This window comes from Lepus europaeus, chromosome 18 (assembly GCF_033115175.1).
Source record: "Lepus europaeus isolate LE1 chromosome 18, mLepTim1.pri, whole genome shotgun sequence".
Taxonomy (NCBI): domain Eukaryota; kingdom Metazoa; phylum Chordata; class Mammalia; order Lagomorpha; family Leporidae; genus Lepus; species Lepus europaeus.
This window is the reverse complement of record NC_084844.1, coordinates 69180197-69286130: the sequence shown is the minus strand read 5'-3', so window position 1 is coordinate 69286130 and position 105934 is coordinate 69180197. Positions and strand designations below refer to the sequence as shown.

Genomic DNA, 105934 nt, shown 5'->3' with positions numbered 1-105934 from the left:
TGATATATATTGATTATAATTCTATAAAAGTGCTTTTGTAACCTTTTCAAATGTCACATGGTGCTACATTTAAATACTGTACTTACTGTTTGAAATATGCATTTCCTCTATGTTTATCTTTCTATTATTCCTATACTTGGAGGGAGAAGTCGCTGCCTGGTCCCTTCCAAGGATGGAGAGGGAGCAAAATGTCATCATGGCCATAGGGACTGTAGCAGCCATGCTGATGGGGGGAAACAGGGGCCTAATATTAGTGTGAGGAAAGAGGATGGGGCATCTTCTGACAGACGTGGATGTTTGTGTCTACCCCCAAGTGACCCATGGTGTACTCTCCAGGCCACATCTTGGTGTGGAGTGGGAGAGGGACCTACAGGGACTCAGAGACAACATAACAGCAAAAGCACGGCCTGTGGGTGGAGGCCTTCAGACAGTTGGGGAGGGTTTACCCTCAAGTGTGAGGGAAGGTTGGTTGAGAGGGGTACCCCAGGGCTTGCCCCTGACCTTCCCTGAATACTCATCAGGGCCACCCCTCACCACCAAGCCCCTGAGTCTAAGGCAAGAAGGCGTTGCTGGCTGAGCCCACCTGGCTGGGTTTCTCAGAGGATCGGTCAACTGAACTGGTTCATTTCCAAAAATAAATAATTTACTAAAAAGCAGCTTGCCAAACCCATGGTGATGCAGGCTTGGTAGTTGAAATGGAGTGTCCAGCCAGCTGGGCTCGTTAGAAGTCACTCCCTTCCTCCCACCCCACCCATGTGCAGCTGTCAGGCCCAACAGGCCTGTGGCAGCAGATGTCCAAGCAAGGTCAGGTTGTGGAGGGCAGGGTGGGAGTTGGTGATGAAGGCTTCCCTGATATGATCTTACGTAAAATATGACAATGACTTGTGCTGAGGCCCAGGACGTGGGCAGCAGCAGCTGCCCACATGGTATAGAACTTGTAGGTTCACAAAGCAGATATGTTCCTGAAAGCATTCCTCCAGCCTTGGCAAGTGGTGGTGACTGGAGCAGGCACAAGACCTGGTGACAGTGTGATAGGGGACCTGTCATGGCCAGGCGTAGCCACATGGTCATTATGGAGCCAGTAAGAAACACATCAAACCAGAAAGCCAGACCATGGACCTTCCCTGAATACAGAGTGTGGAGTTAGTATGAGAGTTATATTCTGTGCATCTCTCTGTCTTTGGAATCTAAGAGGTCCCTGCACCATCTGAAATACTGTTACAGCCTTCCCTACCCTGCCCTTGCCACATCTGACATCCCACTGCAGAACCCGCCACCCCTGACCCCATGTTACATCCCACCAATGCTTGGGTTGACCACATCCCAGAGTACCTGGGTTTGAGCCCAGGTTCCATTTCCAATTCTGCTTTCGATTACACATACCCTGGGAGGCAGCAGGTATGTGGTCCCTGCACCCACACGGGAAACCTAAATTCAATTCTAGATTCCTGGCTTCAGTCCACCTCACCCCAAGTGTTGTAGCCATTTCAGAAGTGGACCAACACATGGAAGATTCATTCTCTCTCTCTCTAATTTGAAATATTTGGAAATGTAAAGGATATAAATGTCATTGAAAAATGGCCATAGGATTTTGACATGGAAAACACAAAATAATGCTTTTATTTGATTTTGTCCCTATACAGATTCTCTCCTTCATGCAATTATGTTAATTTCTTTTGGATAATTTCTTATAATTTTATTAATATATCTCACATTAACACAGGATATGCAATTTTGCTACATTCCCTTTCCATGGTCTTTTTAAAAGTGTATTAGTTTATTTATTTACTTGAAAGACAGTGTGCCACAGAGAGAATGACAGAGAGAGAGAAAGCATCCTTATTTTTGTCAGTTTACATAATTATGGGACACATTTTATGTATGTGGGACCATTTCATTAAAGGATAAATGTTTTATTTATCAAAGGACTTATTGTTTTAGGATTATTGAATTATTAGAGTTCCTCATATGGCCTGTTTAAAAAAGTTTGGCTTGGCAGTGGATATTTGGTGTAGTAGGTAAGATGCTGCTTGGGACACTCATGTTCATATCTAAATGCCTGCTTGCAAGTCTTGGCTGCACTTTGGGACTACTACCCACATGGGAGCCTGGATCGAGTCCAGGGCTGTGATTTTTGATTACTGAGTCTGTTGCCAACATTTGGGGAATGAAGCAGCATAGGGACAGCTCCCTCTGTCACTGTATCTCCCTGTTTCTCTTTCTATATTTTTCTCTCCATGTGTCTCTCTCTCTTCCAAACCAAATAAATGTAAATACATTATTCAAATTTTCCTGAATTATTCCCCAAGTAAATGGCTTCCATATAATGGTCATGTATCACATCACAATGAGAATACATTTCGGGAAAGGCATCATTAGGAAATTTAGTCACTGCTGCACATCACAAAATATATCTACACAAGCCAAGATCTATGCCATTACTAGTCAATATAATCTTACAGGATAACCGGGGTTCTATGTGATGGGCTGTCATTCATTGAAGCTGTGTTATCAAATACATGACAGGATGTAGTGTTTTCTGAGGAGTGAAATATTAGAAGTTTAAGGTACTACCATTTCCTGCTGTGATGTGGGTATTTATTTGGTATCCAAGAAATCTGGTCAATGATATAATCAGCATGGTTTTCACCTATTATTTGTTCTTGAACGTTCCTTAACACAGTCAAGGAAATACATGACTAACTCACAACAAGTATCATATTAAGTGAGGAAAAGCTAGAAGCATTTCTACTAAGGTACAGAACCAGACAAGGATGCCCACTCTCACCATTGCTATTCAATAGCATTCTAGATGTTTTAGTCAGAGCCATTAAGCGAGAAAAAGAAATCAATGTGATACAAATTGGAACGGAGAAAGTCAAATTATCCCTGTTTGCAGATGACATGATCATATATGTAGGGAAAACACAAGATGCCACTAAGAGACTGCTGAAACTCAGGGCTGGTGCTGTGGCATAGCAAGTAAAGCCACCGCCTGCAGTGCTGGCATCCCATATGGTGCTGGTTCTAGTTCCAGCTGCTCCACTTCTGATCCAGGTCTCTGCTATGGCCTGGGAAAGCAGCAGCAGATGATCCAAGCTCTTGGGCCCCTACACACATGTGGGAGACCTGGAAGAAACTCCTGGCTCCTGGCTTCAGATTGGTACAGCTCCAGCTATTGCAGCCATCTGGGGAGTGAACTATCAGATGGAAGACCTCTCTCTCTCTCTCTCTCTCTCTCTCTCTCTCTCTCACTATCCCTCTCTTTCTCTCTCTCTCTCTCTGCCTCTCCTTCTCTCTGTGTGTATTCTGACTTTAAAGTAAATAAATAAATCTTTAAAAAAAAGACTGCTGAAACTCTTAAGAGAGTTTGGTAAAGTTGCAGGATATGAAATCAACAAACAAATATCAATACCCTTTGTATACACAGAAAAATGCCAGTATCATTCACAATAGCTACAAAATATTTCAATACCTTAGAGTAAATTTAACCAAGGATGTCAAAGTTCTCTACAATGAAAATTACAATATATTAAAACAAGAAGTCAAAGAAGACACAAAAAATTGGAAGAACCTTCCACACTTGTAGATTGGAAGAATTAACATAATCAAAATGCCCATACTATCCATCACAATTTACATATTCAAAGTCATCTTAAAAACAAACAAGCAAAAAAAAAAAAACAAAAAACAAAGTGGTCAAAATCAAAGTACCAATGACATTCTTCTCAGATCTACAGGAAACAATGCTAAAATTTGTATGAAAGTACAAGAGACCCCAGATAGCTAAAGCAATTGTAAACAAGAAAAAAAAAAAAAAGCCAGAGGTATCACAATACCAGACTTTAAGTTATCTTACAAGGCACTTATGTTCAAAACAAGCCTGCTACAGGCACAAAAATAGACATATAACCAAGGGAACAGAATAGAAGCCCCAGAAATTAATCCACACCTCTATAGCCAACTAATCTTTGACAAAGGAACTAAAATTGATCCTTGAAGAAAGGCCAGTCTCTCTCTCTTCTAAAATAGATTTATTTATTTGAAATTCAGCATTACAAACAAGAGAAGGAGAGGCAGAGAGAGAGAGAGAGAGAGGTCTTCCAACTGCTGGTTTACTCCCCAATTGGCTGCAGTGGCCAGAGCTGCGCCGATCTGAAGGTAGGAGCCAGGAGTTTCCTCCAGGTCTCCCACAAGGGTGCAGGGACCCAAAGGCTTGGGCCATCCTCCACTGCTCTCCCAGGCCATAGCAGAGAGCTGGATCAGAAGTGGAACAGCTGGGATATGAACTGGAGCCCATATGGGATGTTGGCACTGCAGGTGTTAGCTTTACCTGCTACACAGGCATTGGCTTTACCCGCTACACCACAGTGCCAGCCCCCAGGCTGGTCTCTTCAACAAAGTGTTGCAAGATGACTGAATCTCCACATGAAGAAGTATGAAACAAGACCTCTATCTTATAGGTTATACAAAAATCAACTCAAATGGATCAGGGATCTAAATCTATGATCTGATACCAGCAAATTACTAGGGAACATTGGGGACATTTTGGCATAGGCAAAGACTTCTTCGAGAAGACCCAGAAGCACAGGCAATAAAAGCAAAAATAAACAAATAGGATTACATCAAGCTAAGAATCTTTTGTACTGCAAAGGAAACACAGCAAAGTGAAGAAGCAACTGATAGAACAGGAGAAAATATTGCAAACTATGCAACTGATAAGAGATTAATATCCAGAACCTACAAAGAGCTCAAGAAACTCATCAAAAGAAAATGAACAATCCTGTTAAGAAATGGGTAAATAACTCAATCAGGCATTTTTTAAAGGATGAAATTCAAATGGCCAACAGACACCTGAAAGATACCCAGGATAACTAGCCATCAAGGAAATGAGAACAAAAACCACAATGAGGTTTTCCCTCATCACAATTAGAATAGCTAATATGCTAAAATCAATAAACCACAAATGTCAGTGATGATGTCAGGGAAAGCTGGGAATGTAAACTGGTACAGCCATTGTGGAAGACAGTATTAAGATACCCAAGAAATCTGAAAACAAATCTACCATATGACCCAGCCATCACCCTTCTGGGAATTTACCCAAAAAATGAAATCAGCATATGAGAGAGTTTACCTGTACCCCTATGTTTACTGCAGCCCAATTTGCAGTAGCTAAGATACAGAATCAACCCAGATGCCCATCAACCAATGTTTAGATAAAGAAAATGTGGTACATATACACTATGGAATGCTACTTAGCCATAAAAAACAATGAAATTTTGTTGTTTGCAACAAAATGGATGCAACTGGAATCAATTATACCTAGTGAAATAAACCAGTCCCAATGAGAAAAATGTTTTCCATGATCTGTGGTAAATAATAGAGTATAAAAATTTATTGTATATGAGTGAAATGGACATTTTGTGGTTTGATTATTGTTTACAGCTCTTGTCTCTACCTTTGAAGAACAGTGTTTTGTTTGTTTCTCCTTCTTACTGCTTGTTACATGTGACTTGTTACTACTTGTGTTAGTGGGGGGTTAAGCTTATGATTATAAAATAAACTGAAATTAAGTCATTGTAAAAATTAAAAGAAGGCCAGCGCTGTGGCTTAACAGGCTAATCCTCTGCCTTGCGGTGCTGGCACACCAGGTTCTAGTCCTGGTTGGGGCACCGGATTCTATCCCGGTTGCCCCTCTTCCAGGCCAGCTCTCTGCTATGGCCCAGGAAGGCAGTGGAGGATGGCCCAAGTTCTTGGGCCCTGCACCCGCACGGGAGACCAGGAGAAGCACCTGGCTCCTGGCTTTGGATCAACGAGATGCGCCGGCTGCAGCAGCCATTGGAGGGTGAACCAACGGCAAAAAGGAAGACCTCTCTCTCTCTCTCACTATCCACTCTGCCTGTCAAAAAAAAAAAAGAATTAAAAAAAAATTTAAAAAAGTGTAAGAAAGGAATGGTAAGGGAGGGTAGAGTAGGAAGTATCACAATGCACCTAAATCTGCATATGTGAAATACATGAAATTTACTCAACTTTTATAAATTTAAAAATTATCTCAAAAACCCAAAGTGCTGAGTTTTTTTTTTAAATGTTAAAACTATCACTCCTTCAAATGCCACTTACCTAATGGCAATGTTGGTTATTTTTCAGCCCTAACTTCCCCTGTCGGGGCTAGTGGCCCTGGCCCGACATGAGATGCAGCAGGCTGAGGCTGTCCCTTATCTAATCCTGTTTCCTGTGCTTATTGTCCTAAAGGCTGAAGACACAAGATTTTTCATCCCACACTCCTGCAGGCAGGATGTGACTTCTGATGAAGGTGTATGATGTTCTTTGCTCTATCAGCAGAGCTTGTACCCTGATCTTTGCTACCTTGTATACTTGTTTCATTCCTGTACTATGCATGATTGTACACAATGAATGTTATCTGTATGGGGCCTGGGGTATATATCCTTGTGTTTCTTGGTGCTCGGGGCTGGAGACTGAAGGGTTTCCCTAGGGAGACTGCCTCCAGTCCCTCATCGCCGGGCCCCCTACTTTGGCTTGGAACGCGACGAGGCAATAAACGTGGTGATGAATTGACTGAGTGTGCGTGTCTCCGTGTGGTTTGTCGGGTGGCCTCCGACAGCTGGTGCCGTGACTCAGATTCATCTCATCCACAGGTAAGCCTCTGTAAGAGGGAAGGCTGCGGCGGTAGCAGGCTGTAGGGATTACAAGGGAGGCACATAAGCATGAGTAGGGCGTGGCAGACTAGGGCTTGCCCGGGGAGCCTCTCCTATTGCCCATGGGGAATATACAGTCACATCTAAATGTGACAAGGATATAAAGGCCTTGTTAAAAAGTGCCGGGATGCCGGTTGCAGGAGAAAGGAGGGAGCAATTGGCACGTGTAGGACTTAAAAGACAAAAAATTTCTCAGGAGCCCCTCTAAGCCATAACTATGGAATATGCGCATTTAAACGTGTCAAAGTGTCCGGACTACCCATTCTATTTTTGTATTATGTACTAACTCTACCCTTGTTATTGATAGGAATGCTTGGGCAGATTATGCGTGGTTGGCTTTAAAAAAAAAAAAGTAAATGAAAATATGCCCCAAATAGTTAACATTGCACAAACCTACAAAAATGTAACAATTACAGTTAGTAAGAGGCTACTATCATTATGGCTAAATGGTTACCCACCGTGTTCCATCTGCTGAAAATTTTGTTGTTTTATCAAAAGGAGATGTTACAAATATTTCATAAAACCCAAATCACTAATTTCAGAGTACTGCAAAATGTTAGCACATTTGTTAATTGGACTGTACACCTCAACATGTCTGTTTAACAAGTAACAATGCCTCAGATCTCCATGCCATGAAATTGTCTAGCCAGTTCTCAGGCTGTCTGCAGCAGCTTGAGTTGTTGTATTGGAATGGTACTGTTTTTTATGTCCCTGACATGGGTGCCCAAGAAGCTATTCTCCCTCAGTTATGTTTCAATTTACCCTTAAAACACATTGAGTATTATTGTGTTTGATTGCTGGATATATACTTGTATGAGAAATTTGTATTATATTCTTATAATGTGTTAATTATGTCTACCTCTCAATGCAGCCCTAGGGCCAAATGTAAGGACAAATTTTTGGAATAAAGAGGCTTGTATCTAGGTTCAGCTCTGGTGGACAAGTAACTTTGTTGCTGAATGACCTTCTCCTGCTCCTTGGGAGCCTGGCCAGTTCCCGGGGAGGAGGATAAAGGAATGTTTCTGATAAACAGGTGGGTATGCTTCGTGTCTTGGCTCTCTGGCCAAGATCCGGGACGGGACGCACTGCTTGCCTAAAATCTTGGCAATAAGCCACCCTTGTCCTTGGAGGCTTTAAGAGGGAGCCAGAACAAGCCTCTACTGCTGCTTCATCCCAGGGGAACACACAGTCAAGCTAAATGTTAAACATGCCTGTAATGATTACTAATAATGTCTGATTCTCAGTATGGATTCTTTTCCGGTGCTTTGTAAAGATTGCCTAGTGATGCCCACAACACTATAAATTCTACTAAACGTAAGTACAATGTAAACATGAATCAATTGGCTACTATGACTGAGGTGTTCTGTGACAGTTCCTTTGATGAAAAATTAACAAAATAAATTCACTTAAAAATGGGACATTCAGGACCGGCCACTCTACATGGTTTGTCATTACAAAAATTATCAAGGAGGGCTATGCCCAATAAATAAGGGTGCTATAAATGTGGGCAGCAGGGACATGTACAAAAATTGTCCAAAAGTCAAAAATCAAAATAGGGCTCCTCCTGGCATTTTCCCCCAGTGCTAAAGGGGAAGGCATTGGGCCAATGAATGTCACTCCAAAACTGATAAAGAAGGTAATTCATTAAAAAAAGAGTTCAAAAAACTGGAAGTGGGGCCAGTCTCAGGCCCTCCCAACAGGAATCAGTGGACCGTCTTGCTATAGTATTATTAAAGCAATGGAGCCATGTTTATTGCAACATTCTGTTAATCTATACTCCTTTACCATCTTTCCTCTAAATAATTTTAGTGTGCACTATAAGGCTTGCAGCGTATTTCTTGCAGATTAAACTAAAAGTAACTAAGTCTGTACACAGCAGACAGCTAAAAAATAATTTACTGTCACAAATTGGTGTAGTCGACAGGATCTGCAAGTATACAAAGCAATGCCTTTCTTTAAAAGAAAAACTAAAGTTGCATGTGTAACCTGTGATGTTCCTGGCTGGAAAGACCCTCAGTTCGCCTCTTTGGCAAAGGAATGGGCTCTCTGCTCAGGATTGAGTGAAAATTGGAATGACAAGTTATGGAGTGCACAGCCTCCACAAGTTATTAAGGTTTTACAATCGGTAAAATAAAGAAATCCTATCACCAATCAATAAAATACACCTAATCCAATACTGGTATGGGACATGGACTCCTAAGGGATGGTTTTTTTTTATGTAGCGAATATGCCTTCACATTGTTAGCCTCTGATAACTTCCGCAATTCCTCCCTGGACTGTGTGGCCCCGATGCTGACATCTGTATTTACAGCAGCGGATAGAGCGCATCGGCAGCATGCTTCACCTAAAGACTGTAATGGCAACATCATCCTAATAGGAGAGGACACTGCCCTGGCCATGGCTGTACCAGTAGTAAGTGTTCCTGGACTGGCCTTTGGAAATCACCGTGGACTGCGAAGGCTTACATGTTTAGTGACCAAAACAATTAATCTTACTGCTACTGGACTGTCCAATATAGCCGAAGAATTGGATCAAGTTCACTCAGGAGTACTTTTAAACCATGCAGCTAACAATTACTTGATGTTAAAAGATCATATAAGTTGTAAATCTGTAACAGGAAAATATTGTTTTAACATTACTAACAATGTGCCATATATAGAGTCTGTTGTTGATAAACTTAAAAATGAAATGCAACATATGTTTATTACTAACCCCCTAACATTTGGAGGGTTTCAATGGATTCATTGGTTACTAATGTTGACTGGACCACTACTGCTTTTCCTACTTGGTATGGGATGTTTTCCATGTGTTCTGCATTTTATGCTGACTTTGCTACAGTCTGTATGAACTGACATTCATCATTATTTGTAATCACAAATAATTAATATTTGGCTGTATGTTTCATCTCTCACCTAATGTTGGGCTGGAATGGTACTCAGAGATGAGTAAGACACTCAGCATCCTGTACCAACCTAAGACAGGGCTCTAGGCCAAGCTGCCAGAGTTACCGATGACGGGTAAGGACAGAGATGACTGAGGGCAACCTAAGACAGAGGCCATTCTCAATTAAATAAAAAAGGGGGAGATGTAGGCAGCCCATAAACAAGTCATAGACAAGTCAAGGTCAGTCTTGGTTTGTGAAACTCCTGAAAAAAAAAAAAAAAAAGGTCACCTATTCCCATGCTCCAGAAGAATGATCAAACAAGAACACTCTGAGTGGCAGTGGATCAGCATATCCATTCAGGAATCTTATTACTAAACCAACGGGTCGACGTTCTCCAGGAAGAACTGAATCTTAGACGGGGATGTGGGGAACCCCCTGCTTGGTTCAATCTGTCGCGCTTTGCGTTACTCCGTTTCCCTGGCATAACTATACTCGTCTTGCTAATTTGTCTCGCTCTTTAGGTGCCACCTTGAACCATACCTGGGATAGTAATTTCACTCATTTGCTGCGTGAACTACGGCAAGAGATTTGGGTTCTTAACACAACTGGAGACAGATATTTGGTCCCCATTTGAAGTCATCATTACAAAACCCCCATCCCCTGCAATACAGCAGGTGTTGCTTGGTTTCTTGGACCAGTAGCCAGAGACGGATAAGTGCTTTGAGGGATGGCATGCAACCTAAGACAGCGGAGGGCTGAAACTGCTCATGCAAGTCGACCCTCTGGCAAAGACGGGTAAGCTGCCACTCCGCTCAGGGGTGCCTAAGACAGGTGCTGGTCCTAAAGTAATAAAAGGGGGAGCTGTGGGGAGCCGGCCCCCACAGCCTCTGTCTTCTGCTTGCCTGCCTGCCTAGACCTGCCTGTAGACTGATGTGAAGTAAAACAACCAAACGTTCTCATTGTTCCAATGTGCGCAAACAGAGAGACTATCAAAAGGACAGTACATACCTTCAAGGACACTGTCTAAAACAGGGGGCTGTGGTATGTGATATGCTGTGGAAGCCTCAGTCTCTCTCTTCCTAACTGCCTCATTGACCGCTTGCTCCTACACTGTTCTTAGGGTGGACTGGTAGTCAATGACGGGTAAGCACTCGCAGGCTTCTCTAGCGACCTAAGACAGAGGACAGGACATGCTTCCTGTATCCTTGATGATGGGTAAGCAGAGTAAGCGCTGCAGGGCACCTAAGACAGGCATGAGTCCACACCATATAGCGTTTAATGTGAGGGACTTGTAGGGGATGGATCCTCCCCTGCGGCCCTCTGGACAGTGTAGACACCGGTTAACATAAACACCAGGCCATTCTTGTACAAACAAGAAGGGGGAGATGTCGGGGCTAGTGCCCTGGCCTGACATGAGATGCAGCAGGCTGAGGCTGTCCCTTATCTGTTTCCTGTGCTTATTGTTCTGAAGGCACAAGACACATTCCTGCAGGCAGGATGTGACTTCTGATGAAGGTGTATGATGTTCTTTGCTCTATCAGCAGAGCTTGTACCCTGATCTTTGCTACCTTGTAAACTTGCTCTATTCCTGTGCTATGCATGATTGCACACAATGAATGTTATCTGTATGGGGCCTGGGGTATATATCCTTGTGTTTCTTGGTGCTCGGGGCTGGAGACTAAAGGGTTTCCCCAGGGAGACTGCCTCCAGTCCCTCATCGCCGGGCTCCCTACTTTGGCCTGGAACACGATGAGGCAATAAACGTGGTGATGAATTGACTGAGTGTGCATGTCTCTGTGTGGTTTGTTGGGTGGCCTCCGACAATTTTAAGTTTACATTACATTAAAAAGGGTTCTTGAATCAAGGGACAAGCTTAACAGGCAAAAAGCAAAAAGATCCTAATTTAGAGGGACTACAGACAATGGCTCTAAACAATATTTAAATATCAAATCTAAACAATATTTGAAGAAATTGGTAAAATAAATATTTTTAATTTCTCCTACTAAAATGCTCAGTCTCATTATTTATCAAATATTAGTGCAAAAATATGGATTTAAATGATCACAAAAAGTGATCAATTTTTGTGTAATAAAGTCCAATTTTTGTCAAGGCTTTTTGACAGTCTCACAGAAAACTTATGTTTGTGAATGGGAAGAATAATATCAAAATGTCCATACTACCAAAAGCAATTTACAGATTCAATGCAATCCCAATCAACATACCAACGATATTCTTCTCAGAGCTAAAAAAAATGATGCTAAAATTCATATAGAAACATGAGAGATGCTTAACATCTAAAGCAATATTATAAAACAAAAAAAGCTAGAGACATCATACCATATTTTAAGACATATTACAGGGGTCAGCACTATGACAAAGCAGGTAAAGTCACCACCTGCAGTGCCACCATCTCATACGGATGCCAGTATGTTTTCCAGCTGCTCCACTTCTTATACCCCTCTCTGTTATAGCCTGAGAAAAAAGTAGAAAATGGCCAAAGTCTTTGGGCCCCTGAACCTGCATAGAGACCTGGAAGAAGCTCCTAACACTTGGATTCAGATCAACACAGCTCTGGCCATTGTGGCCATTTGGGGAGTAAACCAGTGGGTGGAAGACCTCTCTCTCTCTGCCTCTACCTCTCTGTAACTCTGCCTTTCAAATAAATAAATAAACTGTAAAAAACAAAAAGAAGAAGTGTTAGCACTGACATAATAACAGACACATAGTTCAATGGAAAAGAATAGGTAGCACAGAAATAACCCAAATTTCTACTGGCAACTCATATTTAACAAAGGAACTAAAATGAACTGGAGAAAGAAGAATCTCTTTCACAAGTGGTGCAGAGGAACCTGATTATCCATATGTAGAAGCCTGAAAATAGACTCCAACTATGTGACTCCACACTATGTGAAAGTGAACTCACAGTGAACTAAAAATCTAATCAAAAGACCAAAACCTAAGTAAACATAGGGAAACTCTAAATATTGTCAACAGACAATAGTTTTGGGTAAGATTCCAATAGCAATAGTAACAAAAATAAAAACAGACACTTGAGTATATCAAACTAAGATACTTCTTCAAAACAAAGTAAACATCAGAGTGTAGATACAGTGAACAGAATGGCAGGAAAAATTTAAACTCTGAATGTTTACAGATTTCCAGAACTTATATATATATTGGAAAAACTCCAAAAACTACAGTGAAGAAACAGGCAAGGATCTGAATAGACATTTCTCAGAAGACATGTAAATGGTCAAAACATGTGACTATGCCCAATGTCACTGGCCATTATGTAAATATAAATCAGAACACAATATCAGTCTCCAACATCTGTGGGAGAATACAACGCTCAGGTTTTTGTGTGTGCAGCAAGTGGGTTTAGAGGACCCTGTTCACCTCTGGAGAGCAGAGTCTACAGGGAGATAAAGAAACCTTACTGCTTTCCTAACGGGCTTATTAAGTTCTCAACCAGTGCCTGTTAGTCTTGCCACAAACTTTCTAGTCTCACTACTTTCCTTCTTCTTCCTCTTCTCTGTGACTTGTTAAATAGTATACATTCTATATACTATGGATACTTTTGATTTATTTTATTCCTTCGGTCTCTTATGAAGTTCCCCCACAAAATCACAGCCCTCAAAATATTCATTCATTTATGCAGTCTGCAGATTTCATGAGCTACTAAATTCCAAGTAGTATGTTAAAGGCAAGATCTAGGCCTAACAGAAAAGTGGTCTGAATTCTGTGCCTAGAAGAGGATTTGGGACATAGTAGAACTTCAGGGAAGTGCTATGAGAATGACATGCACTCAGTAAATGAGGAATCTAAAGCATACACTGCATTTAAGCAACACAGCAGCTGCTACTGACCACGGGTAGAACAATTGGGAGGAATAATGGGAACAAAAATAAGACATCAGTAAGTTGAATAATAACAGAGAGAAAACAAAATGAGATAGATGCCAACATTACTGACCTATTTTTGAGGAATTAAATTGATAGAGAGGCTGACATTGTGGCTAAGTGGGGTAAGCTGTAATCTGTGAGGCCAGCATATCATGTGAGTTTCACTTTGAGTTTAGGATTCTCCACTTCCAATTTAGCTCAATGCTAAAGCACCTGGGAAACCAGCAGATGGACGAAGGACTTGGGTCCCTGCCACTCACGTGGGAGACTTGGATGAAGCTCTTGACTTCAGCATGCCCCAGGCTCAACTATTAAAACTCTCTGGGGTGTGAGCCAGCAGATGAAAGCTATCTCTGTCTATCCCTCTCTCTCTCTAAATCCACCTTTCAAATAAACAAATATTTAATAAACAAAATAACTGATTTCAAAATACACAAAAACATGAACAATATTATATCATCTTTATGCCAAAATGATAAAAAATAACAAATGCTAGAGAGCATATGGGAAAAGAAAACCTTCATATATGGTGGGTGAAAATACAAATTAGTACAGTTGTTATGGAGAACAGTATGGTCACTCCTTAAAAAAGATAAAAATTTGGGCCAGCACTGTGGTGCAGTGGGTTAAAACCCTGGCCTGAAGGGCCAGCATCCCATTTGGGTGCCAGTTCTAGTTCCAGCTGCTCTCCTTCCAATCCAGCTCTCTGCTATGTCCTGGGATAGCAGAAGAAGATGGCCCAAGTCCTTGGGCCCATCCACCCACGTGGGAGACCCAGAGGAAGCTCCTGTTTCCAGGCTTCAGAATGGCACAGCTCCAGCCTTTGTAGTCATCTGTAGAGTGAACCAGCTAATGGAGGACCTCTCTGTGTCTCTACCTCTGTCTGTAACTCTTTCAAATAAATAACAAAAATTTAAAATAAAGATAAAAATTGACGTACTGTTTGACAGTTATCTTGCTCTTGGCTATATATAAGAAGGAAATTTTATTAGAAGGAAATGAGAAGAGCATATCAAAGATACAGCAATTTTCCCATAACACAGTTCACTGCAGCCATGATTTGAAACCAATCTAGCTGTCCATCAATGAAAAAAAATGGACAGGGGAACATCATTTAGATACAAAAAAGAACAAAATATTATTAAATTAATTGAAATAAGCCAGAAACAGGAACATAAATGTCACATAGTCCTTGTCACATGTGGAAGTGAAAGAAAATAATGGATCTGAACACAGAACTGTGATTATTAGAGGATGAGAAGGGAAGCAGCTAGGGATAGAAGGGGATTGGATAATAGGTAACAAAATACAAAGAGGCAGAAGGAACTTCTGGTGTTCCATAATATAATGAGATGACTACATTCAACCATATTAGGTTCTGTGTAAAGAACTGGAAGAGAGGAGCTGGTAGTCTCAAATCATGGAGAAGAATTAAACTGTAGTTGCTTGGGGGCCAGCATTGTGGCACAGTGGGCTAACACCCTGGCCTGAAGCACCAGCATCCCACGTGGGCACCAGTTCTAGTCCAGGCTGCTCCTCTTCCAATCCAACTCTCTGCTATGGCCTGGGAAAGCAGTAGAAGGTGGCCCAAGTCCTTGGGTCCCTGAACCCAAGTAGGAGATCTGGAAGAAGCTCCTGTTTCCTGGCATCAAATTGGCACAGCTCCAGCCATTGCAGCCATCTGGGGAGTGAACCAGCAGAGGAAGACCTCTCCCTCTCTCTGCTGCTACTTCTCTCTGTAACTCTGTCTTTCAAATAAATAAATCTTTAAACAAATTGATAAAACTGTAGTTGCTTAGCTTGATCAGTTTCTACTGTGTAAATGTGTACAAATACTGCACTACACCCTGTAATAATGTCTGACTAGTACACACTGATCACAAATTATTTAAATAAAATTTTAAAAATCAGGAGCATTTCTTTATATTAACAATGAACTCTTTGAAAAAGAAATTAGAAAAACATTTCCATGCATAGCGGTGTAAAAACCAGGAACCAATGTCTTCAGCATTATCCGTGATGAATCAGATTCACAGCCCTCAGCACTCAGATTTTGCCATAGACCTTACCATGGCAATTGTGGGCATGTAATAGTAAACCAATGGACAGGAACACTTTGTCTCTAAATCTGTTAAATAAATAAACAAGGGATTCATCAAAGAAAAAGAGATACCAATTTGGATGCCAGGTCACAAAAACACATGCACTTGAGCTATCCTCCACTTTGTGATGCTAACAATTCTTTCAGACATGTTACATTTTCAGAGACTTTTCTGTAATCTTGCTAAGCTTCCTGGAAATCTGCCTTACAGCAAAGGGTTTCCCAATTCCATTACACTCATGATTTTTCTTTTGTGTGAATTATTAGTTTATCATCTAGAGATAATTTATGGTACAAAACTTTTCTATGCATGCATGTTTTCTCATTTGTGAGTCTGTTCATGGGAATTAAAGACTGATTTACAGCAGAAATACTTTTTCCAAAGTCATTGCATGGAATTTTGTTCCTTATGAATCCTCTGAAGTCTGTTGATGTCTAATTTCTGGCTAACAGTTTTATCAAATTCACAGCATGCAAAGAATATTACCTTTTGTGAATTCTATATCTATACAAGCCTGAAATAAAGAAAATGTTTTTACACAATCATTATACTCCTAAGAAACCACCTGTGTCAATTCTCTGATGTACCATTGACTTCTGACAATCTTTTCACACTAATAATATTTATAAGCTTTCTCCATTACATGAGTCTGTTAGATAGGATGTGATTTCCAGCAAAAGGTTTTATCACAATACGTACATGAATTTTGGGGAAAAGCTCTTCCACCTTCATTATATTGTTAAGGTCTCTCCCTTGTTCAAGCTCCATGATGGATTATGAGGCATTACTTATGTGAAATGGCTTTCTCACATGTATTTCATTCATTAGATATATATGTTGTGCATTCTGATATAAGGAGAGATTTGGGCAGAGCTTTCCAACACTCATTACACCCATAATGTTTCTCTCCCATGTGAATTCCCTGTTGTCTTATGAGGTATGGCTTCTAATTAAAGGGATTTTACTTTCAAAGGGGTTTTTCCCTATATGAATTTGATGATGTACAGTGAGGGCTGAATTATGGTAAAAGGCTCTGAGTCATTACATTCATAAAATTTCTCCCCATGAGAATTCTTTTATGTTTGATGAGGTCTAATTTGCACCACAAAGGCTTATTCACATTTATTACATTCATGCATTTCTCCCCTTGGTGAATTCTCTAATATTTCATGAGATATAACTTGTACAAAAAGGTCATATAGAAAATTCCCTGTGTGAATTCTCTGATATCTTATGAGTTATGAATTACAGCAAAAAGGCTTTCCACCATCCTGACATCCATAAAACCTACATAAATTGAGCAACACAGATATAGGAAAACTAAACACACCCACAACCAGATGGAAATGATATCAGTAATAAAGACCCTTGCCACAAAGAAAATCTCAGGATTGGATGGCTTCACTGTTGAATTCTGACAGACATTTAAAGAAGAACTAACTTCAATTCTTCTCAAGTTATTCAAAACAATTGAGAGAGAGGTGATTCTCCCAAATTCTTTCTATGAAGCCAGCATCACCTTCATTCCTAAACCTGAAAAAACTACAACAGAGAAAGTAATTATAGACCAATTTCCCTGATGAACATACATGCAAAGATCCGCAACAAAATTCTGGCCAATTTAATCTAACAATGCATCAGAAAGATCATCCACCCAGACCAAGTGGGATTTATCCTCGGTATGCAAGGATGGGACCAAAGGCTTTTCCACAGTCATTTCATTTATAAGCTTTCTCCATGGTGTGAATTCTCTGATGCATTTTGAGTTGTGACTTCTGGCCAAAGGCTTTTCCACAGTCATTGCATTCATAAGGCTTATCCCCTGTGTGAATTCTCTGATGAATTATGAGGGATGACTTGTGGCCAAAGGCTTTTCCACAGTCACTGCATTCATAAGGTTTCTCCCCTGTGTGACTTCTCTGATGATTTATGAGGTGTGACTTCTGGGCAAAGGTTTTCCCACAGTCATTGCACTCATAACGCTTATCCCCTGTGTGAATTCTCTGATGCTTTCTGAAGTTTGAATTCTGGCCAAAGGTTTTTCCGCAGTCACTGCATTCATAAGGTTTCTCCCCTGTGTGAATTCTCTGATGATTTCTGAGGATTGACTTCCGGCCAAAGGCTTTTCCACAGTCATTGCATTCATAAGGCTTATCCCCTGTGTGAATTCTCTGATGAATTATGAGGTATGACTTGTGGCCAAAGGCTTTTCCACAGTCATTGCATTCATAAGGCCTCTCCCCTGTGTGACTTCTCTGATGATTTCTGAGGATTGACTTCCGGCCAAAGGTTTTTCCACAGTCACCGCATTCATAACGCTTATCCTCTCTGTGACTTCTCTGATGAGTTATGAGGTGTGGCTTCTGGCCAAAGGCTTTTCCACAGTCATTGCATTCATAAGGCTTCTCCCCTGTGTGACTTCTCTGATGATTTATGAGGTGTGACTTCCGGCCAAAGGCTTTTCCACAGTCATTGCATTCATAAGGCTTCTCCCCTGTGTGAATTCTCTGATGCTTTTTGAGTTGTGACTTCTGGCCAAAGGCTTTTCCACAGTCATTGCACTCATAAGGCCTCTCCCCTGTGTGACTTCTCTGATGCATTTTGAGTTGTGACTTCTGGCCAAAAGTTTTTCCACAATAATTACATTCATAAGGTTTCTCCCCTGTGTGAATTCTCTGATGATTTATGAGGTGTTTCTTCTGGTCAAAGAACTTCCCACAGTCATTACATTTATAAGATTTCAACCCTGTGTGAATTATCTCATGTCTAATGACACCTGACTTCTGGTGAGTGGTTTCTCTACAATCATTACACACATGAGGGTTTTCCACTATATGAGTGCTGTGATGGAGGGGATGGCAGAATTTATTACTGAATGACTTCCCACAAGTTTTACATGCATAGGATTCCTTCTCTATATTTGGTCTATGATTCATTCTAAAATGTGATTGGTAAATGACAGGTTCCACAGGCCCAATATTCTTATAAACGTTCTCTCTTTTGGGACTTTGTTGATGTATACTGAGGTTAGACTTTTTATGGAAATCTTGTAGTATTTGAGTTGTCTTGCCAATAGTAGCAGTTGGCTTATTACAGGTTTCTACCATAAAAAGCTTCTCAGATCCATAGAATATATTCTTCCTTTTGAAGACTTTCCCTTGTCCAATTTGTTCAAGTGCCTGCTCCATGGTCTGAATTTTGTGCTGTTGATTAAGAGGCTCACAGAACTGGAGAGTGTTCCCAGGTACCATAGTAGCATCAAATTTCTCTCCAGCTTGTAGTTGATCAGGCCCACAATGGGGATACACATTGTGACATACACTGCATTCTTCAGGTTTTATTCCTGAATAGTTTCTCTTTTTGATACTCAGTTTTGGAATATGGCTTATACTTAAATTAAGTGTTTTTCTGAATTCAACTCCCTTGGAAGTTAATGTCTTATTATTTTTCATAACATCCTGATTCAGATTTTTCTCCAGACTTTTCTGGTTGGTCTTAATCAGTTCATCCAGTTTCATGGCAACTGAAGTGAGAAAAAAAATGTCACTGAATCAAATATAATTATTTCTCCTAGCATACTCATGTAAAAGGAATGAAGTTACTTGTATTTAAGAGGGATAAGATGTTAGGAAAAGTTCTGCAATGGTGCCTCCTCACACAGGGCACCAAAATGTTAGGAAAAGAGTTGTAGAATAGAGGAGACAGTGTATCAATTTACAGCCAGACAGAATTTATTCAGATAAAATTAATCCACAGAGGTGGGTGACTAACTGGCTGTTTGTACAAGATGGAGTGGGTGGCAGAAGGCCCCAACTCCCAGGGGCTAGACCTTTTTAAGGAGGGCTAAGGCTGGGCATGGGGGTAGGGGGCAGCAGTGGAGGGGAATTCCAGGAACTGGGTGGGGGGCCTTGGGAACCTGGAAAATAATGCAGGGTGGGGTATGAAGACAATAGGCTGTGAGACCCAATTGAGTTTCAAGGGCAAGGAATACATTCCAAAGTTTATATCCTTTGGGCAATGAAGGAGAATGGCTCAGGCTTGTACGCTCGTTCCATCATAAAATTTTAACAAAATGATTAGAAGATACATATTTATGAATATACAGGTTTTCTCCATAATACATTAATATATTAAATTGTATCCATAGATTTTCCAATGTTCATCCATGATCCTGTTTACTACCACAATTTTTTCAAGTATGATTGAATGGTTTTTGTGGTAAGATGTCTTAAGTCACTGCTTGAGATGCCTGTATCTCAAAACAGTGCCAGTTTAAGCCGAGGCTACTCTGCTTCCAATACAGTTCTGGGATAATAGATACTGGAAAGCAGCAGATAATGGTTTATGTGCTTGGGACCCTGTGATAGAGATGAGTAGGTGAAATTCCAGGCTTCTGGCTTCAGATTAGTCATAACTGTTGCTAGTATTTGGAGAGAGAGTTAATAGAAAATATATTTCTCACTGTTTCTCTCTCACTTTCTACTTTCACAAAAATGAATAAGACTTCACAGAATGGACTAATATTTAATAAATATATTCATCTGTAATCTAGAAACCAATTTTTCCCTGTCCATTTTTTAATGTATTTTTATTTATTTATTTATTTGTCAGAGTTAGACAGAGACAGAGACAAAGATCTTCCTTCCATTGGCTCACCCCTCAAATGGCAAATACGGTTGGAACTATGCCAATCCAAAGCCAGGAGCCAGTTGCTTCCTCCTTATCTCCTTTGTAGGTGCAGGGGCCCAAGCATTTGGGCCATCCTCCACTGCCCTCCTGGGCCACAGCAGACAGCTGGACTGGAAGAGGTGCAACTGGGACTAGAACCCAAGGCCCATATGGGATGCCGGCACTGCAGGGGGAGGATTATCCAAGTGAGCCACAGCGCGAGCCCCTTTTTAAATTTTAGAAAAATTGTGGGTTTTGTACTTCTGTGATATTTCAACCATAAATATGGGGATGTTTTACTAGATCATTTCCTTGTAGGTAAAGAGTGAAATGTGTCTATACTCTAAGAAGGATCACATTCATGGGACAAGATTTGAATATGTGGTTGTCTCATGTTCTGTCTTCCCAGGGAAACAGCATTTGTGAAATTTTTCTAATGAAATTCTCTGTTTTATCTGCACTCTTACAGTTTCCCCATATTTCTAAGGAAACCTGACATCCTCAGCTTCTTTGAACTACAACAGTTACAGAAAGTCCCAATATACCACCTTGGCTATACATTCCCACCAGTTTAAATAATTTGTTTCTGCAATCCAGAGTCTGCTCAATTATTGAAAATTGATTTCTAACTCATTGTGCAGACGTCAGCCCTGGTTACCTCCTCTTGTTTCTTTCTATAAACACTCCTCTGTGATAATTTGAGTTTCTGGAGGTTTTTCATCAGTTGTTGATTTTCACATAAAACTTCATTTCCTTTGCCTTTACCAGAGATACTGATCTCCATAGATACTGTAGAATGTCTGTGTCTGAATCACAAGACCAGCTGTCTTCAGGAGTAAGACTTGGGAAAAAATCATGGAAAGAACACCAGTCAACATCTGCTGCACTGCTTCTACTTTGGCCTCCCTGCCCGTTATGTGCAGACTGACCTGGAAGGCTCTGATGTAGGCATTCTTCCCCCATCCAGGGCTCTGCTCCTTGCTCCAACTTGAAGATCAAGTCAGGTTTGGTCATGCAGTACCCTATTAATGGAAACAATGTAGACTTTGTGAAATAACTATCTTGGGTTAATTAAAGAAGTACAGCTTGGTCCAGAAGCTATGCAACAAATGTTCCAATTTGAAATCCTTCCCAGGTGGTAGATATTCAGATTCTTCATGGACTCAAATTCTATACCTGTCCCTCATTAAACTTTATGAATAGTGCTCACTTATTTGTCAAATAGCGAGAAAATGTTACTATTGGGCATGTGAAGTGTGACACTTACCCAGGGAGAACAGGCTGCTGTAGGTCTCCAGCATCACATCCCTGTACAGGATTTTCTGAGCTTGGTTCATGTTCTGCCATTCCTCCCAGGTAAAGTACACAGCCAGGTCTTCAAATGCTATCATCACCTGGGATAAAACACTCCTGGTCAACATGTCAACTCTGTCACATAACAAACAATGGCAGTTGTATATCTTCTACATGGGTACGGAGGAAGAAGAAGCAAGAATGCCATTTCATTTTAGATTGGTTGAGCATTTGGACAGCCTCACAGAAGCATTCAGCAGGGGATCAAACCTATGGTATAAAGGCTGTGAAAAATGCCCAAGCTGGAGGGAAACAGGAATTTCTGTTCACAAAGGCCAGAGTATGTCAAGGGTATTTGCACAGTAGGCTGAAAGGGGGACAAAAGTCACTCTGGAATGAGCAATGTTCAGAAGAATGTAGAAGTATTCAGGGAAAAAGACAAGAAACCATCAGGGAAGTTATGAAGGGATTGAACAGTGAAGAATTTCCAGGAAAACACTATACACAGTCAATGCAATTATGGCAGAGAAAAAAATATTTTAAAAGAGACAGTAGGACTTTAACTTAGTGTTTATGATGCCAGCTCAGATATTCTCTCTACATCAAATTTCCAAAGTTGGATTTCAGTGCCAGCTCTGGTTTCCAGCTCCCGGCTAATGCAGAACAGGGGAAGCAATGGTGATGCCAACCAAGAAGGAGGCCTAGATTCCATTCCTGACTCTTGGCTTCAGTTGTGCCCCATCCCTGCTTGATATGATTATTTAGGCAGTGAAGAAGTACATGGGATCTCTCTAGCTTTCTCTCACACCATCAACTTCTTTCTCTACCAAGCTCATAAATATTTGAAAATAAGGGAGGAGATTCAAGAAAGAATAGAAAGCAGCTTTGGCTTTTTCTATAATTATTCTACTCATAAACATTTAAAGAACTGAAATAACATTATAACAAATTAAAGTAAAAGCAGTGGAGTTATTTACCCAAGAACAGAACTTGAGAAATTCTGCAGTATAATCTGCATTTGTGACTGAGGGGAATACAGAGAGATTTGTTTGAGAACCTGCAGTAGGCACCAGCATTGTGGTGCAGCAGGTAAGTCTCCACCTGCAATTCAGGCATCCCATGTGAACAAACAATTTGAGTCCTTGGTGCTCCACTTCCAATTGAGTTCCCTGCTAAAGTACCTGAAAGAGCAGTGAAAGATGGCCTGAGTATTTGGGCCACTTCCATGGTTATGGGAGACCCAGATAGAGTTCCAGACTCCTGGCTTTGGCCTGGCCAACCATTGTGTCCATTTGTTGAATGAACCAGTAGATGGAAGATATCTCTTTCTCACTACCCATATCTCCCTATCTCTATTACTCTGCCTTTCAAATAAGTTAATAAATAAATCTTGGGGCTGGCACTGTGGCACAGTAGGTTAATGCCCTGGCTTAAAAAACCAGCATCCCATATGAGCACCGTTTTGAGACCCAGCTGCTCTACTTCTGATCCAGCTCTCTGCTATGACCTGGGAAAGCAGTAGAAGAAGGCCCAAATCCTTGGGCCCTTGAACCCATGTGGGAGACCCAGAAGAAGCTCCTGGCTCCTGGCTTTAGATCAGTGCAGCCCAGCCATTGCAACCAATTGGAGAGTGAACTGTTGAAAGATCTCTCTTCTCCCTCTTTCTCTCTGCCTCTCCTCTCTCTGTGTAACTCTGATTTTCAAATAAATAAATAAATCTTTTTAAAAAATCTTAAAACATAAAAGAACCTGCAGTAGATTATTTTCCCGACATCGTCCTAGCTCAGGATCAAGTTCATCTCCTCAAACTATTAAGGACTGCATTGCTCTAACAATTAAAAATAAATGCAACTGATTTGTGTTTTAGCCCTAGGTAACTCTTTCCCTTGCAGAATGCTAAGTGTTTGCTTCCAGGGTGGCACTAAAACACTGCCCACTACATCATCTGTATAACACTAAAGACTCTATTGGACATCATGACCCCAAAATTTAGAATATTGTCCTTGAAGCTTCAGCTGAAATCATATAACAAATATATATTTTGCTATGGCAACAGAAAGGTGAGCGACAAAACTGCCTTATCTTGGATAACTGCAATGCTTCATAGCCATGACACATTCACCATTCATCTTGTTTTTATATATTCCCTGAGAATAAAATTCATCTTCCTTTATCCATTTCCATTAATAAATTATTATTAATCTAAAAAGAAAACTGACAGCAAGTTGGGGAATAAAAAAACCACTTACAGGGGCCAGTGTGATCGCCCAGTGGGTTAAAGCCCCAGCCCGCAGAGCCAGCATCCCATGTGAGTGCCAGTTTGAGTCCCAGCTTCTCTACCTCAGATACAGCTCCTGCGAATATGACTGGGAAAGTACTGGAGGATGACTCAAGTGCATGGACCCCTGCAACTATGTGGGAAACACAGAAGAATCTCCTGCCTCTTGGGTTTAGATTGTCTCAGCTCTGACCATTGTGGCCTTTTGGGGAATGAACCAGCAGATAAAAGATTCTCTCTGTCTCTCTCTTGCTCTCTTTCTCTATCACTCTCTGTGACTCTGTCTTTCAAATGTATAAAATAAATATGTTTTAAAAAGTACACAATTTGCAGGTGATGTATTAATTTTCTTTGCTTTTTGAAATATCAGGAGGTGCCCTGAATCATACCTGGAAGAAAACATGAATGCAAGGATTTAAAAGAAAATTTCTCATCTTTCCTTCTACATTACACTGTAGAAAAAGGAATGGTAAAATGAATAAAGAATCTTGAATATATAAATAGAGAAAATGTCAACTTCACCATGGAGGAATAAACGTTTAAACATGGAAATATATAGGCAAGTGCCCCGACCTCTATTAAGTGGCAGAGATTAACCAGAAGTTATCATTGCTTTAATGAAAGCATTGCCAAAATTTTATTAAATGACAATATAACAACAAAAAACAATAAAACTTAGTTATTGTTCAAATAAACTATGTTCAGTAAAATTTACACTAATGAAAGTTATTTTGGGGACTGGCACTGTGGCTTAAAAGGTAAAGCAGCTGCCTGTATCCCATATGGGTGCAAGTTCAAATCCCAGCTGTTCTACTTCAGTTCCAGTTCTCTGCTATGGCCTGTGTAAACAGTAAAAGTTGGCCCAAGTCCTTTGGCCTCTGCACCTGCTTGGGAGACCTGGAAGAAGCTCTTGGATCCTGGCTTTGGATTGGTGCAGCTCTGGCCATTGTGGCCAGTTGGAGAGTAAATCAGCAAATGGAAGACATCTCTCTCTCTGCAAACGGGATTGTCACAGAGTATCCAAACTTCCACATTTTTGCAAACTAGGTCTTGTATAAAGTTCTGTAACCTTGAAAGAGTAGTGCAAGGCAGGCTACACAATGCAGGAAAACAGAAATTTTACTAGAAGATGATATACCATGAAACCCCAAAATTGCAATTGCCACATAGTGTAAGTCAGCCTGCACACACCTCACAAGGATTTCTCAGGGAATGCAGGGACATTTCACTAGTAGCACTAATCTTACAGATAGGTAAATAGTGACAGAGGTGCAATAGACATTCACCCACACACATTTCATCCCAAATGGCCTGAACCCCCAGCTCCATCCCATTGCCGTCTTGGATGAGACAGACTTTCTACAGAATTTTTAGAACTGTACTCTGTACACCTGGAGACACATTGGTCTTCTTTCAGTGCACCAATTTCTGACTAAAAAAATCCTTAAAATCTCAACCTTATTCACCTTTTCTCCAGTCTTCTTTCAGTGCAGCATTTTCTGACAAAAAATTCCTTAAAATTTCAACTTTCTAAAATATGTTAATAAAAATTCACCCTTTCTCCAGCTCCAGAACTGAGGCTGTGCCACTGGTGTCTCTTCCTTGACCAGCCAAGATCTACAGGGTGCACCTGAATACCTGACTTAACATCTCAGATCTATGGCTGTCACCTATGCCACCAAGAGACAGACACCTGTCCTGCTCTCCAAGGTTCCTTTCACCCTCACACTAACACCCACAGACACAGAAACCAACCACACAGCTCTTGAGCATATGAGGAAAGCCCCAGGGGTCAGGAATTCTGTGAAGATGGTGGGAGTGGTTGGAGTGGCACATGCTGAGAAGGAGGCCAGAGGAGATTTCCCATGGTCCTGACCTGCTGACATCATGGGCAGATGAGGCTAGATTCCCAGATACCAATGCATGCCTGCATTAGGAAGAAATGAAGATGATCCATATATCAGCTGGAAAATCAGCCTCCTGGGACACAGAGGGGATATATCAGAACTTTCCTGACCACATGAGATACCCACATAATTATCCAATTCCTCAGTAATTCTTGGTTTGACATATTTACATCTGAAAGAAACATAGTATAAGTGGAGAAATTCAAATATGGAAAGAATTCTTGGCAATTGTCATTAAATTTATTGTTATTTTTAAATCTCATAATTAAAATATGGTTCTAAAAACCTCACATATTTTTTATGACTTATTTTACCTATTTGAAAGACAGAGATACAGAGAGAGGTAGAGCAAGAGAGAGAGGTCTTCCACCTGCTAATTCACCCCCCAAATGGCTGCAACAACCAGAGCTGAGCTATCCAAAGCCAGGAATGGAAACTTCTACTTGGTCTCCTGTGCAGCTGCAGGGGCCCATGGACATGAGCCATCTTCCACTGCTTTCCCAGGCCATACCAGAGAGCTGGTTCAGAAGTGGAGCAGCTGGGATTGGAATCAGGGCCGATATGGGATGCCAGCACTGCAGGCCAGGGCTTTTACCTGCTGCACCAAAGCACCAGCCCCCTAAATATATACTTCTTACAGATACTCAGGAAAAGACTCCCAAGAATTTTTTTAACTTAAAATATTCGAAGAAACTAATGTTCCTCAACAACCCATTTTTAATCTTTTAAAATGATGCTTGATCTTACCTACTAAAACATTTTTTCACCCATCAATGCATCATATTTTGCAGTGAGGAAAATTATTTGAATCTATTCAGTGTATTAAAATGGCTGGAAATTGGGGTGAGTGCCTTCTAAAATCTTCATGAATAATTGAAATTGCACTACCTGGTAATTCTTTACCCAAAAGTTCCTGAAATTCATCTATGAATCACTCCATTTAGTTAAGTATTTAACAAAACTTTATTTTTTTGAGATCTGAACTTAATTTGTGGTTTCTCCCACAAATTAGGCCCAGAGACAGATAAAGGGATGCCATGGACTTCCTGCTTTTACTCCTTTTCCTGTATAAGTGAGAATGGACATGAAATTATGATTTGAGTGGTAGTGTCATTGGGCACTGACTTTTGGCCCACAGCTATTGGTCAATTTTTACTAGATATAATGTCTGAATTGTGCTGTTCAAATTCCTGTATCATCTCTGAGCTGGTAATTACCTTTCAGTGACTTTATTCTGCAACTCGAGGGAGGTCAGTCTTCCTTATTTTTTATTTTTAAATATTTACAGGATTTCTTTATTTATCTGAGAGTAAGAGTTATAGATAGGGAGAAGCATTGACAGAGATGCCTTCCACCCACTGGTTCACTCCCAACTGGCCACAATGGCCAGAGCTGGGCTTGACCTGCTATATCACAGCAGCAATCTCAGTAAAGCTTTTTAAAAATCTAAAGAAGGAAAATGTAAAATGCATAAATTATAGTTGTCTGCATGTATACATTTCTGAAAAGTACACAATTTGATCCTATTGAAAATCTAAAATTCATTTTTAAATTATATAATTGAAAAAGATGAAAAAGATAAAAAAGTTGTTCTGTCATGTCTCTACAGCATAAGATATAAATCAACTTTCCCAGGTTCTATGTGCATTTATTAACAAAGTTTCATAGATGTAATCAGTAGAGTGGCTCCAATAAGTCTTAACCAGGGGTGCAACTAAATTTAACAAGAGTACTCAATAGGAATTTTAGAAGAATTTCAAAATATGTATCAGAAGAAAAATAAGTACTTTACTTGGTACTATACTATTGTCTAAATTTCCAGTTGTCAGATGTACTAAAAAAAATCCCAGAAGTGGCAAAGTTAGTCCAACATGATGTGTAATAAAATAAAGTTTTTAAGTTACAACTTGGCTAGAGAAAATGAGAATTTGCAGATCCCAGATTAAAATAACCAAGAAGGCCCAATAAAAGAAAACTCAATGTCTTCCTATACTAACATTTACTACCTCAGATTTATTTAACAGAAAGGTGATTATTCAAGTTATACCCCATTAGGTAGCCCAATTATACCTGCTAAATCCAGTAAAAAAATAGCACCTCATGATAGATTACTAAAATCATATTGCTGTATGCCATCCACCATGTCCACTGTACCTTATAGCTAATGTTAACAGATCTGATGCATCTCAATAGATAAATGCTGTGTCTTAACCAAGTATGGCAAATGTGTTTTGTTCAAAGTTTTTCCAAAAGCCCCCTCAGTCTCAGTTTGCCTTCACCTTGAAAAGACACTTCTGGGGGGGCGGAGCCAAGATGGCGGATAGTGAGGACGTGCGCCTTAGTTTGGGAAAATAAACTTTCATAAAAGTGGAATTACTGTAGCCTCAGGAAAAGACTCAAGAAAAAAACTGCAGAGGAAACGCTTCCGGATCTTGTGGATGAGACACAGAGAACTTGCAGGGAGCCCACCGTGTGGAAAACCAACCAAGACGAGCCGAGCGGCGGGAGAGGAGCCAGAGCCACAGAATCTCGCCAGCGTGGGAACCCAGGAGGGTAAGACAAAGACCTCAGAAGCCCAAGACATTGGGGGGAGGGGGAACAGAGGCCTCTCTCTTCACTCACCAAGCAAAACAAAGAGCACCGTGATTTTACATATGTAAAGCTCAGCCAAACTCAGTATCTTTAGCGAAACTGGAGAACACATTGAGGGCTGCATAAACTCTGTGTATGGTCCCAGGGGTAGATCAAACGAATACTCACAGAGGCCAGATTTCAACTACCCTCAACTCCACTCCCAACTGAGTCAAAAAAAAAAAAAAAAAAAGAGAGAGAGAGAGCGAACCAGCAAGGAGCAAGTGAGTGAGCAATCTGGGAGAGTCGCTCTTTACACAGCCTTAAACCTGAAGAAACAAGCATAGCTCTCTGGCCACACCCATCACAGCCCCTAAGGCTCCAACAAAGCAGACAGCTCACGTAGAGGCATAGTATAACGAGAAAAAAAAAACACCACAGCAAAAAAAAAAAAAAAAAAAAAAAAAAAACACACCACAAATTATCTCCAACATGCCACACAACAAACATAGAAGCCGAGGTAACAAGAGCAAGGAAGGCACTATGACGCCCCCAAGTGAACAAGACACGCCAATGCAAGATTATGAAGATGAAGAGATAGAGGAAATGCAAGAAGCAGATCTCAAAAAATTGATAAGAACATTAAGAACTTCTCAAAAACAAATTCTTGAACTACAGAAATCCTTAATGGACAAGATAGAAAATCTCTCTCGTGAAAATGAAATATTAAGGAGGAATCAAAATGAAATGAAACAACTAGTAGAACAGGAAACTGAGATAGTGACCAAAAACCACAATGAAATGAAGAACTCAATAGATCAAATGGCAAACACATTAGAGAGCCTTAAAAACAGAATGGGTGAAGCAGAAGAGAGAATATTGGAATTAGAAGACAGAGAACAGGAAAGGAAACAGTCAAATCAAAGAAAAGAAGAAGAAATCAGAAATCTAAAAAATACTGTCAGGAATCTACAGGATACTATTAAAAAACCCAACATTCGGGTTCTAGGAGTTCCTGAAGGCATGGAAAGGGAGAAAGGATTAGAAGGCCTTTTTAGTGAGATACTAGCAGAAAATTTCCCAGGTTTGGAGAAGGACAGAGACATCCTAGTACAGGAAGCTCATAGAACCCCTAATAAACATGATCAAAAGAGATCCTCACCACGACACGTTGTAATCAAACTCACCACAGTGAAACACAAAGAAAAGATCCTAAAATGTGCAAGAGAGAAATGCCAGATTACTCTCAGAGGATCTCCAATTAGACTTACAGCTGACTTCTCATCAGAAACCCTACAAGCCAGGAAAGAATGGCGAGATACAGCCCAGGTGCTAAGAGAGAAAAACTGCCAGCCCAGAATATTATATCCTGCAAAGCTCTCATTTGTGAATGAAGGTGAAATTAAGACCTTTCACATCAAACTGAAATTGAAAGAATTTGTCGCCACTCGTCCAGCCCTGCAAAAGATGCTTAAAGATGTGTTACATACAGAAACACAGAAACACGGTCACCAATATGAAAGGTAAAGGAAGGAAACCTCACAACAAAAGATCACAGGAATCTCAAACCAGATATTAGAAAATATCTTTGGCAAATGGCAGGGCAAAGTTACTCCTTCTCAAAAGTCACATTGAATGTTAATGGCTTGAACTGTCCAGTTAAAAGACACCGATTGGCTGAGTGGGTTAAGGAACAAAACCCATCTTTTTGCTGCTTACAAGAAACTCATCTTTCCAACAATGATCCATACAGACTGAAAGTGAAAGGCTGGAAAAAGATATACCATGCCAACAGAAATGAAAAAAGAGCGGGCGTAGCCATCTTAATATTGGACAACATAAACTTTACCACAAAAACTGTCAGGAGAGACAAAGAGGGGCACTATATAACGATTAAGGGATCCATTCAACAGGAAGATATAATGATTCTCAATGTATATGCACCTAATTACAGGGCACCAGCTTATTTAAAAGACTTGTTAAGGGACTTAAAGGGAGACTTAGACCCCAATACAATAGTACTGGGGGACTTCAATACTCCACTCTCAGAGATAGACAGATCAACAGGACAGAAGATCAACAAGGAGACAGCAGATTTAAACGACACTATAGCCCAAATGGATCTAACAGATATCTACAGAACATTTCATCCTACATCTAAGGACTTTACATTCTTCTCAGCAGTACATGGAACCTTCTCTAGGATTGACCACATACTAGGCCATAAAGCAAGTCTCAGCAAATTCAAGAGAATTAGAATCATACCATGCAACTTCTCAGACCACAAAGGAATGAAATTGGAAATTAGCAACTCGGGAATCCCCAGAACACGTGCAAACACATGGAGATTGAACAACATGCTCCTGAACGAACAATGGGTCATAGAAGAAATTAAAAGAGAAATCAAAAATTTTCTGGAAGTAAATGAGGATAACAGCATAATATACCAAAACCTATGGGATACAACAAAAACAGTGTTAAGAGGAAGGTTTATATCAATAGGTGCCTACATCAAGAAATTGGAGAGGCACCAAATAGATGAGCTTTCAAGTCATCTCAAGGATCTAGAAAATCTGCAGCAAACCAAACCCAAACCCAAACCCAGTAGAAGAAGGGAAATAATTAAAATGAAAGAAGAAATCAACAGGATTGAATCCAAAAAAAATTACAAAAAATCAGCCAAACGAGGAGCTGGTTTTTTGAAAAAATAAACAAAATTGACACCCCATTGGCCCAACTAACTAAAAAAAGAAGAGAAAAGACCCAAATCAATAGGATCAGAGATGAAAAAGGAAACATAACAACAGACACCACAGAAATAAAAAGAATCATCAGAAATTACTACAAGGACTTGTATGCCAGCAAACAGGGAAATCTATCAGAAATGGACAGATTCTTGGACACATACAACCTACCTAAATTGAGCCAGGAAGACATAGAAAACCTAAACAGACCCATAACTGACACAGAAATTGAAACAGTAATAAAGGCCCTCCCAACAAAGAAAAGCCCAGGACCAGATGGATTCACTGCTGAGTTCTACCAGACATTTAGAGAAGAACGAACTCCAATTCTTCTCAAACTATTCAGAACAATCGAAAAAGAGGGAATCCTCCCAAATTCTTTCTATGAAGCCAGCATCACCTTAATTCCTAAGCTGGAAAAAGATGCAGCATTGAAAGAGAATTACAGACCAATATCCCTGATGAACATAGACGCAAAAATCCTCAATAAAATTCTGGCCAATAGAATGCAACAGCACATCAGAAAGATCATCCATCCAGACCAAGTGGGATTTATCCCTGGTATGCAGGGATGGTTCAACGTCCGCAAAACAGTCAACGTAATACACTACATTAACAGACTGCAGAAGAAAAACCATATGATTCTCTCAATAGACGCAGAGAAAGCATTTGATAAAACACAACACCTTTTCATGATGAAAACTCTAAGCAAACTGGGTATGGAAGGAACATTCCTCAACACAATCAAAGCAATATATGAAAAACCCACCGCCAACATCCTATTGAATGGGGAAAAGTTGGAAGCATTTCCAATGAGATCTGGTACCAGACAGGGATGCCCACTCTCACCACTGCTCTTCAATATAGTTCTGGAAGTTTTAGCCAGAGCTATTAGGCAAGAAAAAGAAATTAAAGGGATACAAATCGGGAAGGAAGAACTCAAACTATCCCTCTTTGCAGATGATATGATTCTTTATTTAGGAGACCCAAAGAACTCTACTAAGAGACTACTGGAACTCATCGAAGAGTTTGGCAAAGTAGCAGGATATAAAATCAATGCACAAAAATCAACAGCCTTTATATACACAGGCAATGCCACGGCTGAGGAAGAACTCCTAAGATCAATCCCATTCGCAATAGCTACAAAAACAATCAAATACCTTGGAATAAACTTAACCAAGGATGTTAAAGATCTCTACGATGAAAACTACAAAACCTTAAAGAAAGAAATAGAAGAGGATACCAAAAAATGGAGAAATCTTCCATGCTCATGGATTGGAAGAATCAACATCATCAAAATGTCTATTCTCCCAAAAGCAATTTATACATTCAATGCAATACCAATCAAGATACCAAAGACATTCTTCTCAGATCTGGAAAAAATAATGCTGAAATTCATATGGAGACACAGAAGACCTCGAATAGCCAAAGCAATCTTGTACAACAAAAACAAAGCCGGAGGCATCACAATCCCAGATTTCAGGGCATACTACAGGGCAGTTGTTATCAAAACAGCATGGTACTGGTACAGAAAAAGATGGATAGACCAATGGAACAGAATAGAAACACCAGAAATCAATCCAAACATCTACAGCCAACTTATATTTGATCAAAGATCCAAAACTAATCCCTGGAATAAGGACAGCCTATTCAATAAATGGTGCTGGGAAAATTGGATTTCCATGTGCAGAAGCTTGAAGCAAGACCCATACCTTTCACCTTACACAAAAATTCACTCAACATGGATTAAGGACTTAAATCTACGACCCGAAACCATCAAATTATTAGAGAGCATTGGAGAAACTCTGCAAGATATAGGTACAGGCAAAGACTTCTTGGAAAAGACCCCAGGAGCACAGGCAGTCAAAACCAAAATCAACATTTGGGATTGCATCAAACTGAGAAGTTTCTGTACTTCAAAAGAAACAGTCAGGAAAGTGAAGAGGCAACTGACAGAATGGGAAAAAATATTTGCAAACTATACTACAGATAAAGGGTTGATAACCAGAATCTACAAAGAAATCAAGAAAATCCACAACAACAGAACAAACAACCCACTGAAGAGATGGGCCAAGGACCTCAATAGACATTTTTCGAAAGAGGAAATCCAAATGGCCAACAGACACATGAAAAAATGTTCAAGATCACTAGCAATTAGAGAAATGCAAATCAAAACCACAATGAGGTTTCACCTCACCCCGGTGAGAATGGCTCACATTCAGAAATCTACCAACAACAGATGCTGGAGAGGATGTGGGGAAAAAGGGACACTAGCCCACTGTTGGTGGGAATGCAAACTGGTTAGGCCACTATGGAAGTCAGTCTGGAGATTCCTCAGAAACCTGAACATAACCCTACCATACAACCCAGCCATCCCACTCCTTGGAATTTACCCAAAGGAAATTAATTTGGCTAATAAAAAAGCCATCTGCACATTAATGTTTATTGCAGCTCAATTCACAATAGCTAAGACCTGGAATCAACCCAAATGCCCATCAACAGTAGACTGGATAAAGAAATTATGGGACACGTACTCCATAGAATACTATACAGCAGTAAGGAACAATGAAACCCAGTCATTTGCAACAAGATGGAGGGATCTGGAAAGCATCATGCTGAGTGAATTAAGCCAGTCCCAAAGAGACAAATATCATTTGTTTTCCCTGATCGGTGACAACTGAGCACCAAAGGGGAAACCTGTGGAAGTGAAATGGACACTATAAGAAACAATGACCTGATCAGCTTTTGTCCTGACTCTAGATGTACAATGTAATACTTTATCCTTTTTAGTATTTGTTGTTGTTGTTGTTGTTGTTGTTGTTGTTCTAGTACTAGTGGTTGAACTCTGTAATTAACACACAATTATTCTTAGGTGTTTAAATGTTAACTGAAAAGTGACCCCTGTTAAATTTCAGAGTGGAAAAAGAGAGGGGGGAGATGCATAGTTTGGGACATGCACAATCAGTCTTGCCCCAAATGATGGAGTTAGAAATGTGCCAGGGGATTCCATTACAATCGCATCAAGGTGGCATGTACCAATGCCATCTCACTAGTCCAAGTGATCAATTTCAGTTCACATTCGATGGCTTGGATAGGTCTAAGAAACAAAGGGATCACACAAACAAGACAAGTGTCTGCTAATACTAACTGATAGAATCAAAAAGGGAGAGAAAAATCCAGCATGGGAAGTGGGATACACAGCAGACTCATAGAATGGCAGATGTCCTAAACAACACTCTGGCCTCAGAATCAGCCCTTAAGGCATTCAGACCTGGCTCAAGAGCCCATGAGAGTATTGTAGGCATGGAAAGCCAAGATACCATGGAAAAGAAAAAAAAAGAAGAAGACCTAAATGAAAGACCTCTGTGAGTGAGATCCCAGTGGAAAGAATGGGGCCATCAAAGAAGGAGGTACCCCTCTCTGAAGGGAGGAGAGAACTTCCACTTTGGCTGTGACCCTATCGGAATAAGATCAAAGTCAGCGAACTCTAAAGGCTTCCATAGCCCTGGCAACTCATGACTAGAGCCTAGGGAGATTACTGACGCCATGAACAGGAGTGTCAAATTGTTAAGCCAGCAACAGGAGTCACTGTGTACTTACATCCCATGTGGGATCTGTCCTTAATGTGTTGTCTAATGTGCAGTGATGCTGTAACTAGTACTGAAACAGTATTTTTACACTTTGTGTTTATGCGTGGGTACAAACTGATGAGATCTTTACTAATTATATACTGAATCGATCTTCTGTATATAAAGATATTTGGAAATGAAAAAAAAAAAACAAAACAAAAACCTGGTGTTAAATTGGAAATGGCATAGAAAATTAATTAATTAAAAAAAATATTATGTAGGATCTCTGTCTTTAATGTGCTGTGCACTCTTATTTAATGCTATAACTAGTACTCCAACAGTATTTTTTTTTTCACTTTGTGTTGCTATATGGGGGCAAACTGTTGAAATCGTTACCTAATTTATACTAAACTGATCTTTTGTATATAAAGAGAATTGAAAATGAATCATGATGTGATTGGAAGGGGAGAGGGAGTGGGAAAGGGGAGGGTTGTGGGTGGGAGGGAAGTTTTGGGAGGGGGAAGCCATTGTAACCCATGAGCTGTACTTTGGAAATTTATATTCATTAAATAAAAGTTTAATAAAAAAAAAAAAAGAAAGAAAAGAAAAGACACTTCTGAGGTATACAAATCAGTCCAGCTTCTTTGGGCCTCCCTCCAATGAAAGGGGCTAAAATCCATCAAAATAAACTCTAGGCACTGTCCTTGTGTTCTCAGTGACTTTTTCCCTCTAGGGGCTCACAAACCTAAATTCTCTAGATCACCTGTGATGTCCATTAGTTGTCAAAGACTATGATGCAAGTAATTTCCCCTCTTGGAACCTTGTTATTAACTGTGCTGTATGAGAAATGAAGTCTCCTACACAACTTGTGCTTATGATTCTCCAAACTGTGTTGTCTGCTAGGACTTTGGCCATGAATATAGGACAGTAAAACCTGAGTATGGTTACTGAGGTGTCCTTAATTAAGGATAGACTGGGGCCAGCACTGTGGTGCAGTGGTGTAATCCTTTACCTGCAGTGCCAACACCCAATATGTGCACCAGTTCTAGTCCCCATTTCTCCTCTTCCCATGCAGCTCTCTGCAATAGCCTGGGAAAGCAGTAGAAGATGGTCCAAGTGCTTCGGTCCCTGCAAAAATGTGGGAGACCTGGAAGCTCCTAGCTTGGATTGGCCCAACTCTAGCCATTGCAGTCATTAGGGGAGTAAACGAGCATATGGAAGACCTTTCTCTCTGTCTCTTTCTCTCACTATCTGTAACTACACCTGTCAAATAAATAAATAAAATCTGTGTGTATGTATGTGTGTGTGTATATATATATATATATATGTATATGTATATATGTCTATGTGTGTATATATATATGTATATATATATATATATATAATGAACCAAAACATGGCATTCTCCATTTGGCACAAGGGACAGGCTCCAATATCTACTCTCTATGTCAGTATGTCAGTATAATGCAGGAGGTTACCTTTCTACCAAACAAGAAAAGCTATTTAAGTTCAGCTGGACACCATTCTGCTGACTATTGACCTTATTTACTGTTAGTCTGGATGCTTTCATTGGTTGCAATCCAGAGACCCAATTTTCCCATAGATGTTAACATCAGCAAACATGAAAATTTGGTAAGAAAAGCTTAAACTGAGAGTTATGATTAATAACTATTTTAACAAAATTTCTCAGAACCCATCTAGTCCAAACCTTGGACGATTGGAAGCTGTTGTACTTGGCCCACCCATAATCAAAATGGATTCCAAATTCTTTAACTGCAAGGAGAGTATCATAGACATTAATGCTCCAAACTGATCCAGTTCCCTGCTAATGTGTCTGGAAAAGCAGCACAGGATGACTCAAATATTGGGGCTCCTGTACCCATGTAAGAGACTGAAAGAAGCCCCTGGCTCCTGACATCAGTCTGGCCTAGCCACAGTCATTGCAGTCATTTGAGGAGGAAGATCAATCTCTCCCACTCTCTCTTTGTAGTGCTGCCTTTCAAATATATAAATACATCTTTAAAAAAGTAGATCACTTCAATCAATTTGCCATTGCTCAGTCATGATGACTTTTACTACCCGAAGTTCTTTTTCAAAAGATTTATTTATTCAAAAGGCAGAAAGAGGAGCTGGTGGTGTAGTGCAGTGGACAAAGCTGCTATATGTTACACTGGCAATCCTGTATGTGCACCAGTTCAAGTATCAGCTATTCCAATTCTGATCCAGCTCCCTGCCAATGGACTGAAAAAACAGTGGAAGATGGGCTAAGTGCCGGGCTGCTGCCACACACATTGGAGGAGAAGCTCCTGGCTTCAACCTGGCCACACTCTGGCTATTGAAGGCATCTCAAAAATGAATCAGGTGATGGAAGATTTCTGTCTCTCCCTCTCTCTGTAACTCTTTCAAATAAATAATTAAATATTTTAATATGATAAAAAAGGCAGAGACACAGAGACAAAGAAAGAGGGAAAGAGAAACATAGAGATCTCCCATCTGCTGGTTCACTTTCTACATGGCTACAACAACTATGCAAGACCAGGTTCTCAAGTCCCCATTTAGGTTACAGTTCTCCAAATTAGATGACAGGAATCAAAGAATTTGAGCCATCATCCATTGCTTCCTGGGGATATTAACATGAAACAGATTTGGAAGTGGGATACCCAAAACTCAGATTAGCACTGCAATATAGGATGTGGGCATCTATTGTGATGGCTAACAAATTGGAAAACCTAGAGGAAAAAAATGAAGAGATTCCTGGACATACACAATATACCAAAATTTAGTCATAAAGACACATAGAAAAGCTAAATAAATCAAAACCAAGACAGAAATTGGATGAGTAATAAAGACCCTCCCAACAAAGAAAAGTCCAGGATCAGACAGCCTCATTATTGAATTCTTCCGGACTTTTAAAGAAGAACTGATTCCATTTCTTCTCAAACTATTCAAAACAATTGAAAGAGAGACAATCCTCTCAGACTCCTTCTATTAAGCCTGCATCACCTTGATTCTTAAACTAGAAAAAGACACAGTGGAAAAAGAAAACTATAGAAAAATATCCCTGATGAGGGCCGGTGCCATGGCACACTGGGTTGATCCTCCACCTGCAGATCTGGCATCCCATGTGGGTGCTGGTTCTGGTCCCAGTTGCTCCTCTTCTAGTCCAGCTCTCTGCTCTGGCCTGAGAGGGCAGTGGAGGATGGCCCAAGTGCCTGGGCCCCTACACCTGTATGAGAGACCAGGAAGAGGCATCTGGCTCCTGACTTCAGGTCAGAACAGATCCGGTCATTGCGGCCATTTGGTGAGTGAGGCAGTGAAGAGAGGATCTTTCTCCCTGTTTCTTTTTCACTTTCTGTAACTCTACCTGTAAGTAGAGTTAAAAATTTTAAAAAAGAAAGAAACATATCTGTGATGAATATAGATGCAAAAATCCTCATAAAAGAAATACGTAATTGAGTCAAAATGACCACAATGCCTGGAGCTGGGCTGATCTGAAGCAAGGAGCCAGGAGTTTCTCCAGGGTTTCCCACATGAGCGCAGGGGCCAAAGTACTTGAACCATTTTCCACTGACTTCCCTGCCCATTCGCAGAGAGCTGGATCATTAGAGCAGCAGCCAGGATACAAATTGATGCCCATGTGATATGCCAGTGTGGGTGGCAGAGACTCAATCTAGTATACCACAGCACTAGCCCCCCAAAAGCAATCACAGATTCAATATGATCCCAATCAAAATACCAACAACATCCTTCTTGAGATCTAGAGAAAATAATATTAAAATTTGCATGGAAATGCAAGAGACCCCAAATAGTTAAAGGAATCTTAAACAACAAAAACAAAGTTGGAAGCCTCATAATACCAAAATTCAAGACCTATTACAAGACAGTTATAATCAAAACAGTCAGGTACTGACACCAAAAAGTCATGTGGATGAATGAAGCAGAGTAGAATCCCCAAAAATTAATCCACAAATCTACAACCAACTAATTTGTGACAAATGATCTAAAATAAATCCCTGGACAAAGAACAGTCTTCAAAAATGGTGCTGGAAAAATTTGACCTTCTCATGCAGAAAAATGAAACAAGATCTCTACCTTACAACTTATACAAAAATACAGTGTAAATGGATCGATGATCTAAATCTATGATGTGATACCATCAAATTCCTAGAGGGAAACATCAGAGAAACTCTGCAAGATACTGGCATCGGCAAAGCCTTCTTAGAAAAGGCTCCAAGAAGCACAATCAATGAAGGTATAAATACTCAAATGGGATTACATCAAGCTAAGAACCTTCTGAACTGCAAAGCAAACATTCAACAAGATGAAGCACCTGACAGAATGGAAGAAAATATTTGCAAACTAGGCAACTGAAAAAGTAAAATATCCAGAATCTAGAAAGAGCTCAAAAAACTCAACAACAAAAAACAAACAATCCAGTCAAGAAATGGGCAAAGGATATAAATCGGCATTTTTCCAAGGATGGATTTCAATTAGCAAGCAGACACATGAAAACATGCTCAGGAACAATAGCCATCAGAGAACTGCAAATAAAAGCCACAATGACCTTTTGCCTCACCCAGTTAGAATGGCTCTCAGACAGAAACCAGAAGTCAGGAGATGGAGGTTTTGTGTAGCAGGTTAAGCTGCTGCCTGCAGTGCTAGAACCCCACATGATTGCGATTTTGAGTTCAGGCTGCTGCACTTCTGATCCAGCTCCCTGCTAATGTGCTTGGGAAGGCAGCAGAAGATGGCCCAAGTACCTGGGCCCCTGCACCCACTTGGGTGACCAGGGAGATGCTTCTAACTCTGGCTTCAGATTGGACCAGCACCACCTGTTGGGTCATATGGAGAATAAACTAGCAGATAAAATATTTATGTCTCTATGCCTCTGCCTCTCCCTCTCTGTAACTCCACCTTTCAAATAAAGAATTCTTTTGAAAAAGTCAACAAAAAGTAAAGGCTGGTGGAGAGGTAGAGAAAAAGGTACTCTAACCCACTGTTGGTGGGAATGAAGCTAGTACAGCCATTATGGAAGGCAGTATAAAAGTTCCTCAGAAATCTGAAAACAGATATACCATATGATCCTGCCATTCCACTCCTGGGAATTTATCCAAATGAAATGAAATAGAATATGCATATGCACGAGTTATCTGTACCCTCATGTGTATAACAGCTCAATTCACAATAGTTAACATGGAATCAACCCAGATGTCCATCAACTGGTGACTGGAAAAAGAATATGAGCTATATATACAGTCTAAAATACTATTCAGCCATAATTGAGAATGAAATCCTATCTTTTGTAACCAAATGGATGCAACTGGAAACAATTATGCTTTGTGAAAAAAGCCAGTCCCCACAAGACAAATACCATATGTTTTCTCTGATTGATTGTAATTAATATATAGACAACAAAATGTAGTATGAGTTAAATTGACATTTTGAGATTTGATTATTGTTCACAGCGCTTTTCTGTACTCTTTGATAGAGTATAGAAAATATACTCATCGATATTTCTGCTACTACTTGAATTCTTTATTTTGTAGAGGGTTAAAGCTTGTGATTCTAAAATAAAATCAAAGCATGGAGTTGTAAAAGTTGAAAGAAAATAAAACAAGAAGCAGGGAGTTGGAAGTATGAGACAAAGGGAAGATAGGGTAGGATGTATCAGTTTGCTCTTAAATCTGTATATATAAATTACATGAAATTTGTTCACTTAATATGAGTTTTAAAACATAAACTTAACACTAGAAGAAAAAGACCTGAGATCAGTGTTTTCTGGATCACCACTAATAAAATTTAGTCTTCATTTATGTCTGATCATATTTTATTTTTATTTTATAAGAAAATTAACATTACCATCCCTAACAAGCCCATCCTGAATCATCCATATCTATCAGTTCCCACTATGCTAATAATTTCTCATGAACTTAAATCCATATCATCTTAAAAAGATGCAATGTGGGGCTGGTGCTGTGGCATAGCAGGTAAAGCTGCTGCCTACAGTGCTGGCAACCCATATGGGTGCTAGTTCAAGTCCCGGCTGCTCCATTTCTGAACCAGCTCTCTGCAATTGCCTGCAAAAGCAGTAGAAGATGTCTCAAGTCCTTGGGGCCCAGCACACACGTGGGAGACCCAGAAGAAGCTCCTGGGTCCTGGCTTTGGATCGATGCAGACCAGCCATTGTGGCCAACTGGGCCACAATCAGCAGATGGAAGACCTCTCTGTCTCTGTCTCTCTGTACCTCTCCTCTATTTGTGCAACTCTGACTTTCAAATAAATAAATCTTTTTTTAAAAAAACCTGATTCATGTTATTATTTATGTCTTTTAGAGGCTTTGCAGATGTTGATTATGTGAGCCATGAAAATGCATAAAATGCAAATCCTAGAATAGGCAACGCCATGTTCACTAAACTGGTAAAATCCAGTGCATGTGTTGAAAAAAATACACTAGCAATAAATTTGAAAAAGCTGTTAAGTATTATAAGTGGCTGTCAAAGAGCTAAAAACCTGACAATGACTCATTATGTCATTAATTTAATACATAATTCTGAGAAAAGCAGAAGTATTTGTTAAAATGTCTGCTAAAATGCACTAGGTTTATAATATTTGAATGCATCTTTCTTATATGTAATGTAGTCCTGTGCTACTTTAGAGTATCAGAAATTTTAAATGATGGACTGGTGCTGTGGTGGAGCAGGTTAACACCATGGCCTGAAGTGCCAGTATCCCATATGGGGGCCAATTCAATACCCAGCTACTCCACTTCTGATCCTGCTCTCTGCTATGGCCTAGGAAAGTAGTAGAAGATGGCCCAAGTCCTTGTGCCCCTGCACCCATCTGGGAGATCCAGAACTAGCTCCTGGCTTCAGAACAGCACAGCTCCAGCAGTTGCAACCAATTAGGGAGGAAACATAAGATGGAAGACCTCTCTCTCTGGCTCTCCTCCCTCTTTGTAACTCTGACTTTCAAATAAATAAATCTTTAAAAATTAAGAAATGTAAAATGTGAAAGGTTTTAAAAAATGTATTTATTTATTGTGAGGCAGAGTTACAGATATAGAGAGGAAGTGAAAGAGAGATCTTCTATCCACTGGTTCACCCCCAAATGGCCAGAAGAGCTGGAGCTGGGCCAATCTGAAGCCAGGTGCCAGAAGCCAGGAGTCAGCAGCTTCCTCCAGGTCTCCCACATGAGTGCAGGGGCCCAAGCATTGATATCATATTCCACTGCTTTCCTAGGCCATTAGCAAAGAGCTGGATTGGAAGTGCAGAAGCAGGGACTCAAACTAGTGCCCATATGGGATGCTGGTACTGCAGGTGGAAGCTTAACCTACTATGCCACAGAGTGGGCCCAGTGATTGGTTTTAGGAAGACACCTTTCATGTAGAATAGGCTGCAATATTGTAAGGTAAGGTTTAGCTTTTATTTCTCACACATCAGCATTCATCTTTTAGCAACTATAAATATTGAATATCATACATATATACATAAATATAGGTAACTGCAGATTTTGTTGTCATTCTTTCTAATCCTCTTTTTAATGTCTGCTTACAGGCCATCTTATGGATTATTATATTGATGTTACCTGTACACAACCAACAGACATTTCCACTGTAGAATGCATTTATATGTACAGGTATTTTTGTTTGTGTGTACATGAATGCACATTGTATGGAGATAGCACTGACAGTAATACTGTGAGAAATCCTAACGCTGATTTCAAACTTTCTGTCCTCCCTAGAAATGACTGTCATTGAAGCAGACCACAGGGCCCCTTTTGATGTTATGGACTGAAATGTGCCTCCCTAAAGCTCAAACACTGAAGTGCTAAACACCAAAATGACTCTACCTGAAGAAAGTGCTTTTAAGCAGGTCAAATGATATATGTGTCTGCCTCATCAGGAGAAAGGCTTCTGGAAAAATTGAGCCTTTTAGGACCTTAATCTTATATTTTCAAGCTCCACAACTCTGAGAAGTAAAATCCCATGATTTAAATCATATTCTCTGTGGTATTTTCTTAGCAAATTAATACATCCTCATTTCTGCCAACATTTCATGCAGTCATCTAGAAGGTTCTCATGATTGGCAGAGAAATATAAAAATTAAAACTATGACTATAGATGACCAACTATCTACAAACACAAAAAAGATATCCCAGAAGCAACTTACTACCATCCTCCAGTACCCAGAGAAAAACAAGAATGAATCAAGTTGCAGGGCAGTAGAAAAAGTGAATAATGAAAGATCACTGCAGAAATAAATAAATAAAGGGCTGGTGCTGAGGTGCAATGGGTTAGAGCCTTGACCTTGCATCCCATATGTTGCTGCTATGAGACCAGCTACTCTACTTCCAATCCAGCTGCCTACTAATGCACCTGGGAAATCGGTGGAAGATGGCCCATGTTCTTGGGTGCTAGCACCCACCTGAAAGACTTGGAAGAAGTGTCTGGCCTTTCAAAAAAAACTAAAAAAATAGAGGCAGTGTTAGCACTGTTGGAAAAACAGACACATAGTTCAATGGAAAAGAATAGGCAGCTGAAATAAACCGACTTTTCTACAGGCAACTCATATTTAACAAAGAAACTAAAACAAACAGGAGAAAGAAGATTCCTTTTAGCAAATGGTCTAGAGGAAAGTGATTATCCACATGTAGAAGCCTGAAAATATACCCCAACACCTCATACACTATGTAAAAGCAACTCAAGATGAATTAAAAATCTAGATACAAAACCAAAAACTAAGTAAAGATAGAGGAAACTATGAAATATTAGCTAGAGAACAGTTTTGGGTAAGATTCCAAAAGCACAAGTAACAAAAATAAAACATATGAATTTGAGTGTATCAAATTAAGATACATCTTCACAACAAAGTAATCATCAGAGTGAAGATTAACAAACAGAATGGCAGAAAACATTGAAAACTCTACATATGACAAAAGATTGATAGCCAGAACATACATATATAGAACTGGAAAAACTCTAAACAAGAAGCAAAATGTACAGTTAAGAAATGGGCAAGGCCAGTGCCGTGGCTCAACAAGCTAATCCTCTGCCTTGCGGTGCCGGCACACTGGGTTCTAGTCCCAGTTGGGGCACCAGATTCTGTCCCGGCTGCCCCTCTTCCAGGCCAACTCTCTGCTATGGCCCGGGAGTGCAGTGGAGGATTGCCCAAGTGCTTGGGCCCTGCACCCCATGGGAGACCAGGAGAAGCACCTGGCTCCTGCCTTTGGAACAGCGTGGTGCACCAGCCACAGTGCACCGGCCGCGGCGGCCATTGGATGGTGAACCAACGGCACAAGGAAGACCTTTGTCTCTCTCTCTCACTGTCCACGCTGCCTGTCAGAAAAAAAAAAAAAAAAAAAAAAGAAATGGGCATTGATCAGAATAGATGTTTCTCAGAAGAAGAAATATAAATGGTCAAGACATATATGAACATGCCCAATATCACTCACCATTAGGGAAACGTAAATCAAAACCAATAGCAGACTCCATATGTGGGAGAACACAATGCTTGGGTTTTCATTTGTGCAACAAGTGGCTTTAGAGGACCCTGTTCACCTCTAGAGGGCAGAGTCTACATGGAAGTAAGGAAACCTTAATGTTTTCTAATGGGCCTGTTAAATTTGACCAGTGCCTACTATATTTGCCACAACTTTCCAGTCTCACCACTTTCCTTCTTCTTCCTCTCTCTGTCGCTTGCAAAAATAGTATACCTTCTATAAACTGAGGATACTTTTTTTTGTTTTTATTCCTTCTGTCCCTTATGATATTCCTCTAAGAAATCACAGCCATCAAAGTATTCATTCATTTATGCAGTCTGCAGTTTGCATGGGCTACTACATGGCAAAGTACTAGGTTAAAGGAAAGGTATAGGCCAGGAACTGAGCAAGGTTCACAATGATGAAGCCATTGAGGGAATGAACCCAATGGAAGACCTCTCTTTCTTCCTCTCTCTGCCTCTCCTTCTCTGTCTGTGTAACTCTGATTTCCAAATAAATAATCTTTAAAAACTAACTAAATAAATAAATATAGTAGTAACCTGGTGGCAACACCTTTCTATCAGAACATGTGAAGCACTCAAACACAGTTTGTCACGGAAAGTCAGCCATAGTTTTCCAGGGCACATCTTCTACTCCACTATGTGGACATATCTGTGGGGGGCAAGGGGCACTTATTTCTTCCCTTCTTCTTTCTTACCACTCTCACAGTTATAACTTCTATAGATGCTTCCACAGACCAGTCTCTATGAAAATGTAGAACTAATTTCCTCCCATGTCAAAAATGTCACGGGTTTAAACACAGAACCCAAAATAAGACAAATAACTGCCCTTCTTAATTACACAGTGTGGAATATAAGATTCTCAGTGGATCACTGGGTAACTGTAAAGTACTAGGCAGAGAAAAACTGTTACTCATCTGTATTTATGATGCTGTAATTCTCCACTTTATGCAAACTCAGATTAAAAGAGCTCCAGTTAGTGGGCAGCACTGTTGCATAGTGGGTTAAGCTACTTCCTGCAGTGTCAGCATCCCATATGGGTGCCAGTTGGGGTCCTGGCTGCTCCACTTCCCATCCAGCTCTCTGCTGTGCCCTGGGAAAACAGTAGAAGATGGCCCAAATCCCTCATCTCCTGCACCCACCTAGGAGACCTGGAAAGCTCCTGGCTCCTGGTTTTTTATCAGAACAGCTTAGGCCATCTATCTCTGCTTATGCCACTCTGTAACTCTGCCTTTCAAATAAACAAATAATTATTTTAACAAACAGCTTCAATGCAGAAGAAGCTCCTGGCTACTGGCTTCAGATCAGCACAGCTCCAGCTGCTGCTGCCAATTGGGGAGTGAACCATTGGATGAAAGATATCTCTCTCTCTCTCTCTCTCTGCCTGCCTCTCTCTTTGTATCTCTGAGTTTCAAATGAATAAATAAATCTTTTTTTTTTTGACAGGCAGAGTGGATAGTGAGAGAGAGACAGAGAGAAAGGTCTCCCTTTGCCATTGGTTCACCTTCCAATGGCTGCCGTGGCCAGCATGCTGCAGCCAGCACACTGCACTGATCTGAAACCAGGAGCCAGGTGCTTCTCCTGCTTTCCCAAGTGGGTGCAAGGCCCAAGCACTTGGGACATCCTCCACTGCATGCCCAGGCCATAGCAGAGAGCTGGCCTGGAGAGGGGCAACCGGGACAGAATTTGGCACCCCGACCGGGACTAGAACCAGGTGTGTTGGCACCACAGGTGGAGGATTAGCCTATTGAGATGTGGCGCCGGCCAATAAATAAATCTTAAAAAACAAACAAACAAAAAAAAAAAACTCCAGTTATTGACAACACAGTAGACTTGCATTAATTTTAGTTCACTTTTCACTTTGCAAAGGGATCAGTGGCAGGTAAAAACAGTTGACAACCTTGCTAACCGGAGAAGAAATAGCTGAAGACAGAAAATGAAAAGCAGCCAAATAAATCATCAGCTACGATTCCATGGCCTTGTAGAAGAAATACAGCCACAACCTGAGACAAAGAAAGAGAAATGGACCCCATCCAACACAAACCTTGAAAAGTGGATGCTCACAATTAATGAGTGAAGCAGCTGCCCACTGATATCTTGTCTAGGGAGTGAAGATGCCCTAAGTTCTGCTTCTGAAAACTCCAGTCATAAATCTGTCCTCGTAAATCTGTCCCTGGCATCTCTTTTACAAACATACTGGACCCACCGATAGTTGGAAATGTGATCCTAAGTCATGTAGGCTGCATTTAAACCCACCAGTACTATAACAGCTGAGGTATGATGCTGGTGATCCTATGAATATTCTAACAAACTTGAATTTGATGCTCAATTCTCAGGAAATCATTCCAGCTGAGCCTAGGGCCATTAATATAAACTCCTTGGACCCTCCACTCTCTCTGTGCCTGTTTGAAAGAAGGGAGTTTTCCCACCCCAGGTTTCTGTAACAGCTTCAAATTCCAGATTGGAAAAATCTGATAATCAAATATGGGAAAGGGATCAATGCACAAAGCTGCTACACAGGCTGCACACTGCTCCCTCTGGGAAAAAGCTGAACACTCAGGGCCACACCCAGCAGGTGTGTCCACGGGGACCCCACCAGGAAGATGAGGTGCAGGATGAGAGCAGTGGGGCAGATCCTAGTCAGATCCTCCTTCCCACCCCTCTGCTGCCCAGGCTCTCTGCTGAAGACCATCCAGCCCCACCCTGCAGGAACCAGCCCAGGAAACAGCAGGAGGCCCTGCCAGACTGCATTCTGAGACCACCCATGGTGGGAACCCGGCTTATTTAACTGGAGAGCAGGAGTCTCCCCGCCTTCCTTCCCTGTGCTCTCAGCTGCCCTGCATGTGCAGTTTCCCAGAACGCTGCCCTCTCCTGTAACCACTAAATAAAGCACATTAGGGACAGGCCGGGCACTGGGAGCCTGGGAAGCAGAGGTGGGAGACAGAACAGCCCGGGCCCCAGCCCTGACCTCGGGGAAAGTTGCCATGATCGCTGAGAAGTAAGTGAGCCTCACTGGGGGCCTCCAGCCGCCCTGGCACCCACCCTTGTCCCACACACCTCCCCGCCCGTTCCTGTACCCCAAACCTGCTGCAGAAAGTCCCAGGAGTAGGTACCCTTTCTTCCAGAACCACGGGGAGCGAAGCGGGGAGAGTGGGGCAGAAAGAGTCCCTGGCACGAGGGACCCACAGGCGGACAATGAAGAGGGAAGCAGCAGCAGGAGGCAGGCTCTGGGTGAGCACTCGGAAACTGCCTGGGATCCCACGTGCAGAGCAGGAGATGCAGTAAATGCAGGAGGAGTAACACAGCCCCCAGGGCAGACCTCGACCAGGGAATGAACTCCCTCTGGTCCAACCCTTGGGCGGGCACTAGCACGCGCATGCCTACAGGCATTCGGAAGGCAGATTACATCGGAGATCCTGGGTACTCTGGGAAATGGAGTCCAGGCCACAGCATCCCTACAGACACCAGCTGGCCCTCCCCAAGGGGTGCAGGCTGGGGTGGGTGCCCACAACCAGAGGGCATTTGCTTTTGTTAAGTCCCTCCTTCCTGTCCTTCCCACCCCAAAATCTCAAGGATCAGTTGCTGTTCTTCCTTTCCTGAATCAAAATCTTAAAGAATGACACCCACTGCTGCTACTGACCCCAAATCCTGGCTCCCTCATAACCTCTGTCTCTTCCAGAAAAATCTTATTTACTGCTTTGGCCCTAGAAATCATAAATGACTATGGTAGAATGTAACTTTTAAGAGAGGTGTAGAAGGCATGGTTTAACATCCAGTTTTGAGAATACAATTTTTATTTGTGTTTACAGTTCTTTTAAGATTTATTTATTTATTTGGAAGCCAGAGTTACAGAGGAGAGGCAGCGAGAGAGAGAGAGGTTTTCCGTCGGCTAGTTCACTCCCCAATTGGCAGCAGTGCCACAGCACTGACCCCTTATAGTTCTTTTCAAATCATTTTACACTGTCTTTTTATTCATCTAGTACGGAGACAAACAGAGGAATGGACACAGAGCTAACATAGCTGAATATTCAAGAAGACAGGTTAAGGGGTTAAATGCCTTATATCATTTATATACCTTCGATTAATTCTGGGGACAGTATTATCTGGAGTTTACAAAGGAGAAACTGAATGGAAAGAGCTTGGAAAAACATGGTGTTTTTTAATATCATTAAAAAGTCTAAGTTAAAGGCCAATCAAGGGGCCAGCGCTGTGGCATAGCAGGTAAAGCTGCCACCAGCATTGATATTCCATATGGGTGGAGGTTGAGTCCCGGCTACTCTGCTTTCAATCCAGCTCTCTACTATGGCCAGGGAAAGTGGTGGAAGATGGCCCAAATCCTTGGGCAGCTGCACCTGTGTGGGAGATACAGAAGAAGCTCCTGGCTGCTGGCATCAGATCAGTACAGCCCCAGCCATTGTGACCAATTGGTGAGTGAACCAAAAGATGGAAGATGTCTCTCTCTCTCTCTCTCTCCCCTTCTACTCTGTGTAACTCCGACTTTCAAATAAATAAATAAATCTTTTTTAAAGAGCTAATCAACATATAATACTAGTTTTAAAAATCTTTCTTTTGTCTTGGGTCTCAGTTTTTAAAATCTGATTTCTCATAGGGAAAAAATGTGAGAGATACAAAGAGTACCTACAAAAATAATTTACACTGTAAAGAACCACAGAGGATTATAACTTGTCTAGAAAACAAAGGAGATTTGGCCAGCGCCGTGGCTCAACAGGCTAATCCTGCGCATTGCGGCGCTGGCACACCAGGTTCTAGTCCCGGTCGGGACGCCGGATTCTGTCCCGGTTGCCCCTCTTCCAGGCCAGCTCTCTGCTGTGGCCAGGGAGTGCAGTGGAGGATGGCCCAGGTCCTTGGGCCCTGCACCCCATGGGAGACCAGGATAGGCACCTGGCTCCTGCCATCTGATTGGTGCAGTGCGCCAGCCGCGGCGGCCATTGGAGTGTGAACCAATGGCAAAAAGGAAGACCTTTCTCTCTGTCTCTCTCTCTCTCACTGTCCACTCTGCCTGTCAAAAATTAAAAAAATAAATAAATAAAAAAAGAAAACAAAGGAGATTCAAAGTTTCTATTATTTCATGGTAATTTTTTCTTATTTTTAATATCAAGATAGTATGTAAATTTGCAGTGCTAGGTATTTGTGTGTTGTTTGATATGTTTTATTTTTAAGCAGAAATTCAAAGAGATAACTGGGTAACATGGGGTTCTATATCTCTGATTACTTCTCTCAATTAGAGATCATGGGATTAGAGTTGGTGCTGGATTAAGAATGCTTAAATCTTTATCCACTGACTTCACACCACCATTCACTATGAAAGACAATATTCTTTGGGTAGATTGCTCTTTCTTGCCAGACTGTAAACTTCATGGGGTCTAGAAACACTTGCTTTGACACTAAAACTCAGCATCTTGACAGTCAGTCTTTTAGTTGAATGAATAAATGATATACAAAATAAATATTTCTGCCCCTCAAGAACTGCCTAATAGAGAAGAAAATAAAAATTGATTTGATGACTGTCAGTATTAGGTGAATATATAATTTGTTGTTCTGACATAAGCTTGGTCATAAAAAGGGCATATTAATAATGACACAGAGTTGAAGTGTATAAACATCTAGGGTCAAGCGGGTTAAATGTTCACCCTAGCTATGTAAGGCATTCCATGTCAATAGGAGAGGAAGGAGGAAGAGGGGAGGGAGTGTAGGTGGGAGAGTGGTTACAGTGGAAAGAATCTCCATGCTCATTAATTATTAGCAAAGAGAGAATCTATGATCATTTGTTGCTTAAGAAAGGGTGATAGGCATTATTTAATTATAATGCAGGCATTTAATGTTTTCCTGTCTCTGAAATAGGAAGTCTATAACTCAGAATTCCTTGCTGTTTCATCAAAAACAATTCAAAACAAAAACCTAATTAAGCATAAGAGGAAGTTATGCATTAGAAATGTATTCTAATCTCTAGGAGATTCAGGGTTTGGAAAATTAATCCCAAATCTTGCTGCAAAATATCCCATATATTTTCCATGACCACTACCAGTAAGCATAAACTCTTTTTTTTAAAAGATTTATTTATTTATTTGAAAGTCAGAGTTGCACAGAGAGAGGAGAGGCACAGAGAGAGGAGAGGCAGAGAGAGAGAGAGAGAGAAAGATCTTCCATCTGCTGCTTTACTCCCCAATTGGCCACAATGGCTGGAGCTGAGCTGAACCAAAGCCAGGAGCCAGGAGCTTCTTTCAGGTCTCCCACATGGGTTCAGGGGTCCAAGGACTTGGGCCATCTTCTACTGCTTTCTCAGACCATAGCACAGCTGAATCGGAAGTGGAGCAGCCGGGGCTCGAACCGGTGCCCATATGGGATGCTGGCACTGCAGGTGGCAGCCTTACCCGCTACGCCACAGCACTGGTCCCCATAAACCCTGTCTTCTGCAGAACCAGTACCCCAGACACCAGCCACAACATGACATCCCACGGCACACCCACTCCTGGCAATGTTCTGCAGCTCCTGCTCCTCTCCACTTTCACTGGAAGGATCTGCAGCTCCTTTTTTTTAATGCGAGTAAGTCCGATTGAGATGATGTCCCTGATACACTTGGCTGGCAAGAGCCATGGCATGTGTCCATGACCTAGCTAAATGCAAAGCTGGAACATTTTAAACTTTTCAATGCCATGGTGAGACAATGACTCCATCTAATGAAGTAAGGTATTTTTCAGGGAGTCTAGAGAATCAAATATGACAAAATGACAAATCTTAACAAAAGACTGTCATGGTAGAGAGGAAAAGAACCCAAAATGTACTTTTCTATCTTTTCTTTTCTGATATAAGTGCCTAAAAACAAAGCCAAGGAGGGCTGCCACAGACCCATTCTGAAAATTCCTTAATATCTTCATTTTCATCCAAATTAATATTTTATTTGAAGAAAATAAACTTTTACATAAATGAAAATGTAATACTGCAGACAAGTGTACAGGAGAAAATAGGCACTCAGTTACCTTAGAAAAATCTGGGTCCATTAATGTGTTCTTCCAGAACCAATGCTGCAGTACAATAGAACCACAGCCTCTGATATTCCCCCTCCACCCTGATGGATCTTGGGTTTTCCTCCCACCTCCCCTCTCCTGTGAATATCTAAGTAGTAGGACAAAAGGAATCCAAAGATACGATGATGGTATTTAACATGGAATAAACATACTGTTTTAGTCAGTACAATCCTCAATACTACAATAATTATTTCTAGTTCACTGATTACAAAATTAAGTATATGAAATCTATTCCTAATTAATCATTCCATCGAGAGCTTAATGTAGACTTTCAGAGGTGAAAGAAATAGAGATATGTGTAGAGATGTGTATCTCTATAATACAGATTTACCTCTGTACTTTATAGGCAATATACCATGTTTGTATTTTTTTTGCAGTCTGGCATAGTTTATTACATCCAGCTTGTCACTTTGGAAATTTTATAATTAGACATTAATATACAAAAAATTTTGAATCTTTACAGATGATATAGAGCACCCTAGGCCCTCCCAGGGCAGAAAACAGATCAAGAGCTCATACACTGGCTTCAACCACAAGGAGCAGATGAAGATATCATCGGAAAGATACCTATCCCTGCAGTGTGGCTGCTGAGCAGTTCTGCCCTTACAGATCTCGTCTGGTTCAGGTCACTGAAGAAGGTTACAGGCTTTCTGACATTCCTAAAGATTTCACTGATGAGGATCTAAGATATCTTTACTCTGCTAAGAGCCTCAGAATGGTTTGTACAATAGAATGTTACTTTTTCCATGTGAATATGCCTTAAAGCAGTAGAAAGCACACTGATAACTTTCTAAATTAATTCCCTTTGCTGGAGCTTGGTCAGATGAGCTTCTCCACCTCCCCACCAGTCAGGCATTTTGCCAGGTTTGCCAAGATGTGGCTGGAATTGCAGGACAGATGGGCAAAGTCTGAAGCAGGAAGGTAAATGGTTCAGCCTCCTGCCATCCACACCTTGCTCTAAGGGAGGCAAAGCATGAGATGCCAGCAGGCAGTACCTGCACCCTTGTTCTCCTGCAGCACTGTGCTACCTTTCTCTAGACCACTTCCTCCACCACTGGCACCCAAGAGCCACCTCCAAACATGCAGAGAACATTTCTATTATACAAAGAGTTTGTGGAACATGGAATTAAAAGATAGGTGTAAGGGCCAGCATTGTCAAGCAGCAGGTTTAGCCACTTTTTGCGATGTGGACATCCCATAGGGGAGGTCCAGCTCAGTCCTGGTTGCTCTGCTTCAGCTTCTTGCTGATGCAGCAGATGTTGACTTATGTGCTTGGGCCCCTGCCACCCATGTGGGAGACTCAGAGGGCATTCTTGGCTCATGACTTCTACCTGTACCAGCCCTGCCCCAGCTATTGCATGCACCTGGCGAGTGAGCCATCAGATAGAAGATCTATCTCCCTACCTCTCTCTGCCATCTTAAAAAAAAAGGTACAAAGAAACTGAAAGCCATACATATGGAATATACATAGTATGAATTATGTGTAGCTCTCACAATTTATTTAGTTATTTTTGAACTTAACACCTTAAAAAAAAAAACTTGAAAGACAGCAACTGAGATCCTCCATCCACTGCTTTATTTTCCAGATGTCCATAACAGCTGGGGCTGGCCCAGCCAGGAACTCCAAGCCTTTAAGCCATCATCTGCTGCCTCCCAGGTGCACAAGCCTGACCCACTATGAACAGATGCCCCTACATTTTTTTATTTTTCCACAAACTTTTTGAAGTCACTTTTGCCAAAAGGTTCCTGACACCTCTCTTGTTGCTTTCATAGCGGCAGACTCTGGAATGCTATCTCCCAGTACAGAAGAGAGCCTCAGCAGTCCTCGGGGGCCAACAAGTAGGCAGATGGTGATAGCGTGAGCAAATCCCATACATCTTTGTTGTTAATGTAACTGTGAATGTGGCCAGTGCTGTGGCTCACTAGGCTAGTCCTCTGCCTGCGGTGCTGGCACACTGGGTTCTAGTACCAGTTGGGGCACCGATTCCATCCCGGTTGCTCCTTTTCCAGTTCAGCTCTCTGCTGTGGTCCAGGAAGGCAGTGGATGATGGCCCAGGTGCTTGGGCCCTGCACCTGCATGGGAGACCAGGAGGAAGTACCTGGCTCCTGGCTTCGGATCGGCACAGGTGCCAGCCATAGCAGCCATTTGGGGGTGAACCAATGGAGGGAAGACCTTTCTCTGTCTCTCCCTCTCTCACTAACTCTGCCTGTCAAAAAAAAAAATGTAACTGTGAATGTCCATATAATTTTGTTCTGTTTACACAAAAATATCTTTGTTTAACAATTGAGGATTGATGCTGTAAAAACTGTCCTCAAATTTTTTGCTATTTTATTATTTATAAACCCATTTTGAAGATTTGTAGATCCATAAGTCCCTTGAGGACAGTGCACCCTGGTTTTGATATCCTTCACAGAAATAAATACAAACTGATTTCCATGGTGGGGGGAATCACTACAAACTATTGAACTTGTCACAAATAAGAGGCTGGGAGAATGGCTGCTCTGGTTATGCATAGTAACTACTATAGCTCTTAAATAGGTATAAAGAATCTGACTGTAGGAAATAAATATAAAGAATTGTCTTGGGCCCTCTGCCAGCTCTAATCCTCTCATTAGGGAAGTGACAGTCCAACAGTCATGTGTGCACACCTGAGAGGGATGCAGCACTGCCCCTCAGGGCAGGCAATGAGCTCTTCCCCTTCAAATAGTGGCAAGGTTGCAGCAGGCACACAAGGAGTTGCTCTTCCTTTAAGTAACTGGGGAGTATTTGTCAAAAGTATTAAACTAAAATTTGGGAATCTCTGTATTGCCCTATCCTCACATTACTTAACATTCAATTACATGTTTTAAAAGATTTTATTTATTTATTTGAGAGGTAGAGTTACAGAGAGAGAGGCAGAGAGAGAAAAGGGGTCTTCCATCTGCTGGTTCATTCCCTAAATGGCTGCAATGGCCAGAGATTGGGCCGATCTGAAGCCTGGAAATCAGGAGCTTCCTCTGGGTCTCCCATGTGGGTGCAGGGGTACAAGCGCTTGGGCAGCTCACTAGCATGCTGCCTGGTTCCACTGTTCAAGCACACATCTCCCATTCTCTTTTGGCGGGTCTACTGTAAAGAAAGGAGAGTATCTACAGTAATTAATATCTTACTGTTGCTCTCGCTGTCCGCCTGCAGGCCTGAGGGAAGAGCACCTGAATACGCACTGTGGAGTTCTGGACATAGTTTCCAAAATTCAGTCTCTTTGCAGCTTAGGGACTCTGTCCTCGTCAATCACCTGAAAGCCTGCAGGAGTAGGGAGAAACTGTGTTTGAAGAATTCACAAATAAAGTGCATTGAAGTCAACCACTACCACCTCCACCACACCCCTAATTCAGGGTTCTGGCAAATCCCAAACGGACCAGGAGTGACTCAGGAGGTGACCTCGACTCTCAAAGGCTCCAAAGAGCCTGGTGCACCCAGGGTGAGCTCAGTTCATCGCCCTCCCGCCCCCGCCACCAGGACGCCCGGCTCCCAGATCCTCCAGGAGGCGAGAGGCAGCCCCGCAGGTCCAGGCACATGCGGACATGCATCCAGAGCTGTCCCAAAAAGCAGGCCCAGCTCGGGTGTCGCCTCCTGACAAAGTCGCTGTCTCCTAATCCCTCCCGGAAGGCTGCAGGCCAGCACCCTGAATCGAGGCCCTCCCGTGAAGGAAACTGCCCCCATGGGAACCCTGCTCCACTTGCGGGCAGGGCTAGGGAAGAAGGGCTAAGCCAGCCTCCGCCCCAGGACTGCAGCCTGGGAAAGTCCAGGGCCCCAGCGCCCCTGCCGGGCGTGGCGTCTCCCTGAGTGCGCTCTGAGCCTGGCCTCAGCTATCAGCAGCTCCCTTGCTTCCAGAATCTGCTGCAGGGCGGCTCAGGCTCCGCCTGGCCAGGGGCCTCGGACCAATCCTCCCTGTCCTGGGACAGGACCGGCGCTGCCAGACTTGCCCCACGCCTGGCTGGCTATAAAGGTCATTGGCGGGCAGCTGGTAGTTGGGGTGTGTGCAGGTGACGTGGGTGGTGTTACGTTCTTGGCCATTGAGCTCAATTTCAGACATTGGGACAAGAACACAGGCGGCAGCGTCGAGAGCTAGGAGAGCCAGGAAGGGAGGCAGACCCGGTGAGTGCGACCCTCAGCCTCTCCCGCCAGCCTGCTGTAGGCATCCAGGGCAGCAGAGTCCTGCGGGGTCCCTAGAGATCCTGGCTGCGCTGTGCCTTCCGTCATCCACCCTCCTGCGCTGCCGCTGGGGCAGTGTTTCTGCGGTTGGATGTCTCGTTCGAGTCCATGGTCGTTTTCTCATGATGGGCTGACCTCACGCAGTGACAACCATGGAACAAATCACTGTTCTGCGGCATCTGCCTCCCAGGAGCGTTGCGGGTTACAGGGGGGCACGGGTGAGGCGGTGGCACCTCCTGTGCGTGGTCTCTGGCCCGTCCAGGACCGAAGGTGGAAAGGGAAGCAGAGGAGCTGGCTCAAGGTAGTCCCGCTGCGGGTTCCATCAGGTGTGAAATGTCTCCCGATTGCGGTTAACCTTGCAGGGAAACTGTCCCCTTTGGTGGGCCAGAGACAGCATCTGCTTTATTAGCTGTGCAGTATATTGAAAATTAAAATTGGGGCAGTCCTATCTTTAGTCCTCACAGCAGCACTTACATTATGAGGAACACATGAAACTGCTCAGTAATTCAGTGCTGAGTTTAATATTAGGTTGGTAAGCCTGCTATTGGCTTTTGGTTTGTTTGTAGCTATTGGACGACTTTATTTGGTAAAAATGCATTCAGGTCAGTAGTGTACTCAAGGATGGTCATTTAGTGAAATGTACTTTTTTTTACGAGTAAAAGATTGGAAGACACGATTGAGCTACCTCAAAACTCCACCACTTCTGGGAAGGCCACAGTTGGCAAGAAAAGCACGTAGCAAACTTTCATCAAGTAAGTTGAGATTCCTGTGTTTGCAATCTGAACAGCTCACTGCTGAGCTGGGAGGGGAACTGCTCTTGCAGACTTTCCCCGAAGGAAGCACTGCTGTGGTCAGAAGCATTCCAGGAGCTGCTGGCCTGCAAATGTGAATTAGTCTTGAATTTAATCCATTGCAAGTATCTTGACAAGAATGCAGAAAGGCTGTGTCCTCAAACACACATGAGCAGCTCCCCAAGGGGAATGAGACTTAACCTAGAAGGCCTGTTTATCTCCCTTTATCTCAGCATATTCACCCCAGGTGGGGGAGATAAATCACCCTTCAGTTCTGCAATGGCAGTGCTCTTGGTGGAGGCTGAGGATGCTTTTCATTGCAGGCAGTGTTTGCAAGAGACTTAGTTCCCTGACGATTTGTGCCTCTCCTACAAATACATTTTGGCATTAAAAACAAACTGAAGTATTTATGTTTTAGTAGTATGGCACCAACTTAAGTATTTTGCCTACTGGCATCTTTGTCTTTAAAGAGCTAAATCCTCAGGACTACAGGATTGAGTAAAAACTGGAAAATGGCTAATCCTAGTACTAGAAAAGCACAAGGGATTATTTGATCATTCGGTTCTTCATATTTCACATGCTTTTTTTTTTCTACTTTTCCCTTCCTACAGATATTCTGGCTGTATTGAAGGCTTTTTTAAAAACTGAATTCTGTGAGGGAAATATAGGCTTTTGGCTGTCTTGTGAAAACTTCTGAAAAATCCACCCACCCCAGAAGCTATCCTTAAAACCAAGGTAAATATATACAGTCTTCATAGAAAAAACCCCCAAAGAGGTAAGACCAAATTCCTCATTTCAGCATAAAGTGTACACCCTTGGCACCAAGAAGCAACAAAGGAAGTAAAGATATAAGACTAAAGCAAGGGCCAGGGAATCTGAAAAGCTTCCTTTCCTGGTGTCCTGGCTTTCAACTAAGTATCCCCAGACCTGGCAGGTGGAGCTCATCACAGGTTACAGCTTCTGATTTTCACTTTCAAAGAGCAGAGCTCCCTTCTCTAACGAAGGATAATGAGTGATCTTTGTTTCAGATGAGCTTGCTTTCAAACCAAAACTCTTATTATCCAAAATATACAAGAAGCTACAACTCCCAGCTGTACAACTGCCTGGAAAAGGGTGTACAACATGATGTTTTACTTATTTGAAAGGCAGAGTTGCAGAGAGAGTTCTTCCATCTGCTAGTTCACTCCCAAAATGGCCACAGTGGTCAGGGCTGGGTCAAGCTGAAGCCAGGAGCTTCCTCCAGGTCTCCCATGTAGGGGCAGAGGACCAAGCACTTGGGCCATCTTATGCTGCTTTTCCCAGCAGGGAGTGGGTAAGAACTGGAGTAGCTGGGACTCAAACTGGCATCCATATGGGATGCTAGTGCTGCAGGCATCAGTGTAACTTGCTATGCCACAGCACCAGTCCCAGGTAGAACACTTATCCCTGTTTTTTGGAATCAGAGTTCTACTAGGGCTTGAGTGAAAAACCAGAGATCACCACAGACACCATGGTTGATGAGAAAAAGGGAGCCCCAGAGTAGAGGACATGTTCTGTTTCCTAAGGCAGAAGTCTGTGACTGCCAAAGAGACTGCCATTCAATTCAGTTCCCTCAGAACTATTGATTCCAAGCTAGGTAGTGAGTCAGGAAGCTGGTGACTGTCCAGGAGATGCTTGTATCAGAACAGCTTCCACCACTGTACAGACACAGGCAGGAAATATGTGGTCTGAGGGGGTGGGTCTTGCTGGAAAAGCAGGACTGTGAGATAGAAGATAATGCAATGGAATGCTGTTGACCTAAACTCATTTAAAATCAATAGGTCTGGGATTCTGTGGCCTTAACTACCTAGCTGTATATCTTTCACTAAATCAGTTCATGTTACCACATAGTGGTTTTGAGTCCCAACTAATGTAACATGTTGACTATGTGGAAGAGTACTAAAGTTCTTGTGACTCCATTTCATGCATGCTATTCTTGTGTATTGCTGAACCTGAAATGATGTTTGAATTGTTAAATGGTATATAAAATAGTGAGTGCTTGTGTGTAGAAAACCACAGTGTCTATTACAAGTGCCAAAAACTCTTGAAGGCAGTTAAGCTTTGAAGTGGTCCTTGATTATTTGAATACATTTATTTTGATAAATAATGTCATTGAATACTTACAGTCCAGGTGTGAGCTGATTTGATGTTGATAACTAGAATTATGACCAACATAAGGGGAAGATCTTTGTAGTAGAGAAGAAGTGTGCATTACTGTGTCTGTGCAGGGAGAACTGACAGCCCCAGAGCTGAGATGAGGGTGGCAAGGAAGATGCTCTTTCTAAACCTAAGTCACAGCACATCCTTAGACCCACCCAGGGTAAAAATTTTACCCAGGGTAAAAATTACTAACAGAATCTTTTATTAAACATCAGGGTCTTTGATGAGAATAGAACATTGACCTAAATCCCTTTTTGAGGATTAAGAAACAACTAAATAGAAGTGAACTGTACGGAGACAAACACCAATGTTACATTACTCAACTCTCCACTGCACCAATGAAGGAAGAAGACAAATGGGGAATATGGGCCTTCCTCTTTTCTTTGGTTCCAACTAACATGGGCTTCCAGAAGACATACATGGAAACTGTTCTCTTCGTGGTCAACACAGATCTCAGAATTTCCCTTATTCATTTGCCTTCACTTGCCTAACAGATTTTGATTATGTTACTTTAGGTAATGAGGAAGGCAACAGAAGTGCACTTTTCTCCCTCATTTTTATAACATTTATTTGAAAGGCAGAGTAACAGAGAGGGTGTAGAGACAGACCTTCCATCTACTGGTTCACTCCCCAAAATGATCACAATGGCCTGAGCTGAGCCGATCCAAAGCCAGGAGCCAGGAGCTTCTTTCAGGTCTCCCACAGGAATGCAGGGGCTCAAGCACTTGGGCAGTCCTCTGATGCTTTCCCAGGCACATTAGCAGGGAGCTGGATTGAAGTGGATCAGCCAGGACTTGAATCAGTGCCTATATGGCAGTGGCTTTACCCACTGTGCTACAGTGTGGGACCCATATATGTATATATTTCAAAGACTCATTTATTTGAAAGGCAGAGTTAGAGAGGGAGAGGCAGAAGAAGAGAGATCTTTCAACCTCTGGTTCACTCCCCAATTGTCCACAACAGTGGAGGCTGGGCCAAGCCAAAGCCAGGATGTTGAACAGTGCATAATCTCTAAGTATTAAATTGAAAAGGCTGAAGCTGGTACCATGGCATATTGGGTAAAGTCACCACCTGCAGTGCTGGCATCCCATATGGGCACTGGTGCATGTCCTAGCTGCTCCGCTTCTAATCTAGCTCCCTGCTAATGTGCCTTGGAAAGCAGCAGAAGATGGCCCAAATACTTGGCTCCTGAATCCATGTGGGAGACCTGAAAGAAGCTCCTGGCTTTGGATCAGCCCAGCTCTAGCTTTTTGCAGGCACTTGGGAGTAAACCAGCAGATGGAATATCTCTTGATGTATGTCTCTCTGTAACTCCTTCAAAAATAAGCCTTTAAAAAAATAAAGTTTATTGACATGTGCTATGATCCAATCCAGTAAAAATAAGAGAAGCAATAACTATCACTACCTATATTTTTATCTAATCTAAGTATTGTGTAAACTAAAATATACAATACTAGGAGTATACTATCAGTAATTACACTACTAAGGCGGGGGCTGCAGTGCACAGGTTAATCCTCTACCTGCAGTGCTGGCATCCCTTATGGGTGCCAGGTTCTAGTCCTGGTTGCTCCTCTTCTGGTCCAGCTCTCTGCTGTGGCCTAGGAGGGCAGTGGAGGATGGCCCAAGTGCTTGGGCCCCTGCATCCACATGGGAGACCGGGAAGAAGCACCTGGCTTCTGGCTTTGGATCAGTGCAGCTCCAGCCATTGTGGCCATTTGGGGAGTGAACCAATGGAAGGAAGACCTTTCTCTAACTCTACCTGCCAAATAAATAAATAAAATCTTTTTTAAAAGTAATTACCAATACTCAGTGATTATAATTAAAAATTTTAATAACTATATTGATTCTTTTTCTTTTTTTTTTGACAGGGAGAGGTAGACAGAGAGACAAAGAGAAAGATCTTCCTTCCATTGGTTCACCCCCAAATGGCCGCTATGGCCAGCACTATACCAATCCAAAGCCAGGAGCTGGGTACTTCCTCCTGGTCTCCCATGCAGGTGCAGGGCCCAAGGACTTGGACCATCTTCTACTGCTTTCCCAGGCCGTAGCTGAGAGCTGGATTGGAAGTGGAGCAGCCAGGTCTTGAACCGGCACTCATATGGGATGCTGGCACTTCAGGCCAGGGCGTTAATTACTGTGCCACAGTGTGGGCCCCAGTCCTAGCAGTTCTATGTTGTTTAGCATTTCGTCTTCAGTGCCAACTGCTAATAATACAGTAGAGTTGTAGAAGACCTGACAGTCATGCAAACCTTACCACAACCTAGTACTGTGTAGAATAAATCCTGTAAATATAAAGACAATCTTACTTCACAGCGGAGGAAGAACTAGAGGGGTAAAATAAGTTGCTAATGTCACTTAGCTCTTTTGGTACAGAAACAAGGAAGGGTCTCAGCTTTATGCCACTTGCATCAACTAGATGAGCCTGCAATTTTAAAGACACTCATCTTGGGCTCCGGGAGTTTAAATGAATTTTCCAAGGTTACATGACAAAGAAGCACCAAAGCCAGAAGTAAAAATTATTGCTCTCATCTTTCTCTTCCTTATCCACTATGGAAGTCTGATTTACAGTTGTAAATTATTCTAATATCATTTACAACCAAGAAGCATTATTTTTTGCTAACTTTAACAATGAAACTATTTTTAGCCATTGAGGAATTTATTTTAATGAAAGATATAGACATACTTTTTTGTTTTGTTTTTTTAATTGGAGATGCAAAGAGACAAACAAGTAGACAGAGAAGTGGTATTCACCCTCTAGTTCACTGCTCAAATGTCCACAGTGGCCCGGGCTGGCCCAGGAGCAGGGAACCCCATCATCTGAGCCATCACTTGCTAGCTCTCAGGGTTTGCATTTCCAGGGAGTTGGAGTCAGGGGCTGGAACTGGGAATCAAACCCAGAAACTCCAAAATGAGACACAGGTATCTAAACCACAAGGCTACACCCTGGCTTCCAGACTTGTTTTTTCACGAGTCATCTGAAAATGAAAGTTAATTTGGACCTGAAATCAAAGGCTCTGGAGTCCTCAGGTGTGTGTGTCTATGCATGAGAGTTAGTTGGGTTGCCCAAGCAGAGTCTGCAGTTTAGGGAGAACAGCAGAGTGAAACGTGTGTCAGAGGATGTCAGCACTGGAGAGGTGGCTGTGCTCTAGTCAGAGGCTGAGGAGGACGAGTCCACAGAGAGCAGCAGCACCAAGGGAGTATGCTAGAAGGTAGGGAGAAAAAAGGTTGAAAAACAAATATGTTAAAAAGATTTGTTTATTTATTTGGAAGACAGAGTTATAAAGAAAGAGACAGGGAGGGAGAGGGAGAGATCTCCCATCTGCAGATTCACTCACCAAATGGTCACAATGGCTGGGACTGGGTCAGATCAAAGCTCGGATCTGGAACTCCATCCAAGTCTCCCTCATGGTGGCAGGGACTCAAGAATTTGGGTTGTCTGCTGCTTCTCAGATGCACTGCAGAGAGCTGGATGGGATGTAGCATCACGGGCAATGGATTATCCTAATGCATCACAACACTGGCTCCAACAAATGAAATTAGGTAAAAAAAATTAGGTAAAAAAATTCAAAATGCCAGGGAAACATCAAATAAAATGTCAGGGATGAGCATCGTGGTCAGCAGATTAAACCACTATTAGGAGGCATATATCATTCTTAAGTGTGAGGATATGTTTTTTTTTTTAACCACTTTTGTACAAGAGAGTACCAAGATGAAAACTGTTCTCCAAGGAGTCTGATCTGATCACCTCACATAGGATAGACAGAGATTAGAAGAAACTGCAAGACAGATTACAAGTACAGAAAAGAGGAAACAAAAACTAGAATGATAGCATGAGGAAGGAATTGTAATCCATGTTTTGCAAGACCTCAAATCAAATATATGTACTGTGTATAGAAAAATAGAAATAAAAGCAAATATGAGAGAGTTTCAAAAAGTTTGTGGAAAATGAAATTAAAAGATTAGCTTATTCAACAAATTTTGAAATCTATGCATGTGAATGGTCTTCAAAAAGTTCATGGAAAATGCCTATTATAAAAAATGGTACATGATTTCAAAATAATTTTTAAAGAAAATATATTTAATTTTTTATTTATTTGAGAGGTAGAGTTACAGAGTGAGAGGGAGAGACAGAGAGAAAGGTCTTCCTTCTGCTGTTTCACTCCCCAGATGGCCGCAATGGCTGTAGCTGTGCCAAATTGAAGCCAGGAGCCAGGTGCTTCTTCCCAGTTTTCCATGTGGGTGCTGGCGCCCAAGTACTTGGACCATTTTTTACTGCTTTCCCAGGCCATAGAAGAGAGCTGGATTGGAAGAGGGGCAGCTGGGACTAGAACTGGCACCCATATGGGATGCCAACGCTGCAGGTGAAGAATTAACTATTTATTTTTACAAAAGACAGTTACAGGGGGTGAAAAGGGGAGATACAGATCTTTCATTTTCTGGTTCTCTCCCAAAATGACCACAAGAGCCAGGACTGGCCCAGGCTGAAGATGGGAATCCGAAGTCCATCTGAGTCTCCCATAGGGGTGGTAGGGGCTCTTCTGCCAGGAGCATTAGTAGGAAGCAAAATAGCCAGGACTGCAACTGGCACTCAAATATGGGATGCTGGCCTCACATGTGGCAGCTTACCCTGCTGTGTCACAAAGATGGTCATTCAAAATAAATTCTTGAGGGTTAAGCCACCTTTTGCAGGGCCAGCATCCTATATGGGTAGCAGTTTGAGTCCTGGCTCCACTTCTGATCCAGCTCCCTGTTAATGTGCCTGGGAAAGCAGTGGAAGACAGTCCAAGCGCTTGGGCCCCTATACCATGTGGGAAACTCAGAAGAAGCTCCTGGCTTCAGCATGGCCATTTGGGGACTGAATCAGCAAATGGAAATCTCTCTGTAACTGTGACTTTCAAATAAATAAATCTTTAAAAAACATCCTTGTGCACTTAAAAGACCTCTTGCAATCCAAGTGCATGGTTACTTGTTCAGCAAATGCTGATTCAGGTGCAAGAAGTGCTGGTATCAGGGATGCCTTAGTAAAGAAGTAGTGGTTTGGAAAGGTCACTTAAGAGGCTTTTATGTAGAATGCAGGCAGTGGCGTGTTAGAGTTTAATAGATAGTTTTGGTTTAAAAATTACATATTGGGGCTGGTGCTGTGGCCTAGAGGGTAAGTAAGGCCAGCAGTGCCAGCATCCCATATAAGCACTGGTTTGAGGCCTGGCTGCTCTGCTTCCAATCCAGCTCTCTACTGAGGCCTAGGAAGGCAGTAGAAGATGGTCCAAGTCTTTGGGCACCTGCACCCAAATGGGAGACCTGGAAAAATCTCCTGGCTCCTAGCTTTGGATCAGCCCAGCTCTGACCATTGTGACCATTTAGGAAATGAGCTAGTGGACAGAAGACCTCTGTCTTTTTCTCTCTGCTTCTCTGTAACTCTGCCTTTCAAATAAAATAAATCCCTAAAGAAAAAAAAAAAACTTAAACTAATTATGTATTAACTTCTAACTGGGAGATCAGTAATTAAGTCAAGGTACAGTTAGTCATTTAGACAGGCATCTAGTCAGCCAGTAATGATGACCTTGTTTCATTTCTAAACACAGAAATTATTTTAAATGGCTTTAGAGATATACTTATCAAAATAACATGTGTAGGACTCCCTGGGGCAGCATGGAGGCTGCGGGGGAATGCAGAACACCTGAACCAGTGAGCCCTGAGCAAAGTATTGTGAAGCTGATACAGACTCCCAGTCTTTAGATGATAGACACATGGTTCACAAATGGAAACAGAAGAAAACTGCCTGAGTAGCATAGTAATAGGAACAGGCACAGAAACCTGGTGTTCCAGGGCATGGTCCTTTTGGTCCTCTGCCATTACTTCCCCTAAGCAACAGGCAGAGCCTGCAGCCTTCTGCCACCCACCCTCTCCCCACATAAAGGAAGAGTTGGAGGGGCCTATGGAAGTGGTGCATCTTGGGAGGCTGAATCTCCAGAAGAGAGGGCAGAGCAGGTATGGAGCTCACCTGGCAGTGCCTGGGGACAGTTTCCCCACTACTGCATTTTAATGGGGACAGCAAAACCCTTACCATCCCCCCCAACACACATACACTGCAGAGGCTTAATTGGTGAATCCTTCCAGACAACAGTGATTGGACCAGGAGCTAAACACAGCAACTTCCTCTAGAACTGTGCTGGGGGAACAGTTCCCACTCAGATGGAGGGAATGGGGACAGGCTACACCCCCCCACCAAACACAGGTCAGGTCATAAGGCTCTCACCAGCTAGCAGCTCTCTGGTCTCACCTCCCTAGTCTTTGTAGCTGACAAGCTCTTCCCAACCTTGCTGCCTGGGAGAGATACACTCAGATGTCACTTTCATGGAAAACCTAGGAGTTATTTTTTTTAAGATTTATTTATTTCTTTTAAAGAGTTACACACAGAGAGAAGGAAAGGCAGAAAGAGGGAGAGGGAGAGAGGGAGAGGCCTTCCATCTGCTGTTTCACTCCCCAGTTGGTTGCAATGGCTGGAGCTGTGCCAATCCAAAGCCAGGAGCCAGAAGCTTCCTCTGGGTCTTCCCACACAGGTGCAGGGGCCCAAGGACTTGGGCCATCTTCTACTGCTTTCCCAGGCCACAGCAGAGAGCTGGATCAGAAGTGGAACAGCCAGGACTAGAACTGCCACCCATATGTGATGCTGGCACTGCAGGCAGTGGCTTTATCCATGACCCCACAGTGCCAGCCCCAACCTAGAAGTTCAAGTTGACATAGTGGACAGCACACTGTGGTCCCCAAGTCTAACATAACCATGGGAAATGCTAATAGATTGTGTCACAGGCTGAGGGAGGTGACAGGCATGCTCTGCTGCAGAGCTGTGATGTAGGGAAGGGGCTCCAGACCAGGAGAAAGGGGACCCTGGGGTTCCCCGCCCTTCCTCTCTCCTCAGTGACCACTCTCCAGAACACCTCTTCTCTGTGGCCACAGACAGCTCTGAAAGCAGTGTCTTGGGGCAGGGAGGGAAGGTTGCAGGGAAGATCTCTGAGTAGTTGGTCCAGAGGGAGCATTCCTCTTAAAACATTACAGTCCTGTCTGCACCCACTCCCCTGGCCTTGATGGCCATTTGTCTATTAATGTCCCACTTCAGATGATACCTCCAACCTTTGCTATTGGACAGGAGGTGATTGGCAAGAAAATTCAACCTACAGTTTTAAAAGATTTATGTATTAGAGAGGACTTCCAATCACTGGCTCATTCCCCAAATGTCTGCAAAGCCAGGGCTGGGCTAGGCTGAAGCTAGGAATTCCATCCTGTTCCCTGACACGGGTGTCAGGAGCTCACATACTTAGGTTATCACCATTGCTTCCCAGGTGCGTTAGCAAGAAGCTCAACTGGAAGCAGAGGTGGGACCTGATTTCAGGTCCTCCAATATGGGCCATGGGCATCCCAAGTGGCAGCTTAACCCACTGTACCATAACACCCTCTACTTTGATATTATTTATTTATTTACATATTTATATGCTTATTTATTTGAGACACAGAAAGAGACCTTCTATCTGCCATTTCACTCTCCAAAGGCCTGAAATCTTTAGGTTTGGGCCACACTGAGGCTGCGATCAGAGAACTCAATCTGGTCTCCCCACATCTGCTGCCTCCCAGGTTGCACATTAGCAGGAAGTTGGAATTGCAAGTGTGCCAAGACTTGTGCCAGGCACTTTAATTTGGGATGAAAGTTTCTCAAGAGCCGTCTTAACCACTGGGCCAAGCACTCACCCCCCACCTCAGTTTTTAAAGAAAGACAAGGGATTCCATTCTCTTTCTATTACCCATAAATAAGAGTATGGATAATCTCAATTGCTTGCTCCAAGCCTAATTCCTTTTGCCACAAAGAGAATCAACTTCAGATAATGATAGTGCTGTGAGTCACAGAGGAGAGGTGAAAGGAGCCCATGTTCTCACTGACATCTCCAGCCATGGAATTTGTCGAGCCCAGGACCATTGTGTCTGACTCTCCCTCCTCATTGTTCAAGCTGGTTGGAGATGGGCTTTTAGTGACCTGAACTCAAAAACATCCAAGTGAAAACACCATGTACTCTCTACAAGATGTTTGTGAGAAGGATTTTGAACTAAACTATCCACGGTCACCTAGTAGGCCACTAAAGAGTTGGACTCACAATTTTGTCTTAGTACAAGGTGTCCTAACTGAGGACAAAGCCACCAGGATTTCCTCTGTTTGATTCGTCTTACATTTGAGGAATTTACTACAGTGCCTAAAAAGGGGTGCAGGAACCTCAGTTTTCCCACTCAGCTGTGTGGCCCTGAGAAAGGTATTTAGATTCTATGGCTCCACTTTCTCACCTGCCCATGGAGAGTATCACAGTGCTTGTTTAGAGGGTTATTGTCGGTATCAAAGGAATAAAATGACTCATGTGTTTTAGAGTTTATTCCAGCTATGAGTAGCACACAAAGTAAATATTTAAAAGTGTAGCTTAGGGGCCAGCATTGTGGTATAGTGGGTTAAATCACAGCCTATGATAGGCATCCCATAGGGTGACAGTTCTAGTCTTGGCTGCTCCACTTCTGCTGGAGCTCCCTGCTAATACACCTGGGAAAGCAGTGCAGAACCCAAGTACTCAGGTCCCTGCACCCAGGTGGGAGGCCTGGATGAAGCTGCTAGCTCACGGTTTCAGCCTAAGTCCTAGTGGCTGCAGCTATTTGAGGAGTGAACCAGCAGATGGAGGATACCTCTCTCTGACTTTTCTTTCTCTGTAACTCTGCCTTTTAAATAAATAATGTCTAAAAAATAAAACCACCTGTAGCTTAACACTTCTCTCACATATAAGGATTCAAAGATATTCATTCCAGGAGGGGCTCCTTTGCCTTGTTGCCTCATCCATAAGGTTCCCTCATGGGACCAAATGGTTCCTGCAGCTCCAGTCACCTGCTCTCCATCCCATCCAGAAGGACAATAGAATATTTCCTTGGGTCAGGCATTTCACCTCGCAGATAAGATGCACCTTTCCCATATCAGAGTGGCTAGCTTTGACTCCTGGCTGCAGCTGCCAATTCCACCTTCCTGGTAATGTTCACCCAGGGAGTTGGCAGTGATGATTCAAGTAATTGGGTCCCTTTCATCCCCATGGGAGAAATGGATTGGGTTATTTGCTCCTGATTTAGGACTAGTCCCGTCCCAGCCCTTGTAGACACTTGAAAAGTGAACCAGCAGATGGGAGCTTTCTCCATGTCTACCTGTCTCCTTATCTTTGCCTCTCAAATAAATAAAATTTTTAAAATACATTTCCTGGGAGTCACACATCATGGCAGCAGATGTGCCCAACAGAAAAAAATCAAGGAATCTGTTATGGGAGATGGGGAGGAAGTATCTAGCTTCTGCTGCCCCTGCAGAGGATGAGCCCAGTGATGTGGAATGGAGGTAGTATCCATACAGGGCAGGTGTTCTCTTTAAAAATCTCCACTCAGCCCAACACTCAGTCCCCAGTCCTCTGTCATCATGTCCTTTAGGCTCATCAAGCATCCATTTATGCTGTAACTGAGCTAACATACTGTATAGACACACAACATCTGGGTACTTTCACTATGAAGCCATGGTTGCCAAGTCACTGCCTATGAAGCTGCACCTGGTTCACAGGAAGCACTCAGCGAATCTTTGAAATTACTATCCTTGTAGTTAAAGAACTAGTTTCAGGCTAGCACTGTGGCATAGTGGGTAAAACCACCGCCTGCAGTGCCGGCGTCCCATAAGAACAGCAGTTTGAGTCCTGTCTGCTCCACTTCCAATCCAGCTCTCTGCTATGGCCTGAGAAAGCAGTAGAAGACAGCGCAAGTCCTTGGGTCCCTGCACCAATGTGGGAGACCTAGATGAAGCTCTGGACATTGTGGCCATGTGAGGAGTGAACCATTAAATGTAATACCTCTCTCTCTGCCTCTGCCTTTGAAACAAATGAAATAAATCTTAAAAAAAAAAAAAAAAAAAAAAAAAAACTAGTTTATCAGGATCAGGAGGAATGGAGCTTGAATTCCTCCTGTACCAGTTATCAGCTGTGTGACCCTTGACAAGTCCTTAAACCACTCTATGTAGCAGCCCTGCTTATGTGTTTGAGAGCTGCATTTAGCTAGTTGCTTCAGGCATTCCTTTCTAAACTCAACATTTGTTTATAAATTTGACTTTTCTGTAACAAGTCTTGTAGGTCACAGCACTGTGATGTTCTTGTCACTACCTGAGAAAATGTTTCTCAACCTTATTCTTTTGTGTTCTGATACAAAGAACATGTCTTGGCAAGTAGTTGAGGCTCCAATAAACCAGAGGGATGCTCAGACAAAATAACAAACAGCCTAAAAAATATGCAAAACAGCTTAATCTAAATGTGCTCATCTTCCTTGGAGAGGTAAGGCAGCTAACTTTTATGATCATATGGCTTGGAAACATAAAAATAACTTTTTCATAAAAGGCCAAATCCATGTAACATGAAATAGAGAAGATGGTAGACAGATAATTTAGGTTTGTTGTTGTATGCATAGTTATATGGTAATCCAATCTAAGTATGAATAAGATATGATTGAATGGGTTCAGTCAATTCATTTTTTATAATGAAAAGTTTAAGGATAGATCAATGTTTCCAGTAAAATCATGTCTGCTTTTGTTAGAATGAGAATGGAAGGGAGAGAGGGGAAGGAGAAAGAAATAGTGTCTGTATTTGTAGGAAGCTTGGGAATCACAGCTCCAGTGAAGGAGTGAGAGTCCAGTCTGGGTGTTGTAGAGGAAGGTGCATTTCCCTCTCCCGTGTCCTCCATTCAACCCATGGGAGAAGAAGCTGAGTGCAATTAGAACATATCTGATTGTCTTCTAGAGTTTGCTCTGAAGTTATCGAAGTTGCTCCTTGCCCCTTTCCATGATTAATGGCTCATCAGGTGAAGACTAATTAGCAACGTGGTGAGTAGGTGGTCTCCTTTGGGAGATGCAATTTTCCCTACAACATGCATTGCCAGCAAGTTATCTAAGCATTAATCAAAACCTAAGTAGGAATAACAACAAAGTACTCACAAAAAAGTGTCCAATAAATCCAAGCTTGTAAAGTTACTCAGACGTCTAAGTATACAATCCTATGCAAGGGCCCCCTGATCAAAAGAACATATCTCATTCCCTTGTCACAGCTCTAACATTCTGTTTCTTATTTGTTATTGTGGCCCAGGTAAATGGAGTCTTACAGTAACATGCAAGCATTAGCAATATAAGATTGGCATTTCACAAAGAACAGCTCAGGGAGAACAGAATTTATACATCCAGAGTCTAGAACCCAAAAGGTTTTACAAGACCCAAGATGTTAGCAGTAAACGAAAGGCCTGGGGAAAGTGTTCTGAATGCATTACAGTTGGCAATGAAGTTTTTGTGTAGAAATAACAGCAAACCTATTTCAAATGGCTGAAATGTTAACACCAGAAAAAAAGAGAACTTCGAAAACTTTTTGCATGCATACAGAAACACAGAAAACACATTCAAAATCAAGATCTTGCACTGTATACCCTGAAACTCTTTACCAATGCAAACATGAAGATGAACTGTACCTGTTTCTTCGTGAAGAATCAAGAAGGCAGGAATGTCTGTTGCTCAACCACCTACACCCACACCTGAGCAGTTTCTGGACCTGTAGGGAAGATGTTTTAGAAAGGGAAATATGTGATCAATGCCATATTTCTGACACCCCCGCCTTCCTTATGAGCACAGAAGCCATCATTTACTTCCCCTCAAAGTACTTGTCTTCCCCAGACACAACTGACAGCATTTGTTTCCTAGTCTTTTGTCAAAAAAAGAGGCCCCAGATTTCAAGATTTTGTTTTATAAGTCTATACCTAGAGCCCTCAGCACCTGGGTTATTTTTGCTCAGTTCCATGCAATTTGTGTTTACAGTTCTGGTGCATGGGAAATGTTGCCAAATTAGCATCAACAACATACTATCTTTTTTTTAACTTTTATTTAATAAATATAAATTTCCAAAGTACAGCTTATGGATTACAATGGCTTCCACCCCCCATAACTTCCCTCCCACCCACAACCCTCCCCTTTCCCGGTCCCTCTCCCGTTCCATTCACATCAAGATTCATTTTCAATTCTCTTTATATACAGAAGATCAGTTTAGTATATATTAAGTAAAGATTTCAACAGTTTGCCTCCACATAGCAACACAAAGTGAAAAAATACTGTTGGAGTACAAGTTATAGCATGAAATAACAGTGTACAGCACATTAAAGACAGAGATCCTACATGATATTTTTTAAAAATTGATTAATTTTGTATACAATTTCCAATTTAACACCAGGTTTTTTTTTTTTCATTTTCAATTATCTTTATATACAGAAGATCGATTCAGTATATGATAAGTAAAGATTTCATCAGTTTGCACCCACACAGACACACAAAGTGTAAAAATACTGTTTCAGTACTAGTTATAGCATCACTTCACATTGGACAACAAATTAAGGACGGATCCCACATGAGACATAAGTACACAGTGACTCCTAAAATGTTTATTTTATTTATTTGAAAGAGTTACAGAGAAGGTACAGACAGAGAAAGAGGTCTTCCATTCACTGGTTCACTCCCCAGATGACTGCAACAGCCAGAGCTGCGCTGATCCGAAGCCAGGAGCAAAGAGCTTCCTGCGGGTCTCCCACATGGGTGCAGGGGCCCAAGGACTTGCGCCATCTACTACTGCTATCTCAGGCCATAGCAGAGAGCTGGATTGGAAGAGGAGCAGCCGGGACTAGAACTGGCACCCATATGGGATGCCAGCGCTTCAGGCCAGGGCTTTGACCCGCTGCACCACAGCACCAGCCCCAAAATATTTTCTAAATCAGAAAGACTTGACTGGAATAATGATCGTGTTTCTTTTCATTGTTTTTCTCCACACGACCTGGGGGGGAGGCGGACTGCGTGCACGGAGACGTAGGGAGGCTCTGGAGGGAGCCAAGGCCGCTGGTGCAGGTATGGGGCCTGTCGCCCGTGTCCGGACCCGGCCCAGCCCTCAGCGGTGGGGTCCGCGGATGGAAGAGCTCACTGGGGGGAAGTCCAGGTCCCTCTGTAGCTGGTTCTGACAGGATCCATCCGCCCACCGCCCCTTCTGGGAAACCTGGCCCCACACACTCACCACTTCCCGCTCCCGAAGCCTCCGGCTTCCTCTTCTCAGAGCAGAGAAGGCCGAGCCACCACGGAGACGCTCTTCCCGCTGTACTCTGGACACCACTAGGACATAGGGATCTCGCGAGATGATGAAGTGCTCCACCGCCCTCACCGGGGGGCCCCTGATTGGACAGCTGCAAAGCCAAGGGGCATGAGGGGCGTCACAAAGACCATAGCCAATCAGCACGCTCGCTGGCTCAGTGGGCGTGGGGAGGTTGTTGCCAAGCAACCGGAGGGCTGGACTGGTTTGGGTGCCTGATTTCCAGGCGGGGTCACTGTGGCCTCAGGGCTCTCAGGACTTGCAGAGTTCCTGAGCTGCAGAAGCTGCTCAAGGTGAGTCACTGCTAACTCATCGACTTCTGATCCTGTGTTTCTTCATATCCCGAACGATTTCTCCTTTGGGAAGTTTCTGTGATGTTTCTTTGAACAATGTTTAAAGATATTGCGTGGTTAATCCTCTTGGTCCATTTCTCTTGTAGATAACGTGTTTTCTAGTCTGTCTTTTGTCTTTTTAATATTTCCTATGTGTTTCTTGCTGTTAATAATATTTTAAAAAGGCTTATATTTGAAAGGCAGAGTTACAGAGAGAGAGAGAGAGAAAAAGAGAACGGTCTTCCATCTGCTGGTTCACACTCCAGATGGCCACAAAGGTCAGAGCTGCACCAATCTGAAGCCAGAAGCCAGGAGCTTCTTCCAGGTCTCCCACGCAGGAGCAGGGGCCCAAGGACTTGGGCCATCCTCCACTGCTTTCCCCGGCCACAGCAGAGAGCTGGGTCAGAGTGGAGCAGCTGGGACTCGAACCGGCGCCCACATGCGATGCCCCAGTCATGACATTTTGCCCAGTCATCTCGATACCCTCACTTGTCAGTTGTATGTAGTTCGGGATGACATTGTATTGTTGTATGTAATGGTGTCATCTGGGTACATTGACAGAGTTCCTGGTTTATTTAGGGTTGGTGCTTGCTCTTTTTTGTTGTTGGATTTCCCTGTTAAGAGAGATGGGGGAGAAGGCAGGCATGGCTAGGTCTGTTCCCAGGGGAAAAGCTTTCACTGACCTTGTGTTAAGTAGTTTGCTGTAGGTCCATTTTAAACTATCTTGATCTCATACAGGAAGTCTCTCTTTTTTGCAGTTTTGCCAGAAGTTGATTTTTTTTTTCCATCTGGATACTGAATTTTGTTAAATGCTTTAACACTTAATCTAAATGATCATGTAATTATCTCACATTTTCAACCTACCTGGATGATTTACAAGGTTTGTTTGACAGTGTTGAATGCCCTTTACTTTTTAATGTGTCTCACTTGTTATTGACCTACAATATTGTTCTATATGGTTGAATTCATAAAATTTTTTGCTCAAGATATCACCTGTTTATGAAACAGAAGCTCATTAATTTCATAACCTGATGTTGTTGGCATTATATATATATAAAACACTGACTTCCCAAAAGTAATTCAAATATATTCTCTGTTTTTTTCTACTTGGAAAGAATTTGGGAAATTTAATTTTTTTCTTTCTTAAAGGTTTAGAATATTCCATATGTTTGGGCCCAAAATTTTACTTGTGGGACTTTTGGTTGGTTGGCTTTTCAAAAATTTGATCATCTTATTTAAGTATGTAGAAGTTTTTCTGTTCCATGCTATATTTGTGATTTGGGAGACTGATTTTCAAAATGTAACAGATTTTGAACTCTGGAGTAAAATTTTTACTTCTAAGAATTTAACAATATCCTCTTAGTGTCTTGCTAAGTTCTGTATGTTCTATAAAGAATGGCCCTGTGTTAATTTCCTGAAATTGGTTATTGGCTTAATAATTTTCTTAACTTTTAAAATATGGTTTTCCTTACATGTTTCTGTAGTACTTTTGTGACTAGAAATATTTCATTGATGTCTGTTGCATCTGTGTCCTGCCTTTATTTAAATATTCTTTCAGCATTTTTCCTCTTTAATTCTTGAGAAGGTAGCTGAGATTTCAGTGTCCTAACATATTCACTTAAGGATTTGCATTTTCTCTAAGCACTCTATCCATATCCCCTTAATTTTCTCATATATTTGCAAACCCTGTAAGTTCAGACCCTGTCTGCCCCAGTGTCTCCATCCCCATGAGCCTGCAACCATACCAGGCTTCATATATCTTCTTTCCTGTGCCGGAAACCCCATGTGTTTTCTCCAGTGTCACTCTTCATATAACTGTGACCTCCCGTCACTGTTTTATGTTGCATCCTAAATCTACATGCTTATATATTCTAGAATTGAAGGAATTATAGGATTAAGATTAAATATGATTTAGACTAAAATAAATGCTGTGATGCTTTCACCTACATCTTATTTTCTGGATTCTTCATTGCAAGGAAACAGGTTTATAGTGCAATGATTTCTTCCAGACTGAAGAAAGAGACTAGTATTTAGAAATGACATTGGAACATTTAATCATGCCATAAATAAGGAAATGATTAGATTAATGGAGAGAATTCAAAAGGATACAGAAACCAGCTTGAATGGCTACCAATGGTCAAATACAGGAGTCAAGTATTTAAATAGTAGCACATTTTAATTTGTTGAGTAAAATAAAATGCTATTAGCTTCTATTGTTATAAAAGTGAATAAATAGTTGGAGGAGAAGGGAACACTTTTATTAAAGTAAGACTACCACTGTTATCAGGTTAAACTGCTGCCTGCAATGCAGCATCCCATATGAATACAGATGGAAACCTTGGCTGCTCCACTTCTAATCAAGCTCCCTAATGGTGTGCCTGGGAATGCAGTGGAATGGCCATCTACATGGGCCTCTGCACTCATGTGACAGACCCAGATGAAGCTCCTGGCTTCTGGTTATGGCCTCACTCAGCCCTGGCTTTTGTGGCCATTTGAAGAGTGAAGCAGCAGTTGGAAGACTCCACTTACTTTTAGATAAGGTAAATCAATCTTTAAAAAAATAAATTATAATAACAACCAATTAATACTAACAAAATAATGGGAACTGTAAAAACAGCCAGTTAGAAAACATGCTAGTAATAACAGAGCCAGACAATAATTATCAATAAATACTAAAATGGATGGCTGAAATTTTCCTAATAATTTAATTACAGTTTCAAAGTATTTCACCACTATTTATTACAAATAGACAACTACCAATTCCACAGTAGAGAAACATGATAGGTATCACCTTAAGAAATTATGAAATTAACATCTCCAAAGAAAGAGCAAGTCAACATCATGTATCTCCTGATCCAATGTGCTGAGAGGGACACAATATCACTTATGGGGTAGTTCTGACACAAAATCACAACCTGAATGTGGTGTGGAGAATCATAAGGCAAATCCAAGTTAACTGGCTTATCCAGTTAATGAAATAAAAAGAAAGACAACAATTCTTGGTAACTAAATTCAATGTGTGATGCTAAATGGGAACAGGAGTGGTACATAGAAGAGAGTAAACTGCTGTAAAGGACATTACTGGAATGAGTGGAAAACTCAGATATAGAGTTTGGGGATAAGTAACACTATTATCAAACTGTTATAGTTTCTTAATTACTGTATTATGAATTGAGAACACTCTCATTCTTAGAAAATATTATATAGTGAACAGTTGAAGGGGAAAGTGGCAAAAACTTTGCAATTCACTTCCAAACAATAGAGATAAAACAAGTATAGTGTGTGTTTGTGTGTGATGCGCATGTAGAGAGAACAAGCAATTTCAGGGATTAACTTGTAAATCTAGGTAATGGGTAACCAAGAACACTTGATACTATTCTTATAATTTCTTAAAGTTTCATGAAAATTTAAAAGTTACAGAAACAATGCACACTGCTAAATCATTCTCATGTTAAATTTTATGAAACTAAATGGGAATACATACTAGATAAAAATGAATTGAAAATGAGAACAATATATATCAAAAATTGAAAAAAGAAACGATTGATAAAATAATTATAAAATTAAACAATTCTAAATAAAGAAAACCAGGACCAGTACTGTGGCATAAAAGGCTTCACTGCCACTTGAAGTGTGAGCATCCCTAATGAGTGCTGATTCATGACCTGGCTGCTTCACTTCTGATCCACTCCTTGATAATGTGCCTGAGAAGGCAGCTGATGGCCCAAGTCCTTGGGCCACTGCCACCCAAGTAGCAGACCTGCAAGAAGCTTGCCTGGCCCAGCCACAGCCATTGCAGAATGCAGCTTTACCTGCTATGCCACAGTGCCAGCCCTCCATTGTTTATCTTTTATTTCTATGTCATATATACATCAATGATGTTGTAGTGTAAGCCAATCTTAGTACAGAGAACAAAAGCCCAATATGGTTAACTTTTTCATTGTGTCTTCATCAACTGGATGAAAATTCTGTAAATTTTCTTTTTTTGAAAGATTTTATTTATTTATTTGAGAGGTAGAGTTGCAGACCATGAGAGGGAGTGACAGAGATAAAGGTCTTCCATCCACAGGTTTACTCCCCAAATGACCGCAATGGCTGGGTTGAGCTGATTCAAAGCCAGGACTCCTATGTGGGTGCAGGAGCCCAAGCACTTGGGCCATCTTCTACTGCTTTACCAGGCCATCAGCAGGGAGCTGGGTTGGAATTGGAGCAGCTGGGACTCGAACTTGTACCCATACAGGATACTGGCACCTCAGGCCTAGTGCCAAACCCTAGAGTCTAATTTTTAAAAGGTGAGAGAAGCTGGTGTGTAAGGGTACCCTCTACATAATGTCCACCATAGCACATGTGGAACAGGTGAAGTCATGGAGACTGGAAAAGACCAGGAGTTTCCAGGGTTGCACTGGCAGAGCCCAGGGGGTGCCCAGATCAGTGATGCCATCCTCTCTGTGGTCCTGTATGAGTACACCTGTTGCTGCTTGCTTTTCAAAGTTGATAGGGCATGCAGCACCAAGCAGGATGTGCAGATGGACCATGGAGATGGCCATTATCAGGTCTGGGTGCTGGCTTAGCAGCAGCAGCAGCAGCAAGCGTACACTCTTAATCAAGACAACTGGGAAACTGGGCAGGTGCAAACACCCCTTTTTACTCAATTTTTAAGCCTCTGGAAGTTGCTGGGGAAGTTTGTTAATTTCAAAGAACAACATAATGAAGCCTGTTGAGTCTGTTGAGCCCAGGGTGTCAGGTGCACATTGCTGGTGATGCTGCCATTCTACATGAGCTCCTTCAGGAGTGAAACATAGCCTCCAGCAGTTCCTATGGAAGCAGCCAGAGGGGCTGCTGTTCCAGGGCTCTCCATGTGGCCAGCTCACCCCATGGAGCTCAAATTTCCTCCATTCGGAGCGTCCATTTCCCTCTGCACCATGCCCAATTGGGTCAGGCTTAGCCAGAATCCACACGAGCTGCCTTAACAGGGTGTGTCAGAACATCCAAGGAAGCTCCTGAGAAGTGGGAGCAATGAGGGCTGTGCAGTTGTCCGGGGCCAGGACCTGTCATTCAGACAGCTGGAAAATCAGATCATTGAGAGAGGCCTGCCTTGATTTTCTGACCTCACTGCAGCCAGGGTCTCACCAGAGGGGTCAGGGAAGGACGCTGCCTCACAAAGCTGAATGCCCCTCCCAAAAGCCTGGGGCCCCAAGCCAGCTCTGGGCCAGAGGCTGTGGTGTAGATGGGAGAAGCTCATACCCAGATCCATGTGGAAACACAGAATGGCATCCAGCCCCCACCCAACCCTGTTTTGGTGAAAGTTGCCTGTAGCCTCTCAGCCAGTGTCCCAGACACATCCTGTCCCTGTAGCTTCCTCTGGCTGGTACCCCCATCCCTGTGCTCCCAGCTCTGTGCAGTCACAGCCCCCCAGGGGACAGACAGAAGCAGATAGCATCCCTGCTCAGACCCCAACTGCTCTGCTTACCTCTGGAGTCTGCCTGGATCACATGACCTCCTACTGCCAGATCTGGCTTGTGTGCACAATGTTGAATCTGAAGTTCCCTCTGGCACTTGCAGAATGAACAGGAGTAGGGGAGGGGTGGGTGGAAAACTGCTGTTTAAACCTTAGTCCTGGGGCTGGCACTGTGGCCATAATGGCCATATATGTGTTGATCCACAGCCAGGAGACATTCCATTTTTTTGAGTCTCCCATGTGGGTGCAGGGCCCCAAGCACTTGGGCCATCTTCCACTGCTTTCTGAGGCAACAGCACAGAGCTGGATTTGAAGAGGATCAGCAGGGATGAGATCAGGTGTTGGCACCACAGGCTTACCCCACTACATCAAGTGCCCACCCTTGTAATTCATTTTTAAATCAAGAAGAATTATATCTCCCTCCAGTGTTTACTCAAGTTTGTGTGCTTATTATATCATATTGTGGTTCCATACGAATTTTAGAATTGTTTTCTGTATTTATATAAAGGATATGAATCTTGTAGGGATTGCATAGATCAGTTTATATGGCATTTTGCTTTTAATAATAATAATTCTTCCAAATCATGATCAGAGGATGATCTCCTATTTGTGTATCTAATTTTATCATTAATATTTTGAAATTGTCAGTATAAAAATGTTTCACCTATTTGGTTAATAATATTACTGAGTATTTTATTATATTTGTTACTTTTGTGACTGCTTTTGTTTCCTTAATTCTTTTTTTTTTAATTTTTATTTGAAAGTTATAGAGTCCCGGTTGTTCCTCTTCCAGGCCAGCTCTCTGCTATGGCCCGGGAGTGTAGTGGAGGATGGCCCAGGTGCTTGGATAAGTACCTGGCTCCTGCCTTTGGATCAGTGCAGTGCGCCAGCCACGGTGGCCATTGGAGGGTGAACCAACAGCAAAGGAAGACCTTTCTCTCTGTCTCTCTCTCTCACTGTCCACTCTGCCTGTCAAAAATAAAAAAAAAAGAGTTATAGAGAGGGAGAGGCAGAGAGAGAGGGAGACAGGGAGAGAAAGAGAGAGAGAGAGACCATCCATCCTCTGGTTCAATCCGTTAATGGCTGCAATGGCCAGAACTGGGCCAGGAGCTGGGGGCTTCATTTGGGATTCCCATGTGGGTGGAGGGGCCCAAGGACTGGGCTATTTTTTGCTCATTTCCAAGGCACATTAGCAGGAATCTGGATCGGAAGTGAAGTAGCCAGGAGTTAAACTGGCACATAAATGGGATGCCAGTGTTGCAGGTGGTGGTTTTTATCCATTATGCCACAGTGCTGGCCTGTCCCTAATACTTTTTAACCCATGTAGAAGTATTATTTAGAAATGTGTTGTTAATCTCCACATATACTGAGATTTTTCAGACTGTATTTCAAATGTTGATTACAAGTTTAAATCACCATCAACTGTAAACTGAATAATTTCTGTCTCATTAATTTATTAAGGTATATTTTATTCACCAAAATTTGGTTTATCTTTTTCCATTATTCATGTGAAGTTGAGAATGAATGTTCTGCTGTCGGTGGATGAAATATTATATGAATGTCAATTCAATCTTTTTGATTAATTATCCTGTTCATTTCAAATATACTTTCTGAGTTTGAACCTGCGGGATCTATAAATTACTAAAATACATGTTTGGAAGTCTCCAAATATAATATGATGTCTATTCTTCCTTGCAGTTCTCTCAGTTTTGGCCTCATGTATTTTGATGCTCTGATATAAGCTACCAACATACTAAAGAGACTTTTGTCTTATAGGACATAACCCCTTTATCATTATTTAACATATCTGATAATTTACCTGGCCTTGAAATATCCTTTGTTTGAAATTAGCATAGATATTCCAGTGTTGTGGTTTTTAGGTTAGTGTTATTGTGCTCTTTCTCTTCATCTGTGTCCTTATATTTAAAGGGCTTTTGTTAGAGACAACATGTAGGAGGACCTTGTTTTTCTGTCTCCTTATCCTGTGGTTGTCCATGTCTTTAAGCTGATAGAATAGTCACATTTATAGTGATTATTGGCATTGTTTAATTCCTGTCTGTTTGTGATTCTTTTCTATTCATTATTATTGTTCGCTGTTTCCCTTTTCTGTCTTTATCTCATTTCTGCTTTCTCAGGTTTTGTTTATTTTGTGAGTATATTTTCTTTCTTCTATTTTAACAAATACACTTCTTTAAAAATTATTTTTAGGGATTGCCCTAGAATTTTTGATATGCAAAAATGCCTAGTCTAAGTGCACTTTTAAATAACACTATGCTATATCCTGGATAGTCTAAATGCCACATATCAAGATATTATCAATATTATCATCTCTCATTTCTCTGAGAATATTAATGTCATTCATTTCATTTATGTATATACTAAAATCACCTGTTTCTTCTATTATAATTTGAAGTGTTATCATTTAGGTCAATTAAGGATAGAAGAAATAAAAATTTGTTTTTACTTTCATTCATTTCCTCCTTGACTGTTCATTTATGTAAATCTTTGTTTTATGCCTATACTATTTTTCTTTTCTATGGATAACTTATTTAATGATAAACCTCCTCTACTTTCTTGCCATATAATGTCTTTTTTTCTACTTTCTGAAGAATAATTTCATTATCCATAAATTTCTAAATCTTTTTCTTTCAATAGTTTAAATATTTCACTCCTTGCTTACATGGCTTCTGAAGAGAAATCCAATACATTCCGTTCCCCCCGGCCTCCTTTAAGGTTAATGTAATCATTTCTTCCAATTTATTTAAAGATTTTCACTTTATTTAGGGTTTTCTACAGTTTAATATGATTTGACCTTGTGTCAATTTGCAGACCTTTTATCCTGATTGGTGTTCTGTAAGCTTCCTGGATCCATAGTTCAGAATCTGTCTTTAATTTGGGAAAACTTCACCCATCTTCAGTCTTTTGGATATTTCTGTTGGCATGTCTCAAACTCACTGATATTTTTCACCACTTGACTGAGTGCAGTCTACTTATAAGCCTAAAACAAGGCATTTTTAAAAAATTTGTGTACAGTGATTTAGATGTCCAGTATTTTCTGCTGATTCTTTGTTAACATCATCATGTCTCTGCTTACATTACCCACTGTCTTTGCATTTGCAAACATGTTTTCATTTCAGTCCTTAACATGTAGTTTTATTTATTACGTATTTCTTATCTAATAATTTCCAAAAACATATCCTGTTTAGATCTCGTCCTATTTCTTACTTTATCTTTTTAAACTAAGATTTCTCTTGGCTTTTAATATGACTTATAGTATTTTTTTTAATATGTGGAACTAATGTGTAAATTTGTTTCTTCTACTTTATATTATTCATTGATTTCATTAGTCTTTTTTCTGATTAATCCTTTTTTTTCATCCCAAGAATTTTTTCTTAAATACTGTCTCTGTTTCATAGTTCTTTTCATTTTTACTCATTATTGCTCTACCAGAGGAGTCCTGTTGATGTGACATAAAATATGGCTGAGCAAAGTTTTCCATGATGTTATTGAATTCTGGGGATTTGATCTTTGCAATTGTTGGATTTTTTTGTTTATCTTTATGGGTGACACAATAAGACTAAAACGATTTGGAATTAATTCATTGCCATCCTCCAGGTTCGTGAGGTCCTGATAAACTTATTTTCTCTTGGGAAGGAGGAGCTTGTCATGAAGAAACTTTGTAGCATATTTCAAAATGGTTGTTTCCCCCTTCCTGCTGCTTGAATAAGACCTTTCTCATCTCTTTACTGTGAGAAACTGATGTGGTTCCTGGAACTGAAATTCACAAAAATGGGGAGTACCCCAAGACTGTGGCTCAAAGGAGTTTTCAGTCTCAAGCCAATCTACACTTAGCTTCCATCAATTCACCAAAATTGTCATAACGTGTCCTTATCAGTGTAAACCTCCAGTATCTTCTTCCACAGATAAACTGATCTCAGTGGTTGTTTTCAGTATGCTCTGTCTCTTTAGATTTCAAGAAGCACATTTGTCCTGTGATCTCTGTTCTCTGATGGTTATGAGAAAAGTTGTTGGTTTTCAATTTATTCCAAATCTCTCTTCTCAGAAAATCAAGAATGTCAATTTTTTAAAAAGATAATTTATTTATTTGAAGGAGTTACAGAGCAAGGAGAGGCAGAGAGAGAGACAGAGAGAAAGAGAGAGGTCTTTCATCCACTGGTTCACACTCCAATTGGCTGCAATGGCTGGAGCTGTACTGATCTGATGCCAGCAGCCAGGAGCTTCTTCTGGGTCTCCCACACAGGTGCAGCTGCCCAAGGATTTGGGCCATCTTCCACCACTTTCCCTGGCCATAGTAGAGAGCTGGATTGGAAAAGGAGCAGCTGGGACTAGAACCTGCACCCATATGGGGTGCTAGTGCTTCAGGCCAGGGCATTAACCCACTGCACCACAGCACTGGCCCCATGGAATGTCAATTTTTAAGCTCATACATGTCATAGCCAAAACAAGGATTCTATCTTCTTTCCTATGCTGTCACATTTTTTAAAAGCTTAAATTTCAATACTATATTTGCTGAAAAACATTAATTAGTAAGGTGCATCTCCTTATGAAAAACTAGCCAGCACAGTAATTAATGCCTTTAAAAGTCATGAAATGTACAGCAATAATGTCACCTTTTAGTCTTACAGAATATAATAAAAAACAGCCAATACATGCCATTTTGATACTAATTCTATCTATTCTTGTCAATGCTGTTCTTTATTCTATATAATTTATACTTTAGAATGTGCAGATATTTCATTAATTAATTTTTCTTCATTATATTATGATCAGTTACAACCACTCATACTTAATATATTCTTTACTGCTTTATCAGAAATTTTCATAACTTTCTCCTCCTTTTCCTTCTTCAAAATCAAAATAAATAAAGTCAGATGCAAACCCAGATTTTTTTATTATTTGTCTTGCCTCAAAGTTTCAGGTTTTTGTCTATTTGTCCTCAATACACTCAGTTCTCCCATGTTCCTATATTTTTGGACATTATCTACTCTTTTATACATTATGGGTGCTTAATTTCTCTGTTATTCCAAGAAAATACAGAGGCCATAAAGACCATAAACAGTAGAATTGTTGTCCAACACATCTATCCTGTTCAATAATAGCAAGCAGCCTGATATGATTTAATATAAACATATCTTGATATTCAAGAAAAGATATTCAAAACTCTTCAATAGCACCTCATCATACCTGAAAAGTCCTAGACTCCTTTTCCTGTCCTATGGTGTTCTACTTGAAGAAGTTCAATATTTTTCTCTATCATGTCTGCTATTTTAGAGCATTTTTACTGTTTTTTTAATGCTGTTTAGCAGGAGGATCCAGGCAGTTGGATGACTTGGGATAGAAAGTATAAAGGGCATAGAATAAAGGGCCATGTGAATTTTGGAGGCACAACATATGGGGACAGAATAGATGAGGCATCCATTGCACCTATATGATGCTTTGAGAAAACATGAGACTTCATGGAGACACTGACCAAAAAAAAAAAAAAAAAAATTATGTATAAGGAAAAATTCACACTCCTGTCATCACATAACAAAATATCAAAATATATACTCTGATTTCCTCTCCTAGTTTCTATAGATTAACAGTAGATTTTTGCAGTTGTTCTGACTTTTCACTATACTCCTGGATTTCCTTTCTTTCATAATAATATTGTTATTTTGATAGATGTGATTTTCTAGTAATTCATCTCATGCTAAAAGGGAAAATGAAAAAACTCTCAACCTTATTTTTTCATTTTTCTATGAAATACACAAATTATCACAAACTCAGAAGCTTACGTTTTATAAATTTGTTATTTCACAAACTCTTTGTGTCAGCAGATCAGGGTATGAGGGAGCTGGCCATTTGCAAAGCAGCAATCAAGAAGCTAGCCATGGCAGGGTTCTCATCTAAGTGCTCACCTTGGATCAGCCTGTTTAAAAGCCTACTCGGGTATTTAGGTAACTTTAAAAAGAATCTGTAAGCAATAGAATCTTTTATAATATTAGGTAATAAGGTGAGCGACAACCCTTCACTTTTATCATAACTATAAGTTTGAAGCAATTCACAAGCATTAGGAGAGGTTTATATAGTGGCATAAATACCAGGAACTGTGTGTCATGAGGGTCTCTTTAAAAATTTGTCCACAACATTCATTAACACCTTCTTTTACTAATCGCATTTCTCTAATTCCTTAACAACAGAGTAGCTGGAAATGTTTTAACTTGCTGGATTTGATTTTCCCTCTCACCACTTTCTTTGCATGTACTCACATCATGTGCTTCTCAGTCATCCTACCAAAATTGTTCTATTCCAGGTCACCAATGATCTACATAACCATTGCAGAGTCAAATTGGCAATTATCAGCTCTCCTTTTTCAGCCTGTTACTAGCAGTGAAATGAGCTAGTAATTATAGCCTCCCCCAAATATACTCTAAACCTAACATCTGGAATATCCATATTTACTTAATTTTTCTCTATCTTTAGTTATCTCCAATCTCATCTTCTAATTTCTGTTTCCCTTGAAATATTCCTGCGTTTATTTTCATTTTTTTTCTTTGTACTTAATTCAGTGCATGAATACTATCTTCAATTCTCATGGTTTTATATGTCATCTATAAGGGTAGACATTGTGGTAAAGTGGATTATGCCATCACTTGGGATGTCTGCACCCAATATTGAAGTGCCTGGTTTAAATTCAGGCTATTTCACACGTTTGACTCAGCTTTCTGGCTTTGTGCCTGTGAAGTTGCAGGTAACAACCCAGTATTTGGGCTCCTGCTACACATGTGGGAACCTTGATGGAATTTTTGATTTCTGACTTTTTTTTTTTTTGGAAACAGTTCTCATGAGAAGTTTTATTTTTAATAAGGATTGGGAAGAATTACTTTGACGTCTGCACCTCTGTTATGCACTTACAGTTTTTCTGCTACTTTATACTTTAAATCTCATTTGAAAAGCAAATTTACCGTTTTAATACATCAGTTGTGTAACTTGACAATTCATAACTGTTACAAAAGAGAAGAAAGTGAACAGTTGTGCAGGGAGAACTTGGAGCTGTGAGGGTTCCCACGACACAGCAGACAGCCCAGGCACTGGAGGGACATCCATGGCCTCTGGAGCCGCCAACCAGAGAGGGACTCAGCCCTAGGGGTGCGGCCTCGCTCGCCACTGCCCCTAGCTGGCACTGTGTGGAGGGGGTGGGAATTTCCCCAGAGAGGGGCTCTTGGGCTGGGCACAGCAGCTGGGCCCTGCACACCCCTCCCTCAGCACAAAGCCCAGGGTGCCACGTCTGTCCCAGGCCCGGTCAGCTCCGGTGCCCTGGGGTTTGTGTTTCTTCACTGCAACAGCCTCCCCTCTGGTCCCGAGGATCTGAGGGTTTGAAGGAACGGAGCCCGGAGCAGCCCACAGCTCCAGCTCCCCGCCCTCTCAGAGGACCCCGGGAGCCAGACAGCTGGCCGCCCTCCTGCAGGGGTCGCATCTGTCTTCAGGGAAGGAAACCCGGGCTGTGACGGCAGAGACATCCCCGAGGTGAGCACCAGGCCCCATCCAGGCCTGCAGCCTCGTCCTGGAGCACAGGACGACACACAGGGCCCTGCCTCACCTCCCACACCTCACTGGTGAGGGGGCGTGGGCCTGGGGCCAGGCCAAGGAGGGCACAGCCGAGTGGGGCCCCACCCCCGGCCTGGGGCCAGGCACTCACTCCTCCTGGACAGCCAGCTCGTGCTGCATGGCCTCCTCACTGTCCAGCAGCAGGTGGATCTCCCACTGCCTCACTGGCTCCATCGCAGCAGCCCGGGCCTGGGGGTCTCGTCTCTTCCTTGGGGCTGGGTCAGGAATCCCAGGCAGTCCAGTGGTCCCCAGCCCACTCCTTGTTGCTGATGAGGCTCTGGGGCCAATGTGTGCGGTTCTTCCCCAGGGCACGAGAGAGCTGAAGACTGCCCGGATGCCCTGATGGTGGACAGCCTCCTCCTGCTGGTGGTGGTGGCAAGGCTGACCCCTGCTGGGTGGAACAGGAGCTCTTGATAGGAGAGTGTGGCCTCAGGGGATGCAGTGAGGCAGGACGCCCCTCCTGAGGCCAAGGGCTGCAGCCCACGGCCGGCCCCGCGGGGGTGCTGTGTGTGACCGGCCATCTCACAGGTGGGCTCCTCTCTGGGAAGGGGCTCAGTGCTGGCACCTGTGCCCCAGGCTCCATCCTGTTTCCCTGCAGGACCAGCCTCTGTGGAAAGTCGGGCACTCGTGCCCTGAGCCCCCTCCCACTGCACGTCCAGCCCAGGCAGAAGCTCTTGATTTCTGACTTTTTCCTGGCTTAACAATGCTATTGTGGGCATTTGTGAGTGAACCAAGAGATAGACACACTCTCTCATGTGCTCTCTTTATGTCTCTTTCAAATAAACACATTTTTAAAATAATATCTATGGGTGAGGAAAGGTTATTTAATGGATGCAATGACAGAGATAGGATGAATAAGTTCTGGTATTCTATTGCACAGCAAGGTCACCATAGGTAATGATTATATACTGTACGTTTTTCTATAAAAACACTATAAGAAATTATTTTAAATGTTTCTATCATAAGTAAATGACAATGCTTAAAAAGACAGATACATTTACCCTGATTGGACAGTAAATAATATATGCATATGTTGAAATAAATGTGATATCTGATACATACTTACAATTTTTATTTAAGCTTATTTTTTTTTTCAATAATGAAAATAGGGGCCAGTGTTGTGTTGTGACACAATATGGTAAGCTGCTACTGGCAATGCCATCAGCCTATGTTGGAGTGCTGATCTGAATCCCTGCTGCTCTGCTTCGAATACATCTCCCTTCTAATGCACCTGTGTAGACAATGGAAAATGGCCCAAATGCTTGGGCCCCCACTAAGCATGTGGGACAATGGAATTCCTGGCTCCTGGCTTCAGCCTAGCCCAGACCTAACTCTTATGGCTATTTGGGGAGTAAATCAGCAGATTAAAGACCTTTCTCAGGGCCAGCACTATGGTGTAGCAGGTAAAGCTGCTGCCTGCAGTGCTGGCTTGCCATATGGGCACTGGTTCAAGTCCCAGCTGCTCCACTTCTGATCCAGCTCTCTGCTATGACCAGGGAAAGCAGTAGAAGATGGCCCAAGTCCTTGGACCCCTGCACCCATTTGGGAGACCGGAAGAATCTCCTGGCTCCTGGCTTCAGATCAGCACTGCTCTGGCCATTGCAGCCAATTGGGGAGTGAACCAGCAGATGGAAAACCTCTTTATCTCTCTGTCTCTATCTCCTCTCTCTCTGGGTAACTCTGACTTTCAAATAAATAAATAAATAAATATTTTTTTTAAAAAAAAGAGCTCTCTCTCACTCACTCATTTTCTGTCTTTCTCTGTCACTCTACATTTCAAATAAGTGAATATATAAATAAATACTTAAAATAATAAAATTAAACAAAAATTAGCTATGTACCAATAAATCCTAAATTTATATATTTATCTGGACCTCTTCTTTTTACTCACCTCTATTAACCTGCTGTACAATAACCCATTTCAATGTTTAATAAGAACATTCTCTAATCTGACATTCATCTCAATAGCTGAGAATTTCAATTTTCAATTGTTCATTTCAAAACAATCATAGCAATCCTCATCAACTCATCAACCACCTTCTCTCTCTCTTCCTTTCACATAAACTAATTAATACATAATGCCTCCTTGTTGCTGTCTTTGAAATACTTCCCATATATGACAATTTTTGACCCTCTCCTTTCCTAACACTCTGGTCTGTGTAATCACCTTTTTTATTATTGGTTATTGTCTTTACTTCAATTGCATAGTTTTCTGTCTTTCAATTATCTCTATCTGGTTTTATTATCATTATAGAAAATAGAGTAATTTACTTTCAGATGAAATTAAAACCTGTCATTCTACTTACAGAATCTTCTGATTGGGCCAGTGCCGTGGCTTAACAGGCTAATCCTCCACCTTGCGGCGCCTGCACACCGGGTTCTAGTCCCGGTCGGGGTGCCGGATTCTATCCCAGTTGCCCCTCTTCCAGGCCAGCTCTCTGCTATGGCCCGGGAAGGCAGTGGAGGATGGCCCAAGTGCTTGGGCCCTGCACCCACATGGGAGACCAGGAGAAGCACCTGGCTCCCAGCTTCGGATCAGCGAGATGCACCAGCTGCAGTGGCCATTGGAGCGTGAACCAACAGAAAAAAGGAAGACCTTTCTCTTTGTCTCTCTCTCTCACTATCTACTCTGCCTGGCCAAAAAAAAAAAAAAAAAAGAATCTTCTGATTGTCATTATCTCAGAACTAAATATAAATCCTTTACCATGATCTAGAAGACATTCTCAAACTTACTCTTTGCTGTATTTTTATTGCTTTTGGTTAATGATGAAATTGGGTATTTCCAATTAGTCCTCTGGACCAAGTTTAGATGATCCCAATTTTGCTGTCAACATCCGAGAATCATAATCCAGAGCTGTTTGATTACATGCTTTCTTCTCTCCATCAGCCTGATCAGGATATTCACCTTGGCCACCTCTAAGTCAGAGTTGCTTCACAGCTTGTCTGATCTGGTGATAGCTGGCCTTGACATCTCGACAAACATAACTGTGTGTGGCCTTCTGTCTTCCTCATGGCAGGCTCTGTTGTCAGGGGGAATGTAGGCATGCTGATCAAACTTGTTTCTCCTGGAGGTGCACTTTCAGGGATCTTTGAGCTTCCTCTGGAGTTACACTGTTTTGTTTGTTTTTCTTCATCCCTTCCTTCCTTCTTCTCTCCCTACTTTTTTTCTTTTCCTCCTCTCCCTTTTCCTCCACTTCCTCTTTGTCCTCTTCTACTTCTACCACCACCACCACCACTACTACTATTTCTCCTTCTCCCTTCCTCCCTCCCTCTCTCTCTCTCCCCCTCTCTCTCCCCTTCTCTCTCTTCCTTTCTCTCCCTCTCTCCTTGTCTCTCCATCACGGGTGGCTGTGGATACCTTTCAGTGCTGTTTTCTTGTTCTTCTAAACACTTGTCTTAACATCCACTTAGGGAGAGGCAGGAGCTTCTTTGTTTTGGTGCCATCAAAAGGGCCATATTTCTCACTTTGCTTAAATGTAATTTATAAGTCCATTTTGTTTCAGAATTACACTGAAGGAGGAAAATCTAGTTACACTGTATTTTTTAAAAGATTTTCTTATGAATTTGAAAGGCAGTTACAGAGAGAGAGAGGGAGATACAGAAAAAGAGAGAGAGAGATCTTCTATCTGCTGATTTACTTTGCAAATGGCAGCAGTGGCCAGGACTGGGCTGGGATGAAGCCAGGAGTTTCACCTGGATCTCCCACATTGGCGGCAGGGGTCCATACCCTTAGGCCATCTCCTACTGCTTTTCCCCAACATTTTGTAGGCATCAGGTATTTAGGGGAGTTTATCAGTGGATAAGTGCTCTCTCTCTCCCTCTCTCTCTCTCTTTCTCTCTGTCTCTCTCTGTGTGTGTGTGTGTCTACATTTTTGTCACTCTGTTCCAGGATATTTTAGGAAATGTAAAGAGATAATACCTCAAAATATAGCATTCTTGATCCCACCTAACTATTGATGGCCTAAGTAATTTCATTTATCTTATTGTAGAGATTTTTGTATTTCTCTAATTTTTCATAAATTTAAGTTTCTCAGTAAGCACTCTATAGCAATTTTTAAGAAAGTTATAATAATATTGCATATGAAAAAATGCAGCCTGGATTTTCAATATTCTGAAATAATATGAAGAATAAAGTGAGAGAAATATATATGAATATTTTATATAAACATGTTCTTTTTCCCACTAATTCATGCAGTGTACAAATACATATTGAAAACCCACACTGTGTAAGACATTATTGTACTAGGCTCTGCAAATAAAACAAACTCTCTGTTCTTATTTGGATTAGAGTCTAGTGGAGAGGAAATTAAAATAAAATTAAACTCTGAATTTAGATGGATTTAGTAAGATAACAATTTAATGATCACATAATAAAATTCAATCCACACTGGGTCTAGGGAACATTTTCTTGACAATAACATGAGCACACTGAGACATAAAGGATTAAAACATAGCAGTTAAGAAAAGAATGAAGAGTATTCCAACCAGTGTATACCACATGCTGAAGCTCAGCTTAAATTTATTTGTAGCCAAGATGAAGTAAAAATTGTTCTTAAAATCCTTACATGAGACAATCAGACACTAAAGAGAAAACCAGCATTTATCACCGATTTTCATACTAAAAGGCCTGCGGCAAAGAACACAATATATGAAAGATAAAAGAAAAATAAAGTAAACTCTCAAATTCTGCAGCTCCTAGCAGAGAGATCCCATGGCCTGTCACAGGGAGAGGGAACTGAGGTAGAGTGTACAGACTCCCTGCATTGATGTGATGAAGCTGGGTATTCTGGAACATCATGTCAGTGAGCTGTCATAGGGAAATCTGGAGAGGAACAGAGTAATGAGAAAGAACACTGGAGACATTTGGAGGGCCTTGTTTGGATGTTTGGTGAAGTAATAAACAGTGCATGCCCACCAAAAAAAAATTAAGACTGTGGGTGTGACATCTGTAAAGATTAGAGGAAATTCTTCCTTGTGCCCATAGAGAGCTGAGATTAAACATCCATTCTCAGCAGCCAGACTGAAAAACTCCCAAGTCATGGGACAATGATTAGAGTAATGCGAAAAGTTTTTGCCTTAGGACTAGGAATTTAGACATAGGCTGAGCATGGTTCTGATCCACACAACAAATCATGAAAGCAAGACTAGAAAAGATCAAGCTGTATTTAAGGTGCTTAACTGATCAAAAAGTAAATCTCAAAAATGATAAGTAGAAGTGTGGAAGATATTTTTAAAACTATCTTAACACTCATAAAGATATAAATTACAGTGTCAGAAATTGTACTGGATAGGCATTAGTGTAAATTATATATCACAAAAAATGCATAAGTTTGAGACTGTGACAATCTTTGATAACACTGCAAATGAATAACAGATAGCCCACCAAATGTACACACAGGAAAGTTCTGAAGGAAAAATGGCAATTTTTCCTAGACTTAAAGTATATTATATTTTTATTATATCACATATAATGTAGTATAGTTACTTCGAGATGGACTCTAATGAATTAAAATCATATACTATCATTGGTAAAGCAGCTGTATCATAGCAAAACAAAGAGTTGCAGTTAATAATTCCTCCTGAAATATATATACAACTAAATCATAAAATAATTTATTAATCTAAAATAAAGCAGAATCGAATAATAAACTGTGAAATTAAACCAGTTTGATGACAGATAAGGTGAACTACAATAATATGTAAGTACAATAACACTTAAAAACTGAAAAGTGAGGAACACAAGCCTTACCAAGGTTAATTTCATAGCCATACTCCCATAAGCAATTAAAAATTCATTTCAAAATTATGAGTTCAGTTACCCAAGAAGATATGATTCTAAAGATTTATGCATCTAATAAAGTCAAATGCATGCTATACAATAAGATAGTTTAAAAATTTAGAAACATCATTTGAGATTCCAGTACTTGTCATTCAGCAAATGACAGAATAAGAAACAAGAAATTCAGTAAGAATATCCAATTCAAAACACTACTCTCAAGTAACCATAGAACACTTACCAAAGTAGATGTCAGAGAGTATAAAACATACACTAATAAAAGGATAAAATCAAATGATATGTTATGCTCTATGAATACAAACCAATCAAATCAGAAAGAAATAACACAAACAGGAATCAGGAAAATATTCAAATATTTGGAAAGTAAGTAGCACACATGGCAATAAACTGAGTCCAAGAGCAAGCAGAGAGAAAGTATTTAACTGAATTGAATACAACATAAGAGAACTTGTTTAATGTAGCTATCAGGGCACATTAATGAAAAATTTTAGTGATAAATGCCTGTAGAAAGGGGTTCAGAAGCTTTTTTAAAGAAAAAACACAATGAAAAATTTTGAAGCCCCTGATATTAGTCTGAAATCAATGAACTTGATTTCCAACAACTAAAGACACTAGAAAAAGAGGAGCAACTTAAAGTCACAGCACCACATAGAGAGTGAAAATAAGTATCTGCTGTGATCTGAATGTACCATTTAAATGCTGAAACATAATCATGGATGGTGTTATTGCCTGATAAAGCTGTAAGGTGCTCAGGCGGGATCAGAGGCTTATAAAACAGACACAGTGAGTATCTTTACCCTTTATCCACCTGAGGATTCTGGGAAAAGCCATCTAGGAACCAGGAAGCAGACACTCAAGAGACCCTCAACCCTGTCAGGGCTGGGTCCTGAGACTCTTACTTTAAGATCCGTGGTGATTTCTTTGGTTTATAAGCTGCAAAGGCTATGATAACTTCCTACAGCCATCCCAATCAACTACAGCAACCAAGATACAATCAGTAAAATTTAGCCCCAGGAGCTGCAGCACCTCCCTCAGGGACCCCAAGGCACCTCTGGCCTTAGCCACCTCAACCCTGGCACAGCTCCCCAACCTCTGTTCCAGGAGCAGGGTCACCAGTACCACTGAGGGGAACAAGGCCAGCCCCACAGGGAAAGAGGTGGAGCCTAGGGCTGTAGTCACTGCTGGATACAGGGACCCGTGGCTGTGAGGGCCAAGTGGCTCCCTGAAGGACCATGTCCACCAAGGCCAGCGAGTGCACCTCTGGTGTACTTCTTGTTGCTATCAGAAGATTACCCACGTGTGATCTCCTGAACCTTGCTGGCTTGAGGCCTCAGCCCCACACATAACTCAGCTCACCCCTTGGCTGCCTAGAATTAATCTCAGCACCAAGCATGACCCACAGCACTGCACGGTGCAGGACATGGCAGTGAGCATGGCCTCAAGGTCATGAAGGTCAAAAAGCCGCACCACTGACCCTGAGCCAAGCAACCTAAATGTGCTTGTCTCTCTCAACGCCTGCACACCAGCCTGCTTTCATGACCAACTTCATTATGACAGAAGAAAAATGTCAGTAAAACTGGGAAAAAAATGGGAAAAGCCACTGTAACAAAACCATGTGTGGAAATAGTGAAGGTGATAAACATCTATCCACTCAGGTTGATCAAGAAAAAGTGAAAATGCACAAATTATGAATGAAGAAAAGAATGTGATATTAGTACAAATTCTTGAGATATTAATACAGATTTTCATGAAGAACCATGCTAACATAAATAAAGTAGACAAGTTCCTTGAAAGATAAACTCAGTCAAGAAGAACTTCACCACCTGTATTAACAAATATCTCTAAAGTAAAATACAGAGTTACAAATCTTCCTAGAAAGCATCACCTGGCCCAGATATCCTCACTGATACATTCTTCCAATATTTTAGAAAGAAATTATGTAATTCTGCATGCTTTTCAAAAGATGAGGAGGAATACATCTGAACTACTCCTATAATGAATATTATCCTGAAAAACAAACACAGTGATTGAAAAAAATCAAATTTCCTCATGAGCAATAATGTAAAAATCCAACCAAATTTTGAAATAATTAAGATATTCTCATATAGGTGAATGTATGAGTGAACTGTGTTGTATCATTCAGAAAATAGTTTATTGCTAAAAGGAAATGAGCTAACAAATCATGAAAACACACAGAGGAATCTTTGGTGTATTACCAAGTAAAAGAAGTTGACGTGAACAATTATACGTGCTCATCACTATGTGACATTTCAGAATGGCACAATTATGAATCTAGTAAAAAGATTAGTTGTTGACAGGATTGTAGAGGGAAGAAATGGGTGACTAGGCAGATAAAATTTTAGAGTAATGAAATGCTGTATAATAAAATGGTGGACACACATTATTATAACTTTGCATGAATTCATAAAGTTTTCAATACAAAATCCTAGAGTCAATTATGGATTTGAGATGTTAATGATGTAACAAATGTAATCATAACAACTATACTACACTGGCCAGGTTCATATTAATAAGAGGAGTGACTATGCCACTGTGGCAGCAGATATTTTTGGAAAATCTCTTTACCTTCATCTTAATTTTAATATGAACCTGAGATATCGCTAAAGATAAAATGTATTAAAAATTTAGGACATCAGTCTCTCTTGGCTCCCTCTGTCCGTGGCTGGGCACGCCGTGCTCTCCTAAAGGTGGACCTCAAACTCCAGCAGCTCAACGTCTGGGCCAGCCTCCGTGGCCAGGTCCTGGGACTGCTGGACTGGGACATGGGGAACAAGGCCTTTCTGGCCTTCACATCGCACCTGCCTATGGCTGAGCAGAACCTTGCCAGGTACAGGCTTCAAATAGTGGAACCACCAAGGTTACCTTTGGAGAAGAAGCCCCGTGCTGACAGAGATGGTCCAGAGTTTGAGCCCAACCTGTGGATGTGGGTGAACCCCAACATCGTGTACCCACCAGGAAAGCTGGAAGCCCAAGGGGCTAGAGAGAAGAAGGAACTGGCGGGCGCGGTCCCTCGCCCTCTACTGCCCTGCCATCAGGAAGATGCCTGCTGCCAAGAGGCTGCGGGGGCCGGGCACTGTCGCCTTCCTCCCCCGAGCAGTCTCCGTCGCCAAAGCACTTTTCGTCTTCCCCCAGCAGCTGGGAGCTCACGGAAGAGGAGGAGGCCGAGGACAAGGATGACAGCTCCTGTGTGGCTCTCCTGTCCCCTTACAAAAGGGCCCCCCTCCAGAGCCGGAGGCTTCAGCAACCCAGCAGCCAGGAGGGGAGGCTCTGGCCCCGGCCCCCTCTCAATTACTTCCACCTAATTGCCCTGGCGTTAAGAAACAGTTCCCCTCGTGGCCTCAACGTGCAGCAGATCTACAGTTTCACTCGACAACACTTTCCGTTTTTCCGAACGGCTCCGGAAGGCTGGAAGAACACCATCCGCCACAATCTGTGTTTCCGAGACAGCTTTGAGAAAATGCCGGTCAGTAAGCAGGCTGAGGTCAGCGCCTGGCCCTGCTCCTGCCTCTGGAAGTTGACTGAGGAGGGACGCCACCGCTTTGCCGAGGAGGCCCGCGCCCTGGCTGCCAACCAGCTGGAAAGTATCCAGCCAGTGCATGAGCCAATCAGATATGATGCCCTTCCTCTTTGACCTTTGATGCCGCAAAGCAAGTCCCCTGCCTTATTAAAGTTGCCCCCAGCAGCCTTGTGTGGATATGTGTGTGTGGTCTCTGAAGATGGGGTGAAGGGCAGAGGTGCAGTTCCAGCTCGGGGTGGGAAGCAGCCCACGCGTGCTCCCAAGGCAGTGGGGCAGCTGCTGGCATGCAGATGCCACGCTTGTCTCGGAGGAGGAGAGTCCTCGCCCTTCGCCAGACCTGAGCGAGTGCCCATTTTATGGATTTTGAAGATAATCTTGGGAGATGCTGGCTTGTGGCAGGCAGCCCTGGGAGCACCACCTACTTGTTCAGCTAACATTGTTAAGCTGCTACTTAACGAACACATAGGGCTTCAGGGCCCTGGGACAGTTTCTGCTCTGCGCCCTGGTAGCTGTGACAGGGGTAAGGGCAGGTGCCAAGGCAGCAGAGGGGGGCAGTTTTAGGGAGAGGCTACCTTTGTTTGGAATTTTTGATCAGTAAAGGGTAATATGAAGAAAAAGAATTTAGGACATCAAATTCAATAAATAAGCTAAATAAATGACTAAGCAAATGGGATACATTCCAGGAATGCAGGGCTTGTTTAACACTAACACCATGATTAATTTTATTATGGTATTAATAATATGAAAGAGAAAAACTGCAGGGTTACTGTTATCTCACTCCTATTGGGGATGCCGGACACCCTGGTCCAGGACTCTCTCTCAGTATAGAAATAAAGGGCTGAGTCCAGGAGTGTGCAAAGCAAAAGTGAATTTACTGTGTGGAAAGGAGTACAGACTCCCGAGAGAGAGGAGGGGCTCAAAGCTGGGAGTCCATTATCAGAGGAGTGAGCCTGTTTTTGAGTTTTCAGTTTTAGCCTTTACCATTATTCATGGGGTGTTTTTGTTTTGTTTTGTTTTGTTTTTTTGTGGTGGACAGGTATAGGCTCCTGTTTTAGGACTGCACCCTCTACTTGGGTCTACATTTGGCTGGACCCTTGGCCTGTATTCCAAAGGGCAGAACATCTTTGGCCCACATTGTGTCATATGGTTGCTAGGCAGGGGGTCTTTGTTTAAGGTTCTGAACACACAAGCTTTTTGGTGAAAAAATTTTCTGTGGCTAAGGTAGGTGGGACTTGGCTCATGTGGGCCATCAGCATTAAATACCTCATCCTGTTTCATGGCCTGAACATGCAGGTGAGTGTCTGTGAGATGGGGTAACTTCAGTCAGAGTAAAGGTGAGTCTCAAGATGGAATCTGAGTTCCTGTCACTGTTTTCTGCCCTTCCCAAGGCCTGAGGCAGCTTTCCTAGTCTATCCATGGCTGGGTAGGGGTGTCCAGTCCCTATAACTCCTCAGTGGATAGAGGCCTTTGGCAAACTTAACAATCTTTCCTGACTTCACAAATCTCAGGAAACTTAAAATACAATGACTTCATCAGCATAAGAAAGAGCATGGATAACAAACTCCAGAAAACATAATTAATGACAGAAATTAAAATACTTTACCTTTAATATCAGAAACAAGATAATAATTTGTTTTCACTACTGTTATTCAACATTGTAGTTAAGATTCTAGTCGGTATGCTGAGGCAATAAAAATAAATAAAAGCAGTCAAGTTGAAAGGAAGAAGTGAGGATCTCTATTCACAACAATGACCACAAAATAGGGGGGCAAATTCTCCATCTTCATACTCTCACTTGTAGGCCAGCTTTAGGCTTCAGTAATAAAGTTTTATTGGAACACAGATATGCTCATTAATTTATTTTTTTATGGATGCTTTAATACTAAAGTGATAAAAAGTTGTCACAAAAATTGTATTGTTACAAATGAGAAACATTTACTATCATTAGTAAGACAGTAGTTTAAGAGAGGAAACAACTGACAACCTTTGGTCTATACAAAAATTCTGATGCATAAGCCAAAATTGTAATGAGCAACAAGTGAGTTTAGTAAAACTAGAAGATACAAAATCAATACAGAAAAATTAAATACATTTCTATATACCAGCAATAGAAATCAAAATTTTAGAATCACCACTATTTCATTTAAAATATAAAATATACATCTGATGAAATATTGACAGACCTACAAAAACAACTTAATATTCATATGAAATTAAATATTTCTAAGTGGGAAGAGACATTTTAATAAAAAAAATCTCAGGATTTATCTTAACATTACTTTATAGACTCAACAAAATCTCAATCCCCTTCCCAGCAAGCAATCTGATTATTTTTTAAAATAACATGCTGATATACACTCATGGGAAAGTAACCCTGAAAAAAATAATAAAATTGGAGAGATGACTACAAGAATTATAAATTTATACTAATCTAAAGTGTGACAGAAAAATGGAACACAAAAGAAGATCCATAAAAGATCAAAACACAGTAAACAGGTTTTCTACAGAGTCGCAATTGCAATGCAGGGGAGAAAGTATAGTCTTTTCAATTATGGTGCTGGCACAATATGATATTAATTTCCAAAAGAAATTTCCACTAACAAACATATAAAAAATTCATGACATATCTAACTGCAGTATGAAAACTATAATACTTGCAGGAAAAAAATCATAGAAGATTTTTGTGAGTTTAGGTTAAGCAAAGATTTCCTAGATATGACAAAAAATATAATCTATAATTGAACAAAAAGGATAAATTACCCCAGCACACAGGGTCTTTGTGATTTTTATTTTTATTTTACTAATGACTAGTGATCCTGAATTTTATGTCTGTTGGCCATTTTTATTTCTTCCTTTGAAAAATGCTTGTTCATGCAATTTGTCCATTTTTTAACTAGAGTGTGTTTTGTTGTTAAATTTCTTGAGCTCCTTATGTATTCTGGATATTAATCCATTATTGGATGCATATTTTGCAAATATTTTCTCCCATTCTGTTGATTACCTCTTCATTTTGTTGTTTCATTTTTTGTACAACAACTTCTCGCGTGATATAATTTCATTTGCTTCTGGGCTCTTACCCTAGAATTCTTTGCCTAGGCCAATGTGTTATAGACTTTCTTCTATGTTTTTCTCTAGTAATGTGATGTTTTGGGTATCAGGTTAGATGCTTGATCCATTGTGAGTTGGATTAAACTGGTTTCAAACTTCAGCATGTGAAAATCCAACTTTCCAAATACCCTTGTAGAAGAGGCTGAATTCATTTTTAAAATATTATTTACTTACTTTCTTATTTATTTATTTATTTAAAAGGCAGAGATACAGAGAGAAAAAGAGAGAGAGAGACACACAGAGAGAGAGAAAGAGAGACAGAGAGATATCTACTGATTCTCTCCCCAAATTGCTTGGCTGCAACTGCCAGGGCTGGGACAGATCAAAGCCAGGAGCCTGGAGGCTCTTCCCGGTCTTCCACATGGGTGCAAGGGCCTAACGTGCATTAGCACAAAGGTGATTGGAAGTTAAACAGCTGGGGCTTGAATCGGCATCCATATGGGATGCATAAACTGCAAGTGAAGGCGTAACCTTCTATGCCACACACGCAGTGCCAGCCCTGAAGAGACTGAATTCTACCAAACTTTAAAGGAAGGAACAATCCCCACCCTTATTCAAAACAATTGAAAGGGATAGAATCAATCCAAATCCATTCTTTGAGACCAGCATTACCCTAATTACAAAATCAGATAGATGCAATAAAAAAGAACTATACACCAATATCCCTAGTGGATCCTGATGCAAAAATTCTCAATAAAATAGTATCAAATAGGCCAGCGCCGTGGCTCAACAGGCTAATCCTCGGCCTTGCAGTGCCAGCACACGGGGTTCTAGTCCCGGTTGGGGTGCCGGATTCTATCCCGGTTGCCCCTCTTCCAGGCCAGCTCTCAGCTAGGCAGCGGAGGATGGCCCAAGTCCTTGGGCCCTGCACCCACATTGGAGGCCAGGAGAAGCACCTGGCTCCTGGCTTCAGATCAGTGTGATGTGCCGGCTGCAGAGGCCATTGGAGGGTGAACCAATGGCAAAAAGGAAGACCTTTCTCTCTGTCTCTCTCTCTCACTATCCACTCTGCCTCTCAGAAAAAAAAAAAATAGTATCAAATAGAGTCCAGCAATACATCAACAAGATTATCTACCCAAGGTAGAATTTATTCCAGGGATGCAGATTTACATATGTAAATCAATAAATGTGTTATTTAAAATCAACAAAATGAAAGATAAAGCCATATGATTATCTCAATAGATGCAGATAAACATTTGACAAAATATGACATCCTTTCATGATAAAAATCTTTAAAAATTGGGTATAGAAGAAACACACCTTGACACAATCAAAGCAATATATGACTAAACCACAGGCAGCATCATATTGAATGGGGAAAAGCTGGGATAAATTCCACTAAATCTGGAGCCATTTTCACCATTATTTTCAATATACTTCTGGAAGTTTTAGTCAGAGACATTAGGCAAGAAAAAAAATCAAAGTGATAAGGAGGAAGTACAATAATTCCTGTTTGCAGTTGATATAATTCTTTATATAGAGAAACCAAAAGACTATTAGAAGGGCTGGCAGTGTGGCGTAGCAGGTAAAGCCACTACCCACAGTGCTGGCATCCCAGATGGGCTCCGGTTCGAGTCTTGGCTGTTCCACTTCCAATCCAGCTCTCTACTATCACCTGGAAAAGCAGTAAACGACAGCCCAAGTCTTTGGGCCCCTGTACCCATATGGGAGGTCCGGAAGAATCTCTGGCTACAGGATCAGTGCAGTTCTGGCTGTTGCAGCAATCTGGGGGAAGGAACCAGTGGATGGAAAACACCCCCTCCCCGCCTTTGCCTCTCTGTAACTCTGCTTTTCAAATAAAGAGATACATATTTTTAAAAAGACCATCAGAACTCATAATAAAGTTAAGAAAATTTGCAGGATATAAAATCAACAAAAATTGACATTGTTGTTATACACCAACAATGCTCTGGATGAGAAAGAACTTGTGAGTTCAGGCCCATTCACAATAACTAAAAAAATAAAATACATTCAGATAAATTTAACCAAGAATGTGAAAGATTTTACAATGAAAATTACAAAACCTTAATTAAAGAAATGAAAGACAGAGCCAGTGCTGTCATGTGGTAGGTTAATCCTCTGCCTGTAGTGCCGGCATCCCTTATGGGTTCCCATTCTAGTCTCGGCTGCTCTACTTCCAATCCAACTTTTTGCTATGACCTAGGAAAGCAGTAGAAGGTGGCCCAAATGTTTGGGCCCCTGCACTGACGTGGTAGACCTGGAAGAAGCTCTGGCTCCTGGCTTCAGATCAGCACAGCTCTGGCTTTTGTGGCCATTTAGAGACTGAACCAGCAGATGAAAGACCTCTCTCTGTCTCTCCCTCTCATTATTTGTAAATCTACATCCCAAATAAATAAATATATTCTTAAAAAAATAAAAAGAAATAAAAGACACAAAAATCAGGAAAATCTCACATGTTCATAGATTGGAAAAATTAATATCATCAAAATATCATACTACCCCAAATAATTGATAGATTCAAAACAATCCCAATCAAGACACCAAGGACATTCTTCACAATTATAGAAAACATGATCCTAAAATTCATATGGAAAAATAGAAGACTCCAAATGCTTAAAGCAATCTTAAATAAAAATGAAGCTTGCGGCATCAGAACACCAGATTTCAAGGCATAATAGAGGGTTGTTATTATTAAAACAGCCTGGTCTGGAACAAAAATAGACATGTTGACCATTGAGACAGAATAGAAACCCCAGACATGAACTCACATATTGGCAACCAACTAATATTTGACAAGGGAAATAAAATCACTCCCTAGACAGAAAGATATTTTGAAAAACAAAAGAGGAAGCTATTTTGGAGAAGAATGTTGTGTTCAGAACAATACTACTGACAGGTTACATAAAATGACATTGAAGAAATGACCTCTAATTTTATAGAAATAAGTGTTAACCTGGAGAGAACAAGCTTTGACAGGATCCTGGGATTGGAAATTACTGGAATGCATTAAGGAGTAAAGGGAAGTGCTATTTAAGGCAGTGAGTAAAGGTATTATTGCTGAGTGACATAGTCATACATGATCAAATTTTTCTTCATCTGTGTTTTCTAATCCTTAAATAATATTTATGAATTATATTTGCAACAGTTCACAGTTTTTTTTGTTTTTTTTTTTTTTTTTTTTTTTTTTTTTTACAGGCAGAGTGGACAGTAAGAGAGAGACAGAGAGAAAGGTCTTCCCTCTAGCCCTTGGTTCACCCTCCAACGGCCACCGCGGTAGGCGCACTGAAGCCGGCGCACCGCGCTGATCTGATGGCAGGAGCCAGGTGCTTATCCTGGTCTCCCATGGGGTGCAGGGCCCAAGGACTTGGGCCATCCTCCACTGCACTCCCTGGCCACAGCAGAGAGCTGGCCTGGAAGAGGGGCAACCTGGACAGGATCGGTGCCCCGACCGGGACTAGAACCTGGTGTGCTGGTGCTGCAAGGCGGAGGATTAGCCTAGTGAGCTGCGGCGCCGGCAACAGTTCACAGTTTTTAAACTGTGAAATGAATATGTAGCACTAAAAGGCAGACCAAGGCACTAAATGATACATTTCTAAAGTTAGAGAATAAAAGGACCTCTTGACAATTCCCATATATGTATTATGTGTACTAGTTATCATTTTGTTTAGACTTCTAATACCACAGAAAGACTGAAAAATCTCTAAGGCTTGGTACACATCATATAATTCTATGTTAGTCAAAGATAAAAGTTCTTAATCATAACAAATTTTGAATTGTTTATAAAATAAGAGGAAAATGTAGAAAGTAACCTTATTTTGTAATTAAAGCTTTGAAATTTTATTTCAACTCCCTCTTGAAAAATGCTGTGTTTCACACATTGTTGTCTTTAAAATGGGTAATGGCAGGCATGCATGGTATTCTGAACAGGAAGATTCACTGCATTAATAATCCCTGTGGGCCAAATCCAGCTCCTCGCTGCTTTTGTAAATAAAGTTTTGTTGGAATACAACGACATCTATTTACTTACAGCCTATACATATTTTAAGCAACAACAGAGATATTATGGTTCATAAAGCATAAGGTTTTACTTTTTGGCTCTTTACAAAAAGGTTTTCCAGAACTAGGCTTAGAAGATCAAAGATCCTTTGATATGTTTTAGCAGGTTTTATCCACCATTCAGAAATGTTACAGACTATGTAACATTGTATGCAATCCCTCAACAACAGTCACAATAATTTGAGTGTCTATCATTTGAGCATTAATGCACTGGGAGCCAAACCCAAAAATCTCATGATTAGTCATTTTTTAGAAACAGATCAGAAAGCCAGAGTAGCATGGGGCTTTTCTTTGCACATCAACAGATATCTCAAATAATATTAACTAAATTTACTAAGTTGTATTATCTAACCAAAGGATTTAAATATACTGCAATGGTGTAAAAATCAGTATAAGATTGATCTATCCTCATTTTGAAAATGGATGCATACTACATTATTGTATATGTACGATAATTTATTAATCTACTTATTGGCTATTAGACTATATTCCAACTTTATGATATAGCATCATTAACAATGTCCTTAAAGTTCTGAGGTATCCCTGTATTATATGTATGAAATAGTTTAACCAATGTAGGCTATTTATATTACATACATTATCTCATTATGTTTTCTATAATACATTACATATGTCCTTAACATAGATGTGCATATTAATGTATAATATTTCTTGTTATTTCTTCTTTTCTATAGGATATAATTCCTGGGAAGTAGTTACAAAATAATTTTTTAAGGAAGAGAAGAATCAGAAGCAAAAGCCCACACATTGTAATGTATCCAAAAAAAATGGCCAATCTCTGGAGACAGAGTTTAGATTAATGGCAGTCTGGGGTTAATGGTGGATGAGGAGTTATGGTAAATAATAAGAATAACTTGGGATTAATAAAATTGCATTTATTTTAGACTGTGCTTATGATTATGGAACTCCAAAACTATGACAAGCACGGAATAGTCACTAAAAACAGTATGGCTAAGCAGACAGGTTCCTGACTTTGGGCTTCACAGAAGAAACTGAAGACAAACCAATATGCCAAGGTGGCACATATTTTGCTCAATTTGGTTCAAAAATATATAATACCCTAAACACAAGGGGCCTTTACCATTCAATGGACAATGTTTAGTATGGAAAACTATGCATTTATTTGAGAAATTTTTGCACCAAAATTAACTTAACATTTAATTCCATATTTATTATTTGATATTGCCTAATTCAAATTAATTCCAAATACACTTAAAGAAATACTTCATTTTTCTTATGTGAAACTATTTAAAAGATGTATTTAGCATCAACTTAAGGTAAACACTGCCTCCTAATTGCTCCACTTAGCATGACAACATACCAATTCTGTTATTTCCAGATTACATTAGTCTTAATAAACTACTCCAAAGACCATAATATTAGACGTGAAGCTAACTTAAATGTTTTAACACCCCTTAACCTGATACACCAAGTAAAATGCTGTTTGGAGTTTATTTCTTGGCATGAATTATACACATATATGGACTACAGAGTGAAATTTTAATTTATACATACAATGTGTACTGATGAATCAGGGTAAACAATTTTCCCTATTTTGACATTACACTTCATTATCAGAGCCTTCTATTTGCTTGTAAAATATAGAATAGATTACTGTGGACTATAGTCACCCCGCCATTCTATGTAACACTAGGAACTCACTCCTAAAATCTAGCTCTGATTTTACCAATTACTCCAAGTAGTTTTTAGAAATTTCTTAATTAATGAGTTTGAAAAAACAGACACACAGAGAGACAGACAGAGAGGGAAAGATAATACTCCCATCCACTGTTTTACTTCATGGAGGCTCAGCATTGCTAATCAAGACCACAAGGGAGGCCGGCGCCATGGCTTAACAGGCTAATCCTCCACCTTGTGGCACCGGCACACCGGGTTCTAGTCCCGGTTGGGGTGCCGGATTCTATCCCGGTTGCCCCTCTTCCAGGCCAGCTCTCTGCTATGGCCCGGGAAGGCAGTGGAGGATGGCCCAAGTCCTTGGGCCCTGCACCCACATGGGAGACCAGGAGAAGCACCTGGCTCCTGGCTTTGGATCAGCACAATGCGCCGGCCACAGCGGCCATTAGAGGGTGAACCAACGGCAAAAAGGACGACCTTTCTCTCTGTCTCTCTCTCTCACTATCCACTCTGCCTGTCCAAAAAAGGGGGGGGGGGGGCACAAGGGTTATGACCTCAGAGATGTAAAAATGGCTATTATACAAAAATAAACATGATAACTAGTATTGAACCAGATGTGGGGGAAAGGAAATATATAGAATTGTTTGTGGGAATGTAAAATGGAAAACACTATGGTGGTGTCTCAAACAAAATTAAAAATGGAACTAGCAAAAGACAAAGCTTTCCCACTACTGGAAATACATCCAAAGGAACTAGAATCACTATCTAAAAGATAACCTGGGGGTTGGCACCATGGCGCAGTGGGTTAATCCTCTGCCTGTTGTGTCAGCATCCCATATAGGTCCCGGTCTGGTCCCAGCTGCTCCTCTTCCAATCCAGCTCTCTACTATGGTCTGGGAAACCATAGGAGGATGGCCCAAGTGCTTGGGCCCCTGCACCTGCATGGGAGACTGGGAGGAAGCACCTGGCTCCTGGCTTTGTATCCACACAGCTCTGGCCATAGAGGCCATTTGGGGGGTGAATCAATAAAGGGAAGAGTTTTCTTTCTCTCTTACTCTCTTTCTCTCTCTCATTGTAACTCTACCTCTCAACTAAATAAATAAAATCTTAAAAAAAAAATAAAAGGTACATTTGTTCATGTGAGCATTATTCAGAAGACAAGAACAGGATATGAAAATAGCCACACAGTCAACAGATGAATACAGAAAACATGATACACACACACACCATGAATCACATTCAATACTAAAAAAATATATTCTTTTGTCACAACATGGATCCAAATGTATGGATGTGGATATCAGAATGCTTGAAGTAAGGCATAGAAAGATAAATACCACACGTTGTCACTTACATGAGGAATCTAAGAACATCAAACTGAAGCATAAAACAGAATAGTGGTTACCAGGGGCTGAGATTGAAGGAAATAAGATGGTAGTTTAAGGACACATATTTGCAGTTAGGAGATAAATTAACTCCTTGAGACCTAACACACAGTGCAGTATATTGAATATAAATGCAGTATTAGATGGTCACAATTTGTTAAGATCTTAAGTACTCTTCTATAAACAAATAATCTGAAAGATTGGTTGATTGTCCTATCATTAAATAATGTATATGTACAAGGAGACACAAAAAGGTTAAAAATACGATAAAAATGTGAATTTTCCACAAACCTGAAGTCTCCTCACAAAGAAGTTTGTGAAAAATGGGATTACAAGATATCATGAATTTTCCATAATATTTTAAAAGTCCTCTCACATATCAAAATATCAGGTCACAGAATCTAAGTATATACAAATTTTATATGTCAATTATACTCAAATATTCTTGAAAAAGTACCCTATATTAAATTATAAATTACAAATAATTTAGGAATCTAGACTTGTATCTTTGGGATTGGGAAGGTTATCAGGGAACAGAAATAATTTTTAAAGCACTCATAAATGTGACTAGCTGAAATGTCTATTTTGAGAGTTCAAAGGCAGATGATCACCTGTCAAGATAATGTGTAAGGTCTAAGATGACTTCCAAGTACCAAATTACAGTGGCCTCCTGCCCCTCTAACACTTTGACAAAAACCTTGAGCCGAATACCCTGTTTTGTTTTTAATTTCCCAGGTCTATGACACTTATGTCAGCAACATAAAGTGAGGTCAGAATCCCAGAAAGAGCGATGCTGAGAGGCCAAGGTCCGGGACTGAGTCCCTGATTCCGACATCTTTGGGAAACTGGGGGAGTCAGGTCACCCTGGGAAGAACTGAGCACCCCATGAACAACAGCCCCTCGCCTGCATAGACCCCATCACACAGCCCGCTTTCTCCCTAGCGACCACCTGGTCCCCACTCACTATCGGGAAGACGCGAGGCTGCCGCCACGCAGCTGCCCAGAGACGACTCCCCGGCTCCTGGGCCCACAAGTCCCTGCCAGGAAGGGACAGGACTCCTGGGGTCCGGTGCCAGCCCAGCCCCGACCCTGTGGACAGAGGGGCTGAGGGCAGTGCTGGGCCGGCAGCGAGATGGGGCCACAGACTCCAGAGCCCTCCCCGCCTTCCCCATCTCTGCACGCCCGCCCTGCACTCACCTTCTCACGGCTTCTGAGGGGTGCGGAATCCTGTGGGGAAAGACCCTCGGAGGACGGGGGACGAACCTCCCAGAAGCTCCGCCTCCTCCTCAGACCTCTCTCTGCTGCAGAACTGGACAGATTATGGCGTCAAGATCCTGCGCGATTATGTAGCGTTTATTCTACCGCTCCTGATTGGACAGGTCAGATAACCATGAGCACGTACTACGTCACAAAGGATGCAACCAATCACCATCCTCCACAGCGCTGACGTGCAAGATGGGAAAAAATAAGAGGGAGACCTGGGATCAGT

At 41.5% G+C, this 105934-nt stretch overlaps 1 protein-coding gene and 1 pseudogene across 2 annotated transcripts; one reads left to right on the top strand and one right to left on the bottom strand.

The window, feature by feature from the left end:
• Positions 1-12784: 12784 nt before the first annotated feature.
• On the bottom strand, positions 12785-71573 carry LOC133747077 (zinc finger protein 436-like). 2 transcript variants are annotated; one of them, XM_062175221.1, is made up of 7 exons: positions 71472-71573; positions 69892-69971; positions 61674-61855; positions 54325-54457; positions 21540-21666; positions 21202-21294; positions 12785-19127 (listed from the first exon to the last, which is right to left on the bottom strand). In XM_062175221.1, the coding sequence occupies exons 5-7, from the start codon at positions 21661-21663 to the stop codon at positions 17323-17325; spliced, it is 2022 nt and encodes a 673-aa protein (XP_062031205.1). In that variant the 5' UTR covers positions 21664-21666; positions 54325-54457; positions 61674-61855; positions 69892-69971; positions 71472-71573; the 3' UTR covers positions 12785-17322. The 2 variants fall into 2 exon arrangements, 1 of the variants encoding a protein (XP_062031205.1); XR_009864269.1 differs by lacking the exons at positions 12785-19127; positions 21202-21294; positions 21540-21666; positions 54325-54457 and adding an exon at positions 60792-61540.
• Positions 71574-93524: 21951 nt separating this feature from the next.
• Positions 93525-94400, top strand: LOC133776538 (forkhead box protein R1-like; annotated as a pseudogene).
• The last annotated feature ends 11534 nt before the right edge of the window (positions 94401-105934 follow it).

What these genes read in the sequence shown, in the direction of transcription:
- LOC133747077 (XM_062175221.1), bottom strand. Translation starts at nt 21,663, where the DNA reads ATGATAGCATTTGAAGACCTGGCTGTGTACTTTACCTGGGAGGAATGG. An exon ending in CAGCAGCCTGTTCTCCCTGG is followed by an intron (nt 21,295 to 21,539) that starts GTAAGTGTCACA and finishes TTCCATTAATAG; the next exon opens with GGTACTGCATGACCAAACCT. An exon ending in CCTACATCAGAGCCTTCCAG is followed by an intron (nt 19,128 to 21,201) that starts GTCAGTCTGCAC and finishes TTCTCACTTCAG; the next exon opens with TTGCCATGAAACTGGATGAA.